The sequence below is a fragment of the Mustela erminea genome, chromosome 12 (genome assembly GCF_009829155.1).
Source record: "Mustela erminea isolate mMusErm1 chromosome 12, mMusErm1.Pri, whole genome shotgun sequence".
NCBI lineage: Eukaryota > Metazoa > Chordata > Mammalia > Carnivora > Mustelidae > Mustela > Mustela erminea.
This window is the reverse complement of record NC_045625.1, coordinates 90,606,458-90,748,990: the sequence shown is the minus strand read 5'-3', so window position 1 is coordinate 90,748,990 and position 142,533 is coordinate 90,606,458. Positions and strand designations below refer to the sequence as shown.

The 142,533-nt window shown below is 49.5% G+C and overlaps 1 protein-coding gene, 1 long non-coding RNA gene and 1 pseudogene across 6 annotated transcripts; all 3 read left to right on the top strand.

Annotated features, from left to right (window-relative positions):
• The first annotated feature begins 36,440 nt into the window (after positions 1 to 36,440).
• On the top strand, positions 36,441 to 124,888 carry LOC116570782. Of its 3 annotated transcripts, XR_004277560.1 has the most exons (8): positions 36,441 to 37,354; positions 55,259 to 55,417; positions 74,302 to 74,390; positions 88,281 to 88,360; positions 91,681 to 91,774; positions 110,029 to 110,072; positions 110,335 to 110,442; positions 124,733 to 124,888. It is a non-coding gene; the product is annotated as an uncharacterized LOC116570782 (long non-coding RNA). The 3 variants fall into 3 exon arrangements; XR_004277559.1 differs by lacking the exons at positions 88,281 to 88,360; positions 124,733 to 124,888 and adding an exon at positions 116,890 to 117,025; XR_004277561.1 differs by lacking the exons at positions 36,441 to 37,354; positions 55,259 to 55,417; positions 124,733 to 124,888 and adding exons at positions 69,827 to 69,986; positions 116,890 to 117,025.
• LOC116571270 lies at positions 55,713 to 55,886 on the top strand (annotated as a pseudogene).
• A 3,777-nt stretch (positions 124,889 to 128,665) lies between the features above and the next one.
• On the top strand, positions 128,666 to 142,212 carry LOC116570781. 3 transcript variants are annotated; one of them, XM_032308304.1, is made up of 4 exons: positions 130,925 to 131,443; positions 133,255 to 133,332; positions 133,363 to 133,425; positions 142,176 to 142,212. In XM_032308304.1, exons 1-4 carry the CDS (start codon positions 130,985 to 130,987, stop codon positions 142,194 to 142,196), a joined length of 621 nt encoding a protein of 206 aa, XP_032164195.1. In that variant the 5' UTR covers positions 130,925 to 130,984; the 3' UTR covers positions 142,197 to 142,212. The 3 variants fall into 3 exon arrangements, 1 of the variants encoding a protein (XP_032164195.1); XR_004277558.1 differs by lacking the exons at positions 130,925 to 131,443; positions 133,363 to 133,425; positions 142,176 to 142,212 and adding exons at positions 128,666 to 128,720; positions 129,435 to 129,706 and having other exon boundaries at positions 133,255 to 133,325; XR_004277557.1 differs by lacking the exons at positions 130,925 to 131,443; positions 133,363 to 133,425; positions 142,176 to 142,212 and adding an exon at positions 129,247 to 129,706 and having other exon boundaries at positions 133,255 to 133,325.
• The last annotated feature ends 321 nt before the right edge of the window (positions 142,213 to 142,533 follow it).

The window sequence follows — 142,533 nt, the reverse complement described above, 5'->3', positions numbered from 1 at the left end:
CACGAGTCTCTAAGGAATTTGGAAGCGAGGTTTCCAGGACCTTGAGGGTGCTGGCTGCTGTGGGGAAAAGGTCATTTATTACCATCTAGTGAAACCTTAGTCATGAGACCCTTCAGATGTCTACTGGTGGGCCGTATGCTTGGGGGCAGTGATTGCCATCAAGTATCTTGGGGGATTTTGAGATAAAGGAAATTTCCAAGGAAATTTTTATATGTTAAAGTACACTTAGAGGATCCTGGGGTGGGGGGCAGGCTAGGATTGCCTGTTGCCCTTAGCAAAGTGTCAACATTGATGAAGCTGCGTCCCTAGAGGAACATCACTCTGCCTGTTTTGAGGACTTGCCAGTGCGCTGTAGGTCGTAAGAACATTTAATTATTTTTTTTTTGCCTTTGTTCCCACATCAGCTATCACCTGTACACTTTGCCATCGGAAATGTCACACCATTAAGGAAACACGTCAGTCAGGCAGGCCATAGTGAAGCAGGTACCTAACTTGGCTTTCCCTCCCAAGTACAGAGACAGCTGTGCAGGGCAGAGCCCCTGAACGTGCCCGGAAAACAGGAAGGGCCCGCGGGTCATTCTTCCCAAAAGATTCGTGGCTCCTGCTCACCCACCGCTCTGACTCACCCCTCCCCACAAGAGCTGCTGATCTCGCTACCTGGTTGGCTTCGCTTTTGAAGGAAAGCACGAAGGTAGGCTCGAGGGTCCCCGTGGAGGGAACACGTGATCGCTACAGCTAAACGCTCCTGGATGTCAAGTACAATTTATCGGAAAGGGGAATCCGCACGTTACTACAATCCAGTGTCCCCGATGCCACATGAGTCCACTCCTTGCCGAGTCCCAGAGGGAAACTACGGCAAGTGAGCGGTCGCGCAGAGGACACTGTTTGCTGCAAATAAGGGGTCCCAGGGAATCACCTCCGAAGCCACAACCCCTGAGCAAGGCTGGATGGGTCCCTTCGACTTAGGATTAGGATGAGTACGTATGTATTCATTTTTAAAAATATTTTACTTATTTATTTGAGAGAGAGAGAGCACAAACTGGGGGAGCAGCAGAGGTCAGGTCCTGGGGTCTAGCTGGTGACACCAACACACTGTGCATTATGGATTTAAAAGTTCTCTGTAAAAGCTGGAGTAGAAAATTATACAATCATAAACTAATGTTTTAGATCATCTTAATAGAGTATGATTTCTTCTCGGCCTGGAGCTTAGAGGCAAGGGCCCAACTGTCAAGGAAAACCGAGAGAAAGGTGACATAGTAGGGGAGGCAGGAGAGGCCTTAAAACCACAGCCTTTGTTCACTGGGGAAACAGAACTACAAATACCAGGTTGGTTAAATGCCCCCCCGCCCCCCCGCCAAAAAAACAAAACAAAACCCTACAGTTGTTAAGAAAACTGCAGGCTCAGATTGGAATCCTTTATGCCAAGAGCCTCCCATCAGCAAGCCAGGACTTAGTATCTGACCTGGAGGCACTTTCAGCCTGGAAATGGGACCTGTCCACGCGAGCCTCCTGGAAGTCGGCAGCCAGGAGGGTGGCTCGCCTCCAACAATGCATTCTTTGCTAATAGTTTCCCCCTTCACGTGCCTTCTCTGCCTGTAAAGCCCTTTTCTCCTCTGCAGCCCCGCAGAGCTCCCCCCCACTTGCTGTCCGACTCATGAATTGTTTATTACAGCCAATTTGCTCTTTTATATTACTCAGTTGAGGGGGTGCCTTGGTGGCTCAGTGGGTTAAAGCCTCTGCCGTCGGCACAGGTCATGATCCCAGGGTCCTGGGATTGAGCCCCGCGTTGGGCTCTCTGTCCTGGCCTCTGCCTGCTTGTGATCTCTCTGTCAAATAAATAAATGAAATATTTAAAAATATTACTCAGTTGAATTTGTTATTGAATAGAGAGAAGCACCTAGATTTTCTTTGTAAAGATTTTATTTTTAAGTAATCGCTACACCTGACGTGGGGCCCAGACTCTTGACTCCAAGATCAGCCAGCCAGGGGCCCCTCGATTTTTTTTTCGAGGTGATAGTGAATTTGTAGTTATTTGGTGGGAAATACCCAGATTAACTAATCTGGAGAACCACATACAAGTTAGAAAATTTCTAACATACTTGGAGGGGATAAGATCCTTCACCACAAAACTCATCCTGGCGAAACGGAGAGCTGGTGTTGAATGGGGACAGAGGGACAGAGCTGTTCTTTGTCCTTGGTTTTTCGTTTCTCAAAGAGTCTTGGTTTTACTTTTCCAGTTTTAGCAAAATGTGGTAATGTAACGGCGTCCTAGCCATTTTCGCGTGTGCTGGGCAGTACGTGGGATCACACGCCCCAACACCCCCACCGTCCACCCACGAAACACCTGCCTCTGGCAGAACCAAAACTCTGTCCCTCTTCAACACCAGCTCCCTGTTTCGCCAGGTTGTATTTTGTGGTGAAGAATCTTACTCTCTCCAGGTATGTTAGAGACTTTCTAACTTGAACGTGGTTCCCCGGATTATTCCCTCCCACCCGGTCTAGCCCTTTGCTTATAGAAGTATTTCTCCTGTAAACTGCTGGTTCTTTTTTTTGCGGCAGGTGAATTTTGCACTGTTATTTTGGACAGAGGTCATGTCCCCCCAGGGGTCTGTCCAGTGAACTTTGAGCAGGAGCACAGGGGCCCACCGGCCACCAGCACGGTCCCATTAGGGAGTGTGGGCAGGAAGCCTGGGGTGAAGAAGGTGCAGGCACCACTGGAGACACACCTCCTCGCTCTGACCCTCCCCTACTCATATTCGTACTCTCTCTCTCTAAAATAAAAATTAGAAAAAATAGGTCTTCCCAGGGGCACCTGGGTGGCTCAGTTGTTAAGTGTCTGTCTTCGGCTCAGGTCATGGTCCCGGGGTCCTGGGATGGAGCCCCGCGTCGGGCTCCCTGCTCAGCGGGAAGCCTGCTTCTCCCTCTCCCACTCCCCCTGCTTGTGTTTCCCCTCTCTTGCTGTGTCTCTCTCTCTGTCAAATAAGTAAAATATTAAAAAAAAAAAAAGATCTTCCTTTCCATTCACTGGATGTTATTAATCTTCAGTATCGATGCCCGTGTGATTTCCTTACATGCTATCTCACAGTTTAATTTAGATTTCCCTGATCCCGACTAAGGGGGGGGGCATTTTTATTAACTGTTTGTATTTTTCATTATGGAAACCATTCACTAATATCCTTTGTGCCCCCCAAGACACACTGAGTTGTTTTATTTATTTATTTTTTTGGATTTTATTTATTTATTTGACAGACAGAGATCACAAGTAGGCAGAGAGGCAGGCAGAGAGAGAGAGAGAGGGAGAAGCAGGCTCCCTGCTGAGCAGAGAGCCCAATGTGGGGCTCGATCCCAGGACCCTGGGATCATGACCTGAGCTGAAAGCAGAGGCTTTAACCACTGAGCCACCCAGGCGCCCCAATAAAAAAATATTTTAAAGAATATGGGATTGTTGACCTGGGGAGGATCCTCATTTCTCGTGGAGACAGCAGTCTCACACCATTTACAGAATAACCATTCTTTCCCTCCGTTTCTGGACCAGAATTCCCACAGTCACGTTGTGTCCAGTGGGGCCAGAGCCACACTGACTGTCTTCACCGGCAAGCGGACGTGAGGACGGCGCCCTCTCAGGCTCCTCTCCTACAAAATTGTCTCGGTGAATTTTATGTATTTTCTCTTTTAGAAGAATTTTAGGATTCACTTTTCAAGTTCCACCAGGCTGAGGATGGGTTGTCTTTACTGATCACATTTCTTAAGTTTTTTCATAGTTATTGTTGGGGCAATTTTACATGACATTTTCTAATGGGATGTTTCTCGTGCACAGAAAAGCTAGCGGTTATGATCTGCTGGAACCGTATCTGCTCGCCCAAATCCCTGCTTCTTCCACTCGGTTCCCTGTTGGTCATTTAAAAGTTTGTGTGTAAGACAATAAGCACTTCATTGTTCTTGCTTCCTGACCCCCCCAACTCTGCCCCATCTTATTGCCCCAGCGAGGACCTCGAGCATGATGTACTCTCACTTCATTCGAAAATTCTACCTTCTAAATTAGACAATCTTATTTTTATAAAATCTTCAAAATAAAATGTGTGTTTCAAACTCTGAAATAGTCACTGTAAACAGAAAAAAAAAAAAAGGAAAGAAGGAAAGAAAAGAAGGAAGAGAGAAAGAAAGCATCGGTAATGACATTACACGCTCCAACACAGGGCATCATGAAATTTTTCCTGGTCTGTTAAAGGCCTCCAAACACCCCTCCCCACCGGCCCGGCCGTCCACATTCTCAATTCTGAAACACAAAATCCGCAGCATCCCAGGGACAGAAATACTTCCACAAAGTACAAAAATCAGTCACCGTATTGGCAATGAGGACCTTGTCTTGCATGAGCCTCGTGGCGACACGGAAGCCGGTGAACGTGGGGTCTTCGGACTCGCGGAGAGCGCACCGCTCCTGTGGGGGGCTCTGCTCCTGCGTCAGGGCGGCAGGGCCAGCAGGTGCCCCGCAGATGTCTCCTTTCCATCTAACTTCTCAGGTGGCCCCACTCCTGGGCTCCCTCGCCCCGTTGCTTCTCGGCTCCTTGGGTCTGACGGCTGAGTGTCCCCGTTGCATCGTCGACGTGGCTCTTCCGGCCGGCTGGGCTGTGTCCCCCCGAGGCAGCTCCAGGGGGTGTGGACCGCATGGGGTCCCCGCTCCTGGGTCTGAATCCGTCCAGACTCCTGGAGCGAATGCACCCTGCTCTCTGCTTTATTCACATGGAATCACCCCGTCATTTACTCTCTGCGGGAGGCCTTGTCCTCCCCCACCGACGGCACTTGGACGTTGGACTCTGGCCCGCAGGTCAGGGGAGAAGACGCGGGTGATGGAGGCTTGTGGCCCCTGGTGGCGGAGCGGGGCCCTGCCACGCTTTGCAGCCACGACACTCTCTCAAGCTTTAAAAACCCTGGTAGCAAACCGCAGTCCAAAAGACTTGTTTTCGTCCATACAGTCCTCTGTGGATTTTTCACTTTTATAGGAATGGCCTCACCAACGCGGGAACAGTCTGCGGCTTGTTTCTTGCTCAGCTCCCTGTTCCCAGACTTGATCGGGCCAGCCGCTGGTGGCGTGACAAGGCACTGTATCTGATCGTCTCCCCGTCTGTACGGGTCCCCCCACTCCTGCCGCAGACGCTACGATGTGGGCTGCCGGGGTCTGTGTGGAGCCCGTGGCCTCCCGGCCTCCCCCGGTGGTCCTCACAGCCCAGGCGCTGTGCAGCCGGGGGTCCAGATCCCGGCCCTGCTGCCCTGCCTGTGGGCTCCGAGGAGGACGAGGCTCGGTGCAGGCGGGTCGGCCGTGGCCCTGGGGGCTGGAGGCTCAGCCCTGCGAGCTGGCCTCAGAAGGAAACCGCTGGGCATGCGGCAGCAGCCTGGGAACTGCTGTCCTCCAGCTCCCCACAGCCCTGGGCCCTGGCCAGGCCGAGCAGTGCTGCGGGCGAGGACCACCCGTCACTCTGGGGGTGTTCTGGGTTCACGTCTGTTATCCCCCGTACTGTTTGCTGACATTTTGTCCCCGACTCTGAGCTGTCTCTGTACCTGCTTGCGACCTCGTTCACGGCACAAAAATGATCACCTATTTTTCTCTTGCTGCATGAGTTTTGGTGTCGTACCTAAGAACCACCACCTGAGACAAGGCATAAAGACACCTCCTCTGTTCTCCTGGGGTCCAGTGGTTTTAGCATGACGGTCATGTCTATGAATCATTTTAAGTCAATTTTCGTATACGGCGTTAGGTAAACACCCAACTTCATTTCATTGCACGGGGCGTGCTGGTCATCATAGCACCATCTATTAAAATAATTGTTCTTTCCCCACTGGAGGCTCCTGGAATCCATCTGAGCAACGTGAGGGTCTGTTTCCAGTCTGAGCTCCTTCAGTCTGCGGGAGCCGGGCCTTTCCATCCAGCCACACACAGACCTGTAGCTCCGAGGCTGAGGCCCATTCTGATCCCCCCGGGTCTGCGGGCCCCTCCCTCCCTGAGGCTGAACCTGTGTGCGCTGGTATCTCTGACCTCAGGTCAGACCCGCTCTAGGAGCCGGCCTCCGCAGCGAAGGCCCCAGCGTGCCGTCTCCTGGCTGCCTTCTCCACCGCGACAGCTTCGAGGCCCTGCTGGGGCGTGGGCCTGGCAGAGGGTATGTTCCCCTAGTGTGGCTCGTGCTTCACCTCCCACCGGCTGTGCTTGGAGCCCCCGACACCGTTCACCGTCAGGCTGCTCGGACCCCAGGTACATAGGGTCACTCGACCGTTTCACTGGATGACAAACTACCCAGAGATGTGGTGACTTAAGGACTTAAGATAACAGTCATTTTATTTGTGCAAAGTTCTTTAGGTCAGCAGCTGGGGCTCTGTTCAGCTGGGTACTTCTGGTCCTTGTGACCTCAGGTGGGAAGTCGGCTGGGGTCTGAAAGCCTTGGGGCGGCACTCATCAACCTGGCCCCACCTGGGGGGCTGAAACCTGGGAGCTGCCTGGACCTTTCTCCCCACGTGGCTCTTTATAAGGAGCTCAGAGCTGCAGCGGGAGGATGGGAACCCAGCTGTTCCTCGGCCCCTTGGGTCCTGGCAGCCACCCTCCCCTGCACTCTTGTGGTCAGAGCCTGTCCTCCGCCAGCCCAGATGCAAAGGGAGGGAAAGAGGAGCACAGTGGATTCAGATGCTGCAGGGCCTTCTTTGGAGACCCCGCCAACCCCCCTGGCCCCACGTGGCCTTCCCCTGGGGTCCCGGGACTGGACGGCTTGCTGACTCCCGCTGGTGAGTCTGGGGGTAAGGCACAAGGCTGCGCCTTACCCAGACAGAGACAGAGCAGACGTGCCTTTGGAGTCACAGATAAATGTCTGCACGAGGTTGTCCTGACCTAGCCTTTCCTTCTTTTCATGGAGAAAAACGATCCTTGCTAAGGTTTTGTGCTGGTAAGCGTATGTATCGAGGCGCGTGCTCCCAAATTCACTGTCAGTTCTGCCGCTGTTTACTTCTCCATAGTGGGAGCTCGGTAGAATCCCCGCGGAGCACCTTCAAGCATTACGTGGGATGAAAGTGTGCAGCGGGGCATCTCCCCTGCACACTGGAGGCTTCAGGGGACTTGCAGGCAGAAGTACAAGGCGCAGGAGAAACGGAGTTGTTTGCTACAACAGAGATGTGCCCCACGACCGCAGATTGCTCAGAGTCACACAGAAATGGGTCCTCTTGTTCTCTGTGTAAAGGGACGGAAGGCAGGTGTGACAGCTGGGCGAGCCACCCGGTGGATCAGGGAGGGGTCTGTCCCTCGGGATGGGACGCTGGACAGACAGACACGCCCACATCCCAGCCCACTGCCCCGGCTGTGGGTACAGGACAGGTTTCTCTACCAAGGAGGGAAGACAACAGGCGGAAAACCCTCCAGTGAATGCTTCGGACGGTTCCCACAAAGGAAGGGGATTCCCTTGCGATGTCTGTCCAAGTTAACGATCTGAAGAGTGGTCAGCATTGGGGAACATTTTGGCCCTTTAGGGAAGGCATGCAGCCAACAACTCACTTGCAACAGGATGTATTTCTTCTTGTGTCGGTGAATTAGCTACAGTAACGATGGAGTGAACGCTCATCTAGGTGCAGGGTGGAAGGGCCTCCAGATCTTGGGTTCTGTGGTGCTCTGGGTGGGGAGGGATCTCTGGTGAGCTGGGCTTGTACCCTCAGATCACCCAGGACATGGGTGTGCGCCTGACCCCCTGGGGTTTAGGGAGAGTGAGGCGCCAGCCAGGACACATCAGGTCTGCTGGAGGAGGCTGGTCCCTAGCCTGCCTGTTGCTCTCCCTGGACAAGGAGGGGGTACTCAGGGCTCCAAGTATTGGCTTTGGTGGGGTCCGCAGGTCAGTGGACCCTGTTAGGTCCGTTATTAAATGAAACAAGACTGAGACAAAATGAAAGTTATTTAAAGCTTTATTTTATGGTAAGTATTAGAAGTCAGACTGATCGGCCCGGGGAATGAGACTGAGACAAGGTGAAAGCTATGCAAAGCTTTATTCTGTGCTAAGCATTAGAAGTCAGACTGACCAGCCAGCGCCGTCTCCGAAGAGAGCGACCACCCCCAGCTTACAGGCTCAAGAATCGACTGACTGACCGGTCAGGGCCGCCTCTGAAGAGGGCGACCCCTCCCCATCTTACAGATTACCTTTTACAGAGCAAAAGTCTGGCCACACATAGGTGGCCAATGAGATTGTAGTCATGTTAGGTCACACTAGGTGGCCAATTGAATTATAATTTACCCTATAGTAGCTGTTTGACCCAACCTATTACTCTGGTCAGAATTGGTGCTCAAGGTTGGCGCCCAAACAGTGGGGTTTACATTCTTTGGTGGTTAGGGGAAAAGTATGTGTGTTTCTTAGTGATTGGATGTCTCCACCTGGCCCGACGCGTCCTTGTATTCTGGGCTCTGTTACCAAGAACTGGCCGACCTGGCCTTGTATTCTGGGCTCTGTTATTAGGAACTGGCTGACCATATTTTACTGGTTCCCCAGACTTGCTTCTAAGTAAGTTTCTCTGGGGGGAGGGGGACAGGGTCAGTTTAAGTTTTACTGCACAAACAACAAAATGGCTTTTAACCAAGATGGAGTCGCTCTGGCTAAATAGGTCCTTATAGACCCTCCTCCAGCAAACCACGGGCCTCTGAGTGATGAACACCCCAAGGCATTCTCATGGAACACCAGCCATCATAAAAAATCCCTACATAGAAATGGAACAAAAAATTAAAACTTAGGTAGAATTTCCATCTCTGTAAGAGTTCTACCTTCTAGTGAAGAAATAACTTTTTCTGCATAAAGATTTGCCGTCTGATTGCAACACGGCCATTTTCAGGGTCTTTCCCTCTGGACCCTACTCTCTGTGTTGACTCCGTTCCATGAAAATGGGCCACTGAGGTGTGTTGATGGTGTGGCAGAGGTGGAAGGAAAGCCGAAGGGGAAGCATCTTCCTGAGGGTCCCACCTCAGGGCCCTGGCTCCCTCCATGGGGCAGCCTCCGGGCTCCACAGGCATCAGGGAGGCCAGCCACATGTGCCAGGGAAGACCAGGGTCCACTGCACAGTCAGGAATCAAGGCTCAGACCTGCTCACTGACTGCGGGTCTGGCTCTAGTCTTACGGGCTTGTCCTCTCTCCCTCTTCCGCATTGTCCAGTGCATGACGGACTCATCTGAAGCTGGAGAAGTCCCTCCTGGACACAGATGGACAGACATAGTGCCTATCCCTCTAAGAACACCTGGGGAAAAGAAGAATCTTAGGGAAAACTCTGAGAAAGCTCACTCATCCCCATGCCCCTGGTACCTCATGCTTTGGGAGCATTCTGTGGTGTAGAAATGCCTCCTTTCTCCAAAATGAGGAAAGTCGCTGGCCTCATGCATAGGGTCCAGCTTCCCTGGCTGGACACAGAATGGACACTCAGAGTTAACTCTTCAGCAACAGATACGGGGAGGGACAGAGTCCCAGCAGGAGTCCCAAAGTGCATCAAGACCCTAGAACAATCCCTGTGGGGGGACTGCCAAGACACCTCCCAGCAGCCTCGCAAATCCCAGAGTACCCAGAATAGCCAGCCGAGACCCAAGCTGCCAGTCTGTGCACAGGAGGACATAACCCACACCTGGAGAAAAGAAAACCACAAAGCTTCTCTCAAAACCTCCATGTGGGGTTTTGAAAAATTGACATGGAAAACAAAAGCAAAACTAAAAAAAAAAATAAATAAAGGCCATAAAATTCTGTGGTTTTTAATTTTCAACCTCTTTCTCTCTTTCCCCCCAAATAAAATTCCTTACAGGTCATTTTAGTTTCTTAGGGCTGCTTTAACAAAGACTACTGCGGGCGCCTGTTTGGCTCAGTGGGTTAAAGCCTCTGCTTTCGGCTCAGGTCATGATCCCAGGGTCCTGGGATCCAGCCCCGCACTGGGCTCTCGGCTCAGCGGGAAGCCTGCTTCTTCCTCTCTCTGCCTGCTTGTGATCTCTTTCTGTAAAATAAATAAATAAAATCTATAAAAAAAATATTGTAATTTTGGCCTGATCAAATACAATGTGAATTTGGGAAACTTAAAATATAGATGTGTGTGTGTGTGTGTGTGTGTGTGTGTGTGTGTAGGCGTACTAAAGATTTTATTTGTAAGTGATCTCTGTACCCCACCTGGGGCTCGAACTCCCCATCCTGAGATCAAGGGCCACACGCTCCACTGACTGAGCCAACCCGGTGCCCCCAGAGAAATCTATTTTAAGAGTAATTTCCAAATAGCTACTACTTGGCTATTTTGAGTGTAAACTTTTCTGGTCTGTTTGGTTTAAACGAAGGCTGAGGCCTGCAGTCACACTTCTGGCTCAGGGCACGGAGCGCAGGGCAGCCCGGGGCGAGCGTCCGAGTCAGAACGGTACCCGTCCCTGTTGCCCTTGTCAGCACGCCCCCTGAAAGCCTGCAAAACCTGCCTGGGCCACCCCCGTCTTGCAAGCAATTCCCTCCTCGCCAACCTCCAGAAATGGCAAGTCACGGCTGGCCTCCTCCACCGGGCCAACCACCAGACCCTGTTGTGTTAAAGGTCACGCACACCGAGCTCTCCAGGACTCCACCACCAGCACGCCCCGTGCCGTCCGGCACCGACGCTCTGAGGCGCACCCCGACAGGAGCTAATTTGGGGAGTGTGACCCCTTTAGCAATCAAAGGCCCTGTTCCCCTGGAGATGACGCTTCTCTTCCTGAGTAATTGCACCGTAAAATGCTCGGTTTACTGTTCTCCCGATCGCTATCCTCAGAGTGCTTCTTGTTGTGGCCTGTTAAGGTCGTATTTCTTGACTTAGCCAACCCATTTTCTCATGCTTTACTTCTGTCCTGAGCGGTGACCTACATCTCCAGGGCAGCTCTGGACTGGGGGGGCGCCAGGCGCGAGCCGGTGCTCGTCACAGGGTGAGGATGCCTGGCAGGCCGTTTTCCCTTTCAAAATCTAAGCCTTTCAACAGAAATAAACCTCACTGCCTGCAGGCCTGCTGTTTGGAGGAGGAAAAATTGGTTTATCTCTGCCTTTTAAAATCAGATCCTGTGAATGGCTTCCTTACCTCCACCGTTCACTGAAGACCAACTTGGTGCCCCGCGTTGTGCCCCACATACGAGGCCGCGTGTGACTGCGGAGGTAATGAGGGCTGCCCCCGGGGGGGGGGGGGCGGGAGGCACCGCAGGGAGCCGTGAGGGCGCTGGGCGGTCTGCAGCGGGCCCCAAGCTCAGCGGCCTGGGCTGCAGGGGGATGAGGGAGCAGGCCCAGAGAGAGTGTGGACACCGGGGGGAGTGGACAGTGGCCGCATGGACACTTCTGTCATTTTACTTTCTCTAAGTGCAGGAACCTCATGGGCTCCATCAATCAACCGACGTTTATTGGCCACCAGAGCCAGGACCAAGGGACATCTGCCTTAATGAGCTAAGAGTGTTGCTGGCGGACAGTGCGCCTGGGAGCTGGCAGACCCTCGGGAAGGATTTAGCGAAGGCTGAGTTCGTGGAGGCCCTTCCGAGCCGCTGTGGGTCCGGGGAGGGGTCGTGGAGCCGAGAGGGAGCTGGAGGTCATGGGGCTGAGAATCCCGGATGCTCCTTGAATCCCGGGGTCGCCATCCTGAGAGACGCCCTGAGCAATGGAAAAAGAAAGAAAAGATCTGGAGTCTAATACGTACGCGTGCAGAGTCACGCAAGTTCCAACGTCTAGATCTGGGGTTAACGAGACGTGGGGAATCCAAAGACTCCGTAACAGCAAGTCACAAGGGAAAGCTGGAATCGTTGGCGGCTGCAGCTCGGATGTGGACTCTGCAGGCGGCTGCAGCTCGGAACGGGGAGGGAGGACAGAAGGCTCCACGGCGTCTGGGCGCGGCCACACAGGCGGGGAGGCCCACGACCGTGAACCATGACCCAGCGCTCCCAGCGCCGAGAGGCGGTCGAGGAGGGGAGCCTGGTGTCTGCTCCCCATGGCTGCCGGACCACCACCCAGGGTGGCCTACGGCGTCTGAGTAGCAGATGTGTTACAAGAGCCCTGTGCTCCGCCGAGCTCGGGGCCGAGGCTCGGGGCAGTGGGCAAGAGGCAGCCATGGCTCGCAGGCCTGTTGTCCATCTGTGCTTGCAGAACGTGCATCGGGCAGGAACCTCTCTCTGCATCTTGACTGCCGAATACGACGGTAGCCTCACTGCCGTCCCCCAGGGCGACCCAGGCTCACGCCCCAAAGGTCAGGTTGTACCGGGGCCGGTGAGCAACAGGGTTTGAACGGCTCCAGTCCACTGACATGCAGAGTTTTTCCCGATAAACACAGTGCAGAACTGTAAATGTAATCTCTCTTCCTGATGGTTTTCTTTTCTTTTTTATTTTTTTATTTTATTTTTTTTTAAAAGATTTTATTTATTAATTTGACAGATCACAAGAAGGCAGAGAGGCAGGCAGAGAAAGGGGGGGAAGCCGGCTCCCTGCTGAACAGAGAGCCCGATACGGGGCTTGATCCCAAGACTCTGAGATCATGACCTGAGCCGAAGGCAGAGGCTTTAACCCACTGAGCCACCCAGGCACCCCCCTGATGGTTTTCTTAATGCCTTTCTTTTCTCTGGCTGATTTTATTGTGAGAAAACAGGGTATAATAACATGACACAAAGAATATGTGTCACCCGACTGTTCAGGTGGTTGGTAAGGCTTCCAGTCAACAGCAGCTCCGAGTGGTTAAGTGTTGGAAGAGTGTGGAGCTATGTGTGGATCCTCAGCTGTGGGGGGTCGGTGCCCCAACCCCCCTGCTCAAGGGTCAGCTGTATCGGAGGTGACTCACTTCACGAATATCTCTCTGCCACGTACTGCCCTGGCTGCTTGCGTCTCAGAATCTCTGCGTCCAGCAAACGGACTTTCAACAAGTCCGTGTTAACATTTCCAAATGCATGTTCTCCGGTGATCCAAGCCACGTAGTGTTTCGGTATTTCTGAGTATCTCAGTGTCCCACGAGCTTCGGCCGTGCGGTGCGATCTCAGCAAGCACCCATTCCTGCGGGCTGAGCGGCCGGCCGGTGCCCGTCGCTGGGAGGCCCCTCCGGCTTGGGAAAGGGAACAGACAGTGAGAACTACTAAGTCAGATTCTAGATGCTGCGCATTTAAGTGTGAATAACTTCGTTTTCTTAGTTCACCACTGAAGTCATCACATGTGATAAAAAAACCGGATCCGAAAGTCGGGGAGTGTGGACACAGTGGTGATGAGAGCTGCCGTGAGAACCACAGGAGGACCGCGTAGACCCGGCTGGGCGAGCCGAGCTGCCAGCCGCCGGGCTCAGCCTGGAACGTGGGAACGGAGCCGGCGCAGGAGAGGGAGCGCGTTCCTCCTCTCGGTCCTCGGGGCACGGTGGCCGTCTGGCCGTGGAACAACCTCAGTGGCAAGTGGAGGTTAGTGAGCAGGGAGCTCCTGCTACGTTACCGTGGCAACTGCTCTCTCTGGGCCTCAGTTTTCTCCTCTGTACAGTGAAGGGAGTCCCCGGTTTATAAGCCTAAGAACTCTCAGCTCCAGAGAATCTCTTTGCTTGTGGGAAATCTTCCCTTGGAAGACAAATCACTAAGAGGGACAAAAGCGATTCTGGCTACAGGGTGGTGGGCTAGGGAGGGGCAGGCTTTTCCCTCCGCTGCCCATCGGAGCAGCCCTGAGTGCCAAAGAAGTCCTGGTCCCCAAGAAAGCAAATCCTGAACCCCCTGGATGATGTAAGGGGAGCCGGCTTCCCCTGATGCCCCAAACTGCACACTGCTCCAAGGTGAGGGCCTCGGGCAGGGCTATCGGTGATGCTGGCAGGTGCCTTGGGGTGGGGACCGGGCTGGGCTCAGCATGGCTTTTGGACCTCCCATGGCACATGGCCTCAGTGGAGGTCACTCAGGAGTTCAAGGCCAGCAGGCTGGCTGGTCTGGAAATCCAAAGAGTCTTCCCACATGCATCTCAGCGGGGATGGCTAGAGGGTGGGATCAGGCAGTCTAGTCCCCTCCTGTGCACAGGCCCCTCCGGCCCGGTGGTCCAGGGACATCTCACACGGTGGCTGCCTTTCTCTGGGCTGGCATCCTACGATGGCTTACCTGTACCCAAGACATTTTTTAATTTACGGAGGTGACCATGCGATGACATGGAGAGGCTAAGGCCATTCAGAGAAGAATTTACTAAGAACGTTTCCAGGGGGCGGGAGCAGGCCACACGGGGCCACCACATGGGACCACGGAGGGAGCCTGGGGGTTTGGTGAGGAGGCAGAAGCAGGCGTGAGGGGAGCGTGTGGGCTCTGGCACTTGTCCTGGTTTCCACAGACAGGCAAGGCAGGGCCACAAAGAGCTTGGGAGTGGCTCTTGGGACAGTTCTGGCTCTGGGCTATAAACCTGGCCCTGCAGTGACCTAGGGCTGGGGGAGTATTGCTTGGTGTGCAGGTGTCAAGTAAGGGGTGGTTGGGGGCACGGACCTGGGCTGGGCTGTCGCATTTGAATGCCATGCTGTCTCAGAATTGGGTAGCTCTGGGCAGGCCTGCCTCTCTGGCCAGCAAGCTGTTTAAGATGTCCAAACTCCGTAAGATACAGACAATAAAAACTTGATTATTCCCCAGGAGAATGTTCACGAAGAACCATGTCCTTTTATGGCCCCGTGTGGAGCTCCCAGTCCCTTTCAGCATGGTTCAAGGGTTGAGGTGGTCCCAAAGTCACCTGGATTCATGGTTGGGTAACCAGCCATGCACTGGCCCACTTGCTGGAACCCCCAGGAATGTTCTTGGCACCGTGGGGTGGGGTGCGCCGCAGGTAGACTCCGCCATCCAGAGGGGAGCAGCCAGGCCGTCTGGGACAGGACGCGAGTCTTGCCTGGTTTGCAGGGACTGAGAGGAAGGAGCCAGAGCTCGTCCCAGACCAGAGCAGGCGGCCACGCAAAGAAGCATCCTAATGACTAGGTCATTGTTGCGCTTCTGAAGTTGTCACATACAGATGTACAAAGTGAGTCTCCATGACACACAGCCCTGACTCCTGGACGACCCCTCCGACGGTCGGAGGCTTCCGTGTCCTCACAAACATGCCGCGCAGTTTGCTGGTGGCGCCACGAATGGGTCATTGCATTGGCCCGTCTCAGGGATGGGTCCAGGGGTTGTATTTGGAAAAGTTTCTCAAGCCAAAAAAAAAAAAAAAGAAAAAAAAAAGCCTTTTTTTTTCTTTAAAGATTATTTATTTATTTGACAGAGATCACAAGTAGGCAGAGAGGCAGGCAGAGAGAGGAAGGGAAGCAGGTTCCCTGCTGAGCAGAGAGCCCGATGCGGGCCTCGATCCCAGGACCCTGGGATCATGACCTGAGCTGAAGGCAGCGGCTTTAACCCACTGAGCCACCCAGGCGCCCAAGGCCATTTCATATATTCCCCCAGAAATGGAAATTTGGAACCCTTAAACATGGGTTTGCCTTTTCAGGCTGGCAGGGGGTTGGTTCCGAGCCCAGGGTGGCCTGGACCCTTGCCTTTTGGTGTGGCCACCGAGTCTCACAGGAGGCAGAGCCACAGGGCCCATGGGTGGGGGGGGACAGCAGCAGCTCACCGGGGAGCCCCTCTGCTCTGATGCCAAAGGCCTCAGACGTGGAAGCCGCAGTCCTTAGAGTGTGCAGCAGAGGCCTGCAGCCAACCAGCACGCAGCAGAAAGAGGTAGCTGCGCGGGCATGGCCGAAGTGTGCAGGCGCACCCGGAGAAGCGTCAGACAGACAGGCACACAGCCCACGGCGCCCGCCGATGGAAAGGCATTTCCCGCCCAGACTCAGGACAGAAACGTCCCTCTCCCTGAGTCAGTCAACAAACTTCAGGGACCCCAGTGAGGGCAGGGTAGAGGCAGGCCCTGTCCCTGGCTCCTGGCCTAAAACCCTGGGGGTCCATGGTGATAAGAGTGTCTCTTGTTTGCTAATCAGTGACACATTGGTGGAGAGCATGGGGCGGGGGCGGGGTGGAAAGTAGAGGTGATGCTCTGGGACCTGTGGCTGGTGCAGAGAGCCACACAAGAACCCACGCCGCTCGGCCTCTGGGTCCTCCCCTCCTCCGTGGGCCCCCACTTGCCCTTGACACTACCCGGGTCCTCAAGCTGTAGCCTCCCCTCGGGCTGCTGGGGTCTCGATACCGCAGACGTTTGGACCCAGCTGCTCAGGGGTGCGGCTTGCAACTCTGCGTGTGCGGCAGGTGGGGGACCCCACGTCCAGCTCCACATCTGCAGCAGGCGCCCGGGGGACCCCACATTAATCCCCGCGTCTCCAGGACTCCGCGTGGAGGGCTAAGGCTCCCCGCCCTCACGTGTTCGTGACGTCCACTCTAAGCTGCGGGTCTCTCCTGCCTCCTTCCCGGCCTCCAGTTTATGTAGGACACTTTTAGGGACCCGACCATGCTACGTGTGAAAACCACACGCTGGCGTTTGTTCCGTCAGGGAGAACACGCTTGGGTATGTGTACAGACGAGGGTGGGTGGGGTGTGGCTCTTGCTGATGGCAGGGCCGTGGGTGGGCACCATTTCCACGGCTTCGGGCCACGTAGATGGGCCACCTGCGGAAGCAGGACGGGAAGGAGTCTGGGGACGTCACCTGTGTCCCCCAGACTCTGTCAGGAGCAGCTGCCTTGGGCTGGTCGGCCATCAGAAGCTTCGCAGAGGAAATGTGCACCGGGCTGGTGGGGAGGCCACAGGAGCAGAGCCAGGAGCCCAGGTGGGTCTGGGCACATGCGCTCTCACACAGGCTGCAGGCTGGAAGGATTTACCTGCTGCCTCCTCAGGCCTCAGCTTCTGTCCCTTGAGGACTGGGAAGGTCATCCGAGTGGAGGGACTTTTCCACCGAGGATGCTGGAAACATCAGTGTTGAGGGTGAGTCAAAAGGGAGGTGGAGGCCCTGGAGGCGGCAGAAGGGTCATGGTGAGAGGCGGCATCAGTCACAACGCGGGATTCCCAGGGGGAGTTGACAGCCTCCCAGCAGAGGTGACAGTGGACAGAGGGACATGGCCACACGGAGCGGGGAATGTCTCAGGGAGATGGCTTCAAGGTTTGGGACACTGTCAGGGACAATCCAGCTTCATCATGGGAGTCTGGGGGACGGGAACATGTCAGCCACGTGTGCCGTTTGTCAGAGGATTGTTCTGAGCTGGAGCCACCTGAGAACGGACAGGTGCGGAAGGACGGCCGCCCTGAGCGCCTGTCTTCTGGCCGGTGCACCCGCTTCTGAGGAATGACTGCGGGGATGCCCCTGGCGGGAAAGCCTGCAGGCGGTGACCGCGGCGAGCCGGCCCCAGGACGGGGAACATGCACGCCGGGTCCACCAGTGCCCTGTGCACACTCCCCTGCGGTTGCTGCTCCTCTGCCCTGGTCCTGGTGTTCCTCTGCAGCCCCCCTCTGCTGACCCGCAGAAGGTGGCAGGCGCCCCTCTGAGTGCGGCCGCGTGCCCTCGTGAACTGTTCGCTCGCTTCCCTTTGTTCAGCCTGATCTTCAGGACCCCAGTTCAGAGACCTAAGGAGGAGCGGAAACAACGCTTTCCTTCCCGCGCAGACGGTGGGGATGTGTTCATTCCTCGCTGGACTCGGGGGCAGAATGAAGCGGGCGCTGGAAGGAGCAGGGTGCACCAGCCCAGCCGGCCGGGGGAGCGATGCCCTACTCGTTCGTCAAGAGTCAAGGGACCTGGGGGGCGCCTGGATGGCTCAGTCAGTTAAACGTCTGCCTTTCCCTCAGGTCGTGGTCCCAGGGTCCTGGGACGGAGCCCCGGGTCCGCTTCCTGCCCAGAGGGGAGCCTGCTTCTCCCTCTCCCACTTGCCCTGCTTCTGCTCCCTCTCTGGCTGACTCTCTCTCTCTCTCTCTCTATCACCTTAAAAAAAGAAAAGAAAAAGAGTCAAGGGGCCTGGAATCACGGAGGGAGGGTAGCAGCTCCGTGGCGGGTCTGGGTCCTGACCCCCGTGGAGGCACCGGTGGGGTCCCCCTCCGTGGTTTTCCCACCATGGCTGCAAACAGGAACTCGGCACAAAAGCGAAGGGTGTCTTGGTGTTACTGTGGACCTAGTTTGCCCTTGAGGTGGTCTCCGCGCTCCCCGGCGCTCAGGGGCTGTTCCGAGCACGGCCACGCACACCTTGCACACACACGTGCATACTTACACAAGTCGTGACATTTGTACACACTCTGCTGTACTCTGTCCCATGCTCCCCGCCCCGCCGCCGACCCCTCTCTCTCACGACTGGCTTCTTTCCTTCACCACAGTGTTTTCCAGTTCGCTCAGGCTGTCGAATTTATCACGGCTCGTTCCTTTCTATCGCCAAATGATTTTCCTCGCCGCATACGGTGTTGTACCCATCCCTGCTCAGCGGACGGGTATGCGGTTTATTCCCCCCTTTCGGGGCTGGTGGGTGTTGCCTGCCCGCTGAGCCCGCGTGTGCGGGTGCTTGTGTGGACCCGAGCCTTCCGCTCTCCACGGTCACAGCCGGCAGCCGCGTGACCGGGTTGCGTGAGCGGCACGTTTCGTCTTGGTGGGTCGAAGCCTCTGCACCGTCTTCCCCTCCCCTTCCTCTGGCGAGGCCCGAGCGTTTCTCCGCTTATTGGCCATTTTTGTATCTTCTTTGGAGAAATGTCTACTAGGTTCTTTTTAATTATTGATTTCTGGGAATTCTTTTCCGACTCTGCATACAAGACCTTCCCCAGAGGTAGGTCTCCCCTCAGTTGTGCTGCCCTTCCTTGATGGCGCCCTTGGAAGCTCAAGCATTTTTCATGTTGGTAACGTCCCACTTGTCTATTTTCTCTCTTTCTTTCTTTCTCTCTTTCTTCTTTCTTTTTTTTTAAGATTTTATTTATTTATTTGACAGACAGAGATCACAAGTAGGCAGAGAGGCAGGCAGAGAGAGAGGAGGAAGCAGGCTCCCTGCTGAGCAGAGACCCCGATGCGGGACTCGATCCCAGGACCCTGGGATCATGACCTGAGCCGAAGGCAGAGGCTTTAACCCACTGAGCCACCCAGGCGCCCTCTTTGATCTGTTTTGAGTTGATTTTTGTATAGGGTGTTGGATGAGGGTCCGAATTCATTCTTTGCACGTGGCTGTCCGGTTTCCCAGCACCATTTGTTAAGAAGACTGTTCTTTCCCCGCTGAATTATCTTGGCACCTGTATGGAAATTCTATTGGCTGTAATCACAAGGATTTATTTCTGGTTTCCCAATTCTGCTCTATCAATAGAATATTGATCTCTGTCTTTCCTTGTTCAAGCTTGACACTGTGCTGATCACTCTGGGTCTGTAGTAAGTTTGAGATGGTGAAGCACAAGTCCTCAATGCTGCCCTGCTTTTCCAAGATGGTTTTGGTTATTTTGGGCCCCTTGAGTTTTCTTGCAAGGTTTTTTTTTTTTTAGAGTTTTATTTATTTATTTGAGAGAGGGAGAGAGCCGGGTCGTGGGGCAAAGGGAGAATCTCAAGCAGATTCCGAACCCAGAGCAAAGAGCAGTGCAGTGATTGAGCTCATGACCTTGAGATCATGACCTGAGCCAAAACTAAGACTCAGAAGCTTATTTGACTTCACCACTCAGGTGCCTCTCCATGCAAATTTTAGCATCAGTTTGTTAGTTTCTATGAAGAAGTCAGCAGTGATTCTGATAGGAATCGTCTTGAATCTGCAGATCAGTGCGCCAGGGAGCGGGACCCCATAGGATGGAGGAGCAGCCGGAAGGCAAGGAGGCTTTCCTGCTGGTTTAGGGGCCTCTCTGGGGAGAGCAGGGGAGCTCCCGCTTAGACCTGTGAGGCTCAAAGATGTCAAGGCCATCACCTGAAATTTTAGGCCCCACAATCAGGACGTGACCCCAGCCTAAGGCAAGGCCCTGGGGGTTTCATGTGGCAGGAAGACGGGGACGTCTCTTCCAGAAATCGGGGAGGATATGCGGTGCGAATGCGTCCTCTTCACGTCCACCGGTCAAAACTAGCAGCCGACGTGCCACCAAGCGCTCCTGGAGTCTGTCGCTGCTCACCCTGGTTTCTTTGATGTGTTATCCAACAGAGGAAGTCCCTCCGAGAGAGAGAACACCCTGCATCTTAGATGTTTTAAATAATTCCCGGGATCCTTAGTGTAGGTGAAAACCTATTTCTGTGTACATCTACAGGCCATTTTTTCAACCGTCTGTAAACCTGGTCTAATCACATTGGGTGGTTTGTCTGTTGTTTAAAATCGACTTCGAGGAGTTGAAGTAAATACACAGTCTGATTGTAAACCCTCTGCGGACACAGGCACGTGGCCTCTCGTCCTGTTTCTCGGTTTACCGTCTTTTGTTGGCCGGAGTCTCACATCTTGATGCAGCCGCAGGGACACGGTCCTGTCCTGTTCGTGCTTCGTGCCCCTCTTCAGAAGGTCTTCTGTACCCAGTTTTGTAAATTCTGCTTCTATGCACAATTCGAAGTATTTTTTCCTGTTTCTTGCACACTGTGAGATAAGATCTGACTTTCCACTGTAGCTGTTCCAGGAATCTCTATTTTGTTCCATGGCTTCATGCGTCAGCTCGGTGCCAACATTTCAGTTGCTAGGATGTGTGTAATGTATCATGTCAAATATATATACATACGGTTATTCGTGCTTTTATATCTGGCAGGAACATGTTCTCCTTTGTTTCTTCTTGGGAAACTTTCTTGGCTACTTCCTTATATTTTCTTTTCCTAATTAAATTTGGAATTATCTTGTCCAGTTTCATAAAATATTCTCACGAGGTTGTATTAAATTTATAAATTAAGTTACAGAGATTTGAAATTATTCATGAACCACAAATCACCAGGAAGAAAGATCTAGATGTACTTTCCCTAATTCTCCATATAATTTATAGTGTTTGTATGTTGGTAGAGTTGTAAGTCAGTAGGTAGGTCATGATAACGTAGGGGAACAAATTCAATATTTTACAACGAATGTTCTTTCTAGATTTCAGCGTATAAATATAATTTATATTTGTATGTAACAAACATCCTAACATTCCAGTAAATATAGTTTATATATCATCCTTGAGTTTATAGGTTAGCAACCTATTTAGTCATAAATTGAATATTACAGGGGCATTCTACTCTTACTTATTAAACATTTAAGAAGAAATGTGATTGTGTGTAAGTTTAAAATGAAGAATCTTATTTCTTTACTCTACAATTATTTGTGAATTTTTCAGGGCCACAGGATGAAGACGCTCCTACTCTTCTTTATCTTAGTTACTAGCGAAGTATCTTAAACATCGGCCTTTAAGTCAAATCCCGGATGAGCTGATTCTTTCTCTCAAGGTTTCTCACTAAACAACCTCACCCACAGGTGACCACACATAACTTATCATTTTAATTATCATTTTAAACAAGATGAATTTACATTTGTGGGGTTTTCTGTTTCTATGACCCTGAGTCTTACTGTTTGGGCCGTTTACTCATTTATATAGGCTGTAGGAGCCAAGGGCAGGCAGCCCCCAAATACAGCAATTTGGCTTATTGATTATTTTCAATAAAAGTTATTAAGAGACAGTCTGTGTGAGAAGACACAGACCCTTCCCTGAAACTAGGAGATGAATCTCCCATGTGAAAGGTGCCTCCCTGCACCAGGAGGGAAGGAGACATCCTTGTCACCAGATGGGGACATCTGGGGCCCAGAAGCTTATGTAAATAATCCTGTTATTTTTACTAATTTACTATCCCAGCCCAAATGCTGTTTAGAATCCCTATTACTTGAAGCTCCTAAAGTTAAGTGTTCTTTGTTCTGTCAATTCCTCACAGAGTTATTATCTCTTTGCGTAAAAAAGTATAAAAACGTCCTGTCATGGTCATTTCTGCAAACTTCAGTTTCATTGCTGGGCCTCCGTGTGCACATAACAAAACTGGGCTATTGCTCCTGCTAATCTCCCTCATGTCAGTTTGATTCTTAGTCTAGCTGGAGGACTATGAGAAGTAGGGGAAGGTTTTTTCTTCCCTTCAAGGCCTTTTGTATTTTGAGTAAACTGTAATTTTTCATGTGAATCTTGCATATTTTTTATGAGGCTCCTAGGATTTTGTAACTTGTGTCATTGTGGATGGATCCCTTTTACTCCCAAGACATTAAAAAGTGTATATAAAGATACTAATTTTTATACATACATGTTATTATTATTTTAAAGAATTTATTTATTTGTCAGAAAGAGAGAGAGAGAGAGAGATTACTCAGAGAGGGAGAGAGAGAGATCACAAGCAGGCAGAGAGGCAGGCAGAGAGAGAGAGAGGAGGAAGCAGGCTACCCGCCGAGCAGAGAGCCCGACATGGGGCTCAATCCCAGGACCCCGAGACCACGACCCTAGCTGAAGGCAGAGGCCCAACCCACTGAGCCACCCAGGCGCCCCCGTACATGTTATTTTGATCGTCCTGCTGAGTCGTGCTACTGCCTGTAAAGGTTTTTGTGGGGTCCCTGTGATCTTCTAGCTGGATGATCACAGGCGGTAAACAGGCGGCTCCCTTCCTCTTTGTTGACGACATGGATGTCATTTCTCTTCTTCTCCTGGGAGGACCTCGAATATCCCGTGGAGCAGTGACAATGACAGCGACCGTCCTCGTGTCCCGGAATTTAATGAGAATTCTGGTATTTCTGTTTAAGCGTTCCGAGGTGTCTGCCAGATACTTTTGTATCAAGTTAAAGGTTTTTCTAATCTAAGTTTATTAAGAGTCTTCCCCCGTCCCAAATTTCAGATGTGTTGAATTTCGTTTTCTCATTCTCAGTCAAGGTGTTCATTTCCTCTCTTTTCATCTGCTGGTTTATTACCTCCACAGATAACATCCTGCAGTCTTGGGATATGGTCTGCTTGGCCTCCGTATATGATTTCAGTACGCGCAGGTTTGGTCTGATAGCACCGTGAGGCCGTGGAGGAGGGTCGCTTCTCACAAGCACTGACTACAACTGGGCTACGGCCACACCCACCTCCAGGAGAGCCGGGGCGCTGGGGCTGGGTATGGATGACCATTAGGAATGTCTGTCCTTCAGGTGACCTTACCATTTTCCAGCCCAGAGGGGGAGCTACTCATAATTATGCCCAGATGACAGGTGTGTTGGGCTTTTAATGTGCATCTTTATTAATTTTAGCCAGGGATGAATAATCACTGCCAAAATCAGGTCCACCTGGAAACTGCAGATGTCTCATTCTCTGGAGATTGGGTCTTTGCAGACGTATCAGGCCAGAATGAGGTGGCCTGCGTTAGTGGCCGGTGTCCTGATGAGCAAAGCGGAGTTTGCACATGGACACATTCAGCAGGGAGACTGCCTGCGACGAAGCAGCAGCTCGTGCCGTCACTCTGCCTGAGCTAAGGGGCACCAACTGGGCCAGAAGCTCCCCTGGAGCTCCTGGGGGCTGCGTGGCTGCCAGACCCCAACGACGCCCCGATCTCACATTCTTGGCCTCCAGAAAACAAAACAAAACATTTCTGTCACCTTAAGCCTCCTGTTATGAGGAATGGAAGCCTGACACACTGCATACAAGATTCTCTAGACCAGAGACAGGCCCCTCACGGGGAGCTCATGGGCGTATCAGCATATGTGAGGCAAGCTGGTGGGAGATTTTCTAACATCAGCAGCAGGACACTGTGCGCAGGAGGGACAAGGAACAATGATTTGCTTTATATTCTTAGAAAGGGATCAAGGCACCTATTCCCGCCCCCTCTGAGAGGGTCTCCTTGGAAACACAACAGGCCTGAGTCTTTCATTCAACACTTTGGTGTGTAAATAAGATCTTCAGGAGTCAGAGAGCCATGGAGGGGTGTGTATGTCTGTGTGTGTGTGTGTGTGTGTGTGTGTGTGTGCTGTGTGCACGTTTGTGATGTGAGTTCATATGCATATGTGTGATGTGTGCATGTGTGTGGGATGTGTCTGTGTGGAGTGCGTGTGTGTGGTATGTTCATGGGCGTGTGTGTATGTATGTGCATCCAGGGGGTGTTTGTGGTGTGTGTACACATGTGTGAGATGTGCGTGCATGTGTGTGACGGTGATATATGTGGCGGTCGTGTGTGTGGTGTGATGTGTGTATGTATATGACGCATGTGTGTGCATGTGCATGTGTGTGTGTAATGTGTGTGTCTCAGTTTTTTTTTTTTTTTTTTTTTAAAGATTATTTATTTATTTATTTGACAGAGAGAGATCACAAGTAGGCAGAGAGGCAGGCAGAGAGAGAGAGAGGAGGAAGCAGGCTCCCTGCTGAGCAGAGAGCCCCATGCGGGACTCGATCCCAGGACCCTGAGATCATGACCTGAGCCGAAGGCAGTGGCTTTACCCACTGAGCCACCCAGGCGCCCATGTGTGTCTCAGTTTTAAGACTTGGAGTTCCCTCAATGCTTAGGCTCACTCTTCCTAGAAATGTCCCTACCTGGGGAGGTGGCCACTCCTCTTTTTGCCCTTTGGGGGGTTTCATGTAGGGACCTAGGTTGAGTTGTAATATTTGGCTCTTGGGGGGAGACAAGGGAAGTAGTATTATCCTTCCGGATCAAGGAAATCACCAGACGGGAGGCCAGAGCTGTGATCTTCACGGCGTGTGAGCAGTCCAGGAAGCGGGGCTCTGCAGCAGTGCCCGGAAGTCCAGGCGAGTTTTACTTCTCCACGAAGTGTAACGGGGACCCTGGGAAAACTGGGGCCACGGTCGCCGTCCATCACCGTGCACATAAAGCTGGCAATGAACTACACACACACAGATGCATACACACAGGTGTGCCTGCTCGCCGAAGATTCAGGAATTTATGAAACACTCGGTAGGAGCAGGTGTCGAAGAGGAAGTAAGCTGATGTAGAAACCCTAACCTGAGAAACAATAGTAACCGCCTCCGAGTACTTTATTACGAGCAATAATAATAACCAAGAAGGATCCGGCAAACTACTTTGAAACATGCTGTCGACAAGCAAGGCACCCTTGTGAACACAAGAAAACCAGGTAGTAATGAGGAGAGAAGATTTTGGCCCCCAACACAAAACAGCGTGTCTGCAGCTCGCAACCGATGAGGAGAACTGGAGCCATGAGGTTAGAGACGCGAATGGAGCTCTAGAACCGGATTAAGGACAGAACCGGATGTGTACATCCATCTGGTAAATTTGAAAGCTCTTAATAAAATGAATCATTTACCAGAACAAACAACTGACTCAGGAAGAAATGTCTGAATATACCAAAAACAATCTAAAATTGAAAGAGTTAATAGAGTTCTTTTAAAAACAAAAGCTTCCATTCCTGAATGATTTTGCAAGTGCAAATTTGAAAGTTTGAAGGAATAAATCATTTCAACATAGAAAGATATTTTAAAAACCTCCCTAGGGGCACCTGGGTGGCTCAGTGGGTTAAAGCCTCTGCCTTTGGTTCAGGTCATGATCCCAGCGTCCTCAGATCGAGCCCCACATTGGGCTCTTCGCTCAGTGAGGAGCCTGCTTCCTCCCTCTCTCTCAGCCTGCTTCTCTGCCTACTTGTGATCTCTGTCAAATAAATAAACAAAATCTTTAAAAAAATAAAAATAAAAAAAATAAAAACCTCCCTAACTCATTAGTGATGAATTCTGTATGTACCAAAAGTTAAATCCTCTAGTTCCCCCAACTCCAAAACTATAGATCAATTTTAGTTAAGGCCATGATCACGTTTATTGCTCTATAACAAACTAACCCCAAGTTTGGTGGCTCAACACGTTTGTTATCCGAGGGTCTCCACAGCTTGGGAGTCCGGGGTGGCCGGTGGGGTCCTAGGCGAGGCCACCATCAGGGTGCTGGCGGGCTGGGGTCCTCTCAGGGCTCGAGGCTCCAGGAAGGGTGTGCCTCCCTCTGCCTCGTGCGGCATCAGCCTCGGTTCCGGCTGGCACACAGCTCGGGGTTGGCCTCTCTGAAGGGCACGTCTCTCAGCCACGGCGTGGGCTTCCTGCAGAGGAGGGAGAGCGGACTGAGGGTGCCCACGAGGGAAGCCCAAGCCTCTTTGGAGCCTGGGGCGGGTGACACCATCACCCCGGCCTGTCTGTTCCCCAGGAGCGTGAGTCCGGCTCTGGCCCCGCGTGGCGGAGGGAGTTACACCGAGGGTGGCAATCCCTGGGGTGTCCCAGAGGCGCCTTCCACAGACCCGCTGACTTCTGCCTCCGAGGTGCGTAAATCAAACCCATGCGACAGTACAAGAATAAGCCACCATAGCAGACAGGACTGGTGTCAGAAGTGACACAAAATGAAGACCCTCCTCACGTGGCACATACTTCATCAGGTCGACTCAAACCCGCGTGCCCAGACTCAGCCCTCACCCGAGCTGCTGCAAACCGCCGCTGAGAGGTGGCCGCGTCAGGCCCACGCCTGTCTGGTGAGGGGCTGGCCACGCGTTCCTCTACCCATCCTTCCGATTTTATTCTCGGGGTTTTTAAGCGAGGCATGCCCATGGTACAGTGCCTCTCTGGTCAGGGCAGTTGTGGCACAGGGGGCCACGGGGGGTGAGCCCACGCAGCCCCGGGGAGGCGGTCCAGCCTCCGTGGTCCCCCCAAGGCCTCCACCACCCTTGACCCCAACAGTTCCTAATTCCGAAGGGCACCTCCTGGTCTCCCGTGTTCTCCTTAGAGCTGCCAACCCCTAATTTCTGGTGTCCTTCCCCACAGGAGCCATCTTCCGGTCATGGGAGAGTTTATTCTATTTCATAAAGGGGCGACGTCTCCCAGGGCTTAGATACTGCTTTAGAGAGAACTAATGTTTTTAAATACTTCCTTTCGTGGTGACAGAAGGAATAAACCGGGGAAAAAAATGGACAAAAATAGAACAAAAATTAGTAACATTTCCCAGAAAATATGGGAAAAATCTCAACTTCCCTTGAAAATAAAATAATATAAATGTAAAAGAATGTAAAGAAAAATAAATAAAATTTAAAAGTACATAAAGATACTATTCCACATTGTTTCAATTAGTTTATTGTTTGCAAAGAAAAATAGGCCCTGTTGAATGTGAATGTGGCTGACTTCATAAAAACATGTGTTGCTTTTGGATGACCAGTTTGCAAAGCAATCTGATATGTTCCGTTTGTAACGTAACACCTGGGAGTAAAAATAGCACGTAATAATCACAGTGCTTTTCTGAGGTCGGCATTTTTACGTATCGTTTCACTGAGTTTTCACAGGGATGCTAGGAGGTGAGTACCTTTGTCCGCGTCACTTCACAGGTGAAGCTCAGAGGAGTTGTGCTGGGAGCCCACGGCCATCCACTGGGAGAGGGGAGCCAGGCTTGAGCCCAGGTGGAGGACTGTGGCTCTGCTAACCACAGGTCGCTCTACCGAATTACTAAATAGTAAAACAGATAAAGAGAAGAACTGAAGTGGTTTGACTGTCCAGCCTGGTTTTTTTTTTTTTTTTTTTTTTTAAGTTTTTGTTGATTTATTTGACAGAGAGAGAGAGAGCGCGCAAGAATAGAGGAACAGCAGCGGGAGAGAGAAGCAAGAAGCAGGCTCCCTGTTGAGCAGGAGCCTGACTGGGGCTTGATCCCAGGACGTGGGATCATGACCTGAGCCACAGACAGACGCTTAACCCACTGAGCCACCCAGACACCTCCAACCAATGAGCCCATTTATGGACATATGAGAGGGATGGAGAAAAGAGAGAAAGTTTAAATCGCTTAATTCCACTTGGAAATATAAACGGGACAGGAAGACAGCGCAGAATAAAGGACACATTTCACCAGGACTTCAGGATGGGACTGTGTTCGGAGAAGGGTCTTTACTCAGGTGGTTCAGTTAAAATGAGGCTGTCAGAGTTAGGCCTGATCCAGCAGGACTGGGGCCCTATAGGCAGAGGGCGTCCGGACACAGACAAGGACAGAGGGCCAGGTGAGGACACACAGGGAAGCCAGCCATCCACAGGCCTAGGAAAGAGGCCTCAGGGAAACCCAGCCCTTCCCACGCCGGACCTCGGACTTCCCGCCTGCAAGCCTGGGAGGTGATGAATTTCCTGATGCTGAAGCCGCGCGTGCCCCGGAGCCGCCTGCCGCACCGGCATCCTGGTGACAGGCAGAGCCAGCCGAGGACGGTCGGTCTCGTGTCCTCGTGTCCTCGTCCTCTCCGCGGCCCTCACCCGCCCCATGGAACCGCCAGTGCCGGCCAGCGCTGCGGAGGTGGGGCCTCGGCGCCCTGCGGCCCGGACTCTGAAGACACAGAATTCCGGAGAAAGCCAGGGAGTAAGAGCGTGAGGCTCGGCTCTCGGTTACGCAGTGATGTGGGCATCGGGTAAACAGGCTGTCTCAGAGGGCGCGACAGATACCTGGCCGGGGCACATGCCTCTCCCCAGCCCACCACCTCCCATCCTCTGGAACCCTGCCGTCGCGCGGGCGGGAAACTGCCGACCAGCCCTCCCCACCCTCACTCATCTGCACTGTCTCTAAATCGATATCCTGCTGCCGGGAAACACATGAAACCTGCTCAGTCATCAGTCGGTAATGCAGGATGTTGTCCTCAGATGCGGTGCCCGTCTCGTTTCTACCAGGAAGAGCCATCCGTTGTCGGTTAATGGGCATCGAGGGGCCTCTGCCGCAGAGCCCAGCCCTGCCGCGCGGACGGCATCCAGACGAGCGGGTTGTGGATGGCGGAGTCACTGGATGGGCGGCGAAGGGAAGCAGCCGGCCCTGGCTCGGGCCCTCCCGTCCTCCGAGCCGGGCAGCTGGAGAAAGCATCTGATGCCCGACCCTGTGGAATAAACCTAGGCAAGCAATAGTAAGGTTTTCTGTTTACATGCTCCAGCTTCGGGATCCGAATAAAGACCAACGATCCACTCACTCATCGAGAACACGCTTTATACCCCGGCCCTGGATCTATACCCCAGGGCTAATGCCACGGGCCGAGGCCTACAGGCTTCCCCAGGCCCCCCCCCCCCCCCCCCCCCCCCCCCCCCCCCCCCGCTCACTGAGTGTCCTGCTGTGGCCGTACTGAAATTCTTAATAATTTCGAATAAGGGGCCCTGCTTGTTAACCAGGAGATGGAAAAGCTCCAAAAAGCAGTGCCTCTATTCCTAAGTGAAAGAAGCCGGTGTGAGAAGGCTTCGTCCTCCGTGTCCCAGCCGCGTGGCTTTCCGGAAGACGCCGACATCGCAAAGGGGTGGGTGGGAGCCGCGCGGAGGGTGGTTGGGGCGGTGCAGCTGCCTGGAGGGGGCTGTCACTGTGGGTGCGTGTTTTACTATTATTATTTTCCTAAGTAGTCTCCACACCCAAGGCGGGGCTGGAACTCTCGACTTTGAGATCCAGAGTCAGACGCTCCCCCGAGTAGGCCAGCCCCATGGATGCTTGTCTCTGCGTACTTGTCAAAGAGCACAGAACGTAGAGAGAAGAGGGACCCTAACACAGACCGTGGGTTCCGGCGGACGGCGTGTCAGTGCGGGATCGTCTGCCGCAGCAGCTGCGCCGTCGGGTGGGATGCTGATGGTGGGGGGCTCTGCGGAAGCCGGGGGCGTCTACGGGAAATCTCCGTACTTCCCCTCGATGTGCTGGGAACCTAACGCTGCTCTAAGGAATGGAATCCGTTAAAACACAGAGCAACGCACCAGGGAGGGTCTGCATTTGGGCATCCTAACGTCTCAGGGACCACAGTGTAGAGGCTCCAGCTCCACACCGTCTGATAAGGGGGGACCCCAGGTTCCCGGACACTCGCTCCAGCTCTGCAGCCGTGGGACGATGGCAAAGTCCCCTCTGACACGGGGACCGGCAGTCCCCAGGCCGCACAAGCGCCATCCAGCCTCCTGGGGTCGGGGGGTTGGGGGGAGTGGCACCAGGCCTGAGCCCGTCCTGGGGTCCGACAGGGAGTCGTGGAGGTGTTTCTCTTTTTAATACAATTTTGACAGAGATAGACGTCGAGGGTTTCATTTGCTTCTCTACTTCTTGTGGTCACCGTCACAGACACTGGATTTGCTGGTGTTTTCGGGTATTGTCGTTTCTGGAGCAAAAGTTTTATTTTCAGTTTTAAAACAAATCCAGATAGGCTGCCGTTGGAACGTACCAGTCCTTAAAAAATAAGTGATTTGTTTGATTCATCTAATGTTGTTGATTAAAACTGGCCTCCAGGGCTGCCTGGGTGGCTCAGTGGTTTAAGCCTCTGCCTTCGGCTCAGGTCATGATCTCGGGGTCCTGGGATCGAGCCCCGCATCGGGCTCTCTGCTAGGCAGGGAGCCTGCTTCCTCCTCTCTCTCTGCCTGCCTCTCTGCCTACTTGTGATCTCTCTTTCTGTCAAATAAATAAAATCTTAAAAACAAAAACAAAAACCGGCCTCCAGAATGTTTTCTTGTGAGGCACGTGTCTGGTCTCCGTTTCTGGAAGGCAGCACTACTGTGCCGCCAGGCCGTGTGCGATGGCCTCAGCCGGTCATCTTCCCCGGGACAGGATGCAGACTCCGGCCAAGGGCTCAGTGCGGCCGGCTTAGCTTTCAGCGAGACAGACAGCTCAAAGTGGAGAGCTCAGTTTTGGCTGGAAATGCAGAATCAGCACTAAGAAAGCAAATGTTTCCCCGAATCCCCACCAAAGAGTGAGTTTCAAATGGGTGGAGTAATGCAGTAGCCTCTGGGAAGATAGCAAGCAAGCTTGCTTCGGGACATAGCCGAAAGCTTATTTTCCCATCTGGGCCGTCTGTGTGGCCCATGAAGAAAGGATAGAAGGTGATTCTGGTAAATTAGGGTCACACTTTGGTGACCTGAGACGTGCAGAGGCCCCTTTGAGTGCCTCAATTGTGTGACATGGACACTTGAGGCAAACACAATCTAACCGTGACTTCTCATTACGAGGCTCTGTAATGGGTACACAGTGACGAATTACACATACATGGAAACAAGGGTCCTGGGGCATGGAAGCTCGTACAAGAGTCACTGACTGGGGGCACCTGGGTGGCTCAGTCCTTTAGTGTCTGCCTTTGGCTCAGGTCAAGATTCCAGGGTCCTGAGGTCGAGCCCCGCATCAGGCTCCCTGCTCAGCGGGAAGCCTGCTTCTCCCTTTCCCACTCCCCCTGCTTGTGTTCCCTCTCTCACAGTCTCTCTCTCCCTCTCTCTGTCAAATAAATAGATAAAATCTAAAAAAAAAAAAAAAGTCACTATTTGGTGCTGGGGATGTGGGGCTGCCGCTCCCTGTTACAGTCTTCCCTGCGGGGGAGACCTGGCTGCAGGTCAGGAGGCTGCCCCTCCACCTCACTCCCACGTCTCTCTGGTCCCTGTCACCCCCTCCTGGTAGACAGTGTTTCTGGTGGGATGTGCTGGAAGGCCCGTGACAGAGGAGAAAGCCCCAGTGCTGGGCTCACATTGCCGCCTTCCCTCGGAGAGGAGCCTCGGAGAGGAGTGGTGCCTGCAGGCGCCTTCCTGATTCTCTAGGACGTTAGAGGCTTTGGAGCCTTCAGATCAGCACCTTGGTGGCTCCTGGAGAAGCCACAGGCACTCCAGGGGCCCCGCGGGGAGTTCTCGCTGGGCTGAGGCCTCCACATCCCCTTGGACATGGTCTCCCTGCTCACTGTGTTTCTCCGTGTTTCTCCCAGCCCACACTGCTCCAAGCTTATACGGCCTGGGTGTGTGTCTGGTGTGGGAAATCTCGAGCCTTTCCAGATCGAGCGTGGCATCAAGTGACAATAATCTGAGATGGGCAAGCTGGCAGGATCTCACGAGACGCAGGAGGGGCTGGGAGGCACAGCGGACGGAATTCAGATCTGGAGTCCAGGGAAATTCAACTCGAATGCAAATAGTCTTCTTGACCTCCCACAAGGTACGGTTTCTTTGTCATTTCCCTTTCCTGCAACGTAGGAACCCTGCAAAGGTGTGGTTTGATGGCCATGGGCTCCCTCACACGACAGTGGGGGGCAGAGGTCCCCCTCCCCCACTGCGCGCTAATGGCGATCATGGCCTGGTCATAACCGAAGGGATCAGCCCGTCATTTTTTAAGATTGCATAACCTCCATACAGCAAAGAGCACAGATCTCGAGCACAAAATTCAGTGAATGTCTGTATGTGTATCTGTCCACTTAACCAGCGTCCGGACCAGGATGTAGAACATTACCGTCACCACCGCCTTCTTTCCAGCCTCTTAGGTTCTGGTACCAAGGCTTGCAAAAGACAGATGAACTGGAAAGAGAAAAAAACAGAACTCATTTACAAGTGTGTTCTTCACTCTGCAAAGCTGGGGGTCCGTCATGGACTTGGGTCCTCTCTCAGTTGGGGTGCATGCAACTGACATTGCTGCTATTTCCCTTTTGTGCCACCTTCCCTGGGTACCCTCTGTGATGGGCTGAGTTGTGTCCCCCACAAGACTCATATGTTGGAGTCTTGAGGACCTTGAGACTTTACTGTGTTTGGAGGCAGGTTTCATGAAGTGATCCAGGTGAACCAGGGTCACTAAAGTAGGGTCTGATCCAGTCTGCCTGGTGTCCTATAATCAGAGGAGACCAGGACACAGACATGCCCAGAGGGATGACCCCTTGAGGACATGGTGGGGAGATGGCCGGGCACACCAAAGACCAAGGCCTCAGAGGAAACCAGTCCTGGCCACGCCTGGATCCAGGGCTTCAAGACTCTGGAACTGTGAGGGAGTAATTTCAGTTGGTGAAGCCCCAGCCTGTGTGGTTTTGTTATGTAGCACGAGCTGACCGATACACCTTCCTAGGTTTTCCCAAGGACTTAGGGGGTCTCTGTCTTCCCTTTCCTGGCTGCTGCTGTGTTCCCCAACACTGTCAGCCTATCTCTGTTGTTGAAATGATCACACAGTGTCCTGACCACTCATCGACTATGCAATTCCTCCAGAGTTGTGCCTACCTGCTTGAGGAGAATAGTTTGTCAAGAGATGCTTTGTTCACTGAGCCCCAAATATAACACCCAAGAACAGATATCGACCCTTCAAGGCCGTCTCACACATTTTGTTGCAAAATCTTTTCTCCCTTTTCTGGAAGCAGACCAGCCTTCATTCCTCAAGCCTGCCTCATCCCGGACTCCTGTCCGCCCGCCCCATTCAGCTCAGCAGGTGCCTACGGGAGCCAATGGCCCAGCACATTTCATAGCATAAAACCAGGACCTTACCAACAAATTTGGCAGGAGGGATCTAAGGCGACCCTGAGGCCAACTGTCCATACGGAAGTTTCCGGGCTGTTCTAGGCACAGTGCAGGCAACAGGACAGTGCCTACATGTCGGGTCATTTCTCTGCATCCACAGGACGAACATCACGCTCCACGCTCGCGGCACCCGGGGCATCTGCGCGCCCCCCCGCCTCATCTACACCTGCGGCCCGAGCCTCTGGTCGTCCAGCCAGGGCTGCCTCCTTGCTGCAGACCCCCAGGGCTTCTCCACCACCGCTCCGGCCAGAGTGCTGGGATTTCAGAATTCACGCTCTCCGCACCCCACCCCCACCCAGACTCAGACGGGACGCAGCCCGCGGTCCCTCCTGTTGGTCTCCTGGGACCCCGGGGCCCTCACGGCCCCTCCCTCCTGAGATCCGCCCACGGCATCTCTCCCCGCCAGAGGCTCTCCTCAACCCCTTCTCCTTGTTTCGAAAGGGCCACGAAACAATTCCATGTGCTGTTCTCTCCCGAACTCACTATGCCAGGCTCCGCCCCTGTACGCATGCGGATGGGCTCCTCGGAGCTGCCCGAGCCACCGGCCCCTCTTGACTGTCTCACACTGGACAGGTGTCTCCTCCTCTGCCTCCAGCACTTTCTCCCCACAGCCCCAGAAACCCTCCTGCTTGGCCCCCTTGGCTTGTCACCTGCCCGTCCGTCCATCCTGGGCCCTTTGGGACTCAGGGTCCCCTTCCTGGGGGTCCCTTCTGCTCCAGTGAGCTTGTGCCAGACCACCTCCTGGCGACCATCCACACTGTCCAGCTGGGCGCCTCTCCGCAGCCTGGTGGCATGGTGGGGGTCCCCGAGACCTCCGTCAGATGTCCAACACACGCCCCAGACTTAACTGGCCGACAAACTGGCTCACGTGTCTGCACGCCAGGGGCCTCACCGCCACCCCCGCCTGCTCCAGCAAACTCAGAGTTGTTGGCTCCATCTGTGGCCGCAGACACTGGGGTCATCTCCTTCCTGTCTCTTCTCCAGAGCCCCGCCCACCCCATTGGAGGCCCCCCGACGGCTGTGAGCTGCGCTCTGCGCACCTTGCTCCCACACGCCCCGGGACTGGGGGTGGCTGTGCGCAGCGGTCCTTATCTCCAGTCTCCGAAATGAAGTGGCTCCTTATCCTGCTTCCTCAGACCCTCCCTGGTCTGACCCCTGACCTCCCTTGACCTGGCTCTCGTCTGTCTTTCCCGTAGAGGGCGGTCCCCCAGAGCTGCGGTCCTCGCCTGTTTGTGGGCTCCCCATGCTCAGACCCATGCTCCGCACATGACTTCTTTCTTTTATTATTTTTAAAAAGATTTTATTTATTTAATTGTCAGAGAGAGCACAAGCAGGCAGAGTGTCAGGCAGAGGCAGAGAGAGAAGCAGGCTCCCTGCTGGACAAGGAGCCCGATGTGGGACTCGATCCCAGGATCCTGGGATCATGACCCGAGCCGAAGGCAGCCACTTAACTGACTGAGCCATTCAGGTGTCCCTGACTTATTCCTTTAAACGAAGAACCACATCCCGCCTCCCTCCTTCTACCTCGGGACCCCGGGACTGTGTGGTGGCAGGCGTGGTCACAAACCACGTATTCAGCACCTGACCTTTACGGACGGACGCCACCCCCTGGATACCCTGCCTCTGCACGACCTGTGGCCTCTAAGCTGGGAAGGTCCCTTCGAGCTCTTGTTGACAGCCGGCGAGCCGGCTTGCTGGCGTCGGTTGTCTGCCTCGCTCCTCCCTTAGTTCCTCCTTCTGGTTAATTTTCCTCCCCCTCTTCCTCTTATGTGCTGGGTTTGTGTCCAGAGCTCTCCACGCCCATCTTAATGCCCGGCTTCTGGTTTTGGCGGTGCATTTAGTCATGTATGAAATGTCATCAGACGAGGCAAACCCCGTGACAGCATTGAACAAGCCGTGGCGTTGTCTGTAACTGTGGAGGGGTGTGGTTTCCGTCAACGGTTCCCGCTCAGTCTCTTGTAACACAGCTGCTTTCTGCTCCATCCACACTTGGACGCGTGAGAGGATCCGCGGAAGCCTTTTCGGGAACTGGTCAGCTCCGGTCCTCAGCTCGGCTGTGCTGCAGCAGGTCCAGGCCTTGGGAACATGGCAGGAATCCCATCGGCTGCCTCCAGGCCCCGCTGTCACATCCAGGCCGTGCCAGGATCGCCTTCAAGAGTTTCCACGCTGACTCCAGCTGTGTTTACTGCCATACTCAGTACAGTGGCTCTTCGACCACGCCTTCCACGTTCTGTGACACTCGTCCTACCCAGTGGCGGGATCCGCGCCCCTCCCCTGAGCCCAGCAGGCCTGTAGAGTGTGAGGGACATGGGCCACCCACTATGACACAGGCCACAGTGTGCCAGGGCTCGGGATAGCCCGATCTCACGGAGCTCGCTGTGAGAAGGCAACCAGGGCCGTTCCCATCAGCCGTCGGCCCTGTGAATGCTCTGCTACCCACCAGGGCTCAAGGCCCCATGTGGCAGCCGCACCCTGGGGGCCTTCCCTGACCCCCTGCCCACAGAATCAGGAACAAAAGAGGACAGTGGTTCTGAGTCCCTGTGTCAAGTACTTCTTCAGCAGGGACAGTAACTGGAGCAAATACAGACCAGTCTTGGGGACACATGTGCTCACAGTTCTTAGGAAGCCCTGCAAAATGCGTGAATGGGATAGAAACAAAATGAAAAGAGGAAACTTCAAATTAACAGCATTAGCTTTGTCCCCAGGGTGGCATGTTTGCCCCACGTGGGCAGGGACACGTGGGCCGGGACTCCAGAGGGGCTGGGCCCAGGTGGCCTGGGCAGGTGCCTTCCCTTAAACACCTGAGCCCGGTGGCCGCGCGCTCACTACACTGTGTATTCATTATCACTCATTTCCGTGAATGACCCCAAACCCACTGCCATGCGCCTTGGCCTTCTCTCAGCCCACGTGCGTGACCTGCACGCCCTCCCTGTCTCTGTTCTTGGGGTGTTTCCGGCGCTGGGTCACGTGGCAGCTCCCTGTAAAGACGTGCAAATGTGGCACCCACTGTCCTGACAGAACTTGGTTCCCTGGGGTCGTGAGTAATTCAACACTTGTCGGGGATGCATCTTTTCCAGACATTATCCCTGACACGGTGACAGAAATCGTGAATGTTCTTCTGGAGAGCCTGGACACTCCGAGCTGATGCCCTCTCTACTCCGGCCGGAGAAACGGAGATTTTAGGCTATGACCAGGAAGGAGGGACTTCTGGCTTGGGGACCCTTGGCACCTCTGCGGCATCCACACTAAGTCTGCGTTTGCTCAGAACTGACCTTGGGGACAAGAACTCGAGGACAGGTGGCTTGTTTGGGAGGGGCCGGGAGCACTCCTGAGGTGGGGGAGTGAGAGGCGGCAAGGGTGCTGCGAAGCCCGCTCCTGCAGGGGGACCGGGGAGAATCCTGGGGAAACCCACCCCTCTCACAATAGTGTTTACAACAAAGCACTTAGGATCACAAAGAAAATCCTATGATTGAAACTCAGGGTCGGAGGATGAAAAATGAATGTGCGATGCGGTAACAGACGGTACCGCGGCCACGAGCCCCAGCCGCCGCCTAATGGGTGCGGTCACGTTAGATGGAGACGAGCTGGGACAGTGTTTCGGCCGAGTTTGCTGTCCTGGACGAAGCATGCAGGGGCCCCACAATGTGGGGCGCGTCACCTACGCTCACGGCGCAAGGATGTCTGAACGACAGTGACAAGTCAGTGAAGACACACACGTAACCTTGCCTGTGCTCTGCCCTGGGCAGCAGAAGTCCACCCACGGAGCTCAGGGCAGAGCCTCCGGCCCATGCAGAAGAGACCGCGTTCCTGCCGGTGCCACAATCGGCCTTGCCTCCCCCTACACGGGAGCACCCCGCCGTCCCCCTGCACACAGGTGCCTCCTGGGTCCTGCTGGCCTCTCCCCACCTAGCAGGTCCAGACCCCACTTGTCTGCTTTCCTCTGGAGCCCCCAGTCTCGTGAACATACGCGGCAGGAGACAGCTGGCGGGAACCGTGTGACAAGCACCAGGGCACCGCGCGGGGCCTGACGCGCACAGACGTGTGTGTAATCCAGAATTCCGGAGTGGTGGGAATCACGGTCTTCCCAGGAAGTGGCAGAGGCCCTGGGGCCGGGGCGGGGGCTGGCGAGGGCTGCATAGACCCGGAGGACTGTGCGGCAGGAGGCGCCCCACGATCCAGCCTGAGGATGGGCCGGACACCCTGAGTGCTGGCTCAAGGCGGGACTCCCATTTCCAGCAAAGTCTGCAACAGCAGTGCCATGGAGTAATGGAGAACAGATGGAAAATCCGGGGAGACGCTGGGCGCGCCAGGGGTCGGAGTTCAGGAGCATTTCTGGAAAGAGAATAAAGGGTGAGTTTCTTGCGTCTGATTTTCACATGCCTGAGCTATGTAACCAGACAAATATTTGTGGATCTCCTCCAGCGCTGCACAGCCGCCATGGGAGCCCGCAGAGGAATGTTCCCGCATACCAGTCTCCCTGCTGGCCCCAGACTGCCCTGCAGTTGACCCTAGCCATCGGGAACTCCACACTTCCCCCGAGAACCCGCGGTGTCACCCCACTGGCTGTTCCCTGGGTGGTGCTGTTCACCCCCAGCACTCCACGTCCCGGTCTGTGCTCCGGGGCTTCCTGGGGAGGGGGCGTGCGGTGTAGACACTGGCTAGGCGCCCCGTGGACCCGTGGGAGGGCATGGTGGGCGTGCTGCCCTGCCTGCGGTGCGCGCGGCATCCCAGGGGGCCTGGGAGGGGTCCCAGCCTCACACTCGCGCGCTCCCTACGGTGTCTGCAGCTGTGTAAACCTGGAAACTCGGGAGCTTGCCGCCCTGACTTGGGCCCCGCGGGTGGAGCCTGAAGTGATGGATTCCTGAAGGCTTCGGTCAGCGGGTCCCTGCAGCCTGCGTCTGGCTGGTTGCTGGCGAGGTGCCCCACCGCGCGTTCGGAGAGACACGGTTATTTCCGACCGGAAACCAGCCAGCAGGGGAAATGCAATGTCACCGCACCAGCAAAAGCTCGGTCATTGCATTGGCGGTGACACCAGTGGGCGACGAAGCCCCATTTGGGTGTCTCTGATTTTACTGGAGTCGTATCTCGGTGTAACATTGAAAGAAGGCATTTTGGGCACTTCCGCCTGCCTGGGTCTATGCGGCCCTCAGGGTGGTGCAGCTGAAGGCAGAGGGCAGAGGCACATCCCTTCTGCCTCACCCGGGTGTCACCCAGCTCGGAGATGCCCCGTGCGGGGACCTGTAGGTGACCACCAGCAGCAGCAGCTCTGACAGAGATAACAAGGCTTTGGACTCTAGGAAACAGGAACTTCGGGGAAGCTGCTTTATTCTTGCAGCTTCAAAATACGCTGCCAGGTCTCGTGGTAGAAAGAGGTCCAGGGCCCCTGCACCTAGATGGACTCGGGGGTCACATGACCGCAGCCGGGCTGCTGATGTGGACAGCAGCCAGGCCCTTGCCAGGGAGGTCACCCTGAAGACGGGTGAGTCGGACTGCCAGGACCGCGAGGCCTGGAGAGGGCCCGGCACATAGCAGGTGCTCTGTTGGCCTCCGTGAGCACCTGCAGGTCTGATAATGAGAAAGAGAATTGAAGTGTCTGAGTTTTGTGCGTTTGGTGCCAGTCTGTTGTTTTTGACCAGGATCATCCTTCCCTGTTTTAACATTTTTTTATCTTTTCTGCCTCAGTGCTGCCTCAGTGCTGCCCCTTGCTTCGGGGCTCTGCTCTGGCTCCGTGAGGTTTGGGTGGGCCGCCCCCCACACAGCTGGGGATTCCACATAAGTAGGCCCCCCCAGTGCTCCCTCCTGAGGACGAGCAACTCCAGCCGTGCGTACAATGACTCTGCACCCCGAGGACCCCTGGGCCCCTGCCCGTCCCACGCCTGGACTTCAAGCCTTCCCATTCATTCTATGGGATGTCCCGGTTCCTAGGATGAGAACCCGTTTTCATCCTGTTCAGGGGATGAACAGGCCTCCGCACGTGTGAGTACGTGGCTCCTGCTCCGCTCGCTCCCAGAGACCCGCCCTCCCTTTCGCCGCCCTGGCTCCAGCGTGCGTTCCAGCCGTGGGTCTGTGCGGCTCCCAGTCGCGGCCCCCGTCCTCCCTCCTGGGGCCCCGGACCCTCTGGAACTGTAGGCACAACTGTGCTTGTGAGTACCGCATTGAGTAAGGTGGCCATAGTTTTGTTCAGATCCTCAGAGGCCCCCTGGCCCCCAAATGAGGCCCACTGTCGACAGAAAAGCCTCCGTAGTCCTTCACACGTGCATGAGCCCTACGGTAACTTCTGCTGCCTTGGGTTTATGGAATACCTTATATTCCATAAATCCAACAACTGTGAAGCACTCACAAGTCTTAGAACACGCTGTCCACGGCCATACCAGCCTGAACGCGCCCGATCTCGTCTGATCTCGGAAGCTAAGCAGGGTCGGGCCTGGTTAGTACTTGGATGGGAGAACACGCTAGGGTGTTTAATGGTTTCCTATTACTGTACCTGCAGCACCTTCTGGAATGTTCTCCCCGTATAGCTTGCTTGGCCCTTGCCAGCTGGCATCCTCTCCCTCATCCTTCAGTGCTGCCGCCAGGGATGCCTCCCTCTGCAGAGCTAACGCTCGGAGAGGACCGCCTCTCCCGGACACAACTTCACTCCTGTCCACATGGGTCTGATGCTGCCCAGGTCCCGGCACTGCGGCCCCTGATTCCTCTGCATTCGGATCCCCCCGCCACACCCTGTGTTTTCTCTGTGCCCCAGCACACTGCTGGCCACATGGCAGGTGTCGACAAACACACAAGAAATACAAAAGTATTAATACTTTTACTTTATCTTGGCTTCACCAGTCCTGTGTGATGGTTAATGGTGTGTGGTCTTTGCCGGCCTCTGCAGAGTGGAGGTCATCTAATGGGGGTGCACTGCGACTGATGTCTGATTTACAAAGGGGAGAGAATTCTCATTTCCTTTATCAACAGCCCGTGTTCTGTACCGACCCCTGCTTAGCTGAGCATCTCCATGGTGCTGTGGTCACTGGCTTCTACAATGACCCCAATAAGCCCCTCCACGCCCTTGTGGAGTCCCCTCCAACATGTGGTCAGATGGGTCCATGGGACCATTGATATAGGGTATGAGCAATGGCACATCCCTTAAGTGATTAGGTCAGAGGAGAAACTGACTTCTGACAGGTGCCGCCTGCTCCCCCCCCCCCCCTCGCCGCATTGCGTGCGCTGGGGAAGCCAGCGATCACTTCATGTGCAGCTCGGCAGGGTGGCCTCCATGGGGAGGAACAGAGGCCTCAAGCCAAGGGTCGGTGGGGGGCTGATGTCTGGTGACAGTGGTGTAGACCGGAATCCTCTGGCCCTATGCAGGCCTTTGGATGAGACCGAGGCCCTGGCTGACACCTGAGCTGGGAACACCCAGGCCATTCACACCTGGGTTCTCACCCTAGAGACTGTGGATCTTGGAGTCATGTGTCACGTAGCTGAGACCAACTAACACAGTCTGTATGAAAAGTTACAGGGCTTTGCATTATGACTGACACTTACAAGGTATCCAAACTACCATGAAATGATTATCATGACCCTTTCCAGAGAGTGAAAATTAGGTGATTCAGGAGACTGACCTACAACTAGAAATCAGAGCTTCAAGGTTTCACACCTGGTGAATTTCTGGTCTTCTTTTGGTTTGACATGAACGAGAGGAAAAACACTTCCTTCCAATCTCCGGGCAGTCCAGGTGTGTGTGGCAGCTGCTAGTGCTCATGGAACTCTATTCCAGCACATCCTTAGAAGCCAGAACTCGGATGAGTGGGAAGCAGGCATGGAGCAGGGAGTATCTGGGACAAGGGTGTGGAGGAGTGCGGGTCCCTGGGATTGGGGCTGACCCTCAGAGCCTGGGCGCCGATGCTGACTGCGGCATCCCGCATCCACCGAAGCATACCTCATCCAGGGCTGTGGTTTGCTGACCTTGGCCAAGCACAGCCGTAGTTCTCCTGTAGCGAGAAGACTTGCAGCCAGAGGCGTCCAGAGCATGTCTGTTACAAGTTCATGCTCACGGATTCGTCCGTGATGGGAAAACTCACTACAGCTGAAACTCATAAAACTTAGCCTGGGAATGAAATTTAAAACAGAACAAAAGAGCTGCAGCCCTTCCCCCCTCCCTTTACCCAGTAGGACTATATATTTTCAGAGAGACTTGATCTCTGGCTTGAATTCCATGAAAGGACATACAGGAGATTTTGAGTATACAGGAAATGTGGACCGCTGTCCCAAAGGGGTGTTTCCCCTTGATTTGTTTCCCACAGTTCTGAAGGTGGAATCATCCTAAAAGGCGATGGCTGGGGATAGAAAGCAGTGGCTCTGCCATTTGATGCTAAAAAGACAGTATAACTGAGTGCTTACCCCGGACACACTGTATTTTCTACATGTGAACTTACTCCCAACAGTCTTATGTAGAACGAACAGGGGGCGGACTGCAAAATCCTAGTGAGGAAAGTAACAAATAACAGACATCAGCATCCATTAAGAGTGTACCAGGCATCATTCTAACCACAGACAACCCTTTATCCACTCAATTTGCATAACCATCCTGCGAAATGGCTACTCGTCCTACTACCCGTGTTCACGTATACAAAAGCTGAGGCCCAGAGAGGTCTAACAACCCACCCAAGTTCACACAAGAAGCTCCTTCCTGAGCTGGGATTCGAACCCGGGGCAAGTAGCTGGAAAGTTTGTGTTCTTAGCCACTGTATTTTCACTGAAATGGAAATTCATGCCCTCTTCTTGGATGTGAAGCCTAATTATTGATTTGTACATTTGGAAATTTAAAAAAATTTCAAATCAAAGTATATTTCAGGTAAGTTGACAAAAAGTTCTAAAGCTCATTCAGAAAGCATATAGAACAAGAGCTTGAAAATCCTAAAAAAGAAAAACAATAAGGATAATGTTTCTGAGCAAATTTTTCACATATACGGTAAAAATGTTAATAAATTAGTTTGATGCTACTGTTTGGGCCAGAAAATCAGTGGAACAAATAGGGAAGTCCAGAATCACACAGAAATACATAAATGACTCTATTAACTTTTCCTAAACAGCCACAGTGACTTTCCCGTTAATGGTAAAGGAGTCACCCAACTGCGACTGTCACAATCAGCCAAGCACCAGGGGAAAAAAGTTAGATCCTTCTCTCGCGTCCTGCATCTAAACAAACCTGAGGTGGTCTACATACTGAAGGAGCGGCAACACACGTAAAGCTCTGAGCTCAGCGGGAAGCCAGCGTCCACAGGCTCCGCGTGCAGGAGACCCCAGGTGCCTGACGGTGCAGGCGAGAACCACAGACGGAAGGACCCCCAGGTACACCCTCGCAGAGATGCGTACCGAACGGTGTTGTAGGGAGCAGAGGGTCAAGACAGAGATGCATTTGCAACGTAAGTCACGGGTAAAGGATTAAACACCTGAATATACGTTAGCTCCCTGTCCGAGGGAGAGAGAGAGGCGGTACCAGCCAGGAATACTGAAGCCAGGAAGGAAGACCAAGAAGCCGACGACTGTCTGCAGAAACTACCAGCCTCAACGGGCATCAAAGACACGGATTCTCTCTCTGTCTCTCTCTCCAGCTCTGTTCCTGCCTCTCTGTCTCTGTTGGTCTCTTTCTGTCTCCCTTCTCCGTTTGCCTCTCTCTCGCTCTGTGTCTGTCTCTCTCTCTCTCTGCCTTTCTTTGTCTCTCTATGTCTCTCTCTCTGTTTCTCTCTGTGTTTCCATGTTTCTGTGTGTGTGTGTGTGTCTCTGTCTCTCTCTCTCTGTGTCTCTCCTCTCTCTGTGTGTCTCTCCCTCTCTGTGTGTCTCATTCTTGGTTGACAAAGCTTAAAGAGAATGGTAACACTCAGTTTTTGGAGGTCAGGTAGGAAAAGATCCTTAGTGTCTTTTCTGAAGATAAAAGTGATATTCACTTACTATGAAGCTCAAGGAAACATTGAAGACTGTACGGAACAGAATGGATGTTCCACAATATCTCCCATCCAAAGCTGATCTTGTCACCGTTGCCTTCTGTGTCTTGGCCGGCTGTCGCAGGCGGTGTCCTCACCGAGCCCATCTTGCACACAACCCAGAGTGTGCGGGTCCTGGGAGGAGGGTCTTGCACACAGGCGGTGGCCCTCGGCAGCAGGAGGCACCCTATCGTTGCCGCACTGTTCCTGGCCCCCTGGCCCACAGTCAGGCATCCTGTGGATGTTTGTGGAGGAGGCATGAGACCCATACCTATGTCGATCTTTGTAAATCTTTTGATTTGTTATGCAGCAATTGGAGACTCCTGTGCTAACTGGGCCAAAGCACAAGGAGATTGGAGATGACCCCTAACGCGTGGAGAGAGACAGAGAAATATCTAGTACAGTTCCCCAGGCGATATCACCATGCCCAAGACAGCACTGCCTACCTCCTTCCCAAAGATGAACAACTGGGGAAGTCTGACAGATACCATGGGAGTTTGGTCCAGGCCAAGTCCTGTGGGCAGTGGAATGAAGCCTCTGAGTCTCAGCCCCTACCTGCAAAGGCCTTCAGGCCCAATGCCCGCCCCTGTGGATGGTATTCCAGGGTGTTCTGCCCAGCCCTGTGGATGAAGCCTGAGCAACTGTGCAGTCCAATCCCGCAGCACCGAAGGCTCTGGGCAACTGGGCCCCAGGGAGGGCTGCTGACTTCCCAGCTCCCCTGCCTTCTCTTCCCCGGGGTTAGGGGTGGTCACAAGCCCCAGCCCACTGCAGAGACCCAGCCCTGCGTGAGTTATAAGCCATGCTAGTGGGTAAGCCCCAGCTCTGAGCAGCTGGAACAAGCAAGGGCATTCACTTGCTCACACAGCTGCTACGTCCAGGAAGAATGGGGCTCAGGGCAACAGGCCCAGAGCAGAGGAGTTCTCTCCCGTCTCTGCTCGGCTCTTCCTGGTCTCACTTCTGGCTGTGGCAGTGGTGGGGATGGGCTACAAGTACGTCCCGGGTCCTCTCCTCCTAACTCTGATTGCTGAGGCAAAGACCTTTCTCTCTGTTGCCACACTGAAAAAGTTCGGGCCACAAACTCCCCCGAACCAGCCGCTGTGGCCAGGGCCGTGGGTATATCTTCTACCAATGTGGCCAGAGGCTGAGTACACGAGACGATGGTTCTCCAGAGCCCCATGAGCACATCCGGGGCAGAGCTGCTCCCATACGCCAACAGCTGGCAGGAGCTCATTTCTGGTGGGTGTATCTTTCAATCCACCGCCCTCAGCTTAGCAGCGTGGGAACCAGAGGGGAGCATCTCTTGATAGAGCATGTGTTGGCTCGGGCACTGTGCACAGAACCCCAGCTTCACTGCCTCTCATGGGGCTATGCTCTGGCCCCCGGAACTTGCACCAAGCTGAGGCGGCTCCCTGCTCCCTGTCCTGCCGCAGGAGTCCTGCCGCCTCCGACGGCCCGGCCCGAGCCCCACCCTGAGGGCCCACAGGGCCGGGTGCTTGCGCCCTCAGGGGCCCCACCTCAGGGCCACCTCCCTCCCTCCCTGTGTCTGTCACAGTCCCTGGGGTTCCGGTTCTTCCCGCAGCTTGTCCCTCTGGCTCCCTGGCACTGATGATGTGCCACGAGGCCAGGGGTGACGTAGATGCATTTAAAGTGTTTCAGTTCCAAGTAGAGTGACTTAAAAATAAAACACCAGCGGAGTCCGACATCCTCTTGTGGGCCTCAATAGCTGGGTGAATGGGAATCTGAGAAACACTTTCCAGCAAAATCCCCTGGAGAGAAGACACCCAGCAAAGCTGCTGATGCAGAACACGGTTTAAATAACGAACCGCATCCATCTACAGACGCTGTGCTCGGCTCTGTCAGCAACAAGTGTTTTCGAGTCCCATTGAGGTCAAATGAGTCAGCCTACACTTTAGGGTCCAGGCAGTAGAAAAACCCGACATATATGTAAACATCAGAGTACTTACTGCAGCATTGTTCTACAAACACCGCGTGGAAAAACCCCTGAAGACAGATTGCCCATCAGTTGGGCAGTGCTTGCAGAAATTGTGGGAACCACATTCCGTGGAACACTACTCAGTCTTCGGAAGGAATGTGTGAGGTCTACACCATGCGGTGTTGAGGTATTTCAGAACTACCAGTGAGAAAAGCAAGATACAGGAAAGCACGCCAAAATGTTAATCCTTTCTGGAAAATTTTTAAAAAATAGGAACACTTAACAATGTTTACATAAAAACGTTTTAATATCTTAGCGTGCAATTACACGTCTATGTAGAGAGAACTGGGTTTACATGTGAGGAATGAGGTGAGGATGGGAAGCTCAAGAAAGGGCAGTTAAAGGAGGTGTGAGGATGACCCACAGCCACTAGGATACGATCCCGTTTTTGCTCGAGTCATACAGAGATCTACTTGCAAGGCTGGAAACCAACATGCTTACGTGGTGACTTCAGTTGGGTGGGATTTGGGTGTTTTTCTTATGCTTTAAAAAACTGAAAATGCTGAGTGGGCACACATTAGCTGTGTGATCAGAGAAAGCCCTGAGCTGACCTGTGGAGGTGCCCTGTGCGGCTGGGGAGGCCGTATGGGGCCCGGGACGAGGATCCTGCTGCTCCCTGCCTTTCCGTGGGTGTGTGAAGGGGGCCTGTCCGCTCCCTCTCGGCCAGCCTGTCCCGCAGCTGGACCCCACCGCGCGGCTCGTCCAGCTGGGGGGAGGATTGTGCTGCTGAGTCCTGCCCCCGAGCCTGACCCCCAAAGCCATGCTGCGATGAACCCACAGCTGTTCCAGATCACTTGGTCGCCCAGAGCCCTGCGTGAGGTGGGCGCGGTGGCTGCGGGCCCTTCCCCAGGCTGCACACGGCGCTGTCTGCGCCCCACGGACGCACCATGTCACCACCCCAGCCCCACGCTCTTCTCACCCCTCTCTCAAGGCCCTCTGGTGCCCCTGACACTATGCAGTCGTCACCAGATGGGTTTGGCGTCTGTGGCGCTTGTGGTGGTTTTAAGGCTTCCAAACGTGTGCAGATGCTTTGACATGCCTCCCAAAAGTTTTAGATACGTTATATCTTGACATAAGTATAGATTCACAGGATATTGCAAAAATCACACAGAGAGGCTGGGGCACACTTTACACTGGTTTCCCCCGGTGGTGACATTTGGTAAATCCGTGGTACACTATGAAAATGAGGAAGCTGGTGTTGGTGGAATGCACGCGTGTGGTTCCGGGTCACCTCAGCACATGCAGGTTCCTGTGGCTCCACCAGCAAGACACCAGCTGCATCATCCCCACAGAGACACCCCCCCACGTGGCCCCTTGTGCTGCCCCAACCCTCTGTCCCGGCCAGCCCTCGTCTGTACCACGAAGGTGTTCAGCAGCTCTAAGATAATGCTGTTTGGGAATGTTCTGTAGCGGGATCATATGTATGTGACGTTTTGAGATGGGCTTTTCCAGTCAGCATAGGATCCCTGGGATCCCTCCAAGCAGTGGGGCGCATGATAGCGGATTCCCCGTGCGGCCGAGCCACGTTGCCGGGTCTGCATGAGCCGAAGCGGGCTGAACGGCTCACCTACCGAGGGACATTCCTATTTTGTCATTCAGGCTATCGCGAGGGAAGTTAGCGTGACAGTCATATGCAGGTTTTTGCAGACCTAAATTTTCATTTTTCTGTGTTAAGTGCTCAGGAACGCAGCTGCTGGGTGGCCCGGTGGCTGAGCACTGAGTCTTTCAGAGAGTGCCACAGTGTGTCCGCGATGGGCAGGATCAGCGTGCCTTCCACCAGCTGCGTGCGAGGGTCTGTGCTCATCCTCTCCAGCCTGAGGTCCTGGCAGTATTTTTTACGTTAGCTGTTCTGGCAGGTGTCTGTCGCTATCTAGTGATAGCTGTCTGTGGTTTTAATTTCCCTGGTGGCTAGTGATGCTGAACATCTTTTCATGTGCCTCATTTGTCACCCACACATCCTCTGCAGTGAGATTTCTCTTCACATCTTTTGCCCATTTTCTAATTAGATCCTTTATATTTTTACTGTTGACTTTGAGAGTCCTTTGTGTATTCTAGATAGCAGTCCTTTGTCACTAAATACGGTTGGCCGTCATTATTCATGAATTCGTACTTGGGATTCACCTACGCACTAAAATTTACTTGTAACCCTAAAACAATGCACACAGTGCTTGCGTGGTCATTGGCAAGCATGCCCCGAGTGGCGAACAATTTCAGTTGCTGAATGCCCACGCTCCCAGCTGATGTTGAACAAAGCAATGCTCTGCCTTCTGGTAAACAAATGCGTCTTTTACGTTCCATGCGGTGCCACCCTGTCCACATTTCTGTGCTTTTCCTTGGTGGTTTTGCTGTTTAAAATGGTCTCAGGCATAGTGTGCACATAGCGTCCTGTGTGTCTCACACAAGGAAGCGGTGACGTGGTGCTACTGGCCACGAGTTCCGCTTTAGTGAAGCAACAATACAGGATATCCTGGAACAGGAGCAGGAAATCCCCACACTGTTCGTGAGGCTGCTCTGGAAGGTGCTAACGTAACCCCTCCACTGCGTGAAGAAACTCTGTAAGAGGTCGAAAGGCAGCGAGATTTGTGGATTCGTGAGATGACCATCAGGAACGCGAGGTGGATAGTGTGGCTGTGAAGAAAGCCAAAGCAGCTGGCAGTCGCGTAACCCAGGGTCCGGAAAAGGTTAAACTCTTCTCAGCAGAGCTGGCTCACACATTTTAAAAAGTGATAAAAATGTTAAAAATAAAAACGTTAAACTCGCAGGTGGACAAGTTGTACATACCGGGATGCTAGGGAAGACATTTAAACACACGCTAAATGTTAAGAAAAGCGTTCTTTTATTAAAAAGTTCATTAAACAGGGGCGCCTGGGTGGCTCAGTGGGTTAAGCCTCTGCCTTCAGCTCAGGTCATGATCTCAGGGTCCTGGGATCGAGCCCCACATCGGGCTCTCTGCTCGGCAGGGGGCCTGGTTCTCCCGTCTCTCCGCCTGCCTCTCTGCCTACTTGTGATCTCTGACTGTCATATAAATAAATAAAAATAAAAATAAATTTTTTTAAAGTTCATTAAACATTTGTTTGATGAAAATACTGTGAGTGGAGGCTCACAGGAACCCGACCCTGCATTTCCCCTCGAGAAATGGAGCAGCGTTTGCAAACTCAGTGTTCACGGCTGCTTTAGAGGGTAAAACTCCTGCAAATACGAGTCTCCATCCCGTTTGTCTTTCATTTCCTTTCCTGCCTTGTGTTCTGGGTACAGCTCCCAGGGCTGTGTGGAATACGAGTGTTGATTGTGGGCACCCTGGTCCCGGGCCCAGTCATCGGGGAAGGCATCCCATCTTTACCGTCCAGCTTCATGGATGCTAGCTCTGGGCTTTGTGCAGGCAGGTTCAAGTTGAGGAATTTCCTCCCCATGCCTTATTTTCTGGAGGAAGTTTTTGGTTTTTTTTTTTTTTTAATCATGAATTGATACTGAGGTTTTCAAATGCTTTTTTGCATTGATATGATCATGTGAACTTTTGTCTTTAGCCTGTTGGTATGGTGGATTACATTGACTGACTTTCGAATATTGAACTAATTTGCATCCCTGGCATAAACCCTGTTCAGTTATGGTGTATAATTCTTTTTACATATTGCTGAATCCTATTTGCTAATAGAGTCAGGGGATTTTTGCGTCTCTGTTCAGGGGGGATATTGGTGTGTAGTTTCCCTTCTTTGTACTATTTTGGTTTTGGGGTCAGTGTAAGACTGTTCTCATAAAATGAAATGGGAAAATGCTCTCTTGTGTTTTCTGGAAGAGATTGGGCATTATTGGTACTGATTCTTTAAACATTGGGTAGAATTCTCCAGTGAAACATCTGTCCTGGAGACTTCTTTTTCAAAGAAAAACTTAGTTTTGTTTTTTTTTAAGTGAAAGTATATCTGCACATACTTTACAAAGATTGTCATGAAGAATAACAGTTTCCCCATTTTGTGCTCTCACAGAGCAACTCTGGCAACTCTCTTAACCAATTCTTTTGATACCCACCTCCATAGCTCAAACATATGTATGTTGCTGCTTCTTTATTTTTTAGTTTTTTTTTTTTTAAGATTTTATTTATTTATTTGACAGAGAGACATCACAAGTAGGCAGAGAGGCAGGCAGAGAGAGAGGGGGAAGCAGGCTCCCTGCTGAGCAGAGAGCCCGATGCGGGGCTCGATCCCAGGACCCTGAGATCATGACCTGAGCTGAAGGCAGATGCTTAACCCACTGAGCCACCCAGGCGCCCTATTTTTTAGTTTTAAGAAGTATCTAAGACCTCCCCAAGTGGGAGATGATGGTTTTCTTCTTCCCCTTCACTGACCCCACCACCATGTCTGTCCTCTCTTTCTTCCAATCTGGTTGAGCAGAAGCTTTAAAAAAATCTCAGCGTTCAGTGCTTCTATTCCTGTCACACCCTTCCCAACTGAGCTACCAGCTTTACCACGATGATTACGGTGGTGCTGGTGGTAACAATGGTGGTCGTTACCACTCAACGCAGTGCTTTCTCTGGGCTGGGCATACTTCTGAGGATGTTTTCACAAATCTCTTCCAAGACTGTTATAACCACCCTGACTTTACACAGGGATGCCAAGTGACTTGCTCAAGGTAAGTTAGCCTTTATATGGAAGAATTTGAACCCCAAACATTCTGGATCTATATTCTGCACTCTCGACCACTACCCTGTAAACCCTAACAACCTTGTGTTTTTTTTCTGAATTACCAACAGTCTCTGATTGTTTATTTTAAAAATATATTTACCGCTTTTAGTTCCAAGTTCTACTCCATTTGTGAAGAGCTGCTCTTGGTGTGTTCAAATACATCAGCACAATATCATCCTCCTGAATATACGTCCTGAGCTCTGACCTCTTATTGGGCTGGGTATCCTGCGGATGTGCTTCCAGCTGGTATCCTGCGTCTTCTGTCTGTATCATCCTGGGGTTCTGTTCAGCGCCCTCTTATTAGGAGCCTACTGTTTCCACAATGTTAGATCACATTCTCTCTAGTTTTATTTCCCCATTTTGACCAAGAACATCCTCTCAGCTTCCTGAGACAGGGAATGAGAAGTAAAATTTTTGAGCCCCTTACATCTGAAGATGTCTTTAACCATCTCCATATTTGATACTTCAGCTGGGTATAAAAAAGTAAGATGGCAGGGCGCCTGGGTGGCTCAGTGGGTTAAAGCCTCTGCTTTCGGCTCAGGTCATGGTATCAGGGTCCTGGGATCGAGCCCTGCATCGGGCTCTCTGCTCAGCGGGGAGCCTGCTTCCTCCTCTCTCTCTGCCTGCCTCTCTGTCTACTTGTGATCTCTCTTTCTGTCAAATAAATAAATAAAATCTTTAAAAAAAAAAAAGTAAAATGGCATTGAATCTGAATACCTGAACATCTGAGTATCGAAGACATTCCTCCATTGTCTTTTAGCTTCCACTGTTGCTGTTCAGAATTTCAAAGCTAGTCTGACTCCCATTCTTTGTATTTGACCTACTTTTTCTCTATGGAAACTTATAAAATCATCTTTTTGTTCCCAGGGTTCTAGAAATCAGTAATGATGTGCTTTGATGGGGGATTATTATCATTTAATGTGACCCAAACTTGGGTGTATCTTTTCAATTTGGCAACTCAAATCTTCAGTTATAAGATTATTTTCTTAAAATATTTAATTCTTACTCCCACCACCATTTCTCAATTCACTGACTCAGTGAATTTTATTTGAAATTGGCCCTTCTGAAGTTGGTCCCGTAGGTTCTTTTTGTTTGTTTTTTATCTTTCTCCCCACTTTCAATCATGGTCATTGTTTTGTACTTCCTGAGAGTGTGCCATATCTTCATCTTCCACCTTTCTAGGATGTTTTTATAAAGTAACTTTATATTAAACATAACAAAAGGCACAGATCAAAAGTGCTCAGCTGTGTGAATTTTCACAAAGTGAAAACACTCATGTAGCCAACACTCAGGTCTAGAAGAGAACATTACCAGATGTCGTCACTGTGCCTTCCTCAGGCACTACCGTTCCTTTGGGAAACAACTGTCCCTTTTTCTAACATTATGAATTATCTTTACCTGGTTTTAAACTTCATACACATGGAATCACACAGAATTATATTTCTTTGTTTCTGGCTTTTTTCACTCAACGTTATGTTTATGAAATTCATTTATCTTGTGTACATTCTCATTTCTGTATGGTATTTTATTGTATGAATATATCACAGTTTATTTGTCCATTCTGCTGTTGATAGATAAATGTGATCATTCTTGGCTGGTGTCTTTTAGTAAACATATGTGTGTATTTCAGTTGAGTATATGCCTAGGAGTAGAATTATTGAGTATATTCAACATTAGTAGATGTTGCCAGTTGGTTTTCCAAAGCAGTTTTAGCAACTGACACTCCTGCATCAGTGTGTGAGCATTCTGATTGCTTTACATTCCCACCAATACTTGGGATGTGAGTATGTTTGTTTCTCACTGTAGCTGCTCTGATAGGTAGTATATCATGGTGGTCTTAAGTGGTTTCTTCCTGGACTTGCATTCCTTTTTGTACCCATTTGAATATTCTCTTTTATAAAGTGACTGTCCAGACCTTTGCCCAATTTTTTATTGTTTTAAAATTTTTTTTTTCTTATTTATAGATGTTCTCTATATGTTCTGGATACAAGTATTTCTTTGGGGATAAGATTTAAAATATTTTCTGCTATTCTGTGGCTTGCCTTTTGATCCTGTGATGATGTGCTTTCGTGAACACACGTCCTTAATGTTAGCATTGTCAAATACATCCATCCAGTGTGACTTTTCTGATATCCTATTTTAAATTTATGGTTCTCCAGCTATTCTTTGGCTAGTGCTTTCCCCTAAAGCATAATATTTCCTCTTACCCTCTGAGGACACTAATGGCTTTTTTTTAGTTTTCTTCCCCTGTGTAACCTCTGCACCTTCCAGGTGCCCCTTCCTGTCTGCTCCCACCCCTGTCAGTCACCTAGTGGGCTTGTTTCAGTGTCTGTGACTCTTAGCTGTCTGCTGATGTGTGAATCCAGTGGGTTTCACTGTGCTAAGATGGGGGATGAGCTATCTGGGGTGGGAAAGTCCCTATTTCTAATGTATTGAGACCCTTTCTCTTGGCTTGGTTCAGATTCACCAAAGACACACTTCCAGACTTGTTCCTGGAGACTGAGTCCTGGGGCCACATTGGGGAAGAAGAGCAAGAGTCCCAAGTCAGCCAGTTGGCGGTCCCCCTACGTGGACATGTTTTGCTTGGCCTCTCCATAGAGCAAATCTCCAGCTTTCCATTAGACAGGGTGAGGAGGAGTCCCCCCTATGAGGAACAATGGATAGGATGAGCGTCCCCTGCTTCTTAAACAGATTTTAAACCATCTTCTAATTCCTAGCCCACTTTCCTTTCCTTCCAAGGGCCAGGATCTTCCCAATTTCTGAGACTTTGGGGATTTTGCACTGTCTTTTCTCTTGGACTTCCCCACTGCTCTCTTATGATTTGGCTTTCCATGTTCTGCTAAGTCAGTTTCTACTCAACGCTGCTTTCTAGCATCTGCAAATGTGTTGTTGTGTCTTTTTCTCTTCTCTTTGTAGTTTTGTGTCTTCAAAAATCCCTTCACATGTTTTTACTGAGGTTGCTGGAAAGGACAAGCGTAAACGGAGGTGCTTGATTTACTATCTTTAACTGAGAGTCACTACATTTAGTTTGCTAATTTATCCAGAATTTATATTTGTGTGTGTGTGTGTGTGTGTGTGTGTGGTGTGCCCTAGGAATATAAGATTATATATATTTTCCAAAGAGATATTTGTTTGTTCCAAAACCACTTATTGGATTGTTCATTCTCTCTGTGCTGATTTGAAATATTACTTCATTATACTTGGACAATTTTCATACTTCCTCAAATGTGCCAAGTGGTGTCCCACATGGGGCTACACCATAGCTGGTCCCACGCCTGGAGTGCTCTGTTCCCAAATGTCCTCCCAGTGTGCTCTCTCTTTTCCTTAAAGCCTTTGTGCAATGTCTCCTGACTAAGGAGAGCTCTGCACACCACCCCTGAGTCTTGGTATTTGGAAATCTCATGGCGAGGTGGCTAAGGGTATAGCTGTTTCAGTCTGAAGACCTATGTCATTTTCTTTTTAATTCATTATTTTTACCCTCCATTGTTACGATTTTTATTACAGGACTGCTACCACATGGATGTGGGAAACTGTGATAATATTGGTGATTTTGGGCCATTAGATTTTCATCTTCTGGTCTTTAGTTGAACAGTGACATTCCCACTCTGCATACCTGATGGCTGAGACTGAGGAGGTCAGGTTGGAGGACAGGTGAAGGAGGAGTCTGAGAGGTTCTGAGATAAAAACTCTTTTACTCTCCTTGTAACCTGTCTCATTGTTTGACCATGCAAAAAAATTTTAATTTTCTTCTAATATTTTGCATATCATCTCACAGAACTTGTGTTCTGCAGTATACAGATTTTTAAAACTGGCCCAGTCTAATATTTATGATAGGTTCTCAAATACTTTTAAAGAACAAATGATTTCCCCCTCGTCAGTTTGTGAACCTCCTTGAGAGAGGTAATAATTTAAACTAGTTTTGGTCACTTGTACTCCAGGATGAATAAAGTAGTTAATGAGCCTGGACTAAGCATCTCAGCATAAGGAAGTCTATGAAATGGGAAGCTGGCCAAGGACACAGCCTCATCCAGAAACATTATCCTGTGATCATGGGAATTTCTCTTAAGCAAGCAGAATGTATTGTGTTCATGTGTAGACTTCCAAGCCTGTTTCAGAATTGAAGCTTAAAGAAAACCAGTGGTGGCTGTGTGAGATATAACTTCCAGGTGCCAGGGCAGGACGGCAGGCCTGAGCTGAGAGGCACTCCGTCATGGTCACGGTCATGTTCTTTCTGAAAGAAGAAAGCATTTTGTCTTTCAGATACCACAGTTTATTATTATTCCCAAACTGAAAGAAACCCACATTTGCTCCAGGGGACATTAGACTTCCTCCCTAAATTGGCTTTCAGTTTTCTTATTTCAAATAAAAAATTTGATTCTTTAAAGTAATGGTAAAATCTCAGCTTTTAAATTTTTATTCTTATTGTAACCAGATGGGAGTTACAGATCTCTATTGTACACATCAGAGACTGAAGAGGGGGTATCTGGTTAATCTCTTGGTAGATCTCATAAATCCTCTGGCTTTTCCCTTAAGTGAAGAAAGTAATGAAATAGATTAGACCCAGTTACATGCTGTAATGTAAGAACTTTTACCTTAAGCTAGATCTAAAATTTATGGGTGTTTTTAATAGACAAAATTCATGTCTTCAGAAATTGAAGCTTCAGGATCAGAAAACGACTGGATAAAAACATAAACAAAAAACCCCCTCTATGTGTCCTTGACAAGTGATTTTGCCTTGATTTACTTCACTGAGGAATCAATTGTTGTCACAAAGATGAGGTGGATGCAGCCCCCACTGATCCAGTGACATTTGGTGTCCCATGACATGGCCGCCATATTGGGCAAACTCGCCTTCAAAGATATTGACCAGAATTTATTGATCACGTTTAAGTGCCATAAAATTACTTCTTCAAAATTTCATCATCATGTAGGAGTAGAAACATTTCGGAACAATTCCAATTATTGTTAATGGGGGTTGGGGTTATGGAGGACAGTAATATGATTCATTTAATTTTTTTTTAACATTGCTTGTATTGATGTGTTCTCCCAGTACCCTCTAAGCAGATCATGATGGAAGGAAGGTTTTCACAAAGCTTGCATGATTTTGTAAGAAAAGTACCAAATTTGCCACAACTTTTCCAAAGTGATTGGCAAACTAAGACAGAGTTCTGATTATGTTTAAAAAAAAAAACAAAAACACAAAACAATTTAAAAAAATTGTTAGCATCCAGACTATCTCTGAAATAACCATGTCAAGATACCAGAATATTTATGTTTTAGGGACTTTCCAAATGGCAGGGACTCTAGGCTAAGAAGCAAGCCCGAAGCCTGGAGCGATCACACCAGGAGCCCGATGGGGTGTCTTGAGGGACCTCTAGTTTCCCTCCTCTGGCCACACAGTATGGGAGTGGCCTCAGGGCTACTGCATCCTCCTTCCCCACGGCCAGCCCTACTGTGTCCTTTAGCGGGCCTTGAGGCATGACTGACCATTTCTCTTTGTCTCAAGTACTTTAATAATGTCATACCTGGTTTTAAATAATAAGTTATTAAATATTTATCTAACAAGAAAGAGAAGTTAATGACTATCGTATCAACTTTAGTCACCTCTTTTTTGTTCCAGAGGAAGAAGCTGGGGCCCAGAGGGTTGCCAGGGCTTCCCACCAGAGCCTCTTTTCCAAATTGAACCCCATCTTGTCCTCATAAATGGATCAGAGAAGACTTCTTCCGTTGGTCCTGGAATCACTGGTGCTTTCTCCTGACTGAATCAAAGGAATCTCTGGTGAGTTTATCATAATATCCTGTTTTCCTATATTTCTAACTCCCTAACATCACTGAAAAGCCTTACTCTAAATTGTGTTTTTTTTAAGATTTTATTTATTTATTTGACAGACAGAGACCACAAGTAGGCAGAGAGGCAGGCAGAGAGAGAGGAGGAAGCAGGCTCCCCGCTAAGCAGAGAGCCCGATGCGGGGCTCGATCCCAGGACCCTGAGATCATGACCTGAGCCGAAGGCAGAGGCTTTAACCCACTGAGCCATGCAGGCACCCCAAGCCTTACTCTAAATTGTATGAGCTGTCACTTCTTGGCCTTTTGGCTAAGGTCAAATGCAGCATCTGTTCTTATCAGTTTATATCTGATTTTTTTTTTTTTAACCTCTCACTTTATGGGGTGTGGTGATGCATGATGTATTAAAGGGAAGTTGGCACCAAGAAGATACTTAAAATTGCATTTTGAGTTTTTTAAACAAAGATAACATCTTTTTTGGTAATGTTTCATTTCCATGTGATAAGAGTGCTGATTGCTGTATGGTGGATGATTTTCTCTCTCAAATCTGCACAAGTCACTCTTGGTTTCATAATGACGTCCTTCCCACTCAACTAGGTATTTCTGGATATTTAATCATAAAGATGCATTAGAGGTTAAAATAATTACTATCGTGCCCACACTTGCAATGTTGTGATCTTATTGCTAAAAATAGGCCAGCTCTTCACACCTGTCAGAATGGGCAGGTGCGGACACTGACAACACCGAACCCGGGACAGCACGTGGAGCCCCAGGAGCTCGCCGTCGCTGATGGTGGGCATGCAGGCCGGTGCCGCCGCGCTGGAAGAGAGTCTGTTTCTTACAAAACTAAGCATCCACTTACCATAGGATCCGGCAGTCATACTCCTTGGTAGTTAGTCAACAGAGCTGAAAATTTATATCCACACAGAAGCCTGCATATGAGTGTCAATAGCAGCTTTGTTCATAATTGCCAAGGTTTGGACGCGACCGAGTCCTCCTCAGCAGGTGGAAGGGTGAATGAACCGTGGTGCCTCCAGACAAGGGACTGTCACTCAGCACTCTGAAGAAATGAGCTCTCGAGCTGTGAGAAGACATAAGGACGCTTTACTGCATGTCACTAAGTGAAAGAGTCTGAAAAGGACGTGTTCTGCATGGCTTTAGCTGTAAGACACGCTGGAAAAGGCAAAACTATGGCGACAGTAAAGAGATCAGAGACTGGGCAGGGAGAGGCCAGGGTCCTTTCCAGGGGTGAGCACAGAGGATTTTGGGGAGTGAAACTACTAGGACACTAGAATGGTGGATACGCGTCATGACGCGCTTGTCCAGACACACGGAGCGTAGGCCACCGTGCGTGACCCTGACGCGCGCCCTGGACCTGGGTGATGGGATGCGTCCGTGCGGGTCTGTCCAGTGTGACAAACGCACCATCTGCTGGCGATGGTGGGGGTGGGGGTGGGAGCGGACTGGGGTGCGGGGGAGACCTCCGTGCTTTCTGCTGTGAGTCTAACCCTAAATCTCCACAAAATAAAGACTTTTTAAAGAATACTATTCTTTACTCCAATTATTGCTGATATTTTAGCTTCAGAATACACGGACGTCCCCCATTTCCTTCAAAATATTTCTTCTTCCCTCTGATTGATTTTCTCCTTTCTTCTCCATTCAGGTCTTTCCTTCCAACACTTCGCACGTTTACGAAACTTGGAATCTGTCCAGTTAAGTGCTAAGTGGCCCCGTGTTCCTTGGCTGCAGCTTTAATTTAGGTCTTAATCTGCAAAACCCGCAGGAAAAAGGAGGCGTGTTAAACGTTGAGAGCGAGAAGGAGGAAGCAGACAAGCAGTGGAAGCTCTGTGAGGACTGCGGGATAACATTTTCTGTGTAGAAATGTCTGCCAGAATCGGCCGCGCGACCGCTCTCCAGCCCACGAGTCCCCCGCGGGCGCCCCCAGTTAGCACCTGTGCCCTTGAGCACAGCCCCTGGTCTGCACACCCCTGCGCTTACAGCCACCCCCTCAGGCTTTCTCCAGAACTAGCCCCCATTTCCCTGTTCACTGTCACCCTGTCTTCCCTGAACCCCATCCTTTCTGGACCACGAGCTTCCCTTCTGAGGGGCCCCCATTCCCTTCTGGTCTCCAGGCCGCAGTCCCAGGGGTTCTTCCAGTGCCTGAATCAGAGGGTTTGTTCCTCATGCCTCTCTTGCTCCTTCTGCCTCAGGGTCCCCGCAGTCTGGCCACCCCTTCCTGACTGGGGACCCACACAGAGCTGGGACTAGAAATCCCTAAGACCTTCTGCAGGTCTGAGACCAGACAGTGTAAGCGAATGGAGTCACAGGCTTGAGGGTGGAGAGCCCCAGGTTAGTCTAGACATCCTCTGAAGGACGGTCTGAGGCCAGAGAGCCCCAGGTTGGTGTAGGCATCCTCCGAGGGATGGTCTGAGGGCGGCGGGCCTGAGGTTGGTGGTACAGATATCGCCAGAGGGTCTGGCAGCTCTGTCGACTGCCGTACTGATGGCATCGTGGACAGGGCTAGTCTGGTTTGGTTTGTCGGGAATGCCCTGATCCTGCTCAGTGTCCTGGATCCGGGCTTCCCTTGGGGGATTCCTCTCCTCCTCGGGGTATGTCCTGGTGCGGCTGCACATCTCAATGCTGTGCTCTCCCGCATGAGAAGCCATTGGGTCCTTGCAGCAGAATGATCAGCGGTAGGCATGGGCCATGACAGGGACCAGTCTGACCCACCCCTGGGATTCTGCGCCCAGGGGACTAGTGCAAACAGAGGAAGAGGGTTGTCCACCTGGTCCAGAAGCACGTGGTTCCTGCCCTGACTCCCACGACGTTTCTGCTCCCAGTTCCCCGGGCTTCTGTGGAGTGTCCCACATGCTCCCGTGATTCCCCTATTCCCAGCTCGGCTGACAGGGGTCCTGTGCTTGTAAGGGGCGACAGTAGCACAGTCTGTGTGCTCCCAGGCTGGGGGCCACGTACCATGTGGACATTCTCTCCCTCATGGATCCAGTGGCCCATTTCAGTGCAGTGTGGTCCAGGGACCTCATCTCGCGTCTACTCACTACAAACACACAAAAGGCAAAAGAGAAACCAAACTGGTTGTTTGCATGGGTCGTGATTAATGAAATCTGTGACCTTTCCTGGGCACCCTGGTTACGAGAGCACAGGTTTTGTCAGACACACCCTGTGGTCGCGTGGGTTGCAGGCTGTAGTGCACTCCTCTCTGGCTGAAATCCTCATTAACAGGCTGTGGCTGTCACCCTGTGGGGTGGAGGGGGGACCAGGGACTGTGCCTGACAGGCCTCTATGGACGGCTGCCTGAGTCCCACCTCACGCGAGCCCCTCTGGGTGCACTCTGTCCCCACACAGAGCCCACTTCCAGCACCTCACAGAGCTGCGGCCTTCCATCTGTCGGCATGGTCTGTGCTCGGACAACGTCCCAGCCAGGGCCTCGGGGAAACAGCCTCAGAAGAGAACAACTTGGAGGAAGCAGACTATCTTATTATTATTATTATTATTTCATGATTCATTGTTTACGTGTAACACCCAGTGCTCCATGCAATAGGTGCCCTCCTTAGTACCCATCACTGGGCCAACCCATCCCCTCACCCCTCTCCCCTCTAAAACACTCAGTTTATTTCCTGGAGTCCATAGTTTCTCATGGTTCGTCTCACCCTCGAATTCCCTCCCTTCACTTTCCCCTTCCTTCTCCAAATGTCCTCCATGTTATTCCTTATGCTCCACAAGTAAGTGAAACCATAGGATAATTGACTCTCTCTGCTTGACCTACTTCACTCAGCATAATCTCCATGCATGTTGAGGCAAAAGTTGGGTACTCATCCTTTCTGATGGCTGAGTGATGATATTCCATTGTGTATATGGGCCACATCCATTTGTCTGTTGAAGGGCATCTTGGTTCTTTCCACAGTTTGGCTATTGTGGCCATTGCTGCTATGAACACTGGGGTGCATATCGCCCTTCTTTTCACGACATCTGTATCTTTGGGGTAAATATGCAGTAGTGTGATTGCTGGGTCCTAGGGTGGTTCTAGTTTTAACTTTTTGAGGAACCTCCACACTGTTTCCCAAAGTAGCTGTACTACCTCGCATTCCCACCAACAGTGTAAGAGGGTTCCCCTTTCTCCACATCCTCTCCAACATTTATTGTTTCTTGCCTTGTCAGTTGTTGCCATTCTAGCTGGTGTAAGGTGGTATCTCAATGTGGTTTTGATTTGAATCTCTCTGATGACTAATGATGATAAACTTTTTTTTCATGTGTCTGTTGGCCATTTGTATGTCTTCTTTGGCAAACTATCTGTTCATATCTTCTGCCCATTTTTTTACTTCATTATTTGTTTTTTGGGTGTTGAGTCTGAGAAGTTCTTTATAGATCTTGGATATCAGCCCTTTGTCTGTACTGTCATTTGTGAATATCTTCTCCCATCCCGTGGGTTGCCTCTTTGTTTTGTTGACTGTTTCCTTTGCTGTGCAGAAGCTTTTGATCTTGATGAAGTCCCAGAAGTTCATTTTCCCTTTTTTCCCCCTTGCCTTTGGAGACATGTCTTGAAAGAAGTTGCTGTGGCCGATGTCAAAGAGATGACTGCCTATGTTCTCCTCAAGGATTTTGGTGGATTCCTGTCTCACGTTGAGGTCTTTCATCCATTTAGAGTTTATCTTTGTGTGTGGTGTAAGTGAATGGTTGAGTTTCATTCTTCTACACATAGCTGTCCAATTTTCTCAGCACCATTTATTGAAGAGACTGTCTTTTTTCTGCTGGATATTTTTCCCTGCTTTGTCAAAGATTATTTGACCATTGAGTTGAGGGTCCTTATCTGGGTTCTCTATTCTGTTCCATTGGTCTATGTGTCTGTTTTTGTGTCAATACCATGCTGTCTTGGTGATCACAGCTTGGTTTTTTGTTTTTGTTTTTTTAAGATTTTATTTATTTATTTGACAGAGAGATCACAAGTAGGCAGAGAGGCAGGCAGAGAGAGCGGGGGGGGGGGGGAGGCAGGCTCCCTGCTGAGCAGAGAGCCTGATGCGGGGCTCGATCCCAGGACCCTGAGATCAGGACCTGAGCCAAAGGCAGAGGCTTAACCCACTGAGCCACCCAGGAGTCCCGATCACAGTTTTGTGATATAGCTTGAAATCAGGCAATGTGATGCCTCCAGCTTTGTTTTTCTTTTTCAACATTTCCTTGGTGATTTAGGGTCTTTTCTGGTTCCATACAAATTTTAGGATTGTTTGTCCCAGCATTTTGGAAAATGCCATTGGTATTTTGATTAGGATGGCGTTGAAAATATAGATTGTTCTGGGCAGTATAGACATTTTAACAATATTTATTCTTCCGGTCCATGAGCATGGAATGTTTTTCCATCTTTTTGTCTTCTTCAGTTTCTTTCATGAGTGTTCAGCAGTTTCTAGAGTATAGATCCTTCACCTGTTTGGTTAGGTTTATTCCAAGATATCTTATGGTTTTTGGTGCTATTGTAAATAGAATCAATTCCCTAATTTTTCTTTTTACAGTTACGGTGTTAGTGTTTAAGAAAGCAACTGATTTCTGTGCATTGATTTTGTATCCTGCCACATTACTGAATTGCTGTATGAGTTCTAGTAGTTTCGGGGTGGAGTCTTTTGGCTTTTCCACATAAATTACCATGTCATCTGCAAAGAGAGAGAGTTTGACTTCTTTGCCAATTTGAATACATTTTATTTCTTTTTTGTTGTCTGGTTGCTGTTGCTAGGACTTCTAGTACTATGTTGAACAATAGTGGCGAGAGTGGGCATCCTTGTCATGTTCTTGATCTTATGGGAAAGGCTCCCAGTTTTCCCCCATTGAGAATGATATTCCCTGTGGGCTTCTCATAGACGGTTTTTATGAAATTGAGGAATGTTACCTCTATCCCTACACTCTGAAGAGTTTTAATCAGGAACGGATGCTGTATTTTGTCAAATGCTTTTTCCGCATCAATTGAGAGGACCATATGGTTCTTTTCTCTCCTCTTATTCCTGTGTTCCATCACATTGACTTGCGAATGTTGAACCACCCTTGCATCCCAGGGATAAAACCCACCTGGTCATTATGGATAATCCTTTTCATGTACTGTTGGATCCTGCTAGCTAGGATCTTATTGAGAATCTTGGCATCCATATTCATCAGGGATATTGGTCTGAAATTCTCCTTTTTGATGGGGTCTCTCCCTGGTTTGGGGATCAAAGAAATGCTGGCCTCATAGAAAGAGTCTGGAAGCTTTCCTTCTGTTTCTGTTTTTGGAAATATCTTCAGGAGAAGAGGTATTATTTCCTCTCTGACTGTTTGGTAGAATTCCCCAGGGACTCCATCGGGCCCTAGACTCTTGTTTTCTTTCTTTTTTCTTTTTTTTTTTTTTAAAGATTTTTTATTTATTTGTCAGAGACAGAGGGAGAGAGAGCGAGTGAGCACAGGCAAACAGAGAGGCAGGCAGAGGCAGAGGGAGAAGCAGGCTCCCTGCCGAGCAAGGAGCCTGATGCGGGACTCGATCCTAGGACCCTGGGATCATGACCTGAGCCGAAGGCAGCTGCTTAACCAACTGAGCCACCCAGGCGTCCCTAGACTCTTGTTTTCTGGGAGGTTTTAGATCACTGCTTCGGTCTCGTTACTGGGTATTGGTCTATTCAGGTTGTCAGTTTCTTCCTGTTTCAGTTTCCAGGAAGGCACCCATTTTTTCCAGGTTGCTTAACTTATTGGCGTACTACTGTTGATAATAATTTCTGATGAGTGTTTCTATTTTCTTGGTGTTAGTCATGACCTCTTTCCTTTCATTCATAATTTTATTAATTTTGGTCCTTTCTGTATTCTTTTAGGTAAGTGTGGCCAGTGATTTATCATCATATTAATTCTTTCAAAGAACCAGCTTCTAGTTTCATTGATCTGCTCTACTGTATTTCTGGTTACTAATTCATTGATTCTATTTCTCTTCTCCTGTGTAGCTTTGACTTCATTTGTTGTTTTTTTCTCCGGTTCTTTAAGGTGTGATGTTAGTTGGTGAATTCAGGATTTTTCCATTTTTTTGGGTGAGGCTTGGAAGGCTATGTATTTCCCCCGAAGGACTGCCTTTGTAGTATGCCATAGGTTTTGGACCAATATGTTTTCGTTCTCATTGGTTTCCATGAATTGTTCTTGAACTTGTTCAGAAAGTTCTTCTTTGATTTCCTGGTTGACCCAAACATTCTTCAGAAGGATGGTTTTAGCTTCCAAGTGTTTGAATTTCTTCCAGATTTTTTCTTGTGATTGAGTTCCAGTTTCCAAGCATTGTGGTCTGAGACTGTGCAGGGAATAATCTCAGACTTTTGATACTAGTTGAGACCTGATTTGTGACCCTGGGAAGCAGACTTTCTTCTCGGCTCTGTCCTAGGAGCTACTAGGCAAAGTGGTCTCTGCCTCAGCTGGCTGCTATCAGTCAGAGCGTGTCCGTGTCCGTTGGGAGAGTATTTGGGTTCACGACTGTGTCTGGCTCAGAGGGGGCCCGGTCTCATCACTGTGCCCGCCCCTGCTCCCCCTTCTCTGCCATTGCCAGCTCTGGCCTCCTGCTGTGAGCTTCAGTATGCTGCTGTGTGTGTTCGTGTGTGTGTGTGTGTGTGTTTGTATATATATGTGTGTGTGTGTGTGTGTGTGTGTGTGTGTACTGGGAATAAGCCCACATGATTTCAACTCTGGGCAGGACCCAGAGCAAGCCAGGGGAGGCCCTGAGAGTGAGGCGAGGGCTGCTGCCCCTGGAGGGAGCCTGTGCAGCCCTCAGGCCTGGGGTCACCATGGCCAGTCCTGTGCTGGGCTGAGCTGTGGCAGCTCCTTGACTTGCAAATCATCTCCCCTCCTCAGACCCGAGCTTCTTACCCATGCGATGAGGAAACAGGCTTCCAGTCCCTCTGAGGAGCAGGCTGGCTAGGGTGGACCAGCCACCCTCTTTCCTTGGCACACATCAGCCGTCTTCAGCCCAGCCACCCTGGCGATACCCGACAGGGAACAAGGTGGTCGGCCTACAGAGACAATTTCTCCTGAAGTAGCTTCCTCCTCCCAGGTTCTGTGAGTGTCTCTTAGCAGATAGAGTGAGGGCACAGGGCCATGGCTAATCCTTGGACTCGGAATGACTCTGCTCCATCAGGGGCCCTTCCCGGAGGGGCACGGCTGGTCCCCAAGGAGCTGAGTTGATGCCAGGGCAGAGCACGCAATGGGCAGGAACAAACAGGCTCTCGGAAAGGAACAGACTCATTTTCTAAACCAGACAGACACGGCAGTTAGGAGGTTTTGCGCCACAGACGTACTGATCCCAGACAGGGTGGAACGAAGGATTAAGCCTCAGTGACTGGCTGGGAGCTTTGGCTCCAGACCAGCCCCTTCTGGGGAAAGGTGTGAAGCCAGGGGAGAAAGGCCCTGGGCCCCACCCTGCCGCGGAGAGGGTGGGTGAGAAGTGCCTTCAGCTCGGGCGAAACAGACAGAAGACACAGCGTCCTGTAAACACCCCAGTTCGTTCAGGGTTTGTTCTGGCTTTGCCCACGTCGGCCGTGACAGCAACACCTCGGGCTGAGCCTGTACGGCTGGTCCCCAGGCGCGCGCAGGTCTGCTCTGCGTCCGTCTGTGATTCAGGCCCGGACTTCATCTTTCAGACCCTTGGTTTCTGTGTTTAAAGACGCCTCCACAGCTTTCAGTGTGCCCAAGCAGACTTCCCTTCCACTAAGTCGGGTGTTCGGTGATGATGGTCTCAGGCGGTTGCCGAGAAGGGCATTCCTTTGTTATCATGTCATAGTAACTTTAAAAAACATCACCTGCGATTGCCATATGTATTGGAGAGCTTTGGAGGACGTGAGAAATATTTGTCTACAGCATGTTCTGCAGTGGTGGAATCTGTAAGAAAACACAATTTTCAGAAAACCACCCCTTCCTGCCCAGACACTTGGGGATCCGTTGGCCATCAGCATTCAGGAAGTTACTGTTCACTGATTTTAACTCACGTCAGCCATAGGATACATCAGGTTTTTTAATTTCTTAAGTTTTAAGTTTCCTTTTGACTTGTTCAGGGTGTGTAGTTCTGTTACAGGTAAACACCAGCGCAATCAGGACACAGAATCTAGTTCTGTGATTTTGTGTCCTATACGTGAATAAGAGGCTGGTCTGGTGTGCGACCTCGTGAGATGGGCTTCTTTCCTCCAGCAAGACACCTCAGAGGTTCCCTGGTGTCTTTACGTGGATTGAAGTTCATTCTTACCTAATGCTGAGTTACATTCTGTCTTGTGGGTCCTTTCTGTTCACCTGTTGAAGGACGTTTGGGTTGTTTCCGGTTCTTGATGGTAATAAAAAGGGCTCCTGTGATGGTGTGTGTAAAAGATTTTGTGTGAACACACGTTTTCATCTCTCCTGGGTAATTTCCCAGGACTGGGGTTGATGCTAACTGTTTATCTTCCTAAGACACGCCGGTGGGAGTGGCTGCGCCGTTCAGCCTTCCTCTCTGTGGGCTGCTTTGCATTTTCCCTTCTCTCTCCCCTAGGCGACAAAGGATCTGCTTTCTTCTCGTTGTGGTTTTTCTCCCCGCCAGGTACTTTCGAAGATTCTTCTCTGTATTCTGTTGCTGGAGTTTGGAGTTTGAGTGTGATGGATCTGGTTGGGAACTTACTATTACTGTCATTACTCATCTAGCCTTAGGTGTCATTTTTAAATCTGTGGACTCTTGACCTTTGGTCTTGGAAAATCCCAGCTTTCGTTTCTTCCATTATATCCTCTTTAGCTTTCACTTTCGGATGTTGATTCCATGTATCAGCGTGACGGGTGGGGTTGGGGAGCCTGGCTGACACCCGGCGTGTTTCTGGGTGTGTCTGTGGGGATGCAGTGGGCAGCGGGAGGAACATTCGAATCAGGGGACTCTGGGAAGGGGTTGCTCTCCCCAGGGTGGGCCTCATCCAAACTGTTGAAGGCTTGAAGAGGAGAAGAGGTGGAGGAGAAGGAATGTGCCTGTTTTCTCTGCCTCACTGCTGGAGCTGGGACCCCGTCCCAGACATGGGATTTACACCATCAGCTCCCCTGGTTCTCAGGCCTTCGGACCCCGACTCGCAGCACTGTTCTCCTGGTTTTGCAGCACAGAAGTCAGGCATGGGACTTCCTGGCTCCATCATTGTGTGGACCAACTCCCACGATAAATTTCCTTTATGTCCGCATCGATCTGCCTGTCTAGTCTGTCCATCCATCCATCCATCCATCCATCCGTCTTCCACTAGTTCTGTTTGTCTGGAGATCCCTAATACAACTTGATTCTTTCCTTCAGACATTTCTTTAAATATATATCAGATCTCTCTCTCTCTCTCTCTTTTTTTTTCTGATTTTTTCTCTTCTTCTCTGCTCTGTTTTGGGAGATTTTCTCAGTTTTTTGTTTTGTTTTCTTAATACTAAATCTCTCTGTTGCTGGATATATTCTCTATTTATTCCATATTCAGAGACCTTTAGTTATTAAGATGACTGAGTTTTTCCATACTCCTCAACTCTTTTGCCTGTGTTTTTTGGGGGGGGTTGTTTGTTTGTTTTTTAAGATTTTATTTATTTATTTGACAGAAAGAGCACATATAGGGGGAGCAGCAGACAGAGGGAGAAGCAGCTCCCCACTGAGCAAGGAGCCCTATGAGGGCCCAACCCCAGGACCCCGGGATCATGACCCAAGTCAAAGGCAGCTGCCCAACCGACTCAGCCACCCAGGTGCCCCAACTCTTTTGCCCGTGTTTTTATTTTGAATGTTCTTTTTTTAAAGATTTTATTTATTTATTTATTTGACAGAGAGAGAGATCACAAGCAGGCAGACAGGCAGGCGGGGGGGAGGGGGAGCAGGCTCCCTACCGAACAGAGAGCCCGATGCGGGACTCAGTCCCAGGACCTTGAGATCATGACCTGAGCCGAAGGCAGAGGCTTAACCCACTGAGCCACCCAGGCGCCCCATTTATTTTGAGTGTTCTTGTCCATGGATGCCGTGTTCTCTACTATCACTGCGATGATTTAATATCTTTTTCAGGTGGCTCTAGATTCCTCTGTAGGTTTCCACATCCTGACCGTGGTTGATGGGAATGCCATGCAGCCCGTGAACTGTATGCAGCAGACCCAGGTTGTCTGACTGTTTCATCACGCTGAACTTTATGATATGTTTCTTAATTCTTGTGTGTGAGTTTATTTCCTGTGGGACTTTTATTTCTTGGGTGCCCTGTCCTGGGTCATGGTTGTCTCCCTGAGAAGCAGTTTCACCTGGACCTAGGGGTCTGTGGCTCCCGACCAGACCGTGGGTTAATGCCCTGGCTCTGGGCTCTTGCGCACGATGAGTCAGCCGTGCTCAGGCACAGCCCGCTCCACCCGTGACCCTGGTGCCGAGCAGTTCCACTGGGCCAACCCTGAGCCCGGGTGTATGACTCTCCCAGCTTCAGCTGCTGCTTCTGTGTGATGCCGGGCTCTACCCCTTCTCTTGCTTCAACCTCCAAAGGGGGAATTTTTTTTTTCATTAACATATAATGTATTATTTGCCCCAGGGGTACAGGTCTGGGAATCGTCAGGCTTACACGCTTCACAGCACTCACCATAGCACATACCCTCCCCAATGTCCATACAAAGGGGAATTTTTTTTTTTTAATAATTTTTTTTTTAAGATTTTATTTATTTATTTGACAGAGAGAGATCACAAGTAGGCAGAGAGGCAGGCAGAGAGAGAGGAAGGGAAGCAGGCTCCCTGCTGAGCAGAGAGCCCGATGCGGGACTCGATCCCAGGACCCTGAGATCATGACCTGAGCCGAAGGCAGCGGCTTAACCCACTGAGCCACCCAGGCACCCCCAAAGGGGAATTTTTTAAGGGTATAGAAACAATGGGGGAGAAACGAACTCAGAGATTCCAGCCCCATGTTTGCTAAAGATATCCTTTTTTTGAAAATGTACATCCTGGGACGCCTGGGTGGCTCAGTCAGTTAAGCGTCTCCCTTGGGCTCAGGTCATGATCCTGGGGTCATGGGATCGAGCCCTGTGTCAGGCTCCCTACTCAGTGGGGAGCCTGCTGTTCCCTCTCCCTCTGCCCCTCCCCCTTCTCATGCATGGGCTCTCTCACTTTCAAAAATAAGTAGGTAATACCTTTTTTAAAAAATAAAATACTGAATTAATATCTTGTCAGAGGAGTAGGCTGTGCTTAAAATTAGGTTCTCACCATTGCATTATGAAGTAATACACTTAGGAAAATATATCCTTTGCAACTTAACTGTGAAACAACTTGAGGGTTGTTCAATCTAAAGGTGACTGGGTTTGGAGTCATGAAGTCCCCATCCCCCTACATGAGACCCAGGCACACAGTGAAACAGAATCCCCATAAGATCAGACATCAGTGAGCAGGAAGGGAAATACACAGCATTTTCCAGAGAGATTCTAAGAAGCAAGAGGACAGATGGCCTGACTTTTTGCCATGCTTCTTAGGATGATGATCTCTCAGATAAGTACCATTGAGTTTTAGAAGCTCAGAAAAAAAGCACAGGAAATTGGAAAAGCTCCACCACCTTTCACCTGCACTTCCTCATGCCGCCCCTTGGTCCAAGCCCCCAGGAAGGCACCATGGACCTATAAGAAGTCACTAGAATCTGGAGGCTTGAACAAACCATGGGTAAAACCCCTTGAAGGTTACAGCCACCAAAAGGTCCGTCCGTCGCTTCCTTCCACCGCCCTGATGCCCGCGGCCATCGACTGCGGAGTCTCCTCCTTGAACATCCCTCAGACAGCGTGTTTCAGACCTCCCGTCTCAGAGCCGCCTCACAGCAGGCAAACTCTCTTTAGACTACTTCCTCTTGATTTTGTCCCCATGGTGGAAACTCTTGCTGATACCTCTTCATGCACCGCAGGGGCAAACTATTCCTTCGTCATAGGTTCTTACTTTTAACACTAAGACTGATGCTGTTGTCCGAACCATCCATGGAGGAAAAGACAGGGAGATCGGATAAATGATTACATAAAATTCCATAGGAATCAAGATTTTCAACCTGAAGGAAAAGAGGACAGCTTTATAATCTGACTTAAGTAAAAGTACTACAGTTCTACATTTGTTTTGTAAAAATGAGTATAATCTCACAACATGATCTTTTAGAAAAAACCACACACAAAGAAGGAACCTAGAATCAAGGACAAAGCGGTCCTGATGAGCACACACAGCACTCCCCACCTCCAGTCCCGACTACTGTCTCCAAAAGCAACTTTTTACTGAAGGGAACCGGGGCTCTTGGAGGAATGGCTGTTCTGGGGCAGGCACAGTACCAGATGATCCTCAGACATTGGTGTTGTGGCCAAAAATAAGGACATTGCCAAGACCAAGGGGCTATGTCTAGGAGTCACAGAGAAGCCCTACGGGGAAGGAGCCCCACGGGGAAGACGGAGCACTGATGCACAGCTGACAACGAACAGCTGTATTTGGAACAAAGCAGGTGCATGAAGCCCCGTGTGTGGAATGACAGTAAAACAGAAGAATGTCTTACTGGTCTCCTTGTACGTTCCCAATTACTCTGAAAATTTCTAGAGAGAAGGCATCATGTATATTTCACATACACAACTTTCAAATACACTTGCCTCTACAAACTCTATTTCAGTTTAGTAAACAGTTACACAGAGAAATTCTAGCTCATCGATGCAGAACAAACAGTCAAAACAGAAAACCCCCATCTGCAGCCAGTAATGAAGAGATGAGTGTGGGCAGTAAATGAACGTCAAAGCCAAGAGACTGCCCGGGAATTCTGGTGGGTGGGTCAGGCGGACCACACCTCACCCTGCCTCCATCACTATCAGATCCACGAGACTGGGGTGACCAGACATCAGGGGTGTGGGAGGCATTGCCAGCACCGCTTCTGAATATTCATGCTGAAAAATTCAAACCCAAGTCTAAACAAGCCTCTGGACCCAAACACCAGTTTATAGAAACTTGGGGATTGAAGGAATGTGTTCGTTACACTTTAAAAATCAATCACAAATGGCAACCAGACATGAAGTTTTCCTGAGCAGACAGAACCGGTTTAGTCATATAAGCCAAACTCAATTTAGCTTATCTAGCAGAACAAGTGAGGCTCAGTTGCCTGGGTCACTTCTTGCTGGTGCCCCTGAAAATTGTAAGTGGAACTTAAGTTGTCCCCCAAACTGATATGAGGTAATGACTGACCAATCCCCTTTATTCAAGAATATTCTAGCATTATAAGTCCCTGGCGGGAATGCAGAGTCGCTGCCTTCTTGGCATATGAGTTGCTTTACGACCGCGCTCCCCTGAGCCTCATGCCTTGCTTGGTCTGGTGCTCCCGGTTTTGGGTGTGTGCACAATAAACTTTTACTAATTGCTACTTTGGTGATTTCACTGGTTTTACTTCTGTTATTTCTGAATGTTTGACAACGGGGCGGATGCAATTCGGCAAGATCTAGACTGTGGGGTGTGGAGCCGGCCAGACATCTGGCCTGGGGACAGAAATGTCACACGTTGAAAGAGGTTCAGAGACTTGTCAGCCAAACATGCCGTGGCGACCTTGAGTGGAGCCTGCCTGAACAAAACAACAGTAAGAGAAGTATTTTTTGAGAAATTTTGAAACAAACTACGTATTAGGTGATGTTGAGAGATTGTTGTTAACTTAGAGAAGTATGACAATGTATTTTAGATAGGGTTTTTAAAAATGCTTATTTTTTAGAGACAAAAATGCCCCATTTAAGACTGAAATTCTGGGATTTGCTTTGAAACTCTCCAGGAAAACATGGGTGCAGCGGGAACAGGAGTGGGAAACAGAGACTAACAAAACTGGCTCAAGGTCACGCCCAAGGCCGGTGATAGAGCCTTGCGGATTTGTTGCATGCTTGCTGTAACCTTTGTGTGTGTTTGGAAAGTTTGAAGAAAGAACACACCATTGAATCTGACCCTCTCAGCCAAAGAGAAAGCTAGGAAGAAAGAAGAGAAGCAAAGAAAGAGAGAGGGGAGACAGTGTCTGAGTGTGCCCAAGGCGACGCCAGAGGGCCAGCCTCTCCCTCGGGCAGACTCGGCCAGACGCCAGACGCAGGCGGCAGAGGCGGCAGGAAAGCCAGCAGCTGACACAGTCTTTCCCTCTGCCGCCTGCGTCCCATCACCGCATCCGCAGCTCGTAGCTCAGGACTGGCTCCTTGCCTCTGGCTGTGTGACTGAGGTGTGTTTCTCACGGCTGATGTCCAGCCGGACAAACAGCATCTTGGAGAGATTTGTGCGCTTCGGGAGCCCTCACCGCTGGGTGACACCCTTTGCAAAGACTTAGAGTAAATTCCAGGGTTCCTGGGGGAAGCAAGGACCCGTTGCAAGAGGCGGAACGTGCAGCGTGTGCCTGCGGTTTGGGGGGTCTCCTTGGGCTGATCCTGTTGGGTGCCCGCGCCACCACCAGCCTGTGCTTCAGGGCCTGGCTGCGGACGCTCACGGTTCTGGGGACGGTCATCAACACGAAGTCACTTCCGTGCCAGGACAAGGCCTGCACAGCATGACTGATGAAGCCCAGGAAGGCCTGCGTTTGCCTTGCGCGCTCTCACTTCCTCTCCTTTCCTGGAGATGCAGGATATTTGGGGGAGGGGAGATGGGGCTGGGAGCATCCACATACAGGGAGCGGGATGTCCTGCAGTCCATCTGCACGGGGTACTGTAACCCTAGAGACCTCTGGGACCCACGGGACTCTCGGAGAGCCTTTGTCCCCAGCCGTGGCCCCAGGAGCTCTCCTGTTCTCAATGTCAGTGGGAAACATGTGGTCTCTGAAGGCATATCCTAACCCAAGAAGATTCTCCACTAGTTTACTTTTATTAGTAATTTTTATGAGAACTTTTAAGATCTACTCTCTTGGCAACTTTCAAATATAAACATGCTGTATACTATTCGCCCAGGATTTATCTGTGAAGTTTGTACATTAGACATCGCCCCCCTCCCACCCGCACCCGTTTCTCTGTGTCTACAGATCTGGTTTTTTGTTTTGTCGTGCCTGATGTTTTAGGTTCCACACGTGAGTGAGCACATACGGTGCTTGTCTTTCTCTGTCTGATGTATGTCCCTTAGGGTGGTACCCTCAAGGTCCCTCCGTAGTGTCACAAATAACAAGATTTCTTTCTTTTTGGTGGCTGAATAACATTCTGCTGGGTGTATCTAACACGGGTTCGATAGCCAATAAAAACTATCCCTACAAAAGCGCAGATGTAAACTTTACATCAGCTATTATAAATATATTCAAGGACTAAAGGAAACCGTGTCTGAAGAGTAACAGATTGAGTATAGTGTGTCATCAAATAGAGAATATAAAGAATTTAAAATGCTGAGAAAAAAAAAAAACAAATAAAATTTCCAAAGCCGAAGAGTATAATAAGTGAAATGAAAACTGGCCACAACAGCCCAGTACTTCATTTGAGCGGCTGGAAGAATCAGTGATCTTAAAAACAGTTCAATTGAGATTATTTAGTGTGAGAAATAGAAAAAAATAAATAAAAGAAGAGCTTGAGAAACCAAAAGCCTGTGGGGCACCATCAGCCATACCGACGTCTACATAATGGCGGTCCCCGGTCTACATAATGGCGGTCCCCGAAGAAGAGGAGGAGGGAAAGAAACGGGGAGAAGGAATAGTTGAAGAAAAATGGCCAAGGCTTCCTGAACTGGGTGGAAAACATACTGATCAACATATTTAAGAAATTTTAAAACTTCACAGAAGATAAACTCAGAGATGCACATTTAGAAACATCATAATGAAACTGTCAGGAGACAAAGAGAACCTTCAGACCATCAGGAGATGCAATTAATCGTGTGCAAGCTGTCCTCAAGAAGATGAACCGATTTCTCACACAAAGCCACGGGGATCAGACAGTCAGTGGATGATATATTCAAAATGCTGCAAGTCGCTCGCCTTCAGAAACTAGCAAAAGAATAACGAACTAAAACCCAAGTCAAGCACAAGAAAAGAAATGATGAGGGGCGCCTGGGTGGCTCAGTGTGTTAAAGCCTCTGCCTTCAGCTCAGGTCATGATCTCAGGGTCCTGGGATCGAGCCCCGCATCAGGCTCTCTGCTCAGCGGGGAGCCTGCTTCCTCCTCTCTCTCTGCCTGCCTCTGCCTACTTGTGATCTCTGTCTGTCCAATAAATAAAAAAAATATATATTTTTTAAAAAAATGATGAACACTGGAAGCAGAAAGAAATGAAATGGGAATAGAAAAACGATAGAGAAAGTCAAGGAAACTGAAACTGGTTCTTTAAAAAGTTTGACAAAGTAGATAATGACTTACAAAGAAAAACAGAATAGATTTAACTTACTTAAATCAGGAAAGAATGAGAGGACATTACTACTTATAGTACAAAAATAAAAAAGATTATAAAGGACTTGTATGAATACCATATGCCACTTACGGCGAGAACAGTGGCTCCCTCTCTCCCCAGAGATGTCTATCCTCAATCCTCACAATCTGTGAATATGTGACCATCTACGGCAAAAGTGAATTTTCACATGTGATTAAGGGTAAGGACCTGGAAGTGGAGAAATTATTCTGGATGATGCGGGTGAGCAAACCTAATCATTTATGTCTTTAAAGGTGGAAAATTTTTCCAGGCTATGGTCAAAGGAGCACATAAGACCCAGTGAGAAGGACCTGACCTTTTTTTGGCTTTGAAGATGAAGGAAGGGGAATTTGACTCAAGAAATACAGAAGATCTCTGGAAGCTAGGAAAAGAAGCTAGATGCTTCGCAGAGCTCCCTAAAAGGAACGGCCCTGCCAACACCTTAATTTTAGCCCAAGGAGTTCTGCCTGACCTATAAAACTATAAGATGATATATTTAATATACTTCTGTTTAAAGTCATGAATTAGTGGTAATTTGTTTTGGCAACAATAGCAAACTAACACAGTAATAAACTGGATAACCTGGATGAGATGGGCAAATTCCTAGAAAAGCACCAACTACCAAAACCCGAGAAGAAATAGAAAATTTGAATAGACCCACAACAAGTAAAGAGATTCAATTAATAGTCAAAACTTTCCTACAAAAATTTAAAAACCCAGCCCCGAGGGCTTCTTTAATGAATTCTATCAAAGGTCTAAAGTACTACTGCAGTACTTTAGTACTACTCCTTCATAAGCTCTTCAAAACATGGCAGGTTGTGGGAACACCTCCCAGTTCATTCTATGACCCAGTAGTACTTTGGTCCCAAAGCTAGAGAGGACATCACAAGAAAAGATAACTATATCCCGATGTCCCTTATGAAGACAGGTGCAGACAGCCTCAGTGAAATACTAGCAACGTAGGAACATTCCTAGAACCTAGGAATATTTAAAACAGATTCTCTGCTATGATCAAATGGGATTTATTCCAGGGATGTATGGTTGGTCCAACATGTAAAAGTCAATCAGACGTAAAGGAAAACACCCAGAATAGTGAACACTATGCTGAAGAAAGACATAGTCAAAGGACTGACTTTACCCAACTCTACCCAGCAAGTCCTCTCTTAGGTAAAGACCAAAGAGAATTGAAAATATATGTCCACACAACAACTTATACAGAAATGTTGAAAACAGGATTACTCATAGTAGTCATAAAAGTGGTAACAATTCAAATGTTCCAGAAGTAATGAACAGATAAACAAAATGTGATAGAACCATATGGTGAAATATTGTTGATTCTTAAAAAGCAGTGAAATACTGGTACATGATACTAAATGGTTGAATCCTGAAAACATTATGCTAAGTTAAGAAACCAGACACAAAAGGTATACTTTTGTGTATGATTCTGTTTACATAGAATGTCCAAAAAGGGCAAATCATAAAGACAAAAAACCAATAGTGAATTCCAGGGGTCAGGGTGTGCGTGTATGAGGAGTAAGTGCTTGTGGGTATGGGGTTTCTTTCCAGGTTGATGAAAACATTCTGAATTATATTGTGATGATGGCCGAACAACTCTCTCATCACACTGAAAACGCTGAACTGCATCCTTTAAAAGGGTGAGTAGTATGATCTGGGGCTTATATCTCAATTTTATTTTTATTTCTTTTTAAAGATTTTATTTATTTATTTGATAGAGAGAGATAGATCACAAGCAGGCAGAGAGGCAGGCAGAGGGGGAGAGGGGAAGCAGGCTCCCTGCTGAGCGGAGAGCCTGATGCGAGGCTTGATCTCAGGACCCGAGCGGGAAGGCAGAGGCTTTAACCCACTGAGCCACCCAGGCGCCCCATTATATCTCAGTTTTAAAAAACAAATGAGACCTAAAAGGAGTAAAATTGTCTCCAAACCTTACACAAGTGATAAGTGGTAGACACAGGAACAGATCCCAGATGTCTAGGACTCCAAAATCTACACATTCTCCATATGTACCAGTCAGTGCTTCTCACTACAATGCTGTGTAAAAATCATCCTGAATCATAGTGGTTTACAGATGCAAGTATTTTTTTAAAGATTTTATTTATTTATTTGACAAAGAGAGAGAGTGAGAGAGGGAACACAAGCCAGGGAAGAGGGAGAAGCGGGCTGAATAGGGAACACAGTGGGATGCGGGGCTCGATCCCAGGACCCTGAGGTCAAGACCCAAGCCGAAGGCAGATGCTCAATGACTGAGCCACCCAGGCGCTCCAAGTTTGTTTGTTTTTTTTTTTTTTTTCATTTTTCCCCCCAAGTTTTTTTTTTTTTTTTTTCCCCTTGATTATGATTCTGTGATTCTATAGGTTGGCTCTTCTTCCAGCTTCAGGGCCAGTTGGTCTTGACCTCAGTTGGCTTCAGTTCTAATTCCCTTGGTTCAGTCGCTCTCTGAGGCGTGTTTTTGTCCTGGGAGACCACTGGAGCATAACCAGATCGCACGAGAACGTTGAAACCTCTGCGTGCGTTGCCTCTGCTGCTCTTCCTTCCATTCGCCAAAGCAAGTCCCCTGGCAAAGCACGGTTTGGCTCGGGGCACGGCGAGGTTGCACCGCAGAGGAGGGAGGAGAGAATTGAGAACCCCAGTCTGGCGCACGGCCTCACCCCGCCACAGATGCCGGTGTCACAGCTCTCACAGAGGGGTTCACCGTGGGAGCCCTCTGCGACGGGATGACAAGACGCAGCTTCAGTTAGTTTGGAGAAAATGACCCCAAAACTTTGTATGTTTGCTTATTTGTATGCATGTGTTTGTTTTTTGTTTTGGTCTTACAGAGAAACAAGGGGAAACACTAATTTTGTTCTGAACAGTCTCCGTGCTGCCCAAGTGTTTTGTTTTCTTGGGTGACTCTTCGGGCAGTTTGCTGCTCGCTGAATTGCCACAGTCCCAGCGCATCAGACCTTACTGGGTGGTGGTGGGGGGGGTCCTCCGTCTATATGGGTGGACTATTTGGGCCCTCGTGTGTCCGTCTGTGTCTGCTCTATCTTCAGGAGCTTTTGTCAGGCAGTTCTCCAAACTCTCAGTACTGGCAGACTGCAGAGTGGGTCCACCGGGTCTTTACTCATGAGTCTCCCCTTTCTACAGACCTTCTGCTACGAGAGACAAGGACTCAGGTCTCCAGCTGTGCCCTGCTCTCCCCTTCCATCTCCCAGGAGGACAGACATCTTCTTGGTGCTTCCTGAATTGTAGCCATATAAATACTCTTCTCCCTGCGTCAAGTTATGGACTGTGCATTCAGTCTCTTTATTACATACATTTTTGGTTGTAGTTAATGATTGCCACATCCTTGACGTTTTCGAGCTTTTCTTCATCTGTATCTCTATCTTACCTTCGGGGCAGCCTCTTCCGGGCGGTTACTCTGCTCAGTTACCAGGTTACACATGGGCTCCACTGTTTCCTCCCCCGGAAGCTCCGACTTCTGGAGTGTGCAGCTGCTGTCCTGGGGCCTCGCGTTAGCACCATCTGGGGGCTGCTCCCCACCTCCCCCTGGGTGGGCCCTGGTTCTGAATCCCACGTCCCCACGTCATTCTCTTTCTTGGCTTCCTCTCTCACTTGTACAAAAGACCTCTCCTAGCAGTTTTCCTGGAACATGGTGCCTGGGGGGTGAATTTTTAAGCCCTCACATCTCTAGAAATAGCCTTCTTTTACTCTCATACTTGTTTCCTAATTTGACTCAGTACGAAATCTGGGTTGAATATCCTTTTTCTTCAGAATTTGAGGGCATACCTCAGTTTTTCTTCTATTTTTAATTGAGAAATCTGCTAACATCTCATCCCCTCTTTTGTAAAGTACACCCCTCCCTCAGACTGTTTTGGGATCTGCGTTACCACTCATGTTAATGGTGTGTGCGTTTTTTTCATTCATTTTGGTGGGACTTGGTGGCCCTCTCGGTTTGGAAAGCCCAATCCCTCCCTGCTGGGGAAAGCCACGTGTAAGATGCTGTGATGAGACCCCTAGCTGCCTTCCCTGCTCTCCTGTTCTCAAGTGCCCACCAGCCAATCTCAGACTGATTCCCTCGTTTTCTTCTCTTCCCAAGCATCCATCCGTTTTTGTTTTACCTTCTCGAAGACTGCGTTAACATTATTTTCCAATGCTTCTATTGAAATTTTAATGTTCACTATGATTCTTTAATTTCCTAGCTTTCTACCTAGCATTTGATTTTTTTTTTTTCACAGCATCTGGTCCTTGATTTGTAGGTTCACTCTTTTCTCTTATATCCCTGAACATATTAATTACATGGTCTTTTGAAGTTGATTCTTACTGTCCACATTGTCCACATTTATTTTGTCTTCTTTTTTCCTTCATGTATTTGTTGCTTTTCATGTTATAGCTCTTTTCAGATTTCTGGTTATCCTTGTGAAGGGGATCAGAATAGACCATCCCCAAATAGGTCACCTTGGCGTAAGAATTATTTTGAATGGAAAGCAACTGAGAAACAGCAGATTCAGGAAAAGCTCTCTATCCTCCTTTCTGCCTAAATGCAGGGTCTACGTTCTCCTTTGCAAGATGTTCCCCGCTCCTCACTCCTCTCTGGTGCTGGAAGAGACCATCATCACGACAAATGACCATTATCACTGGAGACAGAAGTCGGCACCAAGTTGGGCCTGTCCGAGCAAAGCTTACTGAAATGTCCTCCATCGTCCGTTAACTTCTCCAGGTACTTCCCCATCCACAATTGCCACCCCTGGAAGCCCACACTCTTTTTCTTTTGTCTTCTCACTTCTCCACAATTTATTGCCCTCTGTTAGGATGGTACATAAGCCCCAAACTCACCACCGAGTTCTCCCATGCGTATGCATGTTGCATGTATAAATAAACTTTTGGGTTTTTTTTTTCTCCTGTTAATCTTTTACCAATTTGATTTATAAGCCTCAACCACTGAGTATAAGAAGGTAGAGGAAGAATATCTCCTCCTCCACATTTGGATGCTCTGTAATATTTGGGAGTAATGCGCCTAAAAGCTGCTTGACTTTTATGCCTGGTGATGGGACGGTGGTATGTGACAGGGCAGAAATCTGGATTTTCTACTGTCCGTGACTTTTCCTGCTATACGTGGAAGATGCACTAAGGTCTGGTAATAAACTCTCTCACTGGGAGCAGACTGACGTGGTTCTCCCACTTCATGTCCCTGCTCAGGGTTCTCTGGGCTCCCCGGGTTCCTGCAGAGACTGTTCTGTTCTCCTTCCTGGCAGATAAGCGCCCAGATGCAGGGGCTTTCCATTCATGTCACGGCTGGGAAACAGGCAGAGGTGTGCCCCTCTCATGAATTCCCCCTCAGCAGGTCCGGTCTCACCCCTACCCACTACTCCACCTGATAACCCTGCATCAGGAGACCTCCTTGTTCAAGTTCTAGTTTCCCATGGAGGTGACCCTGGCAACTTTTGCCGCATTAAAAACAGAAGAAAGAAAAGAAAAACCACCACCACAAAACACAGTGGTTTTAAAGAAACACGGCTATTAATTTAGCCCAAGATCCCGTGGGTCAGCAATCTAGGACAGGCTCTTCTGGGCCATTTGTCCAGCTAATTCGTGAATCTGTCGTTGGAGCTTGTTTGTTGGGATAGCTGGCGGGCTGTAGTGGGGCGGGGGCACCCTCCGTCTCTCTCATCGGGGGCGCAGCCCAGTGGGGTTCCCAGAGGGTGGGTGAGTAGACACTAAAGGAAACCTCAGGCCCTGAGCCCAGACTTGGCACCACGTCGTCTCTTCCACATTCGACCGGTCAAAGCAAGTCTCCAGGCCAAGCCTGGCCTGGGAAGTGATTTTAGTCTTTTGAGAAGTAACCGACCAGCAAAGGGAAGTCGCATGGCTTCCCTCTGGCACAAAGGCAGGTCAGAGGATCCTGACAACTTTTCACACGGACTTTCCCGCTTTCCTGTCTGCACCTTACTCAGGCCTTCAAGGCCCCAGACCTTCCATCTGCAAGCAACCCTGAGCTCCGCCAGGTGCACCCTTGGGTGTCCTTCTGATACAGGGCGCCGGTTGTCTCACGGGGCCGAGGAATGAATCTCGCTGCCATGGAAGGGTGAAATGAAGTGAAAGCTATTAAGTGAAGGTGAGAACAGAGAGGAAAGGCTCTCTAGAATGAGCGGGGTGGCCCTTGAGGGCTGTCACTGGCCGTCTTTATGAAGACCCGGCCAGGAAGCTGGTGGCCTTGAGATTCCGGTGCCATCTGCATTTGGGCACAGACTATTGGTAACACCTTCACTGGCTTACTCTTTGAGGTCTGGTCATTGTCCTTGATGACCGTGTAGCGCCAGGACCAGGCGGCCTGTTTGTTCCCGTGTGTCTGGCGCCGCACGCCTCCACATCTCCCCACATCTGGGACTGCCGGGGCTGGTCCAGCAGCCCCCTGCGCCCGCCCAGGCGTGGGTCGTGGCCTCCTATTGCTCCCCGCCTACACGTCACCCCTTCCTCCCTCACTCGCACGCACCGCTGGCGGGTGATCTCGCGGCTCCGCACTCGGCTGTGGCCCCTGCGGCGGCCAGCACGCTCGGCCGCAGGCAGCAGAGTTTGTGACTGTCCGTGGTCCTGCGGCCGTCCCTCCCGCTCTCCGCTCGCGGACCGGATCAAGGGCGAGGCCAGACACGTCTGCACCGCGCCACTCCCAGAACGGCAGTGCGACTGAGGCGTCCGAGAGCGGACATGGTCCCGGGCAGCGGGGGACGGCGGTGAGCTGGCTCTGCGGGGCAGCCCTCCGCCGGCTCCGGCTCTCTGTCCGCGCAGGTTATGAAATAACCCCAGCGACCGCTCGCGACCTCTCGGCTTTGTCTGACCCTGCGCCCTCAGACCACACATTCGGGACAGTTCCCGCTTTCACCAACCCCATGGGGCTCCGTGGGGTCCCGGGGGCCACAGCGCAGTGGCCGCTGTGACAGGTGCGGTCACGACACCTCAGCTCCCAGTCACCCACAGCGGGCCAGCCTGGCTCTCCAGGTGTCCAGGGGCGCTGGCGTGGAGCGTGAGGGGCCTCGCCTCGGACACGGGGCGCTAACAGAGCCCGAGCCCGGGCGCATTCCGGCCGCCCCCACTCCGGCCCCGGCTGCTCCCGCGGCGCTCGCTGGCTCTGCGGCCCCCACGTGCCCCGCTCTGCGCGCAGGTCCCTGCTCAAGCCTGTACGTCGCGGGTCCGACCCTGAACCCTGACCCAGCCTCGCGCCTGCGCACCGCAGCCGCCCACAGAAGCCCCAGCTCCCCGCGGTCCGCGCGCGGCTCTACGTGCTCTACGTGCTCTACGTGCTCTACGTGCCCTACGTGCCCTGCAGCCCGGCACGGTCAGTCCACGCATGCGCTCTTGGACACCCGGCGGCCGCCTCGAGCCGCCTCGAGCCCCCCGCGCTCCGCTGAGGCTCGGCCTCTCGTGCGTGGCCCTCAGACTCTCCAACACGACCCTCACGCTCCCCCCTCCGCGCCTCGCACATTCTGTCCTCCCGGACCCTGCTTGACGCTCCGGATTCTCCACAGCGAGCCTCGGGCGCCCGCAGACGCCGTCCCCGGCCCTGACGTCACGGGCGGCAGGTCCAGCTCGTCTCCCGGAGGATGACGTAATGCCACTCACCGTCCCCAGGCTTAGGGCGCTCGCGCCCCCAGCTGCCCCCGTTCCGCACGCCCCCGTCCCGGTGTCCCCGGCCGGCCGCCCACGCGCGCCTCCGCAGCTGCCCCCGACGCGCCCCGCCCCGCCCCGCCCCGGGCTTCTCCCTGCCCCGTGTCTCCGGGGCGCCCGCCCCGGGGACCCCAGCTCGAGTCCCGGCTCAGCCCCGTGTGAATCTAGCTTCGCGCCCTTCCGTCCGTGGAGGGCACCGGAGCTCCGCACGCGTTTTCACGGCGCAGGTCCCGGCGTGTCTTGTGTCCCTGCGGGGCCCGCAGTGGTGCCGCCGCGCCGCGCGTCCTCGGGTGCCCCGTGCGCAGCCCCGTGCGCAGCCCCGTGCGCAGCCCCGTGCGCAGCCCCGTGCGCAGCCCCGTGCGCAGCCCCGTGCGCAGCCCGTGTGCTCCCCGCAGCCCTCCGGCTCCGTCCTGAGCCCGGGATCTCCCGCCGACGCCCGACGCGCAAGGCCACGCCCCGGGGCCGCTGTCCCTGGGCCGTCCGGCCGCTGTGCAGGGCTTCCGCGGGCCGCAGGCCTCTCCCTCCGCAGACCGCCCGCGCGCTGTCCCCGGGACCTCCCCGCGGTCGCCGCCAGTCTGCGCGCGGGGCAGGACCTCTGGGCGTCCCGGGATCCCTGCCCGGGGCGTTTCCCACGTGTCCCTCAGCCGCGGCCCGGGCCGGCTCCGCAGCCCGGCTTCGTGGCGCGGTCGCACGCTTGGAGGCCGCACCCTTCTCAGGGGAGCCCCTCCGCGTCGCCGCGGCCTTCCCGCGGGCTCCTCGCTCGAGCTCTGCTGCGCGCATGGCTGGCGCCGCGCTTGCTCGCGTGCGCCCCGGGCCGCACGTCCCGGCCGCTGTTCCCCAAGGCCGAGGGACGTCCGTTTTGAACTTGAAGACGCGCCGGCCTTGCGAAGCGCTGGCTTCATTCGCTAAAACGGAACAGTGGTAGATCGCAGCTGTCGCCCCCTTGATTCCGTGGGTGTCGTCTTCCCTGCGGCCTTGCCCATTTCTGTTCCCAGATTAGCGTGACTCAGGGCAGCTGCGCCCCTGGCCAGGCGTTCCTTGTCGCTTCTCCCTGCACTTCCCGAGTCTTCCCTGCTTGCTATTTTTAGGGAGATGGAGGCAGGAGATCGTTTGTTCTTTATCCGTCGGCAAGGGTCTCTGTGTGTCTCACGTACAATTCCATTTTTATGACTTCTGCTGCCTTCTGGAAGCATCTTATGATATTTTACCACTTTTTTTTTTTTAAGCCCAAAGTTCTGCACAACTGTTTTAAACTCTGAGAGGAACGTAGCACAAAAAATAAAAAATAAGGGGCGCCTGGTTGGCTCAGTGGGTTAGGCCGCTGCCTTCGGCTCAGGTCATGATCTCAGGGTCCTGGGATCGAGTCCCACATCGGGCTCTCTACTCAGTGGGGAGCCTGCTTCCTCCTCTCTCTCTGCCTGCCTCTCTGCCTACTTGTGATCTCTGTCTGTCAAATAAATAAAAATTTTAAAAAAACTTTAAAAAAAAAATAAAAGAAAGAAATATATCAGGGCACATTCTGGTCCCTTGTTTTAAGTGCCTAAGGTACATGTTAAAACATGGAGACTCCTATATTGACTTTCTAAAACTGTAATTTTTTGATCATTGAAAAACCTCTTTTTTGGGCTACTTAGTTTAAGGACCTATTTAGCCAGAGCGACTCCATCTTGGTTAAAAGCCATTTTGTTGTTTGTGCAGTAAAACTTAAACTGACCCTGTCCTCCTCCCCCCAGATGAACTTACTTAGAAGCAAGTCTGGGGAACCAGTAAAATATGGTCAGCCAGTTCCTGATAACACAGCCCAGAATACAAGGCCAGGTCGGCCAGTTCTTGGTAACAGAGCCCAGAATACAAGGACGCGTCGGGCCGGGTGGAGACATCCAATCAGTAAAAAACACACATACTTTTTCCCTAACCACCAAAGAATGTAAACCCCGCTGTTTGGGCGCCAACCTTGAGCACCAATTCTGACCAGAGTAATAGGTTGGGTCAAACAGCTACTATAGGGTAAATTGTAATTCAATTGGCCACCTAGTGTGACCTAATATGACTACAATCTCATTGGCCACCTATGTGTGGCCAGACTTTTGCTCTGTAAAAGGTAGCCTGTAAGATGGGGAGGGGTCTCCCTCTTCGGAGGCGGCCCTGACCGGTCAGTCAGTCGATTCTTGAGCCTGTAAGCTGGGGGTGGTCGCTCTCTTCAGAGACGGCGCTGGCTGGTCAGTCTGACTTCTAATGCTTGGCACAGAATAAAGCTTTGCATAGCTTTCACCTTGTCTCAGTCTCACTCCCCTGGCCGATCAGTCTGACTTCTAATACTTATCATAAAATAAAGCTTTAAATAACTTTCATTTTGTCTCAGTCTTGTTTCATTTAATAATGGACCTAACACTTAGCAGACATGTGACTGATGCTCTTAAAAGCCTGCCCTGGTGAGACCTTAAGAAGTGCTGTTGGTTCTGTTGAGAAAAGCAAAGTGAGGTCTTAAACACACAACACAGGCTCTGTTGAGACATTTGCATTTAATTACAGGAAAAAAGATCTAACTGATCTAGTATTAGTTTTTCCAATTAAGATTCCTTTAAATTCACATTTAATGATTTTAAAAAATCAATGTAGTAGTTTTTTTAACTGATTACCAATACGGAAAATAACTGGGTTCGAATGTGACTCCATCTGACATTACTGTTGTTTTTTTTTTTTTTAAGATTTTGTTTATTTATTTGACAGAGATCACAAGTAGGCAGAAGCAGCCTCTCCCCCCAGCAGAGAGCCCCATGCGGGCTCAATCCCAGGACCCTGAGGTCATGACTGGAGCTGAAGGCAGAGGCTCAAGCCACCGAGCCACCCAGGCGCCCCTTCTATTGTTTTAGAAAGAGAGAACACACAAGTGGGCAGGGAGGGGTGGGCAGAGGCAGAGGGAGAGAATCCCAAGCAGACGCCCTGCTGAGCACAGAGCCCAGTCCTGGAAGCACAGGCCGCAGTGGCTGAGAGACAGAGCAGGTCTGTCTCCGTGGAGCTGAGGCGCCGCCCCGGCCGCTGGCTTGAGGTCCCTGGCACCGGATGACACTTCTACCACCATTTTCAGTTGTTATTTTTTATTATTATTTTTTTTAAACACTAATTCTGTTCACCTTAAATTGGATCTATTCTCTCTCTCTTTTTTAAAAAAGATTTATTTATTTATTTGACAGACAGAGATCACAAGTAGGCAGAGAGAGAGAGAGAGGAGGAAGCAGGCTCCCCGCTGAGCAGAGAGCTCGATGCGCGACTCGATCCCAGGACCCTGAGATCATGACCTGAGCCGAAGGCAGCGGCTTAACCCACTGAGCCACCCAGGCGCCCTATTTCTTTCTTTTAATTGTAGGTTTTTATATATATTTGTCTTTAAAGTATTTAGAACAACATTAATACATATTTATATATTATATATACAAAAAGAGAAGTGAAAAAGATAAATGGAAAATGAAATAAGCACTGTTTTTAAATATTTTCATCTTATTTAATGATACAAAAATATTTAACTTTTACCAGAAAAATAATAGAGCAGTGTGATCGAATGTGGATCGTTATTTTTTAAATTCGGTTTGCAGCTTTTGATGCAGACATGTGAGGTTTGGCTCTAGATTACATTTATTTTGACGGTTGATTTCCATCTCTGTCATTGGTGAGAAGGATTCTCTGGAATATGCATGATTCCGGGAGGAAGATATGGGGCCCTGGCTGCCCTCCTGGGGTTGTACTTCCAGTAATTCAGGCATTTCCACTCATTCTGGAGAGATTTTAAGGGAGTCAGTTTTATCTTTCCTGATGGAGGTCAGGAGGTCTTGCATATTAATCAGATATTTTACTTTTTCTATTTTTATCAAGTGGGTTCTTCTTTTGGAAGATTTCAAAACAAGTTAAAAAAAACACTCCATTCCTCAATTTTTAAGTGTGCTGTAAGATTCTCACAACAACACAATTATGGCAGCAAAAAGTGCTCTCATCCCAATATCTTTCTTTGGAAAAGGAGATTATCTTTATCCTAGTGTTAAGTCTTGAAATTTACCAGGAAGGAGTAGATGATGCCTGATCATTTTGGAAGGTATCTTGTAGGTGACAGACTGCTCAGGGACACTTCTAGGCATTGAAAAATTTAGCAACATTTTCAACTTTTGTTGTAATGTCCAAGCTAAAAACCTTATTTAAATATTTTTTATTATGATTTCTTCTCTCTAAGATAAATAATTTTTTAAAAGGGGGGCGGTGCCTGGGCAGCTCAGTTGATTGAGCACCCACCTCTTGGTTTCAGCTCAGGTCATGAGCTCAGGGTCCTGGGATCTAGCCGACCCCTCATTTGGGCTCTGTTCACTGCTGGGGGATTCTCTCCCTCTGCCCCTGCCCCTGCCCCCACTCATATTCTCTGTCTTGGTCTCTCTCTCTCTCTCTCTCTGTCAAATAAATAAATTCTTAAAAAATAAATATTATGAGATCATCTGAAAATTACCATAAATGACCTTAGACTTTCCTGGTTATTCTCCATATCATCACAGTAAAGTAGGCTCCCCATTTAATACTAGAACCCATATATTTACTACTTGGATGTGGGCAAACTTGAATGTGCTATGGTAACCTAAAAGTGAGTGAGGGGAGCAGGAGCAATGCTCTCTTTATGGAGTCTCTGTTTATCTTTCAGACATGCCCATTGTCTTACCATGACAGAGATGCACATGAACAGTCATCCCGATGGGGAGGTCTGGTGTTCACACATGACTTCGGAGACCAATGGGCTAGACAACCAGTTAGGGTAGAGGTCCCCCAAATTTCAGCTGCTTTGATTTTCATCATCTTTCCTCCTTTTAAAGTTTTAGTCATATAGATTTTTATTTCTTTTTTTTTTTTTAAGATTTTATTTATTTATTTGGCAGACAGAGATCACAAGTAGGCAGAGAGGCAGGCAGAGAGAGAGAGGAGGAAGCAGGCTCCCCGAGGAGCAGAGAGCCCCACTTGGGGCTCGATCCCAGGACCCTGGGATCATGACCTAAGCCGAAGGCAGAGGCCTTAACCCACTGAGCCACCCAGGCACCCTGATCTTTATTTCTTGATAAGCACTTTTCTAGGTATTTCTAATTAGGTTTTTGTAATTGATGGGACATTTTCAGAAGTGGGTATTGTTGGCAAATACGGACACCAGCAATTCTGTGTTTTAGCTCCATCACTTAGTAGCTGTGGGCAAATTATTAACTTCTCTGTGCTGCAGTTTCCTCTTCTGTAAAGCTGGGATTTATTCCAGTATCTACTTCATAGAATTGTTATGAGAACGAAACAAGTTCCTATATAAAAAATACTCCAGTGCCTCGCACACAGTTAACCCCTGTGATGACCAGATTGAACCATCTTGCCTTTTCCTTATAATAAAATGTGTATTCTTTTAGGTTTTCCAGGCATCTAATCCTATTATCTATAAATAATGATATTTTTCCTTCTTTCCTATAATTACATTTTATTTCTTTCTTTTGTCTAATAATTATTAATAATAGCTTAATAATAATATTGCATAATGGAGATAGTGCATACCACATGTGTCTGATTCTAATGTTATATTTCACCATTAAGTGTTATATATTCACACATTTATCTTATTGAGTACTTAATATATTCTTTCATTCCTATTGCATTTATGACGTCAGTCAAGAATGAATTTTGAGGGGCGCCTGGGTGGCTCAGTGGGTTAAGCCTCTGCCTTTGGTCATGAACCCAGGGTCCTGGGATCGAACCCCACATCGGGCTCTCTGCTCAGTGGGGAGTCTGCTTCCCTTTCTCTCTCTCTCTGCCTACTTGTGATCTCTGTCTGTCAAATGAATAAATAAAAATCTTTAAAAAAATGAATTTTGAAATGATCATATAGTTTTTCTTTGACTTAAAATGATTATTTATACTGGTAGATTTCCTGATATTGAACCATCCTTGAATGAATGAGTTGATCCTTTACTTGGCTGTGGTTTATGACTTTATAATGTACCGAAGAACTTTGTTAACTAATACTATGACTTTTACATGAATATTTATAAGTGGAATCAGTCTGTAGTTCGCTTGATCATGTTCAACACCTTCCTCTACTTTATTTCCTGTGGATGAGTAGTAGGATCTAGGGACTTAATCGTATTCTGGCTTATTTGGGCAGGCATGTCTCACAGGGGCTGTGCTTCTCCACTGGAAGGCCCGTTATCTCTGGTGATCTCTCTTTTTACAGTGTCAGCAGCCACCAATGCCCACTGCTTAGATCCTTTAATTCATTAGGGATTGCAGAATAGTGGTATTCTGTCAGCCTATATCTTCATTTATTAGCTGGAATATCAGCTTCTCATCTATTACAGTTTTTAAAGAAAAGGTGAGATAAAAGCTTGAAAGCCCGATTTTATTTTTTTTCCCCTTCAGCATCTTCCAGTATTTCTTCTCTCTTTTTGGGGTGTGGGGCGGTATTGGGTGTGTTTAGTAATAGTATTTTTATGAACCAATGTACTTAAATGGATTTGGCATGCTTCAGCCCACTGTGTTATTGATGACCAGATCGCCCCCTTCTTGGCCAGTGAGGGCTTCCTCAGGTTAGCTTCCGAGTCCTTCTGACACGCCCTCACTTCTTTGCTATTTGGTGTGACAAGATGTTCTGACACGCCCGCACTTCTTTGCTATTTGGTGTGACAAGATGTTTCAGGTTATCCTGCCCTTGACCAGGACCCTGCCCTCTGCAAGGAGCCCTGGTTCATCGAAGTGAGAAATAGTGATAGTGACACACCCTGGGGGCTAGGGAATCTGCATACTTCTGGGTTGGTCTCTGCTTCCACATTTATCAGTGGACAGATCTAGGAGATAAGTTTAGTTGTTCTTGTTTCTTAAAAAATATAAATCACAGGTTTCTATTTATAATTCAAATTTGGGGCAATAAGACTCTCTTTTAACTGCTATCTTAAAAATCTGTATCTCTCATCCTCCATCCTGAAAATTCTTTCATCTTCGAATACTCCAGAACAATGCTGAAATATGGTGAACATCCTTGTTTTCTTTCTACCTTATTAACAAGCTGTCAGTATTTTTCCATTGACTATGTTATTGGACTATGGATTGGATTAGGTCAGTTCTTCTTTCCATATTTTATTATAAGGTTTTAAGAAATAGACTTTGAAATTTTATCAAATCTCATTCCAACATCTATGAGATGATCAGGTTTTTTCAATTTTATCCATGCATTCAATTAATTTTGTTAATAGGTTTTCCAATATGAGTCATCAGTGGGTTCCAGTTATGAAAATAGCTGATCATGATATCAAGTGCTGCTGGATTCCATTTGCTAGTGTTTTACTTTGGATTTCTGCTTTAGTAATTGAATTTGAGATCACCTGTGATAGTTCTAAGTGCCACCCACCACAGGTTTTGGTGTCTGCAGTATGTTGACTACGCAAAAACATTATTAATGTTACCTTCCCATCTCCCATGCTTGGGGAACCACTTACGTACCTTTGGTTTATTTGTTCTTAGGTCTGTAGACCACACTTGGGTACTGTCTGTCTTTTCCTCCCCATGGAAGAGCCATTTGAAACCATGCTCTCTCTCATTATCTATTGATGTTCGAATAGTTCATAGATTTCTTTTTTTTTTTTAAGATTTTTATCTATTTATTTGACAGAGATCACAAGTAGGCAGAGAGGCAGGCAGAGAGAGAGAGAGGAGGAAGCAGCCTCCCTGCTGAGCAGAGAGTCCGACACAGGGCTCGATCCCAGGACCCTGGAATCGTGCCCTGAGCCGAAGGCAGAGGCTTTAACCCACTGAGACACCCAGGAGCCCCAGTTCATAGATTTCTAAATAGTTTCTGTTTTTTGTTTTTTGGGTTTTTTTTTTCCCTCTAGGAAACTGAAGGATAATGGAAAATATATACTGGTCTCTGTCCCTGGTTGCTGGCCCAGAATTCCTAAACCCTTGTAACTTCGTAAGTGATACAAATAGTAGTAGCATCTCCTTTTTTTTTTTTTTTAAGATTTAATTTATTTATTTGACAGACAGAGATCACAAATAGGCTAAGAGTCAGGGAGAGAGAGAGGAGGAAGCAGGCTCCCTGCTGAGCAGAGAGCCCGATGTGCGCTCAATCCCGGGACCCTGGGATCATGACCTGAGCTGAAGGCAGAGGCTTTAACCCACTGAGCCACCCAGGTGCCCCAGCATCTTCTCTTCTAATGTTTGGTCTTTGACCCAGGTTCCCTGAGGCAGGGTGCCTGAAATGCTTGCAGTTTCCTGGGTGGTAGGAAGATCTTTGGTTCTAATGAGACGACTTTGGGTGGGCTCCTGGGTGTCTCCTGGGTTGGTCACCATGATCAGAGGCTTGGGATTTTCCGCCCTGCCCTCCATTCTCTTGAGAAGGGAAAAGGGCTGAAAATGAGGTTATGATCCATCATGCCTGTGTCAGGAAGCCTCCATAAGGTCCCAGTGGAACGGAATTCAGAGAGCTTCCGGGCTGGCGAGCATGACACAGGCGCCCGTGCTTGCGGCCCTCCCAGACCTAGAGCCCTGTGCTCTCTTCATCTGGCTGTTCATGTGTATTCGTTATCATAGCCTTTAAAAACCCAGCGGATGGAGATGTTTCCCTGAGTTCTGTGATCTCTTTTAGCAAATGAATGGAACTCAAGAAGAGGGTCGTTGGAACCTCTGAATTATATCCTGTTGGTCTGATGCTCAGGTGACACCCAGGACCTGCTCTGACCTTGGAAGTGGGGGAGGGGTGCCTGGTGGGACTGAGCCCTTAGCCTGCGGGATCTGATGCTGCCTCCAGGTAGACGGTGACAGAACTGAGTTGAGCTGCAGGACACCCACCACATCTGGTCACTGGCCGTGAAAGAAGTTAAGTGTTCTGTGTGAGAATCAGGAGGTCCTTGGAGGACAGATGCCCAGGACCCAGAACAGAGGTTTTTTTCCCTACAGCAAAAGGGAAAGATGGGGCTTTTCATTTTTAGGAATAATCGATTTTACTTACTTAGTATTCTTTTATATATCTTAGCTGATTTATTAGTTTTATCATTTTTCTCTTTTCTATATGTGTTGATTTATTCCTTCTAGTTTCTCTAGTTTTTTTGTTTTGATTTTTTAAAAAGACTTTATTTTGGGCACCTGGGTGGCTCAGTCGGTTAAGCATCTGCCTTTGACTCAGGTCATGATCCCAGGGCCCTGGGATGGAGTCCCACATCGGGTTTCTTGCTCGGTGGGGAGCCTGCTTCCCCCTCTGCCTGCTGCTCCCCCTGCTTGGGCTCTCTCTCTCTCTCTCTGACAAATAAATAAATAAAATATTAAAAAAAAAAAAAAAGGTCTTTATTTTTCAGTAATCTCTATACCCAATGTAGGGCTTGAATTCACAACCCTGAGATGGAGTCACACAGTCCACCAAAGCCAGCCAGGCACCCCCTAGTTTCTTTAGTTTGAAAATATTGTTCTTTTTCTAATATCTAGAGTTGAATGCTTAAACTATTTTTTATTTTTTTTGCTTATTAAAAATAATACTTGACTATGAATCTTTCTAAGCAATGTTTTAGCTTTAGTATTGATGCTATTGCTCTCAGCTATCAAATTTTTTCTTTGACCCAAATGTATTAAGAGATTTTAGAAAATGATTTAGGTAACAGGTTTTTTCCCTAATTTTTATAATTAATTCTAATTGTTCTGACCTGCGATCAGATAAAGTCACGTGTAGCTTTTGTCTTTACCCTGAGGCAGTCTTTGTGTTCAATGCAGAACTGTTCACAGAAGGATGCAAAAGGTGTGTTCTCGGGAACTAACAAGAAATAAACAAGAAATAAGAAAAAAACACAAAACTTCTGTATTTACTTAAAAAAAATTTTTTTTTAAAGATTGTATTCATTTGAGAAAGAGTAGAGCTTGAGTTGGTGGAGTGGGGCGTGGGGGGCGGGGGAGGTTCAGAGGGAGAAACAGACTACCTGCTGGCTGGCAGCCGGAGCATGACCTGAGCCAGAGGCAGACGCTTTTCTGGCTGAGCCACCCAGGAGCCCCACTTTAAATTAAAAAAAATAATAATAAAATTATTTATTTGTCAGAGAGAGAGAGAAAGAGAGAGATCGCACAAGCAGGCAGAGCGGCAGGCAGAGGCAGAGAGAGAAGCAGGCTCCCTGCTGAGCAAGGAGCCCGATGTGGGACTCGATCCCAGGACCCTGAGATCATGACCTGAGCCGGAAGGCAGCAGCTTAACCCACTGAGCCACCCAGGCACGCCAATCTCATTCTTTTTTATGGCTGAGTAATACTACCTTGTAGGTATATGTGTGTGTGTGTGTGTATAATATATATATATATGTGTGTGTGTATATATTATATATAATATATATGAATGGATAAAGAAGATGTGGTATACATACATATATAACCACATCTTCTTTATCCATTCATCTGTCAATGGACAGCTGGGCTCTTTCCATAATTTGGCTATTGTGGATAATGATGCTACAAATAGTGGTGCCTGGGTGGCTCAGAGGATTAAGCCTCTGCCTTCAGCTCAGGTCATGATCTTAGGGTCCTGGGATCAAGACCCACATCGGGCTTTCTGCTCAGCAGGGAGCCTGCTTCCTTCTCTCTCTGCTGCCTGCCTCTCTGCCTACTTGTGATCTCTGTCTGTCAAATAAATAAATAAAATCTTTTTTAAAAATGATGCTGTAAACATTGGGCTACGTATATCCCTTTGAATAAGTATTTTTATATTCTTCTGTTAAATACCAAGTGGTGCAATTACTGGATCATATGGTAATTCTATTTTTAATTTTTTGTGGAACTTCCATACTGTTTCCCACAGTGGCTGCACCAGTTTGCTTTCCTACCAACAGTGTAAGAAGGTTCCCTTCCTCCACATCCTCACGAACATCTCTCTGTTGTTTCTTATGTTGCTAATTTTAGCCATTCTGACAGGTGTGAGATAGTAGCTCATTGTAGTTTTGGTTTGCATTTCCCTGATGAGGAGTGACGTTGAGCATCTTTTCATGTGTCTGTTGGCCATCTGGATGTCTTCTTTAGAGAAATGTCTGTTCATATTTTCTGCCCATTCTATAACTGGATTATTTGTTTTGGGGTATTGAGTTGTATTAGTTGTTTATAGACTTTGGATACTAGCCCTTTATCAGATACGTCATTTGCAAATAGATTCTCCCATTCCGTAGGTTGCCTTTTAGTTTTGTTGATTGTTTCCTCCACAGTGCAGAGCTTTTTATCTTGATGAAGTCCCACTAGTTCATTTTTGCTTTTGTTTCCTTTGCCTCAGGAGCCGTGTCTAGCAAGAAGTTGGTACAGCCAGTGACAAACAGGTTACTTGCCTGTGTTCTCCTCTAGGACTTTGATGGTTTCCTGTGTCACATGTAAGTCTTTAATCCATTTTCAATTTTTTTTGTATATGATGTAAGAAAGCGGTCCGGTTTCATTCTTCTGCACATAGCTGTCCAGTTTTCCCAACACCATTTGTTGAAGAGACTTGTCTTTTTCCCATGGCATATTCTTTTCTATTTTGTTAAAGATAATTGACTATAAAGCTGTAGTGATCTAAACAGTATGATCCTGGGGCGCCTGGGTGGCTCAGTGGGTTAAAGCCTCTGCCTTCGGCTCAGGTCATGATCTCAGGGTCCTGGGATCGAGCCCCACATCGGGCTCTCTGCTTGGCGGGGAGCCTGCTTCCTCCTCTCTCTCTCTATGCCTACTTGTGATCTCTGTCTGTCAAATAAATAAATTAAAAAAAATAAAATAAACAGTATGATCCTGGCACAAAAATAGACCTACAGATCAACAGAACAGAAAACCCAAAAATGTACCACCTCCACCATTTCTCAGACATTGCGGTGGTGGTAAGTACATTCAGTGTCGTGTCACCCGTCTTCAGAACTCTTCATCTTACAAAGCTGAAACTCTGTCCCCACTAAATGGTAACTCTGTACCCTTCCCCAAGCTCCCAGTACTCATCCTTCTACTTTCTGGCTCTATGAAGAGTACTTGACCTTCTACTTCTGACTGTTCTGAGTACGTCATCTAGGTGAAGTCATTTAGTATTTAACTTTTTGTGACTGGTCTTATTTCACTTAGCAGAATGTTCCTAAGTTTCATCCGTTTTGTAGTATGTGTCAGAATTCCATCCCTTTTCATGGCCGAGTGAGAGTGCCCTGTGTGTGTCAGTCATTGTGTTATCCACCCCACCACGCGCGGATCCTGCGGCTGCTTCCACCTTTTTGGCTGCTAAACACTTGGGTATACAATACCCCTTCAAGTATCTGTTTCTAATTTGGGGGGTATATATCCAAAAATGGAATTGTTGGATCATATAGAGATGCCGTGTTTACTGTTTTGGGGAGCCACCATACTGGCCTCCACAGCAGCTGCACTCTTTCTGTTCCCATTCACAGTGCACAGGGTCTTGATGTCTCCGTACCTCACCAGTACTGGGTACTTTGTGGTTTGTTAATCGTAGCCCTCTTAATGGGCGTAAGGTGGCATCTCACTGTGCTTTCGGTTTGTTTCTAGTAGTCAGTGATGTTGAATTGCAGGTCCTGCCCTCGGTCAGGGGAGGGGATTATACAAAGGTGTGGACGCCAGGGGTGGAGATTACTGGGGATCGCCTTACCACCATAACTGCATTTCAAAAATAAGTAGAACAGAACTCTATGGAAGACATTAGAATGCATCATGTGTGGGGCGCCTGGGTGGCTCAGTGGGTTAAGGCCTCTGCTTTCGGCTCGGGTCGTGGTCTCGGGGTTCTGGGATTGAGCCCCGCATCGGGCTTTCTGCTCGGCGGGGAGTCTGCTTCCTCCTCTTTCTCTCTTTGCCTGCCTCTCTGCCTACTTGTGATCTCTGTCTGTCCAATAAATAAATAAAATCTTTAAAAAAAAAAAAAAGAATGCATCATGTGTAGTAAGAGGATGTATTTTTAAGTGAAGGTCTCTCCAGGAATACAAACATATCTGCCTGTGTACGTGTGATAGAAATGCGTTTCTTACTGGTGGTCCAGAAAAAACAGGTTGAAAGGCACTGACCTGAGAGATCTTCCTGCAGACACTGAAGAGAAGACTGTCATTGATCTGCGTGTGAGCCCAGGCCCCGCGGCTTGTTCTCTGCTGGTCGTGCTCCCATGGCAACCGTTTTTCTTCATGTCTGCTCTCACACACAGTAGCCATCACAGCACTTGCATTTTCAAAGAACTTACGTCAGTCTGTTTCCTCCAAGGTTTTCTCATCAAATACTCTGAAACTTAACAAGCCTTGCTGGTGACATAACTGTGGGGAGCGCCTGCTTGTTCTGACCCGTCTTCCTGCTCTCCCAGCTACGTGTGGGGCCTGCCTGGGGGTGTTCTCATGGTGTCTGAGCTCCCCCTGCCTCTGTCGAGGTTTGGCGTTAGAGTTCTATCTTATATGTCTTATGGGATTTGCACTTTCTGTTCCTAATTTCCCCACTATTTTCCTAAAGGTTAAGAGAAAAAGAAAGGTCTGAGAAGCCCCAACTTTGCCATCTTGAAGTCTTGCTTTCCTGCGGCAGCCCTAATCTCTGAAATGGGGCCCAGTGTTGTCCCACCAGGGGGCATGGCCACCTCTGTGTCTTGCCTTCCTGGGTTGTGGCCCCGTGAACCTGGGGTAGCTGGCTGGGCTGAAACCCCTCGGGCTACACTGAATGCCGGGCTTGGGAGGGCTGGCGCCCTCCACCTGCTTGGGGAGCCCTCACTTCCACCTGCCCTGGCTCCTGGGGCTCCCTCCCTCCAGGGCTGGGGCTGACCCTCATCCCTCGCAGGGCGTGTCTCTCCCCCCCTTCTCGCCTTCTTCCGGGAGCGGAGAGTTTTGGGGTTTTTTCTCCTCCTTTCCATTAAGTGTCTATTTATTCATGAGAAATCATGGGATTTTTGCCTTTTCTCTACTTTCTTCCCAGCTGGAAGAAACACACACATTGAGCCCGGAGGCGCCACGTTCCCCTCTGCCCTCCCCCTGCAGCCAGAATGAGGGGCTTCCCCCCCCCATCTTTCATTCCTCCCACACTCGCCCCCGTTCTCCACAGCACATGACGGGGGCGGCACTTAAGAGGACGCTCAGGATTTGTTCCCACTGCTTTCCCCTTATTTAGGGGAGTGTTCTGAGGGCAGACACTTCTCCAAGCCAGGCCTGGCTTCTGTTTCTTTCTCTGACCATCACTTTTCAGAAATGATGGCTTCCAGGGTCCCCTAATCCTCGCCATCTGCTCGATGCCCGTTTCTGTCCTTGCATTTCTCACTCTTGCCATTGGAGGTGACGTAGAACCTTCCCTGCAAGTTCTAAAAATTATTTTCTATATAATATGGTCAGGGCGTTATTCCCTTTTCCAGGAGTGCCATGGTCGCCTTCTAGCCCATGGAGGAGGCTCGCACACGCACAACTCAAAACAAGCCCTGTCCTGGGAAGGACCCGCTCTCGTGCCCAGCATGAGAAAGAGGCGACATCGTGTGATTTCTTCCCTCTGCTCCTGTTCTCCCCTCTTCCTTACGCTTCCTCCAGGGAAAACAGAGAAAGCTCCGTTATGCAAAGAAACGCGACACAGAAGGAGACCGCGGGCAGACTGGGCTAGCGTTGGCTCAGGGGTATAAAACCACGCCAGGGGAGAACCTCCAGGAGGAGAATGCGCTGTGGTCACCCCTCCCCTCAACACAGAAGCAAAGGATTTGCCTGGGTGATGTTTGTGAGTGTCTTGCTGTGTAAATGGGGTCAGGTTTTGTTTGTCTCTTTAGGTAACTTGGTCACTTTAAAAATCGCAACGTGGTGACCCATGGGCATAGGCGTAGCTTTGGGTCACGTTGCTGCGGGTCTCATCAAGGAGGATCCTAATTCTCTTCTCACAAACTACCTTTCCAAGGAGGAAAGTAAAACACAAACAAGTCTGTGTGTAGAGCTGTGACAACAGAATGACGAGCACGCAGCCACGGTTCCTCTGGAGCCAGGCCTCACGCTCCTCCCGGGGCCGTGGGGAGGAGCTGGGCAGCGAGCAAGCATCCGCCGGTAGGAACCAGTGCGCAGGGCTCCTGACGGCAAGGAGATCACATAAGTGCTGATAATTACGCTAAGCTTTTTTTCAGTGTGTACAAAATTAGGAAAAATTACAGGCATACCTTGGAGATACTGTGGGTTTGGTTCCAGATCACAGCAATAAAGCGAATATTGCAGTGAAGTGAGTCGAAGAAGCACTTTGGGTTCCCAGTGCACATGAAAGTGATGTTCACAGGGTACTGTGGCCCGCGGAGTGTGCAGCTGGTGTGTCTGAAAACAATGTTCATACTGCAATTAGGAAATACTCTGTTTTTGAAAAATGCTTACCATCATCTGAGCTTTCAGGAGCCATAATCTTTTTGCTGGTGGAGGGTCTCGTCTGCTGTTTAAGGCTGCACCACCATCAGGGTGGCAGAAGCTGTGGCCGTTTCTGAAAGTAAGACAACCCTGGAGTTTGCCGCATGGACGGACTCTTCTTCCACGAGCAGTTTCTCCGTAGCCCGTGATGCTGCAGCACTTCTTTCACAGCAGAAATTCTTTCAAAACTGCAGTCCATCCTCTCCAGTTCTGCTGCTGCGTTACGGCTACTTTCGCGTGATATTCTGAATCCTTTGTTGCAGAGTTGAAGGTTCTTGACTCACATGGTCAGAGAATGAATCTCGTGGACACGGGGCGGAGTGAAGTGCAAGTTTATTAAGCGACTAGGAGCAGAAAGGAAAGAGAAAGCTCTCTAGAGTGAGAGGGGTCCCGAATGGGTGCCCCCGAGGGGTTTCAGGGCCAGTCTTTTACTGACAACTTGACCAGGAAGCTTGCAGTCTTGAGATTCTTGTGCCATCTTGGTCTGAGCGAGGACTGTTGATAACCCCCTCAGGGGCTCACTTCTTTGAGTACTGGCTCACTTCTTTGTCATTCTTTGAGAAGGGCTTGCTTCTTTGTCATTTTCTGTCATTACTATGTAGCCACCAAAGAAAAACACTCCCTAACACCCAGGGCAGGGTAGCCTGGTTTGTTCCCTTATCTTTTGCTCACTTTGACTTAGGCTTTTGCCTGCCAGGAATAGTTTCAGAGCCCAGCCAGGGACACCGCCCCCCACCATACCTTAACCCTTTCCTTACTCTGCTGTCATTTCCACAGTCTTCACGGCAGCTTCACCGGGTGTAGATTCCGTCTCAAGAAACCACTTTCTTTGCTCATCCGTAAGAAGCTACTCCTCGTCTGTTCAAGGTTGATCACGGGATTCTAGCAGTTCAGTCCCGTCTTCAGGCAACACTTCTGATCCCGCTTCTGCTGTTTCCCCCATATCTGCAGTCAGATCACACACAACATTTACTGAGTAGGTTTGCTGTCTTATGTGTGCCTACTTTGTGATGCCTCCAAAACAATTCCAGTGATGACATCAAAGATCACTGGTCACAGGTCATCGTAACAAATATAACAATAATAAAAACTTGGGAATGTTGTGAGAATTACCAAAATGTGACACAGGGACATGAAGTGAGCAGATGCTGTTGGAAAAAGTGGTGCCAGCAGACTTGCTTGATGCAGGCTTGCCACAAAGGCTCCATTAGTAAAAAGCACACGCTCTGTAAAGCACAGTAAGGCAAAGCAGTAAAAGGAGGTGTGTTTGAATAAGCACAGAGCGTCCTCCTGATGTGAGGCTGAAAAATAAGAGTGGCTCTGCTCTGTGGCAAATCTGTATTTTGTGAGTTTGGGGATTTCAGGAACATAAGGTGGTGCTCCAGGACACTCAGCAGTCACTTTCGGAAATAAGATTTAATGACTATTTTTAGTACTACCAGTTCTTTCTTCATTCTGCAAATATTTTTTGGAGTGTAATACATAAGTCAGCGCTTAACTGACAGATAACTATGCAAATGACAGGGGACCATATGGTGGTTACAAGGCAGAACTTAAAATTTTAAAGGACAAAACACTCATCTTCATGGACAGCAATTAACTTCAGGACCAACAACCACCTGTTGGGACTCAGTTGTCCCCCCAGAAGCATATACAATCCTCAGTTTCACCTTGGTTTTTCTTGGCCCCGCATTCCAAGGAGAGGAGTGTCTTTTCCATAATTTTCTCATTATGTGTTAATGTCGCCATAATGTTCTTGCCGCATCGCTGTATTTCCATATTCGGCTCCAAGATCGTGTGGTGGGCGTCTATGTATCGCAGCCTCTTTTCGGAGCTTCTTCCCCTCTGTGTTAGTTTCTCTGTCCTGGCGCGCAGCCAGGGTTTCTCCCCGTGTATTTTCTAGGCTCGCTCCGTCTCACTCCGTCTCCCTTGGGAGGAGGCGGGGGCGGCCGAAGAGCTCCGTCTTGTTCGGCACAGCTCGCCTCACACACAGGGCACAGAGCAGGTGTGGAGAGAGATGCTGAAGTGGGTGTCCTTGCCCAGCGCTTCCTGGGCAAGTTGGAATGAGCCCGTTTCTCTTCTGAGAGCAGGTCTCAAATCCCAGGCACTTATCTCTTCAGTTTTAATCTCCTGATGCCGTATTTTCCCCTCAGAGGGAGACTTTGAGGTTAAAGACACTAAGTCAAAGGCAAAAGGCGTGTGGGAGGGAGTTCAGCAATCACCGACACGTCTGTCCCACCCAGGAGACTGTCCCTCTGGGTCGCCGAGGGAGGGGAGGTGTTCACATCGTTGTCACCCAAGTAACTGTGGGTTTCTGCTTCATTTTAGCTGCACGGATTCAATAAAAATGTTCTAAGGCACCACCTTCCTGTGATCTTGTAACAAACCACAACTGATAGACTTCCATTTATATCTAAAGGAAGGGTTTGAGCTGATTTACGTGTCAGACCACAGACACGAAACGTCTGGGGCCTCTCTGTTTCAGGGTAATTCCAGACCATTGTCTCTTTCCCGCTGACCAACGACTGTCTAGCTCATGCTCTGTCCTTGACGTGTGGCCGGAGGTGTGGCTGCTTTCTGCTACAGCGGCAGGGCAGAACTGTCCTGACTTCTGACTGGTGGCTCGTGCAGGGCCGCACAGCTAAGGCACCTCCTATTTAACCTCTTTCGGAAGGAGTTTTCTGCTGCTGCCTTTAGGGATCAGCTGAGAAATATAAAATTCCATTCCTTTCCTACTGTGCTCAAAATATGAAAGATTCAATTCTCTTATCCTTGTTTGCAGTTAAAGAAGCTAAAGTTTGGAGGGACTTTCATGAGGTTCCCCCCAAATGATTTTACCTTCTTTTTATGCAGCTTCAGGCCTGTAAGACAGTGAATTTCCAGTGAAATTCAGGGCAACATTTCCACCGATGCCTTAGGCCTGGTCATGTGTCATCAGTGGGAGAGCTAAGATATGTCTCAACATAGTGGGACTTTGCCTCTGAGTGTTGGGTCCACTGTAGCATGCAGTGGCTTCCTCCTCCAGAGACACAATGACCACTAATGCCTACCCCTCCCTGCCTTCATTTGGATATCTTACTATTTCTAATTGATCCGATGTTATTAATATTTTCTTTTCAAAATTTTAGATGCTCATGAGAATTAATTTCATTAAGTGGAGCCTGGATATTTCTGTAGCGTGTGCATGCGTGCACACACACACACACACACACACACACACTTTTAAATTAATACTATTCTTTAGGGCAGTTTTAGGTTCACTGAAAACATTGACAGAGGACGGAGAGTTCTTATACATCCCTTTATCCCTGCCCTCAGCTTCCCCGCAGTTAGTGTCTTGCACTAGTGTGGTCAGTTTGTTTCAGTTCATGAGCTGATACTGATTGTTGTCATTAGCAGAAGCCTACAGTTTACCTTAGCGTTTACTCTTTGTATGGTGCAGTTCCTTGGGTTTTGTGAAATGCATGATGTCACCATCATGTATGACAGAATCGTGTCACTGCTCTAAAAATCCTCTGTGTTCTCCGTACTCCTCACCACCCGCACCCCCAGCAACCACGGATCCTTTCACGGTCGCCATAGCTTTGCCTCTTCCAGACTGTCGGACACCTGGGGTCCTGCCGTTGGTTGCTTTTTAAGAGTGGCTTCTTTCACTTAGTGATGTGCGGGTGAGGTTCCTCTGTGTCCTTTTAACAGGGTCTTTCACAGATCAGAAGGTTTTCCTTTTTTTAAAAAAGATTTTATTTATTTATCTCTTTGACAGAGACAGAGAGAGCACTAAGGGGAGATGAGCAGAGGGAGAGGGAGAAGCAGGCTCCCTGCTGAGCTGAGAGCCCAACGTGGGGCTCAGTCTCAGGCCCTTGGGATCATGACCCAAGAAAAAGGCAGATGCTTAACCAACTTAGCCACCCGGGGGCCCTCTCTTTTTCTTAATGAAGTCCCTCTTACCAGTTTTTTCCTTCATGAATCATGCTTTTGATATCTTAAAGCTTATCACCAAATTCATGGTCCCCTAGATTTTCTCCCACGGTTTGTGTTCCAAGTGTTAGAGTTCTGCGTTTTACGTTTAGATTTACAAGCCATTTTGAGTCAGTTTTTGTGAGGAGGGTAAGACTTGTTTCTAGATTTACTGTGCTGCGCGCCGATGCCGCCTGTCCCGGTGCCATCTGTTGAAAAGACTGTTCTTCCCTTTTCTCTACTGAATTGCCTTTGCTCCCTTGTCCGGGGTCAGCGGGTTATGTCTGTGCGGGTCTGCTTCTAGGCTCTCTGTTCTGTTCCACTGATCCATGTGCCTGTCCTGTCACAAACACCACACTGTCTTGATTACCACTGCTTTACAGTAAGACTTGAAGTTGGAGTGAAGTCAGCCCTCTAACTTTGTTTTTCTTCTTTAATCTTGTTTTGGCTATTTTGGGTCTTTTTGCCTCTCTATATAAACTTTACAATCAGTTTATAGGTGACTATAAAGTAACTTGCTGGAATTTTTATTGAGAATGCCTTGAATCTGTAGATTTAAGTTGGGAGAAACTGACATCAATACTGAACTTTCCTATCCATGAATATGGATTCTCTTTCCATATATTTAGATGTCCTTTTCTTTTGTTTTTGTTTTTGTTTTTTATTTTTTTAAGGCTTTATTTATTTGTTTTGTTTTGTTTTATTTTTTCAGTGTTCCAAGATTCATTGTTTATGGGGTGCATGGGTGGCTCAGTGGGTTAAAACCTCTGCCTTCAGCTTGGGTCATGATCCCAGGGTCCTGGGATCGAGCCCCGCATCAGGCTCTCTGCTTAGCAGGGAGCCTGCTTCCCCCTCTCTCTCTCTGCCTGCCTCTGCCTGCCTTGTGATCTCTGTCTGTCAAATAAATAAATACAATCTTTAAAAAAAAAATTCATTGTTTATGCACCACACCCAGTGCTCCATGCAATCCGTGCCCTCTTTAATACCCAGCACCAGGCTCCCCAACCTCCTACCCTCCTTCCCTCCAAAACCCTCAGTTTGTTCCTCAGAGTCCACAGTCTCTTTATTTGACAGAGACACAGCGAGAGAGGGAACACAAGCAGGGGGAGTGGGAGAGGGAGAAGCAGGCTTCCTGCCAAGCAGGGAGCCTGATACAGGGCTGGATCCCAGGACCCTGGGATCGTGACCTGAGCGGAAGGCACACGCTCAATGTCTGAGCCACGCAGGTGCGCCTAGATCTCCTTTGACTTTTTCACCAGAGATCTGCAGTTTTCTCACACAGGTCTTGTGCAAACTTTGTTATACTTAAATCTAAATCTCTCTCTTTTTTGATGCTAATGTTCATGGTGATGTGATACCCCCTCCAGCTTTATTGAGGTTAATAATAGATAAAAATTGTATACATTTAAGGTATACAACCTGATGTTTGACATGTTTATATTATTAAATAATCACCACAGTCAAGTTAAATAATCTATCCATCACTCACATAATTGCCATTTTCTTTTCTTTTTAAAAAATGGTTAAAAAGTTAAAGTTTCTATTGTTCACTGTTGTTAGATAGGAAACCCAACTCTTACATGTATCATCCTTGTATCCTACAACTTTGTAGCCTTGTTTAATCACCCCTCTGTTCCAGAAGTTTGTAGTTTTTGTCAATTCTTTGGACCTTTTACATAGACAATCATGTCATCTATGAACAGAGACATTTTTATTCCTTCCTTCCCGATCTGTGTGCCTTTTATTTCCTTTTCTTGTCTTATTGTCAACAATATATTTTCAGAGCAGCATGTAACAACAGATAGGATTATAGCTAACCAAGTGAATCTTTTTTGGCAAGGTCTATGCTGTTTGAGTCTAAGTTCTAAATGTGTCTTCTACACATGAATTAAAATTCTTCAAAGCAGGGAATTTCTTTGAATTTATATATCCCTACAGCCTGCCACAGAGTCTGTTAATGGTACGCACTCAGTGACTGTTCAGTGGGAATTAATGTAAGGAATTAATATCTGTATCCAGGATCCCAGCAGAAAATAGAATTTACATCGGATGGTTTCGTTCCGGAGGTTGAACACAGCAGCTCTCGACCATGGCTGTCCATTAGAGTCACGTGGGAGTTTTCATTCTCCCCTGCTTGAGGATGGGACCAGGCTTTACAGTCAATTCCAATGGCCAGAGAAGGCTGAAAATCCGTAGAGTAATGAAAAGACTACTTGTGGAAATGTAAGCAGGCTGAGGAAACCAAAACAGGATGCTGAGACACTGATCTGATAGGTGAAGATGCAGAAGTGTGGTCAGTCACTAGCTTGAGTAATGGAGGTGGTAAGTGCTCAAATGGGGAGCCACCACCAGCGATGTCATATTCTCTGCTCCAGATAAAAAGATATTCTGCCTTCTAAAATGAGTTTTTCTCCGAATCAAAATGTCACATTTGACCAAGGCTGAAGTTAAAAACACCTTCAAAGTAAGCACAAGATGCTCCTCCTCTTAAAACCAGACCAAATGGATTAAGGTCAGAGTTCTCTTTGACTCAGAGTCTCAGAGTCTCAAATGACTTATGGCCTGAAATAAAACCTGTCTAGTTTCTGTGAATAATATAAGACATATGATGCTTTCTCCTCTCCTCCCCATTTTGCAGATACAATCGTGTCTGGACTTTTCTGGAAATAAATTTAATGGAAACCAGAATGACAGACACTAAATCTGCTGGCAGGTGCTCTGGGGGAGAGGGTCAGGGAGATGGAAGAAGATGCTGACCTTTGATTAGAGTAAAAAGCTAGAGACACAGATTTGCAGAGCTTGGTTTCTCCCAGCATTGCTGAAGATAATAGATGCACCCTAGCTTTTCCTTGTAGCAAAGAACTTAAGGCAGATATATTTTTAATTCATCTGCTACTCCTTGTTGACAAGACTATGTATTGTCTAAATCTTCTGAGACCATCATATGCCTCTTAAAGTAAAGTGGCCTTGCAGTTTGGTGTAATAGTGATAGCGTTTGCCTTTAAAATCTTTTCCACTTGTCATAATTCCCTCCCAACTCCTGAAGTCATTCAGTTTTATGCACCTTGTGTGTCCTGTACTGTTCATGCCGGGGTCTTTTCCCACTGCAGAAGGTGTGATACAACTGGTAAGGATTTTTGGGAGCAGCGTGTGCCTTGCAGCTCCCCACAGTCCCCATACCTGCCTGCTAATGCTTGGTGGAGTTGGGTTGTCTGTCTAGATACTGGAGGCTTCTGAATGTGCATCTCCTGTCCTGCTTCAGTCAGCTTCCGAGGACAGAGAAGAGGGGCAGCAGATGTGTGTGTGTGCGCACACGTGTATTTTGTTTGGGGTTTTATTATTTTGTTTCCATGCGGAATATTTTCTAAAAATGACTTTGGATATTTGGACTTCTATGAGCATGGACTTATAGCCCAGTCCTTATCCTCTAGATTATGTAAACACTATATTCATAATGATAAATGAAATTCAAGTATGACACTTTATATGGAAAGTTCCAAAATGTACCTCAATTAGACGAATTGAGACAGTTCAGTATTTGAGAAGTATCATGCAATTATGTAGATTAAAAACTACATCAGAGATATTAAAAATGTTTGTTTTACTTGGATCAATAAATGAACCAAAATCAAGTGGTTTATAATTATAAACATTATAAACATTATAATTATAAACATTAAAACAGCCTCCACGTTGGTGGTAAGAGAAACTGACTTTTTTCCAGTACCACTTAATTGGCGAAGGAGTCAAGTTAAATATGTGCCTTCACTGCCTCAAATTATTTGTTAAGAACAAATATCTAGGTACTAACCTATTTTCTGTTATGCATGGGTTTAAACTGAATAAAATTTAGGGTTCAACTTGTAGAGAAATGACTATGATATAAAAGCACTAAAGAGCTGTGTGGAGACAAAAAGAAGGAAGGAGGGAAGGGAAGGATGAGATGAGCATTTAAATCAACAGACGGAACTCCCCCGTGCGGGTGGGCCTCACCTAATCGTTGAAGACCTGAACCGAACAGAAAGACCAGTCTCCGCCGAGTAAGAGGGAATTTCCCGGCAGATGGCCTTCATGTCACCGGCTCCACCAGCTCTCCTGGCTCTCCATTCTGCCAAGCCCCAGTGCGGGTTTGGACTGGTCAGACTCCATAACCCATGAGCCGGGTCCTTGTAATGACTTCACACACACACACACACACACACACCCTGTTAGTCCTGTTTCTCTGGAAGACCCTGACTAATCACACACCCCATCGTTCTCCGTTGTTAACACACACACACAAAGTCGTCCCGAGATACTCTAAAACAGTACTTTTACAAAACAGAAGAGTCTCGTCCCAGATACAAGCCTTTATCCGCAAGAGAGGCCAGTGGTAAAAACCAAATCATGGTGTAAATACCTTGCTCATGAAGAACTCCGAGGCATTAAGCTGTCAGAATGCCTGCCCTGGCCACTGTCTGCACCCACGGTCCATGCCACTGCCCCGAAGGCTTTGCAGAGTGCCCAGAAGACCTCTGTGACCCTCACACACACTGGATCTCTCCGACAGAACAGCCAAGCCAGAAGGCCGGTGATGCTGTGAGCACGCCTGTCTCCACGGGTATGGAACGGCCCCTCCGCCTCGCTGGTCCCTGGTACCACCTTCCACCAGGACTCCTTGCTGGTCCCGGCTCGGAGGCAGACAGGTGGTGGGGGCCAGTCCAACAGCAAGAAGCACTTGCTTCTTACCGAACTAGCCGTTCCTACAGACTCTCAGTTGTGTCCAAAATTTAGCGCTCCTTCTTTCCGGTTTGTTTTTGGTTTTGTTTTAACCAATAAATTTAGTTTTTTAGAGCAGTTCTGGGTTCACACAGCCTTCATTACAGCGCCCTCTGCTGCCGCCTCCAGCCACTGCGTTCTCTCCTTCTTGCTGGACACGTATTGCCTACGGCCACCAGCACTGTGCCCTGCCCTTGAACGTCTGTTAAGAGAGTACATCTCATGTTAAGTGTTCTTTAAAAAAAAAAAAAATATATATATATATATATATATATATATATATAAAATAAATTTGATTCTGTAAATAATAAAAAAGAAGAAAAAGAAAATGGAAGCAAGAGCTCAGCCATGACAAAGTAACCACAAGGGTAGGGAGGAATTGCTGACAGGGCCCCCAGGCCTGTGGAAGCCCCAGGCCCTGGCCACACTAGCCCCCCAGGGGACTTCGCCAGGTGATCACTAGTGGGGTCGTCTTGGGGACATGTGCTGGGCCTCAGGACCAGCAGGGCTCCCTTGCCCCCTCCAGCAGGAGCGCTGAGAAGATGTCCTTGTCTCCCTGGGACCCGAGCAGAGCTGCATTCCAGCAGAGGGAGCAAAGGCCAGCTCCCAGGGAGGTGGCCAGGAGGCTGGGGAGCCCGTGCTCAGGGAGGCCACCTCCCCTGAATGGGCCCCTGCTCAATGGATTGAGGCTTCTGTCACTTGTGACCAGGAGATTTCTAAGGAATTCATTTTAACAAAAATAGTATTTAAGATAGATAAAACTTGAGGGCATCTGTCGTATTTGTTGATAAATTACTAAACATTTTTTTAAAATTTTTATTCATTTATTTGACAGACAGAGATCACAAATAGGCAGAGAGGCAGGCAGAGAGAGAGGAGGAAGCAGGCTCCCCGCTGAGCAGAGTTCCCGATGCGGGGCTCGAACCCAGGACCCTGGGATCATGACCTGAGCTGAAGGCAGAGGCTTTAACCCGCTGAGCCACCCAGGTGCCCCACTGAACATAATTCTTAAAATCAGCAATTATACGAGATGAAACAATTAAGTTTCCTCATTCAGTTTGTATCTTTTCTATCCAGGGTCTTGTGACCCGATTCTACCACGACAAACTAAATTCCACTCCGCAGTGTGGGTAGATTACTTAGCAGGCACAGGATGTTACTGTGAAGTGACCCAACCCATGTGGTGTTCCTCAGGAGCGTCTGGAGGGAAAAAACTAGAAATCAATAAAAACCTTTGAGTCCACAGATGGAAGACATTTTCAGTGATGTTTCCACTGGTCTGAAGCAAATAATAATAATAATAAATAAAAAGTTAAATTCTCGGGGTGCCTGGGTGGCTTCAGTGGGTTAAGCCTCTGCCTTCAGCTCAGGGATCGAGCCCCTCGTCAGGCTCTCTGCTCAGCGGGGAGCCTGCGTCCCCCTCTCTCTATCTGCCTGCCTCTCTCCCTACTTGTGATCTCTATCAAGTAAATAAATAAAATCTTCAGAAAAAAAGTTAAATTCTCATTTTTTCTATATTCTTAACCAAAGGAAGCATTTCTTGTAAACTGGGAAAAACAGTGAACTGAGCATGTGCCACTGTTCCAAGCTCTTGGCCTATGGATGGGAAGAGAACCAGGGCCAAACCTCCTGCACATTTGTCACTGTGCACCCATAAAACCTTATGGTCCCCAAGAAAGCAAACAGAGTTCGGGGCACCTGGACAGCTCAGTGGGTTAAAGCCTCTGCCTTCGGCTCAGGTCATGATCTCAGGGTCCTGGGATCGAGTCCCGCATCAGGCTCTCTGCTCAGCAGGGAGCCTGCTTCCTCCTCTCTCTCTGCCTGCCTCTCTGCCTATTTGTGATCTCTATCTGTCAAATAAATGAATAAAATCTTAAAAAAGAAAGAAAGCAAACAGAGTTCAAGTTAAAATTCACAAAGAAATGTATGAATTAAAAATCCATGCAGTTTTGACCTTACAATACACTCTCACTCTTGACCTTTGCCATCTTAAATCCAATTTCTTTTTTGGTCGTGTAAGAACAAGGTTTTCACTGGGAAATTATACCCCACATTTTACTGGTCCTGCATATGCCCCAGTGTACAGTCACCTGAGTGCCCCCCAGTCCCCCCAGTTCCAAGCCTCTGAGCTTTGAGTCTGTGTCCCCATCAGACAAGTAGACAGCAAGGTAAGCTCATTCACACAACAGTGCCAACCAGTTTCTCAGTGGGCTGGTTGAACTTTTTAAAAATGTATTTGTTCAACGGACTTGTCTCTTCACTTAAATTTTCTTTTTTTCATATAAATTTTAGAATTTAATTATGGCAACGATTTCATCTCTACTGAGGGAAATTACATGTTTTTTGTCACTTAGTAAGGAGAACAGGCTGGCTTCTAATGCTTCTAGTGTGAATTCTTACCAGAACACAAATTTTAAGCTCAGTCCCAGTAATTTTATTGGCCTTTACTGTTGGAATATTTGCATTTTCCTTTTGCTTGGTTTGAGTTCATGTTTTCAAAATTGTCTACATTATTCAGTATATGTTTTAATATAAACCATCTACGTATTTTTAGAAACCTATGTGGAAACAAATTTTTAATTCTTCAGAGAAAAATGCCCAAATAAATTGATAAGCTATACACCTTTGAGATTTTGTTATCATAGTATCTAGTTTTCGGGGCGCCTGGGTGGCTCAGTCGTTCAGCGTCTGACTTCCGCTCAGGTCATGACCCCGGGGCCCTGGGATCAGGCCGCACCTCGGGCTCCCAGCTCTGCACGGAGCCTGCGTCTCCCTCTGCCCTCCCCTGTGTTCCCTCTCTCACTGGGTCTCTCCGTCAAATAAGTAAATAAAATCTTAAAAAAAAAAAAAAGTACCTACTTTTCTGCGCCAGCGCTGCGTGTAGGTTGGCAGTCAGTGCGGTCGCTGCTGTGGCTGCTGATGGAAACTCGGGTGAAGCACCTTCCCCGGGAGCCCCGCCACAGGCTGTCGCGGCTCCGAGAGCGCGTGTGAGTCCGTAACCCTGCCCCGAGCGGTCCCCCGCACCAGCGTTTTCCGGACTACGCAGGGGGGCTCGGAGTCAGGGAGCAACCGAACGCCCCCAGCGGGAACGTGGGAAGACCCAGGGTGGTCGCTCCTCGGCCTCATCTCGGCTGCGGGCGCACAGCGGCGGGATCGCGGAACGCGGCGGCCGGACAGGGGCGGCGCTGCCCGGGCGCTGCGGGACTCGCTGGGCTCGGCCCGGCCCCGGGAGGCCGCCCCGTGGTCGCGGAGACCGGTGGGCCGCGGGCCGCACGCGCGTCTGGGGGGCGCAGTGGTCTCCGCGCGTGGACAGGGACGCGTTTTGTTTCTGTAAATCACAGCGGACTCTGTGGCTGATGTCCTCTTAATGGGAGTCCTCGGCGATGTTCAGACGTGCTCCGCAAAAATGCGGTGAAGTGCGGAGCGAGCGCGGGGACGAGCTGTTCGGAACAGGTCAGCCGCGTCACCGGTGCGGGAGCCGCCGCATCCGCCACCGCGTCCGCAACCACGTCCGCCACCGCGTCCGCCACCGCGTCCGCAACCACATCCGCCACCTCGTCCGCCACCGCGTCCGCCACCGCGTCCGCCACCGCGTCCGCCACCGCGTCCGCCACCGCATACGCCACCGCGTCCGCCACCCCGTCCGCCACCGCGTCCGCCACCGCGTCCGCCACCGCATACGCCACCGCGTCCGCCACCGCATACGCCACCGCGTCCGCCACCGCGTCCGCCACCGCGTCCGCCACCGCGTCCGCCACCACGTCCGCCACCGCGTCCGCCACCGCGTCTGCAACAACATCCGCCACCGCGTCCGCAACCGCAGTGTGTGTGCGGAGCAGCTCCCGCGGTCCTGGGCACGGAGCGTGGCGCGTCCAGGGCCACGGCCGCTCTGAGGGGTGCCAGGCGACCGCACAGAGGTCCGCACCGAGGCCACCGCGCACCCCGTCCGCAAACGTGTTTCCTCCTCGCGCCGCAAAATCACAACCACCACCACCGAATGACTCAACTGAAAAATAAAGTCTCCGTGAAAAGCTGGTGCTGTTGGGTATTGGGACGGTCATCCTAAAAGTTGGGTCTGACCTCCAGTAAGCACACATGTCTCAGGATTCCGTGTTGCTCTGCGTCGTCGTTACACTCAGACCATCAGACGTTCCTTAAACCGTCGCCACAGCATTCCGCAGCCTGAGAAAACCAGCTTTCCTCTTCATTGTGGAATAAAAGCTAGGAAAATGCCATTATTCACAGTAGCGGGAGTCTATATACTTTAAAAACTAGTGCTATGTAATGTGAACTTTTTGGGGGGAATCAGTTATATTTTCCTGAAGTATCTTCCCGGCGTTCTGTAAATGACAATGCAGGTGACTGCTGAGCACTGCTTAGGTGACAATCTGCATTACACAGCAGCTGAGGACGGAGGGGGGCCCAGATGCTGGGCGACAGACGAGCACCTGCTCTTCCAGGCAGGCGAGTGGTGGCCAGAGCCCGGGCATGCCTACCCTTGCATCTGCTAGAAACAGGCGGGATAACAAGGTAGCTTCTAGAAATCCGTACGCCTCCAAGACAGTATGATTTTTCATAATATTCCTAGCTTAAAAACGAAACAAAACCAAGAAGTCACTGTTCTGACATTGGAAACACCAAATCCAAATTCACATGTTTTGGAGTCTGTCGATGGAAAGGTGATACAGAAGCTTTCCAGTCTTTGGAGAAGTTAAAGATTGGTTTCAATGATTTCAGTAAGAAAACCCACCAGTGTGTTCAAATTAAAATCTAGAGAAAAAATGGTTCTTTTTTTTTTTCATCAGAAACAAGCCAAAGGGGCACCTGGGTGGCTCAGTGGGTAAAGGCCTCTACCTTCTGCTCAGGTCATGATCCCAGGGTCCTGGGATTGAGCCCCGCATTGGGCTCTCTGCTCAGCGGGGAGCCTGCTTCCTCCTCTCACTCTCTCTGCCTACTTGCGATCTCTGTCAAATAAATAAATAAAATCTTAAAAAAAAAATCCAAATTAAGTAAGAAAATACTGTAATGAGAAACTTTCTTCCCAGAGGATCTATTTTGAAGAGCCACAGAATCAGAAGAAATGAAATCGTCCACACTCATTACATCTGTTGATCTTTCTTTGATTCTATTAACTGACATTCAAGTTTTCTGATAAAAAGTATAATTTATCTTCTTTCACTGCTGTAGTATGAGGCCCACAGTCCTTGAAAGCCTGTATCTGAGAGCTATCTGGATCATATTATACGTTGATTTGCTCTTGGCTTTGAAAACAGTTTGAGTTCTGTTGCAGCCCTGTTTAAAAGTATCTACTGAAACACTCTGGTACAATCCATGTGCCCGGCTTTTGACACCGGCTCCAGCAACAGAAATGCCATTTGCATAATGCGCATGTCAGCCTATGGTGCACAGCAGTGTAATCCCAGGCTTCAGCAGGAAATCAATAGTTGTAGCCCCTGAAATATTGTAAAGAGATGAAGAAAATAGGAATTTTTAATTATTTTTAATGTCTTGGCTATTTAAACTCACTGGACTTTTAAAATGGATTTCCCTAACAGGACTCAGGGATCCTGCTGCTACCAGTTTGCTTGGTGACGTGAAGGTGAGTTTTCAGCCTCCTTGTGGCCCTTCCAGGGGATGCCCCAGCTGATGGGTTAAGTCCCCAGAGCCAGGCCCATACGTTAGCCTGTGGCAGGTGCCCTTTATAAAGGGAGGCTCCCTGAGGCATGTAACACAAGTCTTCACAGCAAGACGGCGTGAAAAGGGTTAGTCCTATCCAAAGATTTTTGCTCTGTAGTTCTGGAGTAAAAGAGCTGAAGGCACTTATGTGGCAATTAAGTATGAATGTGCTCATTTCCTGCCAGGCCAGCTATGACTCTCACCCGGGGAAACCTTCCACCGAGTCTGCACCGTGCAGACGATGCAATCAGAGCTTCTGTGGGGGTGACGGCGGCAGCGGCTCCAGACAGAAAGTAAGATCACGTTGTGCGCTTGATGAGTAAGCACGTTTCTGTGGGGGATAAAGGACACGGACAGCCATGGCCCACTCCAGCTGTCCGTGCCATCGTTGTCATGGTTATCCTTAGAATAATTAGGAGGTTTCCAGTTCATAGAAATGCTGAGAAAGTGCAAGGAGCTGAGCCTCAGTTTCCTCCGTTAGTCTGGTTTCTACCTTCTGACCTTGGTTTCTACCTACCTGCACCTTGGCAGCCAGCAGGCCCCGTTTTGGGAAGTGTGGCTGCTGGGCAGGCCCTCTCTGCTCCCTGGATCCTGTTTGGGAAGTGGGGCCCCCGTTTCTGAGGCTCCCCATTTGTGAAGGTCCTCATCAGCACGGCACATGGGGAAAGATGACAAGAAAGCTTCCCTCTTTGTGCACGTATCACCAGAATGCCGTCCACATGCTTGCTGGCTTCCTTCTGTCCCCATGGGAACACACGACAGGAGCCTTCCGTGCCTGTGGGAGCACAAGAAACCGGTGGTAGATGCAGGGGACCCAGCAAGCAAGCGTGTGGTGCCCTGGCTGGAGCTGCCCGTCCTGGCTGCAGAGTCTCCGGGGGCCACCGCAGGACCTTCTGCCCTTCACTTTTTAACGGCACGGGTGTTGGATGAATCGCTCCGCTGCATGAATCACGTGTGTTTGCCTGAAATCACATACAGCAAGCTATCCTGTGAGGAGTCTGGCTGGCAGCATGGCTGGAGTCCTCTCCGTGTCACGGGTTCCCAGTGCGTCAGAGCTGGATGCCTGCCCGAGTCCTGCTGATGTGCAGGGGGCGTGCGGTGCCTCCCAGGCAGGGCCTCCTCCCTTCTGTGTCACATCAGCCACAACGCCAGCGGTGGCTGCAAGGAGCACGAGCACGGAAGCCTGCGGCCCAAACACAGCCTCATACCTTTTTTTGGGGTGGGGGGCACATTGTGCTTTCAAAGAAGATATAAATAGTTTTAACATGTAAAATTTGAGAATGTTGACATTAAAAATGTCTAGATTCTGGCTTCTCCAGAAAAATCAGTAGCTCCAAGCCTCCAGCATGGCAGGAGCTGCCTGGGCTGAGAAACGATGACTTTACAGGATGGTCCTGAGCTCTGTGTGTGTGCCCAGGCCCTTCCAGATCCATCCACTCACCACTTGGCTCCTGGAGGCAGGCAGAAGGTCACCTGCTTTGGAGAAATGAAGGCGACCTTGTCCTCAGAACAATGCCAGAGCCTCAGGGTGAACCTAGATCACCCCCTGCCCCAGGGCTCTGCTCCCACTCCTCCATGATACCTCTAGCTTCATAGGTAGAGCCTTTGACTCACTATTATTTTTTTGTTTGACAAGGTCGCTGTAGGAATTTCCCCTAGAGGCGAGCCCAGCCCAGGTGCCAGCAAGAGAGGGGATGGGGGTCCTGGGACATGGGACACAACAAGTTTGGATCCATGCTGTCTGGGCTAACGGGTGCCAGGTTCTAAAAAGTTCTCCAGTAAGTTTTCAATGGGGCATGCACATTTAGAGAAAATACATTGTTTACTGGCACCATTTCAGCTAAGCATTAGGAAAAAATAAGAAAGGTCGAGCTTCTCATAAAATATTGTTTCATTGAGTAAGTGACTTGAATATTTCAAGAATTCAGGATTAAAGTTATTCCTTATGTGCAAAGGAGTATAAATGATGACCATTAAAAAAGACATTAGAGGCATTGATTAAATTATGTTGCTTTATAGGATTTATTCAGCACATTAATGTGTTTAATGACCAATATATTTTTGCTATTGACATAGAGAGAGAAAACAGATGTTAATAGCAATTCACTTTTTGAACCGAATCTGTTTCATTCTTAATTAAGATTTTTTTCCCTTCATGACACCAAAAGCAAAGCAAAAATTTTTTAAAAATGGGACTATAGTGGGGTGCTTAGTGGGTTAAGTGGTCCAACTCTTAATTTTAGCTCAGGGTCGTGAGATCAAGCCCCTCGCCAGGCTCTGTGCTTGGGTGTAGCATCTGCTTCAGATTCTCTTTTTCCCTCTCCCTCTGCCCCTCCTCCTCCTTCCTTACAAATAATGGAAAATAATGAATGAATGAGTGAATGAATGAATAAAAAGTGGGACTATAGCAAACTACAGAGCTCCAGCACAGCAACGGAAACCATCGGTAAAATGACACATTAACCTGTGGAATGGGAGAAAATATTTGCAAGTCATCTAAGGAGTTTATATACAAAATACATGAAGAGCTCACACAACCCAGTGAAAAAAATCCAATTAAAAAATGAGCAGAGGGCCTGAGTAAAGATTTTTCCCAGTAAGACATATAGAGGGTCAGCAGGTGCTGAAAAGATGCTCCACATCACTCACCATCAGGGAAATGCAGATCAAACCCCAGTGAGATACCACCTCACACCTGTCAGCGTGGCCATTAACGAAAAGACAAGAAATAAGTGTTGGCTAGGATGTGGAGAAACCCTCATGCACGGCCGGAGGGGATGCAAGCTGGCGCGGACGCTGTGGAGAACAGTATGGAGGTCCCTCAAAAAAATTAAAAATATAACCACCCCATGACCCAGCAATTCTGTTCCTGGGAATACACCGGAAGGAAATGAAACAGTGTCTCAAAGAGAGGTGTGCGGCCGTGTTCAGTGCAGGATTATTCACGGTAGTCAGGACAGAGAGGTACAGTATCCACCGGTGGGTGAAGGGAAAAAGAAGGTGCGGTCCTGGTGCGGTCCCCGTGTGTAAGGGAATGTTACCGAGCCATGAGAACGAAGGAAATCCTGCTGCTTCAACAGCAGGGCGGACTCGGACGGCGTGATGAAATACGTCAGACAGAAAGATAAATTCTGCCTGGTGTCACTTATGCATGGAATCTTAAAAAAAAAGTTCAAACTTGCAGAAACAGAGAATAGAATGGGGTTGTCTGAGGGCTGGGAGCAGAGGGAGAGTTTGTAAAGGGTAGATACTTCAGCTATAGGATGAATAAGGTTTGAGGGGCGCCTGGGTAGCTCAGTGGGTTAAAGCTGCTGCCTTCTGCTCAGGTCATGATCCCAGGGTCCTGGGATCGAGTCCCGCGTCGGGTTCTCTGCTCAGCAGGGAGCCTGCTTCCTCCTCTCTCTCTGCCTGCCTCTCTGCCTCCTTGTGATCTCTGTCTGTCAAATAAATAAATAAAATCTTTAAAAAAAAAAAAAGAATAAGATTTGAGAATCTAAGGTAAAATGTAGTGACTTTAGTTGCTAATACTGTATTGTGCCCTTGAAATTTACTACAGTAGGACTTAAATGTGCTCAAAAAAAAAAAAAAAAAGATGTGAGGCGACACATGTGTTTAACTAGATGGAGCGGATCCTGTCCCCACACGGAGACCAGACCGCCGTGATGTACGCGCTAAATAGCTTACACCTTGTCAGTTGTTCCTCAAGAAAGCTGAAATTTAAAACTTTTTCCTTCAAAAAAAAAACCCCTCTGAGAACCAGAAAACCCCAAAAAGCATTTAGGAGGTAATTAAGCAGCCGCTGAGACCCCCTTTCAGTGAGGTTACAGCGGCGCACCCTGTGGGAGTCCCGCGGTCACCCTGGCAGACACTGCTCCGGGCCGTCACTCGTCGGTCGGAAGCATCTTGCCCGGGGAAACACGTGCACTCGGGTCTCCCAGAGCACGGCAGGGAGAGGCGGCCACACACTGCTCACGTCGCGGCCGCTTAGTCTGGACGCAGCCCGACCATGAGTAAGGCTGCCATTTCTAGAATGTGTGAGAGGACCTGTTCGGGTGGTTTTGAGAACGTGCGAGAGGACCTGTTCGGGTGAATCAGGGTAAGCATCGGGTGCAGTTCAGAAGACGCCCTCCGGCAGGGGGTCGGGGGTCATAGAAATGTGGTGGTGACGACAAACGCTTCTCAAGTCCTCACCAGCCAGACACTGGAGCCCCACCGGGACCTCCTGGTCTTGGCGGACTACCCATTTTCCCTTTCTTCTTGTTAGGATCCAGATTGAAGAAGAGGAGAAAATAAGCGGTTTAGTACCGGCTCTGATGGGGGGGCGCCGGGATGGCTCAGGTCAGGTCTCAGGCTCATGAGACTGAGCCCCACGTGGGGTCTGGACTTGGATAGAGTCTGCTGACGATTCTCTCGCTCCCTCTGCCCCCCGTCCCCCGCCCAAGTGATAATAAATTAAAATAAAATAACTGCTTTGGTGGATGCTGCTGTACTCCTGGATCTCCCCCCCACCGGGCTCTCCGAGACTCCAGGAGTCCGAGGCCCAACTGACTAAGCCACCCAGGTGCCTAGAAGCCCTTTTAAAAGCCATTTAGTCACTGCAATCGCTTGGTAACTGTTAACAGCACCAAAACTATTCGTGATAATTATTGACCATAATCATTGACAATTTATAGCAGGAGGTAGCAGATTAGACCCACAGTCCCCTTTTGGGCAGCCTTTCAGCTAAAAATAGTTTTCACATTTTTAAATGGTTGGGGGGGGTGGAGAAAAGAAGACCACTATTTAGTGACATGTGAAAGTTATAGGAAATTCAAATTGTGTCTGTAACACATGTCCAAAATAAAGTTTTATTGGAACACAGCCGCGCTCTCCCATTTACAGATGGTCTGTGGCCGCTTTCCTGTTCCCGTAGCAGACTGAGGAGCTGGGACAGAGGCTTGCAAACCACACATGTTTACCAGCTGGCCCTCCATGGAAGGTGTGCCGGCCTGTGACAGAACAAAGTATTCATTTCTTCCTTAGGTCACCCCTTGCCTGTTACCATAATATTGTAGATGGCCGGCTATGAAGATATGTATAAATTTATCAAAGATATTTGGAAAAGAGGGAAAAATCAGAACCACATGAAATGGACAGTTGTGAAATTAGATGTAAGGGCAACTTCCCAAGATGGATTTGAATTTCACAGTCTGTAAAGACTGGAGATTCTTAGACAAGCTCTGGGATTTGGAGGTTGGGCTCATATCCACCGTGTGCGTGAAAACACAACACTGCACAGGAGGGTCAAAACCCCAATTAAAGTGGAAAGGTTTGGAAAATGCTCTGTGGAAGAGACACCTGCACCCTTGTGTTCCACAGCATTATTTACAGCAGTGAGGCTGTGGGAGCAGCGTCCTTGCCCATCCGTAGAGGAATGGGTAAACAAGGCGTGGCATACACGTACGTGGAATATTACTCAGCCATAAAGAAGGAAATCCTGTCAATTGCATCAACATGGATGGACCTGGAGGGCATGATGCCAAGTGAAATAAGCCAGCCAGTGAGAAACAAATACTGTATGATCTCATTTGTATGTGGAATTTGAAGAAAAAGAAAGAAAGAAAGAAAAAAAACACCCAATGTCATAGGAAAAGAGATCAGATTTGTGGTTCCCAGATGCAGGGACGGTGCGGGGAGAAGGGATTGGAGGAGAAGTGGTCAAAAGGCACAAGCTTCCAGTGAGAAGACAGGAGTGAGGGTGTGAGACGCACGTGGACCGGAGCCGCCACAGCCACACGGGGCACGGGGAGGTTGGTACAGGGAGCAGCTCCGAAGGGAAGAGATCTCCTGGGAATCTGTTTGAAATGGTGGGTGCCCACCAAACTGACGGTGGGGAGCATTTCACAATATTTTAAGTCAAGTCGCTGTGCTGTACGCCAGTTGTACCTTAATAAAACTGGGACAAAGTCTTTTAGAATGGACAGATTTCAGTTCGCACGACATTGACACTGTTGGCATTGTCCCTTGGCTGATGGCTAAGCAATGTTTTCTTGGGAACGGAGCGAGGTCCAGAGTGACAGCAGCTAGTGGAGGATGTGGACATTATAACGGGCGTCCTCAAGACACGAGAGGAGGACACGAGATGCTGATAATCGTGGCAGGGACGTGCGCCACAGACCAGATATAACCTGCCCCCTGCCCCCACCGTGGGTGCCTGGTGTGCCCCGCCCAGAGGGCTGAGTTGGAATTACTGACTCACATTCCTATTACTCTGCTGTTCAGATTGTTTCTTGGATTTTTTTTTTTTTTTGAGTGGTTGGTTTTTTTGCTTTTTAGAATGTTTGCTACATCTGACAAACCAAAGAATCCACGTGACATGGTAACACTTGAATGCATAGAGTTTAAGAGACTATCGGCATCACTGGGCTGAGAGCATTCCTCCTGGCGCACCCCGCACCAAGGTGCAGAGAAGCCCCCAGATTCTCACCCACTGCCACCTTTCGGGTTTAAAAATATAGTTTTAAAATAGAGACCTGATTTCCATCCTTGACCATGGGTCAGGTTGCTTACATCCATAAGGCACAAAGAACCCAAGCAGCGAGAAGATCATTAAAATAGAAATATATCGTTAGCCTCAAGGGCCTGGGTCAGCGCTACACGCCTTCAAGGGCCTATGAAACCATCTGAGAGTTGAAAAAAGGAAGAAAAAAATGTGCATTTCAAAACTAATCTCTGTTTAATTTACTGTTTACAAAATATAGCATTGGGTCAGCAGTTGGACTCCGTTTTCTGCGATAGAGTTGTTCGCGGGCGGTCACAGGAACCACACCCTACTCTCAGTCCCTGCCTTCCCCGCATTTTCACTTAAGGAGAATAGACGAAAAATGACAAACATGAAGTCGGCTAAGACCAGAGTGTGAACAGAAATCCTGCCGGGTGGGAGGAGCCACAGGGCAGGCAGAGGTGACCTCGGGCAAAAAGCTGTGTGAGGAGGGGCCACCCTGCATCCTGGGGAAGGGGAACAAATCACATTTGCATTTCTAGATTTTCTGGTTACTACATTATTAAATTAAAAAGGAACGGGGGGGGGGGGGGTGGGGGGCGCCTGGGTGGCCCAATGGTTAAAGCCGCTGCCTTCGGCTCAGGTCATGATCTCAGGGTCCTGGGATCGAGCCCCGTGTTGGGCTCCCCGCTCAGCGGGGAGCCTGCTTCCCCCTCTCTCTCTGCCTGCCTCTCTGCCTACTTGTGATCTCTCTCTGTCAAATAAATAAATAAATAATCTTTTAAAAAAAAAAAAAGGAACAGGGGAGCTTAATTTTAATACCATATTCTATTTAACTTAATATACCAAAATATAATTTTGACATGTAATTGAAATCAGCAATTTTAGTGAGATTTTTGCTGAGTGGACGTGATTAAAGCTGCTTGAAGTGGACAGCAGTGTAGCATTCATCTAGGTGAAGCAGCTTTTATAGGTGCTTTTGGCCAGACGGGACTTCAGGAAACTGTTCATCTTTCTTTTGAGAATCTTTTCCTAATGCATGGGGCAGAAGGATTCCTGATTAGGATATTTGGGAACATCTCACATGAATTATTTTAGAATTGCTTTCTTAGGTACCTCGCAATTTCTAGTGTTAACAAAGCCTGTTACATCCCTTCCCCCAAAGAATTTGTGCTCACAAAACGTGTGTAAGCTGGTAAGGAAGTAGGAAGCAGAAAGTGAGATTGCGCGAAACGAACAGGCCAAGGACAACTAAGTACACACACGTGTCCCCTGTTCTGTGAATGCTCGTCAGTAGTTCAACCGGACATGCTCAGAGACAGTGGGGGCGGACTTGGGGCTGGAGGCCTCTAACCCCAGACACAGAGGACCCCCCCGCAGGAGCTAAAGGGCTCCAAGCCACACCCTCGCTGGAGGCCAGCTCACACAGCTCACTGGGAATCCAACCTGTGACAGAGGAACAATAGAAGCAGTTGTTTCCCAAACTTAGGAGCGGATTAAGAATGACCCGCATACTCACTAAGAATGCAGATTTGGGGCCCAAAGCAAGAAACTCTTGCTTGAGCAGCCTCTGTGAATGGAAGTGGAGGTTTCAGTACCGCGGAGGAAGGGAAGGAACCTGGGGTTCTAAGCGCTGCTGCCTCCCCCACACATCCCTCTGCACCGCCTCCGGCTCCCAGCTGCCTCCTCGTCCATTTACAGCAGGGAGGACATGGGGTCACCTTGGTCAGGGCAGATGTTTCTTCTGTTTGTTGGCTACAAGGGATCCTGAACTTAGGTTTCAGAGTCCACCTGCTGTTGGCAAAAAACCCTACTTTTCTTTCAGGGTGTGTGTCTGTGATTATTAAAGGGAGTGCACTGGGACACTGTGAAATCCTTAAACAGGAGCCATGGCTTTTAGTCTCTGTGAGATGATCATCCCTGTACCAGGCTCTCTGCCAGCCAGGACCTGCTGCACTCCTCTGTCCTGTGTTTTAAAATATGGTGTAATTAGAACATAGAGCAGACATGTCCTGAGGATGAGAACAAGACCTCAGATAAGCCCAGGAGAAGATGCCTAACTCCATTAGCCGTGAGGCAAGTGCGAATGAAAACCATGTGGGGTATCACTACAGACCTAACAGAACGGCTGAAATACAAAATACTGACAATATCAAATGCTGGCAAAGATGCAGAGAAACCGAATCACTCCTGCATACTGGAGGGAATGTGAGTTTGTGTAGTCACTCTGGAAAACAGTGTGGCAGTTTTTACAGGACTAAACACACAATCACTGTACGACCAAGAAAGAAAAACTTGGGCATTTATCCCTCAGTAATGGAAGCTCCTGTTCACACAGAAACTTATATGCAGACGTTCAGCGCAGCTTTATTTGTAGTAGCCAAAAACTATAAACACCCCAGATGTCCTTCTGTGGGTGAATGGTCACATAGACTCTGGTATCTCCACACCATGGAATTCTACTCAGCAAGCAAAATAACTCTTTATGCAACAGATTACAAGGGCGTTCTAAAAAGTAAAAAATTCAATTCCAAAAGATTACTGTTAAAAAGCAATTCACCTGAGTAAATATTTTTAAATCCTTTTTTAAAAAAGATTTTATTTATTTATTTGACAGACAGAGATCACAAGTAGGCAGAGAGGCAGGCAGAGAGAGGAGGAAGCAGGCTCCCCACTGAGCAGAGAGCCCGAGGTGGGTCTTGATCCCAGAATCCTGAGATCATGACCTGAGCTGAAGTTAGAGGCCCCACCTGCTGAGCTGCCCAGGCGCCCTGTCACCTGAGTGAATTTTCAGGATGTTACCGGCTTCATTCAGTGATCTGTGAATTGGGTAGCATCCTATCTAGCAGATTAGGAAGGAGACCTATTTCACACATGGTACAAAACAGAAGACTTTTACAGGCAGAGGGGGCAGGACAAAGATGTTACCAGCAAAGAGTGGGTTGTTTTAGGCCAGGCCACCTTCTTTTGGGGGAAGGCCAAAGGTCTGTCAGGCAGATGGCCTCCCTAGTGCTGACCAGGTAATCCCAGACAGACTGGTTAAGATTACAGTCCTGGGAGAGGCTGAAACCGCAATTAGGTTAGATATTAACTCTTGGTATGCTGACATGAACTTATCTCAAATGACTCCATTTTGGCTGTTTTATCTTTCTCTTTTTTAAAGTAATCTCTATGTGCAGTCTCTATGGGGCTCAAACTCATGACCCTGAAATCAAGAATCATCTGCTTTACTGACTTGAGACAGCCAAGTGCCCCTTGTTTTTCTCTTTTTAACAATACCACACGATTTCATTTATATGTCATTCTTGAAATGTTAAAATTCTGGAGATGGAAACCAGACTAGTGAAGAGGAATGCCTGGTTACCTGGTTACCCAGGTTAGGGATGGCATGGGGGGCCAGAGGTCACCTGAGGGGGTCTTGTGGTGATGGAAGTTCTCTGTCTTGACTGTGTCAGTGTCCTGGTTGTGACATCATCTTGTAGTTTTGGAAGACATTACCCTCTGGGGAAGTTGGGTGTTGGGTGCTTATGATGGCTCTGTATTCTTTCCTACAACCGTATGTCAATGCGCAGTTTTCTCTAGATGAAAGTTTAATTTAGTAAGATGTAGTATAACTGTAGATGTCTTATACACCCCAGCCCGCCCACACACAAGTATACTGTCCCCTTACCCTCACAGGCATTTGAATTTCTGAACTCTTCTAAATGGCAACTAAAAGGCCCAAATGATTAATTCGCCATTTGAAAGTGGTTATTAGCTGCTGTTTGTCAAAAGAATCTATCATTTTTATCCATTTCATGTCACTGAATCATCTCCCCTTATCCATATCTCTGAAGGCACACAGCCAAAAGTTCTGTAGAAGCTTTTTTAGTTCTATCAAAGCAACATTTGTGATTGGAGATGGGGATGCTGAGATGGTTTTGCTAAGCCGCGTGCGACAGAATGGGTAAATAGAAGTGAATGGTGCCAGGGGCAGTGAGATTCGGAGGACGGGAGACCATGGCCCATAAAGCAGGGACGGTAAATGAGATATTTCAAGTAGGCAAGATTGCTTCGGTGACAATACTTACAATTTGCAAGCAAGTGCAACCGGGGAATCAAGGATTGCACAGTCCATGGGCTCATACATGTGGGAGAGAAAGTCTGCAAGCGAGGAGAGCCACCGCTTAAATGCCGTCTTCCTCTTCCTCTTTACCAGAAACACAGAAAACCCAAGTCAAAAATAAATGCACTGAGCAAGCTGGCTCCACCGCTGAACAGGCCGTAGGTGCTCCTGTGAGTAACAAATGAATAACGGAACACTTGAAAGGCGAAGACATTTGTGTAATCATGGAGTCCGCTGAGGGAGGAACAGCCGTAATGAAAGCCACAGGGAAAGCACAGGACAGAGCATCCTGGGTAATCCTCTAATTGCACTTTTTAACGGGAGTAAAGCCCTTTCAGGCATGTACCTTTCATTCCCCTAGAAACTCATTACTGAATTTCCAAAGAACAAAATTAATCCATTGAATAGTCCTTAGAATTCTTCTTTACTCATTTGGAAGGACAAATGAAGGGTAAATATTCCAGAAAAAAAATCAATTTCTATAGTTTTCCATAAAGCACTCTTTTCTTTGTCCTGAACTCAGAGCTTTCTGATCTAGAAACCTGTATGAACGTCCTTCCCAAGGCAGACTAGGCCCAGTGGCCTCCAGCCCCCACCGCTCTGGGGTTGTCCCACCCACAGTTGCTCCAGGGCCATCATTTCTACTCATCTCTAGCTGGGTGGAGGTTCTCCGTTCACAGCTTTGGATAATGCCCTAGTCCTGTGCCACGCAAATGCCAAACACAGAAGAGCTCCTGGTTTCTCACATTCCTTCCTGATGGTCCACGGAAACAATTTTAGCGGAAAGAGACAGCACCGCAAACCTACTCCATCTTCTCTGTGAGGCTCCCCAATGCCTGTGTCATCCTTCTGCTTGTCCCAGTTCTGGATTGCTGCAAAAATAGCATTCTAAAACAACATCGACTTTCTTATGCCCGTTGGACTCTGCAGTCAGGAATTTAGACACAGCCCCAAGAGCATGGCTTATCTGCTCCACAGAGTCCAGAACCCCAGCTAAGAGGACCAAAAGAAGACCAGGGGCTTCTTTCCTCACTCATCCAGCGAAGCTCATCCAGGCCTGAGCTCCTGTACATGGCTTTCTGTGAGGCTTGGGCTTCCTCCCAGCATGTCTGCTTCAGGCCAGGTAGGCTTCGTACATGCGGGCCCTCCCATTCAGTGGTATGGTCTATGTACCCCACTTTCTATCTGGGCAGGCTTCTGACTCTTTGACCAACAGAATAGAGTGGAGGGGACCCTGTGTGACATGAGGCCATCTGCATCAGCTGACTTCCACACTACCCTCTAACTGACCATAGATATAGGGACCAACCAAGCTGGCCCCAACTGGACGGCCAGCCCAGATGACTCAGTAACCAGATGTGCAATGATCAGGTGGCTGTGGTTTGAAGCCACCATCCGCCGGCAGAAGCTAATGGATATGCATGTGTTTGGGTCAGTACGTTATGGTCAGTAGCTTCACCAGAGTTCCTGCTCCATGAAGATAGGCTCCAGGTGCACTGTACTCACCGTCTCATCGCTGGTGTTTAAAACAGCACCTGGCCCAGGGAGACTCAGTAATGATTCATTGTTGAGTGAATTACGTGAACAGTCCTGAGTCTCCACTGGGCCTATTCCCACGCTGTCATAGTCATGTCTATGTGCCGTGTATCGACCCGACTTCAGATGAAACCAGAAAATTCATATATGGCCGGGGAACCAGACTCAATGACATTAACTTTGACGATATAGAGTAAGAGCTCGCTGGGTGTTGGGAATGTCCTGAAACTGAGCTGGGGGAGCTCACCCAGCACTAGACTTATAAACATCAATGACTTGTGGTCTGACAGCGGGGGAGTGTTACAGTTATGTAAACCATACCAACTGTTAAAAATGAAAAAAAAAAATCACTGAAAAAATAAATGCGTATCTAGCTGGAAGAATGTGGGGGAAAGATAGGAGGAGGGGCAGGGTTTGGAAACGCACCTGTGGCAACAGTTACTCCCATCTAAAGCAACTCAGCAAGAAATTCACATTCAAGCATACCATTTAAAGCTACATCGTGAACCCACAGGAGAGCTGGCTACAATAATGTATCAACAGCAATCTAGGGGAAAGAGAGAATACAACTCAGCCAAACCTTCATTTTTCCCAGCGGAAAATCATCACAAAACAAATTAAGGTTTAAAGATGGAAAAACTCATTAAGTATATTACTTATTTATAATTTGGAGTTTTGGAAATAACTAACGTGGAAACTCAAACAGTAATGGTTAAATTCCTGCCTTTAGGAAATTTCCCACACATGCCTAGATTAAGTCATGGTTGGTATTTTTGTGGCAGAAAAGATGTTGAAAATGATGTATCATGTTCTTACTGCCCACGTGTGTCCATGTGTGTGTTTGATGTTTTAAGAGATTCGTAACATCAAAAGGAAAACTAACCTCAATGAAAAATTCCAAAGAATCCTCTCATATATTTATAGTGATCAGAGACATGAAACATTCTTTCTTTCCTTTTTATTTTTAAAGATTTTATTTATTTGACACAGAGAGAGAGATCACAAGTAGGCAGAGAGGCCAGCAGAGAGAGAGGAGGAAGCAGGCTCCTTGCTGAGCAGAGAGCCCGATGCGGGGCTCGATCCCAGGACCCTGAGATCATGACCTGAGCCAAAGGCAGAGGCTTAACACACTGAACCACCCAGGTGCCCTCTTTCATTTTTAAAAGAAATATTTAAGATTTTATTATATGGAATGGTTTACATTTAGCAAACTAGTGGATCCAGATTATATTACGCTATTGTATTTCAAGTATCTTTCTAAATTTCTATGACTTTTATTTTGTTGAATCTGCTGCTAAAGGTCTTGATCAAATTACATTTAAAGGTGCATCTGGTGGATCAGTTGGTTAAGTGTCTGCCGTAGGTCATGATCCCAGGGTCCTGGAATCAAGTCCCATGTCAAGCCCCTTGCTCAGCAGGGAGTCTGCTTCTCCCTCTGCCTGGCGCTCCCCCTTTGTGCGTGCACTCGCTCTCACTCTCTGACAAATGAATAAAATCTTAAAACTTAAAATCTTAAAAAAAATCTTTAAAAAATTACATTTAAGACTTTTAAATGTGACTTTAAAAATGGTCACTAATCAAGTCATGTCTAAGTATATCCAGTAAAATGCAATATCCATAGCTACTTTGATGATCACCCAAAGGGCCTTCCTTTGGTGCACTGAATCGTCTTGTTTCTATTACCTTGGATATTTCTGAAATTAAGACGAGAATGTCACTGAAATTGCCAAAAGTCTTATCAGTGTATTATTGCTCTCGGCCAAAGTGACTGTCCCATGTGACACTGGCCGGTTTGTATTTGTTTCCATTTGTTCCATCCTCGCTTCCTGTCCCGGGGGAACGGAGTCCGGCCTACAGAGAAGCGACTCTGTGTCTTAGCTTATAGTTTCAAGATGGATTTGAAGTCCCAGCCGAGGTAACTGTTTAGAAGAAAAAAGACTTGAATCTCAAAACGTTCATTCTCAGCACCAAAATTTGAAACTGTCATAAACAACTTGTCACAAGCAAGTTTTTCTAGCAGGAAGACAGAGGGCTCTTTCCAGGAAGTGAGTTATCAGAGGAGGGCCACGAAAGCCCCAGGGGCGTACGGCCAGCCACACTTACAGAATTGCTTACAACCTTCTCAGAGTGCCAACGGCAAGAAGGAGGCCAGGAGTGAGGATGTGCTCGAGAAAAAATATCAAATTTGCCATTTGTCTAGGAATCTGAAAACCTTCCGTCTAACAAATATCTAGTCTCACGGCGAACGAGAACCCATGTTGCCGCACTGTTTAAAATGCATCCCACTCAGCCTGAATGTCTGTTGTCCTCGAAATGTTACTGAGACCAGACAGGATGGTAAAACATCTGGTGAGATAGGATAGATTGTTTTAATTTCATTCTACGTATGGGGAATCTCCAAGGGCTCCTGTAGGAAAGAAAGCGGTGGTGTTACAAAATCTCATAGATGGTTTGTTTCTAGGAAATGTGCAAAAATGTGAATCGTGCCAAAGATTCAGCTCTCTGGAAGACCAGATGCCCTGGAGATCTCTTCTGGAGCAGAGACAGTCCTTCTGTAGCACAGTGGCCCCAGGTAGTGTAATTCATTCCTCCCTTGGTCACACCTTAAACTCAAATTTTGGGGACATTTTTTTTTTAAAGATTTTATTTATTTATTTGACAGAGAGGGATCACAAGCAGGCAGAGAGGCAGCAGAGAGAGAGGAGGAAGCAGGCTCCCTGCTGAGCAGAGAGCCCGACATGGGGCTCGATCCCAGGACACTGGGACCATGACCTGAGCCGAAGGCAGAGGCCTCAACCCACTGAGCCACCCAGGCGCCCCTTTCTGGGTCTTTTTTAATCAACTTTATGTTAATTAGCTGGGAACTAATATTTCAAGTGCATTTGAGTATATATAAATGCATTGTGTTGTATATGTGTGTGGAGGGGCAATAAATATGACCAATTAAAAAAAAAAAATCTGCTGCCTCTTGCCCAGAATCTGAGAGAAACAGAGGAATGGAGCTCCAGACCCAGAAGCAAGCACTCAGCTACCCCAGAGTCCGTCCATATTTTCCTCTTGGCTTCAAACCTCTCCTCTCCTTTGCCTGCTGCATAGTGTTGGACGGGTTACATGGCCTCTCTGCCCTTCACCTTCCCTGTCTGTGAAGAGGAATAACACCCCTCCTTGCAGGGGTGAGGAGGAGAAACGAGCTATGGCACAGTGCCAGGTTCACAGGACCCTCCCCGAGCAGAGCTATGGTAATGGAAGCAGCAGCTCCTGGGCCCAAAGTTCTCACCCCTCATACCAGATACCCTCCGTGCAGCCCGAAGGAGTGAGGTCATCCAGAGTGTTTACCAATGCCCTGGAGGAGGTCCCAACATCAGCTTCTCATGCTGGGGTTCCACAGGCTTGCTCCCCGTGTAGAACTGTGCCAGTAAGCAGCCCCTGGATTTTCCCGGCTGCTCCGTTTGAAAGATCACACTTTGTTTCTTCCCTCAGTGGCCTTGATCATTTATTTTCATTGTAAGGCGTGTGATGGTTAAGTTTATGTGTCATCTCCACTAGGGTGTCTGGATACTTGGTTAACTATGATTCTGGGTGTTTTCTGCACGAGATAAACATTTAAATCAGCAGACTGAGTAAGGGAGACGGCTTCATCCGTTTGTGCCTGAGTAGAGCACAAAGCCAAGAAGGGAGACATCCCTCTGCTCTGCCTGACTGTCGCTGAGCTGGGGCACGGCCTTCTGCTGCCTCAGGAGCCGACGCAGACAGAATCCATGCCACCAGCCCCCAGGTCTCCAGCATGCCCACAGCAGGTCAGGGACTTCCCGGACTCCAGTCACGTGAGTCAACTCCTTATAATAAATCTCTGTATGTCCTGTCAACCCTGTTTCTCTAGAGAACCCTGATACAGAGGAGTAATCCACATTCATTTTAAATACTTAACGTATCAAAAAAAAGCTATGAAAAAATCATCTATAATCTCAATTCTCAAAAATCACTAGGGACAATAGCACAATGTCATGATATGCAGCTTTGTAATCCACTTTCGTCCACGTTGTCGCATTTTTTTTGAGAATATGCTTTTTAAAACATTATTTTCATACAATAAATAATTTTTATCTTTTAAAAAAGTGATACAGAAAAAAAAAACCATGAATGTACATACAATCCTGACTCCAGTCAGCTCAAAGCAACACAAGGCAGCACCCAGAGAATAACTTCCAATGCATGCCTAATTGTAGACAGAAAAATAGGGAAAAAAATAACAAACATGGGATTATAATATGTATGCAATTTTTAAATAAAATCGTCAAATTTAATTTTCTGGAATTTCTTAATAGAAGGAAATGGAATAGTCAATTTCAGGAGTTTCTCTATGTCGAATAAATTTCCTTCATAAGAGAAATTCATTTCCAAATATCACTCTGAAGACAGAAAAACATGTGTTGTTGTGGCTGCAGGAAGCAGAAGTCAGGATTCTATTTTGCAAATCCCAGGAAACAACTGGCTGCCCAAAGTAGAAAGAGACATTTTTCTTTCTTTTTTTTTTTTTAATATTTTATTTATTTATTTGATAGAGATCACAAGTAGGTAGAGAGACAGGCAGAGTGGGAGGGGGAAGCAGGCTCCCTGCTGAGCAGAGAGCCCGATGCGGGCTCAATCCCAGGACCCTGGGACCATGACCTGAGCTGAAGGCAGATGCTTTAACCCACTGAGCCACCCAGGCGCCCCAAAAGAGACATTTTTCTAAAGAGAACTGGTAGCTCATCAACTCTCAGTTTCTTCTCTGTTAAGAGTCTCATGGTTTGCTTTTTTCTCTTTTTTTAATCTTACTTTATTTTTCCCTCTCTTCCCCTATGTTCATCTGTTTTGTTTCCTAAATTCCACATCTGAGTGAGACCATGTGATGATTGTCTTTCTCTTACTGACTCATTTCACTTAGCGTAACATCCTCCAGTTCCAACCATGTTGTTGCAAATGGCAAGATTTAATTCTTTTTGATGGCTGCATAATAGTCCAGTGTTTGTGTCCGTGCACGGTGTAACACATCTTCTTTATCCATTCATCTGTTGATGGACATCCGGGCTCTTTCCATAATTCGCTATTGGACATCGCTGCTATAAACATTGGGGTGCACATGCCCCCTCTGAATCACTATGTTTGTATCCTTTGGATAAACACCCAGTAGCACAGTGGCTGGATCACAGAGCAGCTCTATTTTTAACTTTTTGAGGAACCTCCGTACTGTTTTCCAGAGTGGCTGCACCAGCTCGCCATCCTGATCGTCTGAGGTGGTATCTCATGGTGATTTTGATTTGTATCTCCCTGAGGATGAGTGATGTTGAGCACCTTTTCATGTGTCTGTTGGCCATCTAGGTGTGTTCTTTGGAAAGGTGTCTCTCCACATCTTCTGCCCATTTCTTATAAGTTCCTTTAAGATATGAATACCCCCTACATTGTCTGACCATGAGAACCACATGAGGTGATGTGAAGCCCCAACACATCGCGTTCCTGATGCCCTCGAGGACTGGGAACAATGGGTTGAGTTTTGCCCCTCAAAGTTCTTATGTCGAAGCCTCGATTCTAAGACCTCAGCATGTGACCATGCTTGGAGATGGAGTCTTTACAGAGGTGGCTGAGTTAAAATGAAGTCTCAGGCTGGGCCCTAATCCAGTACAAGGGGTGTCCCTATGAGCAGAGGAGATCAGAACATGGGTATGCATAGAGGGAGGACCACGTGAGGACATAGGGAAGACGATGCATCCATGCCAGGACAGAGGTCATGCTCAATTAACCTGCACCTGCAGCCCTGGGTGCTGGACAGTGAGTGGTTCCACAACAGACCACTGGGAAGCTGAAATAGAGAAGTTTATTACTCACAGAACGTGGAGGAGGTACTGCCTCAAGAGGTCGAGGCAGGTGCAGGCAGAGAGCAGCAAGATCCAGGGCCCCCGCCTTTACTGGGGCTGTCCTGGCCTCCAGCTTGCCGAGTGCAATCTTGGTACCACTCAGCTTCTGTAACTGGGTGAGTCAGCTCCTCTAATAAATCTCTTTTTTTTTTTTAAGATTTTATTTATTTATTTGACACACAGAGATCACAAGTAGGCAGAGAGGCAGGCAGAGAGAGGGGGGAAGCAGGCTCCCTGCTTGAAGAGAGCCCGATGTGGGGCTCGATCCCAGGACTCTGAGATCATGACCTGAGCTGAAAACAGAGGCTTAACCCACTGAGCCACCCAGGCGCCCCAATAAATCTCTTTCTGTAAATAAATTCTCCTGGTTCTGTTTCTCTGGACAACCCAGACTAACACTAGCATTTTCTCTAGATGACTAATCATTGTAAATTCTTTCTCTGCCCCTGTGAGACGTATATAAATCTGTTTTAAAGCCTCTTGTCAGTGTCACATCACAGGAATGTTCTTCTTGTGGACCTGGGAGCCAACTCTCTGAATGAAGTGCCGTGGAAGGTAGCACGCCATCTCCCAGTCTGTGAGGGTGGGCGCTCAGCTTCCACGCTGGACAGCTCCTGGCCATCGCAAGAGAAGTCCGCTTTTCCTTTGGGCAAAGTTAGCTGGACCACAGGCAGTCTTGGGCCGCCGTGAGCCGGCACTTGAAGAACCTCATCCTTTGTCTCAGAGGAGCAGAGTCCAGATTGGGCTCTGGCCTCTCTTCCCCACTGCAGTAGGTCTGCAGAGTCATTCCTTCCTGTTTCCCCTTGTCCAGGACTGTTTTGGCTCCGGCAGTGCCCACGCCTGTGCTCACACGGGCTACTCTGGGCTGTGTCTGCTCCTCGCCAGCCCGCACACACTCAGACCCAGACTGAGAAGGCGGGCAGCGCAGGCCCCCCCCACACAGTGGGTGTGCGGCGACACGCTCGGCAGCCCCGTGCGTCAGGGCCCTGAGTCCTGGCTTCCGCGTCCCCCCATGTCTGTCCTCAGACCCAGAAACAGGTGCAGCTACGTCCTGAGGCACCTGGACTCAGTTGCTCCCCCAAATCAAATTTCTACACAAAGTAAATTTCGAAGGAGATGCACGTGTTTGTTTCCATCAGGTCGAGGGTGAGATGACCTCACGCACAGGATGTGGGCCCACTTCTCCGACTTTTCCTGCTCGGTTATCTTTCTTCCTATGTCCTAAAACAGGAAAAGTCTAACAGGTACCCCAGTTTCCCGTTTACACAGCTAGCTTCTGCTCGCAAATGCCTGCTTGGAGAGGGGGAAACCCCAAACCTCTCCTGAATTTTGAGCACAGCCCTGAGCACAGCCTCAGCCTTCCGTGGAACCCAGAGAGGGCACGGGTGTGACGGGGCCTGAGCTGGACATGGGAGGCCTCGTCCTCTCCCCGTCATCAGGATTCAGATGACAAGGGAAGGCCTGGCCTGGGGCTCCAGCCACAGCGAGGAGGCGTGGGGGAGGGGCACAGGAACGGCCCCAGAACTGCGGGCACTCGACAGGTTGGTGCCCTCTTGTTTTTGCTGTTTCGGAGCAGCCTGTCAGGCCGTTGGGTGGGCCTCTCTGGTAGCAGAGAAGAGGCCGGTCTTGCCAGTGTCTCGTCCTCTCAGTCCCCAGCAAGTGGCCTCGGCCCCTTGGCAATCCCCCAGGGAGAGGCCCCTGCCCCTCAGGGAAGCTCTGGGAGCCTGCGGGAGAGCCCGCGGCCACCCTCATCCACGCGCTGAACCGCGTGCTTTGTTCCTCTCAAGTACTTCTAATCGAGCCGCCTCGAGATGGTTTTGTCAAAGGAGCTACAAATAGCCTCTTAGAGCCCCCGGATTCCCGGTGAGAGAAGCCCGAGAGACTGCACGTGTGCACACGCCAGCCGGGGCGCCCGGCGCTCACGCTCGCCCCGCTTCCGGAGGCTTCTCTCTCAAGGACCCTGAAAGGACCACTTTAGAATCCTTGAGGGGACTCCCTGTAAACCTTTGGCTTTGGGCTCCATTGCTAAGCTGTGTGCCTTTTGTGGTAGCCAGACGTCAGCCGTCTCGCGCTGCTGCAAGCACTGAGTGGTGACCACTTACAAGCTGGGTCCAAAGAAAACACCGTCGAAGTTCCTGGAAAGGTTGGCATCAGTCGTCATATGAAGGAGGGGCCGACCTCCAGGACGCTAGAAGCGTGTGCCAGTTGTGTTCTGGTCGGAAACTTGCCTTTGTTGGGGTCTCCATGTTGTGATGCAGAATGAGGCGATGCCACTTAGGATGGAAGAAAACAGGGCTGCTGTTCGTGTAACACAAACATGTCCAGAAGTGCTGGTTAGGGAACCGGCCGTGGCTAACACATCCTTTGGGGGTGAAAGGGTAAGGCAGCTGCTAGGCGCCTGACAGCCCTCTGCCTCCCAGGAGGCTAGCTCCGGGCCGCCTCTATTCAGCAAGGTGCACGCAGCGTGAACCTGGACGCCCTACGGGGTAGCCCCGGCCCTCCACGCCTCCCGCTCTTCCTTCCGCAGCTTCCCACCTGTGCTCAGAACGACCTCGTGCTGCCGACCTCGTTCTGCGGGTGCCTGCCTGCCCGATGTTCCTGGCTTCCCTCAAGCCTCTCTCCTCGAGTGCTGCGGGGCGCACGGCCCTGCGCGGGCCTCCTCCCCTCCCAACCCCGCTGCCAGGGCGCTGCCGCGACACGCTTCACCGCGCGCCCTCTGTGGGTGTGCTGGTCAATTTCTTGTGTGGACTTGGCGGGGCCGCAGGCCACCATATTTGGTCGGGCATTATTCCGGGGATTTCTGTGAAGGTATTTGGTAAATGAGATTAACGTTCAAATTAGCAGACGTTAAAGTGGATGACCCCCGTAATGTCAGTCCGTTTAGGTCTTCAGACTACAGTTCCCCCGAGGAAGAGGGAGATCCGCCTCCAGACAGCCTTCGGACTCAGGACGGCAGCACGAAGTCTTCCCGGGGTCTCCAGCCCCCGGCCCACCCTGCAGATTTTAGACCAGCCTCCCCGGTCGTGTGGGCCACTTCCTCAAATAAATCTCTCCCGCCCAGGCTCTCCCTGCTTTCCTCCCTCTCTCGTTTTGTGTCCAGACACGCACACACAGTGTTGGTTCTTTCCTCTGGAGAAGCCCAATACGGCTTTCCATTGTCACGTCATCTGGAGACAGCAGCCCACACAGAGGACTTCACCGGTGTCCTTCTTGGGCAATTCTGCTGCCTGGGTCTCGGCATACACGAACCCTGGACTGGCTCGAGGCTTGAGCTCTGGGTAGGAGCAGGGAGGGGTCTGTGAGGAGGGGTCCCGGGGTCAGGGGCGTGCACAGCTCAGCCCCCAGTGCAGGCACAGAGCAGCGGCCAAACTGATGGTGGGTGATGGGGGCGCTGTGCCTTTTAACCACATCCACAGTGGCATCATATGAGTTTAGAGCATAATATTTGGAAGTTAATTCCCACATTTCTCTTTTGGGGAACTTGAGCAGGGGATCATGGTAGCTGGGATTAGGGGCTATCTCATGAGTCACCGAAGCTCCTCTGATCGGTCTTTAATAATTATGACCCAAAACCCTCGTAAACCAGTGGAGTCACTCCCTGGTATCAAGCCCTATCAAGGCCTTCCCTGCTTTCTGTCCTATTTGTCACCTTTACTTGCTGGCTGCTCTCCTGCTCCGGCAGCACCTGCACTTGGGCCTTGCTCGGGCCGGCCCACTGCCCCGCATCTGGAACCACATCGGGGCCGTCCGCGTGTTTGTCTAAGTGCTGAATCCCAGGGCGGAAATCAGCACATGGCGGTCGTGCTGGCCTTGTCAGAAGCGGTCTTCATAAACCCGAGCGATGTCTCGTCCCGGAGCGAGCATGGAGTGCCCATGTCATGAGGGTGGCGTCTCCCCGTTTGGCACCAGGGCTGAAACCCCAGCCGCTCCTGGAATGGTCTTTCACGAATACAATTCCAGTCGCTGTTTTGTTTCGCTTGAATATTTTGTTTATTTATTTAAGAGAGAGAGAGAGAGAGAGCAAGTGTGGGGAGCAGAGCGAGAAGCAGGCTCCCTGCTGAGCAAGCAGCCTGACACGGGGCTCGATCCCTGAGCCCTGGGACCACGACCTGAGCCGAAGGCCGACGCTTCACCTTCTGAGCTCCCCAGCCCCAAACCGCATTACTGTTAAGGCCACACACGCAGCCCCAGCCTGAACTGTCCAGACCACACGTCACTGTCCCAGTTCAAGCCTGAAAAAACGTGAACAATCTGTATCTTGACTGCAATATGCTTCTTCGTAAGCATAAAACTCCGTTTTCTTGTCGTACTGAATCCTTGGCCAGATTCTGCTCAAGGAAAAGAAAACCCAGTGTTAACTTACATCATCACCGGGCGCCACAGTTTTCTGTCTGTGATCGGATGCGCCGCCAGCAAGAGCAGAGCCATTTACCTCCGTTTCTCTAACACATTTGCCAAATATTATACGACCACCGTAGGCTCTCAGCTGACACACACCCTGGGTCACTAATTCAACCAGTCCTGGTTGGTAGTTACTGTGCATCATGAACAATAGGGTACAGCACCTGCTGTGCCCTTCATAGGAAAGGATTGGCCTTTCAACCATCAGTAGCTCTAAACAGCTCAGTATCCAACCCAAAATCGAAGCTAGAGCCCGTTCCACAACAATTTTTAAGAATGGCGTTCTGTTTTCTTTGCGTTTAATGTGACCTATTTGGTGTGTACATGTGGAGGCATGAACCTGATGCACAGGAGGACGAGGATTTGAGGGTCCTGCGAATGCACTGATGAACTTGGGGGGCTGTGTGCTGGTCAGAGTGTGCACGATCTGGCTCCTTCCCAGTGAGCCACAAGCCATAAACAAATACATAGCAGCCCATGCAGCTTTCATCGGGACATTTTAAAATAATCCCTGACAGAAGTAAGGAGCCACTGATGCAAAAAAAAAAAAAAAAAAAAAAAGAGGGAGAAGACAGACGAGAAAGGAGCAGGGACGGGGACCCGGGGCGACAGATGGCATCGTCTGAGCCACCACCCATCCTGGAAACAAGCTTTCGCGGCCAGTAACTGGGATGTCTCTGCCTTTCAGAACTCCACAAATACACGTGGTGGCCCCGTTCCCGGACCTTCTGACACATCAGGCCAGGAAGGACCAGTGCAGCCCTGGGTGTCGGCCCACGTGCACAGTCCAAGGTTCGTGTCGGCTCATCCAAGGGCTTCGTCCCTCCGTAATGACGAATGTCGCGTCGACGTAGAGGTGGTGAGTGTATAATGCTTGTAGCCGCTCCCATAGTCCATACGTGTGTTATTTCATTTTGACAAGACGATCTGGGAGAGGGTTATGTGCCCAGCATTCCCGCTCTCTTTGGAGAACCTGGGGGCCTGAGGAAGGCTGCTCTGGAGTGGGCCCAGTAGGAGAAAACGGTGATGCTTTCGGAGAACAATGCAAATGTCTGAACAGTTGTGTTTTTTTTAAGATTTATTTATTTGACAGACAGAGATCGCAAGTAGGCAGAGAGGCAGGCAGAGAGAGGAGAAGCAGGCTCCCTGCCGAGCAGAGAGCCCAATGTGGGGCTCGATCCCAGGACCCTGAGATCATGACTCGAGCCAAAGGCAGAGGCTTAACCCACTGAGCCACCCAGGCGCCCCGTCAGAACAAATTTTGACGCAGTGTCCGGGAGCATAAGGGCAGAGATGAGGAGGAGCTGACAGCAGTCCCTCTTGGCACTGCTGCTCGGAGCACCGCCCTTCTCCCCAGTAGTATCTACATTTCAAATGCTTTGTGACAGACACAAAATACGGCCACATTCTGGGTGTCTGCCTGGCTCGGGTACGCTAGCACCCAGATGCATAAAAGCAAGTGTGCAGAACAGAGTCACTGGTTATAAGAGGAGCAGAGAGAGATAAAAGTGAAGGGAATCTAATGAAAAAAGGTTGGGGTTCATCACGGAAAGAGCCAGAACAGGGATTCTGACCTAGACAGATCTCTACCAGTGGCTCCCAGACTTTGACCTGTGCCAGAATCGTGCGGAGTGAGAGCTGCCAGGGAAAAGGCAGAACACCAGTCAGGTGTGAGTTTCAGACGAATAGTGAATCATATTCTAGTATGTCTCATGCAAAAAACTGGAGCATGCTTATACTAAAATATGATTCACTGTTTCTGTACAATTCAAATTAAACGGTGTGTCCTGTATTGTATCTACTCTATGTGGCAACCTTACCCAGCGAGCCTGTTCAAATGCTGGTTCCTGGGTTGGCTAGATCTGGGCGGGGCCCAAGAACCTACATTTCCAGCCCATTCCCTGGTGAAGCTGATGCTGCCCGCCCAGGCTGCACTTTGAGAATCGCTGTCCCCCAAGCCTTCCCGGGGTGAGGACGGTTCTGCATCTCCGGCGGTCTGGTCACGGGAGGGATGCTCCGGGGACGTCAGCTGTGCACCCTCTGCCACCTCGTCTCCTGCCTCTCCGGGGCGCGTGCAGCCCTCTGTGGTCCAGCGGAAGCGCCATGTGCTCCCGTGAGCTGAGGATCGAGGCTCGTTTTCTCACGTGGGCCCAGGCCGGTCCACACCCGCTCTGTCTGAAAGGCTCAGGTGGGAAGCACGAGGCAGGTAGGGACTTGGAGTTGTAGCCACTTAGACACGGTTCTGCGCATGCTGCGTGTGAGAGCGTTCTCCCGCTGCCCGGCAGGGTCCGCTGCCTACCAGCCAGCGGCTCCCATGCTCGGGAAGCACAATCTGCTTTTCAACGAGAAGCATTAGTGCCCTGTCAACACGGGACTCAGTTCTTGCTAAGCGTGTTAACTTTATCAACATCTTGTTCACTGGAAGTAGAACGCCTACCACCGCACTCCCATTACCCTCGTTAGCCAAGGCACCCACACGCGTACTTTGTCACGGGTGGACTCTGTCCCCCTCGGTGCCAGACGCTGCTGGTGCAGTTGCCGAGCCACAGACTCATTCCTGACAAAGGCTTCCGCAGGTTCCCTGGGTCCGGAAGCCGCGTGTGTACAGCTGCTGTGGCTGCCGTAACACTCTGCCCTCCCAAGTTCATGTGGTCACCTTCTAACACCTGGGGCCTCAGAATGGAGCTGTATACGGACCGAGGACTTTACGTCTGAAAGTGAAATGAGCTCATTAGGGTGTCCCCTCACCCAATGGGACTCACGTCCTTATAAACAAAGAAGAGGACACAGACACTCCCAGAGGGGCGACCGCGGGAGGACACAGGGGAAGACAGTGTCTACCCGCCAGAAAGACCCAACCGGGCTGACACGCTGATCTCAGACTTCCAGCCGTTGTGTTTGCTGTGACCACCTAAGCTGACTGATGCACCGCAGGGGCCCCGGGTGATCCTTTACCAGAAGTATGGGCAGCACATACACCCCAGATGTGATGCTTAAAATGTAGGATTCCATTTAAAATTCACTTTGAATTAACCTGTGATTAAGGATCTCACATGCCCCTCCCAGCAGATTTTACCGTCTTAGCCCTCAACCCCTCTGTGCTCCCCAAACAGAGCCCACAGAACAGCACACATCAGAGCTGAGGCCCAGGCCCTGCGGCACTTAGCAGGCAGACTAACTCACCTCCTGCTGCTGCTTCAGGCTCTAAATGTGCCGAGGATCATCCGTAAAGATGACCTGCTTCCTTACTATTTTTCTTCCCCATCACCACATACAAATCTTTGCCTTGATAAAAGGCAATATTCTTTGCTAATCTAAAGTTTAAGGAAACATAGAGAAAAAGAGAAAAGATTTCTGGCAGATACCCTCTGTTAATCAAGTGTTCAGAAATCTGCTTGTGCTAAAATAACTTGACATTCCTCTAATACAGTTTGGGTTTTTCCCTCCACAAAGGTGCATTCTTGATAATTGCCTTCTCACATCCCTCGGAAAACACTAGGAATCATAGACCTGATTCACAGTGTAATTATATAGCTTGCCCTGAACATTTCAGATGCTTGGACACAAAGCCACAGGGTTTGCACACAACCAGCTTGAGCTCAAACTTTCTGAGCACTTAGGTCTTGTAATCCCCCTACACTTCAACATCTTATTTACTACGCTGAGAAACACATCTGTTAATAAAGTGAGATTATTTTTTCTACCAAAACATTTATTTATTCATGACCTGTGCTCCCAATCATCACCCTGACCCGCACCACTCGAAATGACAATTCATGACATGACTTCTAACCTACACGTAATTAGTTGCATATTTAATTAGCTTCCCTTCGCCCCCAGTACTAATAACCCCTTCCTCTGGTTAACATCTGAGTCCTATAAACCCTTACGATTATCTCGCCGTCGGTGACAGGCACAGTTTAAACAGGAAGAGTTAACACTGCGGCAGGAGTTAGGTTCAAGGGTAGCAGATGGTTAGGAAATTAATTTCACAAGTAAGTGGATCCTATTGACTCCGACCAACAAAATGTAAAAACAGACAAAGTCAAAGCCGAAGGACGACCCTTTGTTTTTCTCAGCTCTATTTTGCATCTGCTGATTGCACGGGTGTGAAAAAGTCCTGTACTGAAAAAGACTTACGGTTCCTTCCTGTTTTATTCATTACCCGTCTGTGTCATTTAGAATTTTACTACTTTTGAGATCTGAAATGCCACAGCTAAAGCTGGGTCACAGCAGTTCAGGGCAGAAATCCTCCCAAGGGGTGAGGAGATCCACAGGCTGTAGGGAGGGTCCCTAGTGCCCAGGTGCCTCACCCCCCCCAACCCCCTCCCCGACCAGCACCAGCAGGGCCCCTGTCCCAGGGCACTCCCGCTGCGCCACCTGGTGGGCCATGTCTGGAATGGGTGAGTGAGTACCCCCCTCCCCGCCGGGGGTGGGGGCAGTTGGGAGACTTGTCAGAAACACAAAACCTCAGGCCCCACGTGGCCCCTGGGGTCAGACACTCGGGGGTGGAGCCAGTGATCAGTTCTGATGCAGCGTCTGGGTGATTCTGAAGACTCTTGATGTACTAAACATGGGACAGAAATTGACTCCAGGCACAACGAATGCATATAGAGTCACAACATCCAAACTACCCGTAAGGGAAAGCATGCTGGTCTTTTTAAGGGAAAAACACATTCTGAACACAGGTCTGAAAGCAAATCTTGGGAGCATGGGACCTATGCTGAGAAATGGAATGGGTGCCACACTGGTGTGTGCGGACATGAGGTCACAAGAGGACCCTAATCCAGCGTGACTGTGTCCTCATAAGAAGAGAGGAGGACACAGACACACAGAGGGACACCGGGAGGTGGCAGCCATCCCCAGGCCCAGGAGGGAGGTCTCAAACCAGCCCTGCTCTCACCCAGATCTCAGGCTTTCCAAATGTCCCTTATGTCCGTGGTCCTTTGCCATGGCAGCCCGAGCAGACTCATACTGAAAGACCCCCTCTCCCCTTGCTAAAGGCTTGTTTAAGTAACCTGATGTCCCCACAGCACCCCCTCTCCCCTTGCTGAAGGCTTGATTGTTCCCATAGCCGAATGACAACATATATCCTGCACAAGCAGGATGTCTGTGATCACCCGGTCTGTCAAAAGAAAAGACAAATGAAAAGTAAAATGTAACTGGGACTTTCCAGAGTGCTGACCCAAGGAACCACCAGAATGCCCTGACCCCAACGCCCAATCATGCCTGAATCAAATTAATCAATTAGACTCCTGTAACCATGCATATCTGCTTCTGTAGGATCGCTTCCCGCCACCGCCTCCCGCCAGAACAAACCATTATGTCCTTGCCTTGAACACAGTGCCTGACAATGCTTGATTTAAGTTAACCAATCAGATCCTTGTAACCATGCATCTGCTTCTGTAAGCTTGCTTCCCGCCACCCCAACCCTGCCCTATATAATCTGCTCCCCAACTTAGCCCGGCGCACTCAGCCCACAAAGGCTGATGCGTCCACAGGCACCTGTGTAACCAATAAACCTCTTGCAACTTGCATCCAGTGGAGGCTTAGTGTCTGCTTCTTGGGTGCGGATCGGGGGTCTTTCAATACGTACACTTGTGAACAAGCCTCAGCAAATGAAATAGCGACTTTAAATAAGAGTTCATTATTCTACCCTCACATCCAGTAGGCCACAGTATCTGTGTGAACACTGATGTGTGCGGTCGTGGGCGGGGGCGCCAGCGGCAAACAGGTGGTCTCTGCAAGTCTGTCTATCCGTTCAGACCTCTCAGTTCCAAGAGTGCACACAGGTCAAGTCAGAACTCGGGCAAGAGAGAAGGACCCTTCCTTCAGGTCACAGAACGATGGTACCACTGCCAGCGCCAAGCACAGAGGAGCTTGCAGTACTCTCTCCAGATGGGCTGTGATTGTGGCGCGTCCTTGTGGGGCGGCGAGGCTTCCACTGACGTTGACACATGACCCCAGGTGGAAGAGCCAATGGAGAAAGCCCCGGCATTTAGGTTTAATTGCACAGTAGGTAGGTAAAGGATATGAGATTGTAAATGTGACCATGAGCTATGGACACAGCAGCAGCAGCCACCTGGGGGTCGGGGGTTTGCAGGTCTCTGAAGGACGGCCCATCAGGTGCATGGCCAGCTCCCGCCACCCCCCACTGCCAGGACTGGCTTCTCCCCAGCTGCCAGGTGTACTGCCTGCTAATGGCTCAGAGCAGAGCAGAGCCCTCACAGGCACTGCCCTCCGCCAACGTCTGTCCCTTCCCTGGAGGCAGCCTGACTCTGACGACTGTCAATGCAGGGTGCAAAGGGGGTGGTTCTGGGGCACCACACCAGCCTCAGACATCCCTGTGGGATCAGATGAAGCCTCTGTAGTAACTTGCCTTCTCCACTCGGTCCTGCTTCCCTCCTGCATGTGGCTCCTTTGAGAACTTCCTGAGAACCACCTGCAGGGAAATCTCACTCAGAATCCCTTTCCAGAAGAGCATGGTCTAGACAGCCAGCTATGAAGAGGGGCACACCGGGTTGGGGAACACTGGATGTCCTTGAAGGATGCTGCGTGAGAAGTGCCCAGTGGCGCTGGCTACCTCCAGGATTTGGGGGGTAGCCACGCATTAAGAGATCCTGTAGTGTGTGTCCTCCTGCCCTGCAGCTCTGTTTTCATAGTATCTCACAGGTCATGTGCATTCTTCTTGGGAAATGGAGAAAAAGATGCACAATTTGTTCAACTGACATGTATGTGTTTCCGTCATGAGCTAACAGGTGCCAGACCGAGTGTAGGAAAGCAAGAGAATCTTTTCTTTTTTTCCCTAAGATTTATTTATTTATTTATTTATTTATTGGACAGAGAGAGAGAGAGAGAGACCACAAGTAGGCAGAGAGGCAGGCAGAGAGAGAGGAGGAAGCAGGCTCCCTGCTGAGCAGAGAGCCCGATGCGGGACTCGATCCCAGGACCCTGAGATCATGACCTGAGCCGAAGGCACAGGCTTAACCCGTTGAGCCGACCAGGCACCTGAAAGCAAGAGAATCTTAACAATTTTCTTTCTCTTTGAATGTGAATGAATTCAAATTAGATCTTCCAGTGAAAGCCTCTCTGTTAGGTGATTTCCTATTTCCCATTTATGTGTTTTTTCCCATATAAAGGGGTCTAGCAACAGCTGGTGTTCGGTCCCTCAAGGAGAAGGAAGACAATTCCCAGGACGATGAAAGGAGTAAATGTCTGACAAACAACTTAGACACCATGGGACACGGAGGAACTTCAGCAAGCAGACCTCGTGGGGTGCCCCCCGTCCAGCACAGCAAGTTCCTGCTCCGCTGGGTTGACCGATGGCCACAGCTGTCTCCTGGCGCAGGTTCTCTACCTACATTCTTTACACACTTAGAGGGGAGGCCAAGGTTTTTCCTGAGCTTCTGTTTCTTAAAAATAAGCAGCCCAGAACACCCACATCCCAGAGAGACACATTGTAGGGTGGCAGTTTGCTCTCCTGCAGCTCTACCCCGCCACGGAGAACAGACCCTTCCCTGTCCCCAGGCGGCTGACCTCCCACCGCACACGTGGCTGCGCCTCCCCGTGTTCCTCCCATATCGCTACTGACACTTGCTTGGAAGCTCAGAGACATGAAGGCTCCTTCCAGGAAAGTGACCAGCAGGAGAGGCAGAGCACACTCAGCTGCATCCGAAGCAGACGCCCACACGCACCAGCTCCTACCCAAGCTTCGGGGTCACACTTACTGCCTCAGTCTTACACTTGAATGAATGATTGAGGATCGGCAAGTATTTGAAAGAAGGCTGTAACATGAAAGACAGAGAGACCAACATTAATGGGGGGAAAAAGTGCAAAGAGCAGGGACATCGTGGGACAGCCGTGTGGTCAGGTGTCGCCTGCTTCAGTTCTGGGAAAGCTGCACTTGGGGCTCACCAGATGGCGTGCGGGGCAGTCGGGGTTTGCTGCTTTCTCTGCGGGTCTCACGTGAACCTGACAGCCTATTCCCTGGAGTTTGGCGGCACTTTCCAGCGAGGTTGAAGAGAGTCCATCGGGAAGCATCTTTTCCAACAGACGGAATCTCCAGGTTGCAAGATGTGACGCAGGTCATGTCCCCCGGGAGTGCAGCGTAGAAAGGTCGCTCTGCCAGACCATGGTTTTTTAAAAATACAAGCAGCTAGGCCTTGAGAGCAGTGAAGTGGATCCCCCTTTATCAGCTGTGGGTCAGAGGAGGCCATGCGGGCCGGATGTCCGGGGACTCTCTGGGACGGTGAGTCCGGGAGTTCCAAAGACCGTGGATCTGAGACTTAGAAGGATCCACGGCAGTGCTTTCGGCCACGGTGTGCAGAGGGTCTCACAGATGTTGCCAGCAGAGACTCCATGACACCATCAGTGAGTGCGACGAGCTCCGAGCACTGAGGATGGTGGACACAGGGCAAGTGTCGTAGCGCCCGCCGACAGCGCAGATCTGCTGAAGCCCCTGCCCAGTAAAAGGGGTTCCCCGATCGTGGGGGAGTTGGGGAGGGGTCCCCAGGTAAGGATTCTTCTTCTCACGGAATTTTAGCCACACGAGAAGCAGTGGCCTGTCTACAAGAGAACGTTTTGGTCCAGTGACCAAACATACAGACCACGACGGAAATGTCTGCCTGTCGCTGAGATAGGGAAGCTGTAGGGGATCCACTTGGCAAACTGGAGTGGCCCAGCAGGTGGTCCAGAGTCTGGGAGCAGAGCAGTTTCCCCCAAACTGGGCTCAGAATGGGTGGGACAAGCAAAGTAGGCACTTTCTGTGGCCCTATTAGCTCTTCCCTCCCCAGTACTGGTTCATGAATGCTGTTACGGTGTCAGGAGACCAGTGGTTTAAAGCATGTACAGTGGTAAGTACTGGGAATTTTGGAACTTCTGGTGGGCAGATTGTTATTTGGCCCAAACCAGAGTTCTCCCTTTTAATCAAACCAACAATTATTAGATTCCCAATATTGTTTTTCCTTTTCTGGGGCCAATTTTTGAGGTCTCTGTTCAATTTTTCCAAATTATCATTTGGGAAAACTTCCCTTTGGACTTGACAGAAGTCTGGCTATTGGCCTCTTTGAGAGCAGCATTTGGGGCAGAAATGTCAGTGAGGTGGTTTCCTTTGGCCTCCAGGGAGTCACATCTGGAATAGCCAGGAAACTTGGTAATGGCCTGGGCAGCTGCAAAAGTGTGGCATGTAATAAATTTTGAACGTGGGAGCCAGTTTTTGTTTTATCTTTATCGGAGGTAAATTTTGCTGTTTCCATAATATTCCGAAGTCATGAGCTACAGTATCAGCCATCTGTATAAATGTTTACGATTTTCCTTTGGCCAGAATATGAGGATGGTTAGAAGGAACCCTTCCTTGACTAAGAGGGCAGCTGCAGGAGTGGCTTGAGGCGAGGGGGGTGACACCCGAGCCATAGTCAGGGTCCGGTTGTTGGCTGTAATGCCCTACAGGGTGACGATGGTCCCCGGTGGGGTGAGCGCTCCAAGGGCATTCCTTCCCTCTTACAGACAAAGAGGAAAAAGGGAAGTTGATGGTTAAGATGTCCAAAGGCAGGGGCCTTATTAGGCTTTTCCTTGAAGTTGCAAATGCTCTGTCATCCTGATCTTTTCCAGGACAAGATGGTGGAGAAGTAGGCGGCGCTGTTTCAACCTGTCCCCTAAAGTGCGCTGATTACCTACCAAAGAACTCTGATCACCCATGAAATCAGCCTGAGATCAGAATTATACACGTCTGGATCTCTACGGGGGCAGAAGACGCCAGTGGACAGGTAAAGCGGAGTGGGAACATCAGACTAATATCGAAAGATAAACAAAAGGGGGAGGGAGCCACCAGAAGCGACCGATTGGAAAGTAATACCCCAGTACGAGAGTGCCCTGTGGTTGTTGGAGTCTGGTTGAAAGCACACATCCTGGGGCGCCTGGGTGGCTCAGTGGGTTAGGCCGCTGCCTTCAGCTCGGGTCATGATCTCAG

Coding starts and splice junctions, on each gene's coding strand:
- LOC116570781 (XM_032308304.1), top strand. CDS start 130,985: ATGAGATTAACGTTCAAATTAGCAGACGTTAAAGTGGATGACCCCCGT. Junction 131,444..133,254: donor GCTCGAGGCTTGAGCTCTGG/GTAGGAGCAGGG, acceptor TCTGCCTTTCAG/AACTCCACAAATACACGTGG. Junction 133,333..133,362: donor AAGGACCAGTGCAGCCCTGG/GTGTCGGCCCAC, acceptor AGTCCAAGGTTC/GTGTCGGCTCATCCAAGGGC.